Raw genomic sequence first — 144,179 nt, forward strand, 5'->3', positions numbered from 1 at the left:
GATCCACAGTGCAGAATGTCTTCTTAATATCAAGGAATACATCAATAGAAATATTGTTATTATTGAGTGCTTCATTGAATAAATCATTTATAGAATGCGCAGCCGCAGTGGTAGATAAAAATTTCATAAACTCATGTGGGGTTAAGCATCATTTGGCATACATTTCACCAGTCTGGAATAAGGTTCAATAAATGGTTTAGAGAGAGGTATTCATTGATTGAATTATTAGAGAGGTTAATGATGTAGTCGTCAGCAAACTTCACAGTGAAAAATGTACACCAATGGATAAATCAAACTTACGTTATGGACAATAAAGAACCAAGAGCACCGCCTTTGATTACACCAGGTGTTGAATCACAGAGTGAGGAGGTAATATTTCAACTGCCTTAAAGTGCTGTCAAAGACTAAAGAACTCACAAAGCAATATCCGTGTTGAAGAATCTAGGCGAAAAGTAGACATTCGAGAACAATATAGTATGTGCAACGCGGTCGAAAGCTTTAACAAAGTCTGTACAAACGCAGTAAGTGTTCAGATAGTGTTTATGCTGAAATTCTGGTCAGTCGTGAATTCCAGCACTTGAGTACCACACTAAAATCCTTTTCTGAAGCCATGTGTTATTTATTGAAAGAAGAAAGAACTATATTGATCCTGGTTGCAAATATGTGCAACGAAAATATGCTCGAGTAACTTACAGCAGATGTATTTTAGTGAAATGGGGCGGTGGCTTTGAAGTAAACTTCTATTTCTGTGTTTAAACGTAGGGACGACCTTGGGAATTTTCAAGTCTGTAGAGAGCAAGTTAGATGATAACGACTGTTGAAAGATAATGCAAAATTTTTTTTATGTAAGTTGATATAGCGCCTTTTAGTGCCTAGAATTTGTCATCAACACCAGCGGTAACAGAAAACTTAAACTTTACAGTGAAATAAGCTATAGCTTCAGCAGTATTGTTAACAGAATTTTTATTTTATAAACATGCTCAGAGGCAATTGGTATGTTTTTAACGATCTGCTTTAGTGAACACAAATGCAAAATATTTAAATGCATGAGAGCATTAACCGTCTGACAATGGTAGATCGTCCTCTTTATTCAGCGAAACATGTTTGCTAGTACCGTCTGGAGATATCAAACGTTAAAGCTTTTTGTGATAAGGTTTAAATAAAATGCATAGGTCACGAGAAAATTATTTGTTTTTCGGAACTCGATTGTTGGAACATTAAACTCTCGGGCATTCAGTATATTTCTGCCAACCCGACGGCGTGGTCATAATGTTAGTCGTGCTGCACAAACGTATTGTTCGTTTTTTTCACGGCGTATAAATCGGATAAGCCAAGGATTGAATTTAGCGTTTGAGGTGGAAATCAATAGTATGTACTCATTAACAGGTCATTCATAGTATTAATAAACAGCCCCTCTTTTTGCGCAACAGGCGTCTTCTAAAGTTAGGGCAATAATTTTGGGGTGAAAAAATGGTTAAGTGCAATATTTATACCCCGATTTTTAGCTGTACTGTTATTGTGATTTATATACTTAATCTTAGTTAATTCTTTGCAAACGAAACCTGTAAATTATACGGGTGCTCAGTGCACTACGAAAAATTTGTAATATGTTTATCTTTTCGCATGCAAGTTGGAATATATTTTTGCTATCAAACATTTGAGCAGGAAGCGTTTGCCTGTGAAGAAACTGGCAACAGCACGCCCCTTCCTCTCCCTTCTCGGTATGTGCAGTTTTAGGTAGTTTTAAAAAAAGGTGCTACAACATTTCAATCCTTATCCGCGTCGAAAGAGCGAAGAAAAGCTTCCTCCTTAAGAGCGTAATAGTCTCCTAGTGCGCGATTCTGTCGTTGAAATTGATTCCGTGAAGATGAAAACAGCCAACACCTTCCATTCGTCACCATTTTCTTGGCCACTTCAGCGGTGTCGCTGAAGTGACCAAGAGGAGGATCCGATGTGAAGCTTCGTTGGGGTTTTTGAAAGTGTCGCATTGTGCAGCTTTAAGCAGTTCATGGTGGAACAGCAGTAGCTACAAAATGTGTAATAAAACCCCGAGGGTGCCAGGTTGAGTAAACTCCGCAGACCTGCAGTTCGTTGCGGACAAGCAACGTTTAGGACAGCGATAATGTTTTCAGAGTCTGGACGAATGCAGTCGTGGCTAACTAGATGTCCCAATATTTTAATTTCCTTCTGTGCAAAACGGCACCTCCTGACCGCGCGAGGTGGTCACTAAATGTTGCCGAAAAGATAAAAATGTCATTCAAGTAAATTATACAGGCTCTCCAGTTTAGATCATGATGTAGAATATCTATCATACTTTCAAATACTGCTTTTGTGTTACAAAGGCAGAAGGGCATAACATTAAATTAGTACAGTCTATCGGCAGTTGCGAAAGCAGTTTTTGCTTTGTCGTCCTCGTGTATGGGTATTGTCAACAACTTGAGCAAATGATGTTTCCCGGTCTCGGTCTGGATTGACAATTGGCCGATTTCGTCTTGTATGACAAAAACAGTTTATATAACTGGTAGTTTTAATATAGTTTTGTGCAATAGTAGCACTTTTTGATGAACAAAATAGCGTTGCTGGCTCTTATATATTTAAATGCATTTTCTTGGTTTACCGTCGTGGCGCTGCAATCGACGAACGCAAGGTGCAAGGTCGAAAAATATTCGGCGCCTTGGAGAGAGTCAAGGGCGTCATCAATTAGCGGCATTGAGTAGACATATTTGCAGGTATTTTGTTGCGTTCACGGTAATCAACACGAAATCGTGTCGTGGCAGCGGGGACGGCGTCTGGAATAACCACTGAAAACCGTCCTAGTTTTTCCCGCAGATTACTACCGATGCAGCAATAATGGAGCCTAGAATATCACCCGAGCGCACATGCCTGCACCGCTGACGCGTCAATTTACCGTACACATCAGCACAAGCACCACATCTAGGTCGTCCAGAACCAAGCGGCACGACCGCCAACACCCAAGGCTTATGAGGAGTCACAATTGGCGCGCCGAGGTCACTTGGAAGCGGTGATGATGCTTGGAAGAACCCCTAAAAATCTTCCTGCTTTTTGCCGCAGGCCAGCCGCAGCCGTACTCCTGTCGTCGCTGTTACCACGTTTGACGTGAGTATATCTGCTTAGTGATTGTCGCTTCAATTAATATGAACGTGGTAAAACTTAAAGTGGAAGTGAAAGCAGATATCTTGAAGTTTAAAGACGAGCTGCATCAAGAGCTCAAGTTGTTACGTGCGGTATCCGAGCGACACCTTCGCACTCAACTGCGCGATGTGTGAAATGAACAAAGAAAATTAGCACGAAGCATCGAATTTGCAGATTACACAAATGAAGAACTGTGTTCCAGCGTCCAACAACGAACAAGCAGCGTGGAAGCAAGAAGAAGAGCGTTTATTCGAGATTGCATGCTGGTATTTATAGCCTACAAGCGGCTGCATGATAACGGTCAGAGCGCATGCGCGACTGATAAATTACATCTTCCTCGGTGGAATCTTTAAAAGTATGAGAGCACAATACGCGACACTTATTGGAAATTCTGGTCGTAGTGAAGACGATTGGGCTGTCTCTTTTGTCGGTTGGATCGCCTTGGCACAAATTGAGTGGGCTGTATTGTAGACTGCGAAGCTTCCACGTTTTCCTGGGAAATGTCTTCGCTGCCAGAGTCATCTTCCGTTAAGCCGCTTCGGAATGACTCACGTGTGGCTAGAAGATGTCGGTTGCGTCGAAGCACTTTGTTGTCCTCTGTAAGGACGCGATAGGACCTTGGTGCTACCAGGCCCATGATTCGAGCCTTGCAGTCCCATGCATTCCCTCGTACTCTTACAAGTGCATCTTTTTTTAGTCCAGGAAGATTTTTCCCTTTTGAGGGCCTTTGCTGGCGTGGTTGGCGCCGGGACTTCTGTTTACTGGAGCATGACACGAAGTCTGGTAGCCGAGTGCGTAACTTTCTGCCTTGAAGAAGCTCTCCAGGGAATCGGCCTTCGGCTAGTGGAGTCGAGCGATAACCGAGAAGGCCCAACCAGAAGTCCTCGTTCAGTTCGCCAGTCTTCTTCATTATTCTTTTGACAATTTGGTCTTCCTTCCTCCTTCAATTTGGTCTTCCTTCCATTGGACAGTGGGAATCGCGGACTGGACGTGACATGCTTGAAGTCGTATCTAGAGGCGAACAAAGCAAATTCATTTGATAAAAACTTTTGACCGTTGTCGGTGCAGACTTCCAACGGAATCCCATACCGTGCAAAAATTGAGCTAAGCTTAGCAATGACAGTGCATGTCGTTGTGTCAGTAAGCTTTTCGACTTCTGGGAAGTTTGAAAACGCATCGAACACGCACAGGTAGGAGTTTCGCCGTACATAAAGATGTCAACACCCACCCTGTACCAGGCATGGCCTGGGATCGGCCTAAGCAACACTGGTTTGGTTTCTTGTTTGTAAGCGTATTTTTGACAAACAGAACAGGTCTTCACCATGGTTTCAATGTCCGTATTCAGTCTCGGCCAGAATACCAAGCGACGGGCTCTCACTTTGCACTTATTTATGCCTAAGTGACCTTCATGAATACGACCCCGTATTTCAGCTCTCATATTCTTCGGAATGACGACCTTTGTCCCCTTCATAATAATACCCTTAACCTCTGATAACTTAGGACCAAAAGGTTTCATCGAGCCTTCAATTTCTTCTCCATTCCTTAGTTGCAGCAGCACTGTTTGCAAGTCTGGGTCAGAGGCTGTCGCTTCTGCCAGTCGATCAAACATTTTCTTGCTCACCAGCTCTAAAGTCACGCTCACTGCATGAACGTCGACGTCTTCAGTGAAGTCATCACGTTCGCTTTGAACGGCTGGCGACGATCTTGAAAGCATATCGGCCAGGAACAGCTGTTTGCCTGGAACAAAGTAAAGAACGTAATCGTATCTTAGCAAGCGCAGAAAAAATCGTTGCAGTCTTGGTGGCATGTCACCAATGGTTTTCGAAGCAATTGTTATCAACGGTCTGTGGTCTGTTTCGATGGCGAACTTGCGGCCGTAAACGAAATTAAAAAAATTTTTCACAGCCGAAAGTAATGACCATTGCTTCTTTCTCGATTTGCGCGTATCTTTGTTCTGCCTCTGTCGTTGTGCGTGATGCATAGGCGACCGGCCGCCAACTACCACCGTAGTTCTGAAGTAAGCACCAATCCCATTTTTCGAAGCATCAGCAACGACCTTGGTCTCTTTAGCAGGATCGAAAATGGCTAGCAAAGGAGGAGCACTCAGTGCGTCACAAACAGCAGTGCGTCACAGACAGCTTGCCATTCCTTACAGTGTTTGCAGACCATTCAAAAAGGGCGTCTTTTTTAATGGGACTTCGTAGAAGCGTCATCCTTTCCGCTAGATGCGGTATGTACTTCCCGAAGTAGTTCACTACCCCGAGCATTCTGTGAACGCCGGCTTTGTCCTTTGGCTGAGGCATTTCACTTAATGGTGAGATCGGTGCGGGATTAGGTCTTATTCCGTCTTTGTTTATGATGTCACCCGAAAAGTCAATTTCCGTGACACCGAATTTGCATTTCGCCGCATTGAGCGTCAGGCCGGCCTTATTGGCTAGTTGCAAGGCTGTGCGGAGGCCATTATCGTCCTCTTCCCTTGTGCTCCCCCATATCAATATGTCATCGACATAGATTCGGACCCCTGGAGCCTGGTCGAATATTTCATTCATAGTTCTCTGGAAAACCTCAGGCGCCAAAGCAATGCCGAAGGAAAGTCGCAAGAAACGGTAGCGTCCGAAGGGTGTTCCGATTGTGCATACCATTGATGTAGCTTAGTGGAACCCCGAATGCGCGTCGATGCGAGAGAAAAAGGAGGCCCCGGCAATCTCAGCCTCAATTTCATCTCGCTCAGGCAATTGTTGTTCTCTCTTTAGGCACTCGTTAATTCGTCTGGGGTCAATACATATGCGCATTTTCCCATCCTTTTTTCTTGCTGCAACAAAGGGACTCACCCAATCAGTGGGTTCGGTGACTTTGGCCACGATGCCAGCCCGCTCCATCCGATCCAACTTTTCTCGCAGGGGCTCGAGCAACGCCAAGGGCACACGTCGCACCGGCTGGACTACCGGTGTTACATCCTCGCGCAGAACCATGTGGTAAGGACGTGCTAGGCAGCCGATGCCCTGAAACAACTCGGGAAATTCCTTAACCACTTGGTCAGTGCTGTTCATGTGCACAGCGTTCACAGAACGCCACAACAGACCTAACGCTTCACTTGCAGACAGTCCCAACATGGTCTGGTTGCCCTTTTTTACAATGAAGAAGTCGAAGTACCCACTTTGGTCGTTCACAACCACTTGGAGCGCAGCCACGCCGATGTGCTTTATAACGTCACCGGTGTATGAGCGGAGGACGGATGGGGCTTGCTCTTAAACCAGTCTTCGCTTTGAACCTTTGAAAAACGGAGTAAGGCAATAAATTCGCTTGCGAGCCTGTGTCTACTTTCAGATACACTACTTGGGAAGCCACTCTCGCGTGAATGACCCAATCAGCTCTGTTGCCTAAGCAGACGTCGAGTAATTCAAAACCTTTCTGCTCGCCGCGTACTTCGCTTACTTGAGACACGTTTTTGCAACAGGCCGAAAAATGGTTAGCGCCACGGCACCGGAAGCGTTTTGCCGAACGCTGGGCATCTGCCGCGTTCGTGGACACGGTTGCACTTGGAGCCTTTGAACTGCCGGCGTGTTTTTATACGAGCAACTTCCTGTTCTCGTTGAGCCTCGTCCTGCTCTGAACATTCTGCACACTGTTCACAGGCTGAAAAGTTGCCTTGCTGGCGCGTTTCAATTCGTGCTACTTGCTTCTCCGCTTGAGCCCATGTATTGTTTTGTTCGGCGCATACCTCTTCAGCCTTGCAAATTTTCTCCGCCCTCAGTAAAGTAAGGCCCTTAACTTTCAGCATCTTTTCGCACAATTTCGGATTATTTGTGCCAACGACAACCTGGTCCCTGACCATGGAGTCACTCAAGGTTCCAAAATTGCAGCTTCGTGCAAGTCTCTTCAAGTCCCGCGAAAAGCGTTCGAGGGGTTCGCCCTCAGCTTGCGTTCTTGAACGAAAGACATAGCGTTCGTACATTTCATTTTACTGCTCTTTGCAGTATTCCTCGAACTTCTTTGTAACAGTTTGATAATCTTCCTTGCTTTCGTTCTCCGAAAACAAAAAGTTATTGAATACCTCTAGGGCGTCTTCCTCGGCTACGGTGAGCAGCAGTGCGGTTTTGGCTCCTTCTGTCCGTGGTTCTTTCGTCGACTCAGTGGCCTGCAGGAACAGCTTGAACCGTTGCTTGAAGAGGCTCCAGTTCTTCGCGGTGCTACCGGACAGCACCAGCGGCTGCGGTGGCTCCACTAAATGCATCGTGCAGTGCACAATGACACCACCGCTTCGATCAGCGAGTTACTGCATACGTGAACGCTATCTCACTTCTGACACTATGTTCCAGCGTCCAACAACGAACAAGCAGCGTGGAAGCAAGAAGAGCGTTTATTCGAGATTGCATGCTGGTATTTATAGCCTACAAGCGGCTGCATGATAACGGCCAGAGCGCATGCGCGACTGATACATTACAAACTGAAAATGAAGTTAGATGCTGAAGTTGCAAAAAACACTGCCCTGCAAAATGAAAACAAAAAACGGCGTGCAAGTTGTGATCGTTTCGAACGTAAGGCCGAGAAATAGGAGAAGAGAATTGTGAACAGGGGGACATAGTTGGCTATAAATTGGGGACCCCGGTAGGTTCGACGCAGGCAATGCAGGACAGCCCCAGTGGGCTCGATGTGGGTGGTGCAACGGGAGCAGACGTAGGCCTGAAGTGGGCGCCCGACAAACGCTCCGATGGGCCCCACTTGGGACAGATGCAGGCAGCTTTTGCGGCGTGTTGACATTTTTGCCGCATTAGCAAATGTGAACATCCCGCCAGCTTCTCTCGATGGTCCTACTTTGGACAGATTCGGGCAGCCGCTCTGGATGAACATTTAATTTTATTTCGGCCAGCCCCTCAGATAACGACATATATAGGATCGATGCGGGCTCTACAGCTGCAAGCCACACTTGGGCTTGCCCACATTATTCTGATTCCACATTATTCCGGCGTAGTCAATTGATGGGGGGCCCTAATCCAAGTTCTCCCGCTGAATATTTACTGGCGTAATGAAGCAATTATTTTGTACGTGTTGGTCTTTTCTAACAGCTTACAACAATAAATTTCACAATCATACCAATAATGTTGCCTAAATGAGTATGTTCCATCTTGTTCAGGCTGTGAAGATTTGTGTTCTGAACAGTAGTATTGGAATGAAAGTTGCAGGGTGTCCATGGCAAAAACATAAGGAGCAACAGTTAACAGTATGTATGTTTGTCTTTTAGCGCAATTTGCGTGAGCACGAGAGCTAAAGCCACGTAATATTTCTAACTGACTTAAAATGATAACAACTGGGATGCCAACCATCTATAATAGTATTTACGGCAACGTCTAATACAAATAAAGGATGGAAAGAATACGCGCACAATAGTATGCGGACCCATCGGGGTATTCAGCCCCGCTACGGCCAATATAGTACTCGCAACGGCATTGATTCGGCAACCCATTTGGGCTAGCGCTATTTCTTGGGACGAGAGCAGCATTTAGCAATCATTCTTAACAAATCAGACGAATATGAAGATGCGCGAGTTTCTATCTCAGCTAAGCCCCCGTGGGACTTAAATCTGATTTGTGGGGGCAGCCCCAGTTAGGCTGGATGTTGGTTTTGAAACTAGAGCCCACACACTGTTTTACATGCCTTCAGATTCCCCCAAGGGACCGATTTTAGCATCATGCGGGCACGCCCGTTTTCCAGCCCCATTACGTCCCATGTGAACCTAAAGCGGCTTAACTAAAGCTGCATCATTTGGGCTCAACAAAGGCTTGCCTAAATTGAGCTCTCATTCATATTCCACCTGCCTTCAAGGGGACGAGTGGGGCAACATCGGGGCATGGCCGTTTTTTGCTCGACTACGGTCGATGCAGGTCACACAGAAATTTAATGTGGGCGGCCTCATTTCGGATATATGAGGGCTGCTCCATAAAGAGCACATTTATATTGGAGGTGCCCTCAAATATCCGACAAGGAACCCTTATGGCCTGGATGCAGGAAAGTGCTCTGCGTTAGCTCGAGCAACGCCGTTATGGTACCCATAGAGGAAAATCAGGGGCACGCCCCCACCTTTGCCCCATCGGATACCAATGCAGGTATTATGATGGTTGCTCCAGCCCTACTCGCCTACAAACGACCTACTGGGGCCCCACATTCTGTGCTGCCTACGTATTAGAACAATACTTGAGGAGCTTAAACATTGAAATTAAAGGTATCGAAAGACAAGAAGACGGGAGTGTTTGGGACATCGTATCCAAAATAGGCACTGCCATCGCATTCCCAATCATGCCTGCTTGTATGCCAGTTTGACACCGAATGCCAACTCGCAACCCCGGCAAGTAAAACATAACAGTGAAATTTAAATCACGCACAAAGCGTCATGCGGCACTAAGGAAAGAAAAAAAGCTTGGCGCACCAACGCAGGCATAGGTTTCAATGGCTCTGACAGTGGCTCTGCACCTGTATATGTCACTGAGCACATTTGTCCTGCACTTAAACAGCTGCTTGGATTGGCCAGAAAGAGGAAAACAGAGCATAAGTGAAAATAAGTGTAGTGTGTCTATGAAGAAAAACTTTGCGAAGCAGATTGAAACCTCAAAGATAATTCAGATTATCGGGGAACACGACCTTTCCAAGATAAACTAACTTGCAAAACGGGCTTTAGCTCTTTCCATGGATATCAAGCATTTGGACTACTTGAATCAGTTTTCCGGCCCTTTTTGCGGAGTGCATCTGTCCTACATTTGAACACCCGCTCGACAATAAACAAGGATGACGCCATTATTAGCTTTTTAAACCAATTTAGTTTTAAATTCAATACAATTATGTTCACTGAAACATGGTACTACGAGGGCTGTAAACCTGTTAACCTTCAATGGTAGAGAGGTTTCTTCCTTAACCGTACAGATAGAAGAGGTGGTGGTACTGCAATCAATGAAGACTTGTCGAAAATTGATATTTTTCCTTAATATAGAAAAATGTTTGTGACAATAAAATGTCGGTGTTATGAAGCAAAGATGAAATATTCTGTGTTTACCGCCCTTGCAGTGGCAACGTGTCATGTTCTCTCGAGTTTTTCGAATATTTGGAATATGTCTCTGAAACCAAAATGCAACTAACAAATCCTTGATATTTTAACATTGATGTTTTCGAAGACAGCAGTGCCGTTTTCGATTTCACTACTCCTCATCTGGTTTTATCAGCATAATTTATGCAGCCACTTGGGTCACATTGACAAATACATCAGCAATAGATCTTATCATCACCAATATTAAAACAACTATTCACCGTGCCGGTGCAATTTCATTTGATGTAAGCGACCACAGTCTCGTGTTTGCGTTTTGTTTTTGTAGACCACAAACAATACGACAATGCACGACTCTTTTGTATTTCACCGTATCTCATCTGATGTCAATGGAATCATTTAAAAATAAAATTAGTGCGTGTGGTCGGTCTTTTATTCTTAAAAAGACATGCGCGGTCGAGGCACATTACGCTTTTATTGAAACATTAGTGCGCTTGTATGCAGAACATTTCTATTTCAAAACAAGCACACGATCCAAGAAAAAAAAAAACTAGATCATGCGATGTCCCAGGACAATGATAACACGTAAACACCGCTTGTACTATTCGTTTCCGCGCGCGCGTTAACCAGAGGCTTTGAAGGCATTGAGGAAGACAAAGAATAAACTGAATGCTGAAATTAAACGTGCAAAGCCTACGTATTATCACCTATTTGCAGATATACCTAGAGATTAACCTTATTTAGCTTGGAATGTAGTGAGCAAAGTATTGGGCTGCAGCACCCTACCTCAGCCCCAGATAAGAGCCTTGTTGACGGTAAACACCTCACCAACAAGTCGCTTGCTGATTCTTTAAGTAACCATTTCGTCAGCGCAGGAACGACAGTACAGCTCGGGACAAAAGATAAAAATATAATTTGCAGCCCTGTAATCAGTTTTTTTATGGAACCCATTGGCGAAAAAGAAGCATCCAGAACATTCATGAGTCTAAATAATAGCGTTGCTTTAGATTTTGATATTATACAAATTAAGCCGGTAAAGTACGTATTAGAATTGCTTCTTCCAGTGCTGGTGAAGATATTTAAATTAATTTTCGTATCTGGCGTCCTTCCTGCAGATATGAAATGTTCTAGAGTTTTGGTCATTTTCAAAGGTGATGATAAAAACATCGCGACTATTTACAGACCAATAAACATTATTCCCGTTTTCTCGAAAGGCCTGGAAAAGCTTATGTTCACACGTGTCATGAGATATTTTGCGCTAAACAATGTCTTTAGCTATTATTTACTCGGTCATAGTGAACGAAAATCAACAGAACCTGCTCTCGTAAGTTTTAAGGAAACTGTGTTGGATAATATTGATAAAAACGTTTTCACTCTTGGCATTTTCTGCAGATTTCAAGAAGGCTTTTAACTCTTCAAGAGACAGAATTCTCATAACAAAACTATCTCGGTATGAAGTCCTTGGCACACTTCAGAAAAAATGACTAAACTTGGGTAATCACCGATCCGACTTTCTAGCAGTCACTAATGGTGTTCTGCACGGAAGCCTGCTAGGACTGCTGTTATTTAATGTCTTTATCAATGATATTGTACAGATTGACCAATTCATTCGATTTATCATTTACGCCGACGACTGTTCTGCACTCATGCCCGGTCCAGATTCAAATGTGTTAAGAGAGCAATGCCAAAGCCTCCTTGTAAAGTTATCATCATGGTAAAAGTCAAACGGACTGAATGTCATTCCATCAAAAACTAATATAATAATTTTTAGATCCAAAAATAAAGCATATAATTTAAAACATCCTACAACCTATGTAGGCCTGAATATATAAATATTTGAGTCACATAAATTACTAGAGGTCACAAGAGGTCACAGTGGGCACGGCGGACCTGGGCCCAACATGTTGCTTACGAGGACGCTCTTCTACGTTCTGCAGGTTATCCTGGGTTCCGCCGCCTTACGAGCTGGGCACGTGTGGCCTGATGTCATCTATGGCTGCGATGGAAATCTACCTCACATCGACAACGCATCGGACTCGGTATCGTCATTTGATGACACTGTTCTACCAGCGACTGCATTCATCCATCGCACCGTGACGTCATCAGAGCATACGAGTATAAAAGCAGTGACACAAAAATTCACCTTCAGTGGGCACGGCGGACCTGGGCCCAACATGTTGCTTACGAGGACGCTCTTCTACGTTCTGCAGGTTGGTAGCTATTCGAGCACCATTCGTAGCGATTGCCGAGGTATCGTGGTCTTGCCGTGCCCCCGCCGTTGTCTTGCCTTGGCATATGAATGTTTTATTGCTTGCAAGTTGATCCTTTGTGGCGACATCGAAACGAATCCTGGCCCGACTCAAAAGGAAGTTATTGAACAAATTTTAGATGGCCAGTTGTCTCTTCAAGCCGAAATCAGTGAAATGAAAGCAGAGCTAGTTAAGACTGTAAATATGGTAAGTGATCTGCACAGCCTAATACAAAAAAAATGGAGAAAAAGCTGAACGAAACATCATCCTTCACCGAGCAACCGCAGGAAATACACACAACTTTGAAATCAATAGAGAATGTAATGGGTTTTCAAGCAAAAAAACTGATCGATCTCGAAGATCGAAGCCGACGGTCCAACCTCATAATTCACGGTATTACTGAGGAACCTAACGAAACAGAAGCTACGCTGAAAGATAAAATGATCAAAGAAGTTTTCGAGGACAAGCTTCAAGTCAGTTGCCAATCTATCGGGCGCATTCATAGGTTGGGGCGTCGGAACGACAAACGTCCTGTTATTCTCTGTTTACAGAATTTTGCAGAAAAAAAGACAATAATGGAAAATGTTACAAAGCTAAAAGGCTCAGGAATATCAATTCAGAATGATTATTCCCAGTCTACGCTACTGACACGAAAACTACTTTGGGATAGCGCGAAAGAAGAGAGGGATCAAAACAAAAGGTCACCCTCATTCACGACAAGCTCAAAGTGGATAAAGATATGTTTTTCTGGGATAAATCACAAAATAAACGCGTTAAGATATTGTACCAGGATAAGAGAGTAGATCAGCAGGACAAAGCATGACGAGAAGTGCAAGATCAGAACAAACGTTTGCGCATAATAAACATCAACGCGCGTAGTTTAGTTAATAAGACAGACATGTTCAAATAAGAGCTATTACACCATGATCCGCACGTTGCAGTAATTACTGAGACATGGCTTCACAGTGATGTGAATGATGAGGACGTTTTCCCTCCCTCTTCTACTGTATTTCGAAAAGACAGCGAATCTAGGGGTGGTGGAGTGGCTGTCCTAAATAAGAAACAAATTGAAGCTGTTTTGCAAGATGACGTACATGATATTGAATGCCTGTGTGTGAAACTCTCCTGTTGGGGACAAAACTTTGTTTTATATGCTGTTTTAGACCCCCTAGTTCTGGAACTGACTACCTAACTAAACTACAAAATCATCTCTTACAGTACCAAAACATTAAAATTTTATTGATGGGTGACTTCAACTTACCAGGTGTGGATTGGGAACTTCTTTATTGTCTCGGTGCTTGCACAAAGCAAGCCAGCATATTGTTTAAAATAATGCTTACCCACAACCTGACGCAAATAGTTCATGAACCAACCCGTATTGTCGGTCCCACGAATTCATTGTTAGATTTGCTGTTCGTCCCTCGCGACATCGTGAATTTTACGGTTTCTGTGGAACAAGGCCTGTCTGACCACCACTTGGTTAGTGCTTCCTTTCCTCTAGTACGGCAAACAAAAAAGAAACACTTATCTTCACGTTACTTTAAAGATTATTCGCGTGCCAATGACGCGTCTATCATTGAACATCTCGAAACTTCCCTTGTTGATTTCGATGACGCCGATGTCTGCGCACTCTGGGACAGTTTCAAAAAAATCTGTTCGTATTGTATCAATACTTTTGTACCTAACAGGCACAAAAAAGAAAGAAAGGAAACGCCATGGATGACACGCGGTATAATTCAAATGAGGCGAAGGGTAAAATGGTACAAGAAAAAACGCGCAGATCCTCATGTGCTAAAGGAATTACTGGACAATCTAGCACGTGCCTTACGTGATTCAAAAGATTATTTCTTCAACACATCCCTTCAAAACTTTATAAAAACCGAGCCAAGTAAGTTTTGGAATTACATTAGTGAAAAAAAGAAAGCAGTCACACAAATATTGGTGGACAACACTACGGTATGTGATCCAAAGGCTATTACTGAACATTTTAATAGTTATTTTCAAAGTGCATTTTCTGCTCCGAGCACAGGTACCGACAATAGCCGAGTGTATTACCCCGCCGAAGTGAATTTTATTACTTATCCTGGTGTCCTTTCAATGTTGCTGAACTTGAAAACCAAAACGTCATGTGGCCCTGACAACATTCCAAACGCATTTCTGCGACGCTATGCCGAAACTCTGGTTCAATTCCTCGTAATAATTTTTCGCGCTTCAATGTCATTGGGTAAAATACCCGATGACTGGAAGACAGCCCGAATTGTTCCCGTTTATAAAAAAGGGGACCGTCTTCTCTTGCAGAACTACCATCCCATATCATTGACGTCCCCATGCTGTAAACTATTAGAACATATAGTTGCACATTGTGTGAACGAATTTTTAGAAAAAAATCACGTGCTATCTAGCTTCCAGCACGGGTTCAGAAAAGGACTCTCGACGGTAACACAGCTAATTACAGTAATAAATTCATTTGCTTCCTCTATAGATAATAAAGGCCAAATCGATGCAATATTTTTGGATTTCAGCAAAGCATTTGACAAAGTTCCTCATGATAAACTAATTTTTAAAATGAAAGAAATTGGCATTCCTGATACTTTAGTAACATGGATTAATGCATACTTAAAAGACCGCAAACAGTTTGTTGAAGTGGGGGGACAACGTTCGGGCTGTCTCCCAGTTTCATCCGGTGTTCCCCAAGGAAGCGTTCTGGGCCCTCTGCTTTTCCTTTTGTATGTCAATGATATTGTTGAAGTTGTTAACCCACCAGTGCAAATTCAATTGCTTGCTGACGATTGTATTCTATACAGAGAAGTTACAAATAGGGAAGATCAATGTGACCTGAACAGTGCCTTGAACAACGTTTTCGAATGGTGCGACCGATGGGACATGATTCTGAATGCCGATAACCCGAAAAACCAAACGTCATAGCTACACATATAAATTAGGCTCTCTCCCTCTTCAACAAGTATCCAACTACAAATACCTAGGAGTAACCATAAGTAGCAATCTATCGTGGAACTTCCACATAAACAATATCTGCTCTGCTGCATTTAGAAAATTGTGCTGCTTAAGACATAAACTAAACAATGCTCCTTCTAACATTAAGCTACTTTGTTATTCTTCATTAATTAGACCTAAACTCGAATATGCATGCATAGTGTGGGACCCGTATACTAAATCTAACGTAAAAAATCTGGAAAGAGTACAGAGAAGAGCTGTCAAGTTTATTTTTAATAAATATGCAAGGTCTGACTCCCCAACCACTTTAATGGGGACAAATAAAATTGAACGACTTGAACATCGAAGAAGAAAGCTTAGATTAAAGTTTATTTATCAGTTATTACATAACAAACTCGGTTTGAATCCGTCATTATACTTAACGCCGGCACCAACCAGACAAACTCGTCAACACCATCCCCGTCCCCTAATCCCTATATTCGCTAGAACAGACACTTACAAATTTTCGTTCTTTCAACGCACGATAACAGATTGGAATCAGCTAGTTAATCCATTGTCCCTTGAGTTTTAACCAATTGCTGCTATACTGTGTTGTCTTTTTTTTTTTTTTAAGTGTTGCGTTTTCTTTTGTACCTTGATTGACTTGTTCAGCCACCCTGCTTGGACTCAGTGTCCGCAGTATTTTGTAAATAAGTAAATAAATAAATAAAATTAACAATAGTCGAAACTGGGACTTGCATGTTGTAGACATATTCAAGAAAATTTCTAAGACAGTTGGCACTGTCTCACGTTGCCGCACGATCCTTCAGATGTAAATTAAACTGTAAATATAGAAAGCATTATTCGCTTCCAGTATCTACTACTGCCATCTCTTCTGCGTAACCACAGCAAATAATAATATAACATGCAGAAAATATTTATCCTGCAATAAAAAAAAACAAATCCTCCAGTGCATTGCAAGCCACCATTACCTCTCTCACTCCAGTCCCTTGTTAGCAACCTATAATATCATCTCCGTGTCGTGCGTGTACGAATTTCTTATATTAAGCTGATTTTATCGTTCGCGAGGCTTCTTCCATGACTCCTTGATTGTCACCGCGTTATAAATCATTACGAAAACACCAAGAAGCTCTAAACTTTGGTTCACCCTGCGCTTGCGCACTAATTATAAAAACCAGTCACTAAAACGTAGCCTCCCAACACTACTAAATATTTACAGTTATGTTATTAAGCCAACGCCAAAGCAGTTGAGGAACCCATTTCTTAACTTGTAAGAATAAAAATCGCATGAACAATGTAGTCAGTGTTGTCTAATGCAACACATTCGTTGAGGTGGTTCAGCCCATCGTACAATCTAATGCGCTTGCTTTCTACATTTGTTGCCTTTTACTAAACTTACATATGTACTGCGGCGTTTTAAATACTCCATAACTGAGAACTTTCTGCCATTGCAAGTGGTATCAGCTGTTATGTATTTGGAATCCTTTATCTGTGATTTGTTTTATATATTGTATATCTTGATTGTTGAACGCTTGTGTAGCGCATGTGGGAACACGTTGGTTTTCGTTGTTCTGGCTCTGTTAAATTGAATTGTTTTCACGCTCACAACGCCCTACCTTTATTTTTATTCTGTAATGGGCACCTAGACCTCTTCAAGCTGCCTCAAGGAGCTTTTAGCCCAAATGCTACTACCAACAAGCACCTGATGAAAATAAATGATTCGATATCATTTAATTTTTACTAACACTACCGGACAGGCCATGAGCTTGTTCAGATAAGAAAAATATTGCGACGGAGCATGTCATTCACGTTTTCTTCAATTACGCTTAGTTTGGAGAGAAACCTGAGTTACCTTAGGTAAAGTTGCCGCAGTGTGCAATACTAGTCCTTCCCAGTGGCAGGGAAGTGGCATCAAAAATCTCTTGGTGGTTTCGAAGCAATATCAGCAATTCTTGGTGTTGGTTCGGCGTGAGGTTCGGATTTATCGTTTTTGACGGAACAGACAGAAAGACGTCTTGAAGAAACGGGTTTCTGAGGCAGAGGAGCGGTGAGCACTATCAGGGAAATAGGTTGAACATCCACAGCGCAAGGGAGTGAAGTTCCATTGCGCAGCGCGAGGTATTTACGTGAAGTGTTCGTGGCCGCCACTATCGCTGGGCCGCTGCGAAACAGAACAAGACTTGATGGAAACAGAATCCGCGTGCAAGATGGCAATGAGCCTGTGCGCTGAGTACGTCATGTCAGTGATACGGTCAGAAACAACGCTGAGTATAGTTTTTCGCTCTGATGAGACAATTATTTTTCACAACTCCGCGAATAAAACAAGGAAAGAGCGAGAAACATAGTAACAAACACACAAGATACACTCGTTCTGTCCTCCTTTTATTCAAGCGGTTTTGAAAAATGAATGATTTACACCAGCTAGCTCGCCAGAATACAATTATGATGAGACAAAACAGTATCAGCTATGGCAGTGAGGGGATGATGTCGGTCAGGAAAGCCAGACGAAAATGACACAATCGCTGCAACAAACGAACGCTGAAGCGTTTGACAAAACATTTCATCCAAAAATCATCAGATACGCACAATGCGAGGGCACTGCGCTCTATACTTGGTGGCAGGCGAAGTCGATAACAACACGCAAAGTACTCTCAGCTGAAGGGTGCAGAGGGACGACATTTTTTTCAAGAAGTTCAGGCCCATCATATATGGTGTCGTCACTTTCCGCTGACGGTAGCCAATCAGTGTGAATGACAGAAACTGCAGCCCCTGTGTCCGTCAGATTTGACCAGTAGTCCTTCAGCTTTCATATTGTATGGACATTATGAAGGACTTCATGAAGCTCCAAGTGCAGTTTTTAGTGCGGAAAATGCATCTCTTTGTTTTCCGAATGGCGGATAGGATGAGTTGTTGCAAGCCGAAGTGGGGAAACTCAGCTGCGGTATGGAGATGGGGAAAGGCGTCGGGAAGCGTAGGTCCCACTAGGCTCAGACGACGGTACAGGCGGCGGAGTGTATTGGCGAAGGGGTCTGTGATGAGGCCGGCGTTGATAATAGGAATACGAAGGTAGGTCACTTTTGAAGGCGTCGTAATCACGGCGCTCTTTCTGAAGGCGTCGATGACAGAAGCGGGAGATATGTCTTCTGATTTCATTGTTGTAGCACAGTGTTAGGCAGGGGAACTAAGACGCGCAATAAGGTGGCGCAGGTTGAGCCATCGCCATTGCGTGGATGTGGTTGTAGGGCGGTGCTAGACGGGGTGGTAGTGCAAAAAGAGGGTATACGGTTCTGCGACGTGAGCGGAAGGCGGCGGGTGCAGGAGAGTCAGATGCGATAGTGTGGGTGATTGTTGCCAACTACTGCTTAATGATGGTGCAGAGAACGACGTCATTAGAAAATGCAAAAGAATGATCGCACCAGTGCCGGCAAAAAAAGTTTGACGGATTGGAGATCAAGGATGACCGCTCCAATCAGTGCTCGCAGATCGAGGTCAGCAAAGGTTGGGCAAGTATACGAAGCCGGGTTGCAGTCGGGAGGACTGAAATCTGGTCAAGGCGTTGGCAGGTGGTAATGATGGAATCAACACATGCATGATTCTGCTCAACAATGCTGTTAAAAGCCACAGAATGTTTCCCTTTCAGGACATGGTGTATGTGTTCAGTTTCCAGCATAATCATCAGCCTGACTATACCCACTGCAGGGCGAAGGCCTCTCCCATATTTCTCCACTTAACCCGGTTCTGTGCTAGCTGCATCCACTTGACCCCCGCGAACGTTTTAACCTCATCTGCCCACCTAGCTTTCTGCAGTCTCCTGCTACGCTTTACTTCTCTTGGAATCCAGTTTGTTACCCTAAGCGACCGTCAGTTATCCTCTCTTCGCACTACATGTCCTGCCTATGCCCGTTTCTTCTTCTTACTTTCCACTAGAATGTCGGTAACTTGAGTTATTTCTCTCACCCACTCAGCACGCTTTATATCTCTTAATGTTACCCCTACCATGTTTCGTTCCATAACCCTCTGGGATGTCCTCAACTTAAGTAGAACCCTCTTGGTCAGCCTCCACGTTTCAGCCCCATAGGTGAGTACAGGTAAGATGCAACTGTTGTATACTTTCCTCGTGAGTGATACCGGTAAGCTGATAGTCATAATCTGCGAGTGCTTGCCAAATGCGCTCCATCCCAATCTTATTCTTCTTGTTATTTCCTTTTCATGGTCCGGATCTGCGGTTACCACCTGTCCTAAGTAGACATAATCGCCTACTACTTCCAGTACTTCGCTACCTAATGTAAACTGCTGTACCTTCCCGAGGCTGTTGAACATTGCCTTAGTCTTCAGCATATTGATTTTCAAACCTACCTTTCTACTTCCCCTGTTTAGGTCATCAATCATTATTTGCAGTTCATCTCCCGAGTTGCTTAGCAAGGCAATGTCATCAGCAAATCGCAGATTACTGAGGTATTCTCCATCTACCCTTATCCCTAACTGCTCCCATTCCAAGTTTCTGCATATTTCCTCTAAACAAGCTGTGAATAGTAATGGGGAGATTGTGTCTCCTTGCCTAACACCATTCCTTATGGGAATTTTGTTATACTTTCTTTATGCAGAACTATGGTTGCTGTGCAGCCACTATATATATCTTCCAGCACTTTCTCGTACGGCTCGTCTACCCCATGATTTCGCAATGCCTGAATCACCGCCGATGTTTCAACTGAGTCAAATGCTTTTTCGTAATCAATGAATGCTATGTATAAGGGCTGGTTATATTCCGAGCATTTTTCTATCACCTGATTGATGGTATGGATATGATCGATAGTAGAGTACCGTTTCCGAAAACCTGCTTGATCCTTTGCTTGATTGCAGCCTAAGGTAGTCCTCATTCTATTAGCGATTACCTTAGTAAACACCTTATACGTAACAGACAGTAAGCTGATTGGTCTGTAATTTTTAAGGTCCTTAAAGTCCCCTTTCTTATGAATGAGGATAATGTTTGCATACTTCCATGGTTCCGGTACCATCGATGACACCAGGCACTGCGTATACAGGGTGGCCAGTTTTTCTAGCACGATACCCCCCCCCCCCCCCCCGTCTTTTAGCAAATCTGTAGTTATATGATCCTCTCCAGCTGATTTCCCCCTTTCATAGTTTCTAATGCTTTCTTGACATCGTCCTTCGTCAGTGGTGGAACGTCTGACTGTTTTTCTCTGCCGTCCGTCTCGTTACGGTCCTGGCTACTTTAGCTGCTGTAGAAATCAGTATAGAACTCCTCGGCTACTTTGACTATCTTGTCCATATTCGTGATGACGTTGCCCGCCTTGTCCCTTATTGCATACATCTGGTTTTTGCCTATGCCCAATTTCTTCTTTACCGCTTAAAGGCTCTCCCGTTCTTTACAGCATGCTCAATTTTCTCCATGTTATACTTCCTTATATCAGCCACCTTGCGCTTATTGATATCTCGGCCAATTCGATCTGGTCTGTTGGATTGGAAGCTTTCATACTCTGGCGTTTCTTAATCAAATCTTTCGTCTCCTTAGACAGTTTACCGGTATCCTCTCTAACTATCCTACCGCCTACTTCTACCGCACACTCAGTAATGATATCTCTGAAATTATTGTTCATTGCTTCTAAGGTAATGTCGTCATCCCCGGTTAGAAGCTGAATATCTATTCTGTAGCGAGATCCTGAATTCTTCTGCCCTCCCCCTCACCGCTAATTCGTTGATGGGTTTCTTTCTTACTAATCTGTTGCGTTCCTTCTTCAGATTTAGGCTAATTCGGGACCTCACCATCCTGTGGTCACTGCATCGCCCTTTCCCGATTACCTCTACATCTTGCACAATGGCGGGGGTTGAACACATTATGAAGTCAATTTCATTTTTAGTCTCCCCGTTAGGACTTTTCCATGTCCATTTCCGGTTCTTCCGTCTGCTGAAGAAGGTATTCATGATTCTCAACTTATTACGCTCTGCAAACTCACCTAGTAGCTCCCCCCGGCTATTTCTAGAACCAATGCCATAGTCACCTACTTCCTGGTCTCCTGCCTGCTTTTTCCCTACTTTGGCATTGAAATCGCCCATTAGTACAGTATACTGAGTTTTTACTTTGCGCATTGCCGATTCTACATCTTCGTAGAAGCTTTCAACTGCCTGGTCATCATAACTACATGTAGGTGCATAGACCTGTACAACCTTCAGTTTATACCGCTTATTGAGCCTAATTACGGTGACTGCCACCGTCTCATTAATACTATAGAGTTCATCTATATTACCCGCTATATACTTATTGACAAGGAAACCTACTCCTAATTGTCGCCTCTCTGGTAAGCCTCGATAACACAGTACATGCCCATCCTTCAGTACAGTATATGCCTTATTCGGCCTCCTAGCCTCACTAAGGCCTATGACATCCCGTTTCATACCTTCTAGTTCCTCTAACAGCACTGCTAAGCTAGCTTCACTAACTAGGGTTCTAACGTTAAACGTTGCCAGGGTCAATTTCCAACGGAGGCCTGTCCAGCGGAGCCAGAAGTTCTTAGCAGCCCCTGCTGCGTCACAGGTCTGACCGCCGCCGTGGTGAGTTGTGCCGCAGCCGTAGCCGCTCGTGACCGAGGGCCGGGGTTTTATGGAGCTTGTCATGAGAGGTTGTGGCCAATTACTGGACCAGGGTGGCCAACTCCTGTTCTGGTGAGGGAGTGCGTTGACGGAGGTGTTCACCGGCATCAGGTCGCACCCCAAACCTGTTTATGCAATTCCATCGACACACGGATTTTTTTTTTAATCCGGTGGAGAATTGCGCGGCACCGGGATTTGAGCCCCGGTCCTCTTGCATGCGAGGCGGATGTTCTGCCGCTGCGCCACCGCTGCACTCCAGCGTAGTGGGACTATATCGCCGGCAAAGTACAACTACTTCCTCTATGTAAGACGCATATGATTCATAGGGACATTGACGTCAGGAAGCGAGCTTTTTCTTCGCGACCTCAGTCCGAACAGTCAGATCAGCGAACTATTGACGGAACTGCCGCTTGAATGTTGGCCAGTTAGTGGTGTGGCGCTCGCCTCTTTTGTGTACGAGTTTCTGGCGACCTCGATGAGGTAGAAAGAAACGTTCAGAAATTTTGAGGCATCGTCCCACCTGTTGTAGGCACTGTAGCTTCATAGGTGTTGAGGCAATCTTCCAGGTCTTATATCGCTACAACCAGCGAACACCGCCGAGTCGTGTTGTCGTATGGGCGCGGTAGGAGGGGATGGGACAGCCGAGGTAGAAGGTACGGCCGGTTCAGAGCTGCTCTCGGTTGACATGACGACGGTGTCAGGTGCTATACGGCGACAAGAAGGCTGCTCGCTCCAGCGAGAGGCAGGGTGAAAGACAGCAAGGAGATCATGTTTCGCCTACACGACGTGTGAAAGAAGGCCAGGTAGGGACGGCAATGCAAGGTATGCCGTGTTTGGCGTTTATTCTGGTGGCTGGAACAGAGGCGCGTGCCGCAGGCGGAGCCGCGGGATGATGACGATGGCATGTACAAGTGAAAGAATAAATTGCATGTAAGGCTCAAAATATACAGATAAACACTCACGGTCGTGCTGCGAATGTACTGAAGAATAATAAAAGTGATGAAGTGAAGCGCATCTGCTAATCTTCACTGCACTGACAGGCAATGCCACGTGCGTCGTATAACGCCAATTGTACAAGTTTCAACGTGAACGCTACTCGCCCTTGGAACAAAACCTTCTAACTATAATAAATGCGTTTTCAGAGAAAAGAATTTCCTCGCTCATTTGGTGCAGATATATTTTGTTCATGATACTCACAGTAAATGACCGTTCTGCTCCTTTTCATATATTGACTGCAGTGACTGCAGTGTATTGAATCATTGTTAGTATTGTAAAGGAATGAAAAAAAAAAAAGACTACATGCGAAAAACCTGCAGGTAGATGGAATCAAAGCAATTTATTTTTTATAATTGTACCTGCTTCTCGTGTTTCTAATTATCAATGCCGATCTGCTAGCATAGATAGCATGAGAGCACGAAAAAAAAAAAAACCCGCGCGAGCAGGGGATAACAGTGTGTGAATACATTTAAGTATCTTCTGACGAGTGTCAGGGCTGGTTATCGCAAGAAAAAAAAAACATGAGCGCCGTGTGTCCCAAACGGCCGTCCGAATTTTCGAACTTACTCGCGTTTTTTAACTTGGCGTGCGTTGAAAGAGGTCTTTTGTTGAGGTGGGGATATCCTAACGGTTGGCTCAGCTAAGCGTCTTTTCCTAAATGCGGAGAACTCCCAATTTTTCCGACTTGGCAAATCGCTTGTATAAAGGTTATCATACGGCACACATCTTAGTGAGCACATCAATGAAGGAGCAAAAAAAAAAACCCCTTTTCATTATGTTTTGTGAGCGCCCTCCAGATCCCGGATTCGCAGTCACTCTGGTTATTAGGCAAAAAACACAGCTTATAGGAACAGGTGACAAAAGCCAGCCTTCCATGCCTAGAAAACTCATTGGGAAATAAGCCCGGGGACAGCCACGCCCGTGGACACAATTCTTTTTCATTTCCATCCGATACCGTACGTTAGGAACAATAAGAATGCAAGCTGCCCCACAGCTCTTTTATCTGGGTGCAGTCGTTATTGCTGCCATCTGCTCTTTGTCAGACCAGTACAAAAGGAAGATATTGATCATCTATCGATTGCGCCTCCTTCTGTTCGGTGGTACTCCACTGCGTGGTCGGTATAGTGTGAAGCCAGATACGTAGATATATAAAATTAATGTGATTTCTGCAACGGCAGTGTCCGGAAAATACTGCAAATGAAATATCACCTAATTTAATAGCACAGTTCCCGAAGCATGTGCTTTTCAGGGCAACCGCCGTTTTCAGTCGCCGAACTACTACAGTGACTAAACGAGAGCACCAAGAACGGCCTACATTTGTCCTCTACCTGTACTGCCTGTTATGTCTTTCTTCTTCTACACATATAACATACGGGTCAATATTATCTTCGATGGAGGCCTCAAAAATAAGTCGTTTGTAGTTAGAGCTCTCAAAACCTCTAAACGTAGAACACAGAATGCCGTCAACTCGGCGCAGAAAATTTATGGTTTCCGCACTCATTCACTGAGACCTGGCAGGTTTTGGGTCTGGGTAGTGTTACCGGCATTGGCGACGTTTTCTTGGGAAGGATCGACCTTCATCTTAACAAACAGCCTGACAGGATTCGTGCCGCTTCAGAACCTACCGCAGTGGAAAAAGCATACATAACATTACCTTCCCCTTCATCTGCGCAATTGTTGAAATCGATATTGCCTCCTCATTAGGTTATCGACCAATTTTGACTTTGCTAAAATGAAGGGCGCCTTTCATTATTTTTACCATGTTTTCATGTATTTATTGGATACGCAGTTTATCCCTTGCTTTTCAATTTTTCCTGGAATCAACTCAAATAGGCATCGCACATTTTCTGATTATCTGAAGTCAATATAAGCGCACGACATTCATTTTTTTGTCAGTGATCATTGATAAAAGGGGAATGTTTTCCTCCATACTTATTGCGTTTCACAGACTAGCATTGTCTCCCTACTATGTATGAGAATTTTGTCTCTATACTAAGAACCTTAACTGCAAATGCTTCTCTTTCTTGCCTACTTTCTAACAGAGTATGAAACAATATAAATGGCCATTATAAACAGCAAACCTGGAAGGCAGCAAACCGCAGTAATACTCCTCTAAAAAATGTGCTCCAGTTTACCGTAGAATTCACCTTGCCTTGAGAAATGTCATTAAAAGTTCTGTCGTCAATCAATTAGCGATACCACTTGCATTAGTTGTGATCGAAATGGTCGCTTCCGCAGAACCGCTCGATTTTATGCGTAGAGCTTAACACAATAAAATCCACAAAAGTTTCAAGGGCTAATTAGGTGCTTTAGGGGAAAAAGGGCTCGAGGTAGGTGTTGCCCACGGCGCGAAACATTATTTCGCTCCGCCCAGCCAGGCGTCGAGTTCAAATAGTTCCGACAAATCGGGAGAAGTTGTACACAGCTGGCGGCGTAGTGCGCGGGTTTATAGTCTCGCGAACGCCTGGGAGTCCACTCGCGGTAACCGCTCAATAGGCGGCACCAGCTCTCGGATGTCGCGCCATGACGTCACGGCCTGCTCGCTGGGCCACGTGGCCTTAGACGAGGTTTCAAAAGAAGCTGCGATCGACTAGCGAGCGCGAGTCTCCGCCACAGTGCGGTCGAAGATGCGTCTCCGAGTTTGTGCTTCTTTCTCCGCAGCCTAGCCGTGTCTGCGGCCATGAGACAACTGACACCGAATCGCACTCTCTCTATAGTGCGGCAAAAGAATTGGAGTCGCGGTGCCATCCTATGCCGGCAAATTCATCACGCGTGATTTGCTGAATGGACATCCTACATCAGCGGAATCAGGGATACGTCCAGCACGTGTGGTGTGGTTTCCAGTGGCTTCTTTATTTCTTTTTCTACCAAATGGAAAGCACGGCGTTTAATGGGATCACCGGGGCCCGGTAGCGCCTTGAGCTTGTTCTTCCACTTCGTGGAGGAACAGTGCCTCAAACAGCCTTTCAAGCAATGAAGCCAGGACCACGTGCTCCGCTCTTCCTGCTAGTGTTCTATTTCCTAGGTAAGTCACCTTACGCACGCTTCACGCGGGCCTCTTGAGCTTCCTTTGTCAAAAATATACGAGATTTATTGGGATTATGAGAAACATGCTTTACCTCTGGAGACGACATTTTCCGGCAGGTTTTCGGAATCGTAGCAACAATACTGCGGTCTGACTTTTTTTGTTTGCCGCCAAGCAATTTTGATTGAAAGGGCAGTTTATGTAACATATCGATCCAGTAAAATCACAAAGAAACACAAGAAGAGAAGTACACGCGACGGCGCTGAACTACCAACTAAAATTTATTGGAAGAAATGGCCTCCAAAAGAACCAATTGGCATATGCGTATCAAACGCTCAAAAGACGACAAGTAAGACTCGATGTAATATCATATCGAGTCTTGGTTATCCTCTCGTGAGCGTTTGATACGCATATGCCATTTGATTCTTTGGCAGGCCGTTTCTTCCAGTGAACCTCAGTTGGTAGTCCAGCGCTGTCCCGTGTACTTCTCTTCTTGTGTTTCTGTGTCTCTCTGATTCATTATGTTATATACGCACCAACTATCACGGTAGGTTCCCCTTGTTAACGACAATTGATGTATCATTAATTAGAAACACATCATGTAGAATGCAGCATTTGCGAGTTTATTAAAGCAGGACGCAAATGATAGTTAAAATCTAGAATATGAATGCGCATGTGCTTCTCCGGTCGACACACTGCAATTTGCCTCTCGTGAAACCTGATTTTCAGACATGTTATTAAAATTGTCCAATTAGCGAAGTCTTCGTTTCCGTCTGTACATTTGACCGACACCATTTTTGAAGCCCGTCAGACTCAAATAAGCAGCTTATAACGTGAAATAAAAAAAATTCAAATGGAAGATTTATTTGCAAACAATGGGCGTTTTGTTGTCAGTGAAATATAAGTTGTTCGATGCACGAGTTTAAAAAGTATATGTAGAGAGAATAACTTTATAAGGCTTGTACTGGGCTTATATTAACATAATTATTACTGCGGAAGCGGAAAGCGTCCTTCGTTTCAAGAGGAAATTTCGTAACTTCTTTGCAGTTATATATAGTTCACTATTGAAATAATGCCGAGGTTGAAAGAAAGCACGTGTTGTTGTGCCGCAGGAATATGGCCCGTAGCTCACGTCACCTGTTTCGGGATCGCAAGCTGCCTACTCCCTTTTCGGTAGCAATGAACCAGAGTCAGCATCGACGCTACGAACAAAGGCATCTTTATACGCTATAAGCAAAGCATTATTTACAGCAAATCGGCACGGTGGCCGAGGACTACAAGCTAGACACAACTGTAGTTGCAAAGCGAAGGCCGGGCCGGGGAGAGAATGACGCGTCCCCTCCTTACGAGCGGCACGGCACTCGACTAACGCTTGTAGAGGTCTCGATCTCCAGAGGCTGTGTGCTAGCCTCTATAGCCTTGAAAAGCCATAGGCCCTCACATCGTCCAATCCGGAAGCAGCATTGGGCGGCGGCCCGAGAGGTCCAATCCGTGAGCGCTCTGATTGTTAGCTTCGAATCTGAGCGGCGGGAAGGCGACTCGCCGCTATGGAACTGGTGGAACTGGCGGGGCGCCAGTCTGAAGTTTTTCGGGCATATTTCAACAAGTTGCTCACCAACGTTTTTTTGAACGTTGGTGAGCCCTTATACTGCCATTTGGAGCAGCATAAGGGCTCGCGAATGGGATGTTAGCAGGAGAAGCTTGACGTTCGGTTGAGCAGAATCCAGGTGGCTTGCTCAGGCACAGCAGCGTACTTACCGCCGAAGCATAATTCAAGGGTGCCGCTATAGACAAGGCCGATAGTATGCGCTCAGCTGCACGCGTGGCAATTTCTGGGAGTGTTTGTCAGACGTTTCCCAGTGATATATTTGATGAAACAAGGCTGAAGCATTTGGAATCGTATTTGACGCTCAAAGCCAGTCTTTGTATAAGAAGGTGCAGTTAGTGCGCGAATGTCTGCCCTGGGGCCGTTCTGCCATACCTTGACCATGAATTTATTTTTTATTTCAACGCCTAGTTTTATCTCGAAACATATGGGGCCATGCTAACCATTTCTGTGTTTAAAAGTTGGTGGTTTGTTATCATATTTACTTATGCACGCATGCTGGCACAGAAAAAGAGAAGGTAGCTTAAAATATTACTTTTCTCCAAAAATAAACACGAAACATTTTCAAGCCAATATTACAATTCTATATTTGATTTTGAAATCAAACTTCGTACGCACCACGCAGTACATGACGTTTTCCATGCTGTGAACACAAAGTACGTATTTTCGCCGGACCTGCTTACACCTTTACTAGCAGTCTCACCGTTTAGAAGTCCTGGTTCTAGCTATTGTCTTATTCATGCCCGACAATATCGCTCTTCGTCAGTACGGCTGCTTGCGTTCTAAAAAAGTTTTTCCGACTGTCAACACAACACCTTATCAACTTCCAGCTTAACAGTTCTCTAACATCGCTGCACAGGGAGGTTACCGATTAATTTGGTGCATTGAAGGCTTCAGCAGTGCACAATAAAGCCCAGAGGTATACCACAGAGATAATTCCCGCTAAAAGCAGCCACATCCGCTTTGACTGGAATGTAGATGGGAGAACGGCACTGATCATTTTCCCGTTGGAGACAAATGTGCACTCGGCGTCAATTAGCATGAATAAATTTTGGAGAAAAACGTGCTCTCGGCGATACTAAGCAGGAATAATTTTGACACAGTTAAGAGAAATGCGGAAATTGGGGTTAATACCGTTTTATTCTTGTTCCCTGCATACCGTCAAACTTTAGGCACAAAGCTTCCAGGTAAGAGAACCAGATATGTCATCAGCAATGAACTATTTCCGACTTACAAGTTTTCATTTATATAGCACAAGAAATATAGAAATGCGACGAATTGGCTTTAGTGAAGCAATGTTAATATTAACGCTTCCGATCATTACCAATAGCACGTGATGGAAAAAGTGTCCGTATTTCGGCGAATACGTTTTCACAAAACGTTCACTCTGCTAACGGTATCTAGACGTGTGCACGCCCACTCTTCAGAGCTATCCTACATTTAAGTGAAGGACACTTTGGTGTAATGAGACAGAGGTAAGACAGGCGCTACGAATACTCTGTTTTACAATTTGTGTGTTATTCGGAATAAAGTGGCGGCAAAAAATAAGGCAGAAATCGGCATAGAAGTTTAAAGAGAGTTCTATGCATGAATGCGAAATCATTATAGCCTACCGTTTCAATGTCTTAGGGGGAGATTTTCTACGCGCATTCAAGTTATTTCTGGTTGTATTTTTTTTTTGTTTTGCCTTTGCGTACTCCGCCAAAACTTCCGTGCTTCATTGGGTGCTTGAGAGCTGCGTTTACCGAACGTTGGCATTGAATGCATGCGGTTGGAAATACATTCTTTGTTGGTACAGACACATGTTGCAAGCTACCGCCCATGTATGCTATATAAAAAGAGTAACCGTATAGCACAACACGGAACAATCTGGCACAAATGTTTTGCGTCACTGTATTTATTAAGTTGGACGGGTATTGTCACGAATATGCTTATACACGAATGAAGTTAAAACCGACTCAACAGAGATGTTGGCCAGCGGCGGTTATATACAACTAGCCACAGGTGTAAGCTTCTCTGAAGTGGCTGTGACGTCGGTTGCGGAAGGTTGTGGATGCATTCATGTGGTGCAACGAAGACTCGATGACGTAGTCGAATTTTCTTCCCACTTTTGTCTTGTGCAGCTGCTGGTGAACATTTTTCTAGACATCACTCGGGCAAAAACACCTATTGCTTTTCCCGTGACGAGACAGAATTATGTCTTGCATCAAAAAGTAATTTATTGGTGGCTGTATATGGTCCAGTCAGCCTCTCTACCTGGTTTGTCCTGTTTAATTAGTGCGTGCTGCTCCTATACTGTATTTTTGGTGTGGCAAGAACAAGATGAGATGTGCGTGAAAAGCAGGAACACTGGCCGTAGGACCATTAAATGAACGAGATTACCATTTTGGCCTCCTGTAGAACAGATTGCTTTCGTTCATGTGCAGTAATGCACAATTGTTTTTTGGTATCCGAACAAGACAGCTCATGAAACAAATATTTACTGCTGCTTATTTTGCTGTACATGACTCTAGTAAAGACAGGTCGTAATTAAATTTGCTCATTACTGAGTAAAATGTAAAATTTTTCATTTTGTCATTCGGAGCTTGTGTCTAGCATTATGATTATATGGGAAAAATTGGTAGTATTTTCAAGCTTTTTAACATCACTGATATAAAGTTTTCCTTTTGATCGTTTTTATTCTATATACAGGGTGTCCAAGACAGCTTTAGCCTACGGCTAAAAATAAAGAATTTGAGGTAGACCAGACAAACCACATGTGTACAGCTGCCACCCATCTGGTGCACCACAGGCAATTTTTTATTTTGCAATTAACTCATTAGTAAATAAGATCATTTTTCTAATTTAATAACTATTCCCTGTAGGCAATAAATGATATTTTCAAAGTTGGAAAGAACCTTCTGAAACCCCTTGCTTCGAAACGAGTGCTTGAGAATGGGAGGAAAATTGAAACACTGCCAATGGAACTAGGAACAAGGTGGGTGACTCACTAGGAAGAGGATAAATAGGCCGGATCAGTGCATGTAACCTAAATCATACCAGAATTGCATTCTCCTGAGGAAGTACACATTCAACGCTACTTCTTTCGATATATCTACCGTAACATCTACCGACAACGTGGTGCCAGTATATTTCGTTGTGTTGAATTTCGTTTTTGTTCTCCAGTCTCCCGCTTTCCTCGGATGAGAAGAGCGAAAATAGATGGAGAAATAAACACTCCGAGAGCCCTTTTTCCCCGCTTCCTAAGTTCTGCATGGAGCGTGCCGCCTGCCACCTCTTCTCCTCCGACCTCTTCCCGAATATTGCCGAGGGTCGAGCCAGCGTTGCGTGCGGAAATGAGGCGACCACGAAAATGTATCGATCTCTGGTTTTGCCATGAGGGCCTTCGCTTTTTCTTTTCCCTTCGCTTTACACTTTGGCCGATCTGCATTTTCTGGTCCTTGCATCACCGCCATTCACGCTTTCTTTTTCTTCGAGCTGATGTCGGTTTTTCTGGAAAGACAGTAAGAAATTTATTTTCTTAATTTTCATACCGGATGTAGAGTAAGTACGTTGCAGCTAAATTGATCGTCCAAGTCGGCGATCAACGTTCACACACTGTTCTAGCTCTGTCTACGTAAAAATAAAATCTTTTTTTATTGCGTGGTCAATTTACAAAATGTTCTATTGCTTGCACGCCTCAACGCATTTCTATTGGCCATCAACTTCGATTAAGGAGTTTGGATTGCTGTAAATAGAACATTTCGCGTATGATTGTATTGGGAGACGATGTGAGCTTATAGCGAGGGTATGCATTTTAAGCTGTCCTAGTGCCTTCTACGCTGACATTAAATGTTTAGCTTCATTCACACTTTTATGTGGGAACGAGAAATATTTGACTTGATAATAAATATTGTTTTAATCAAATAGACACTTTGAGCTACAAGCATATTCTACATAAATGGCACCTACTGCAAAGCGACGGTTATACTCGTCGTCAGCACATCCGCTGCGGTCTTTAGTATGGTATTCGTATGAAGGTTTTTTCGTATTGCTGGGGCGGCTACACATCATTTTCATTGTGCCTCTCGACAACTGAAGCAATTACATCGTGTCGGCAAGTAATAAAATTCCACGTGCGGCAGGAAATTTCCGCAAATTTTTCAGCACGAAAACAGAGCAACTATTTAGAGTCTTTGTTGCTGTTCGGAGAACAAAGTGACAAATACTGTGCTAACAAATTTCCATTGCAACAGTTACTGCGCTCCGTCAGTTGCAGAGGGCATTGAGATAGTAATGAGAATTCAAATACCGTAGTACATCTGTTTACTATTTAGAAATGTCTTTTAGCAATCGTAAGGCTCAAATGAAGTACCTTTGCAAGACAAACATGAACCATCTTTACAGGCTGCGATGTTCGAAACTGGGTTTGGGCCCACCGCGGAAGGGGAGGCTGCGGAGCTTCTCCCAAGCGCGCACCCCTAGAAAAGCCGAGTGCCAGACAGACGGACGCTTGTACCCATTTTTACCGGACGATGTACGGCGGTGGGTTTCGAACTCGTGGCCTTGGGGTTTGGACGTCCCTCTCGGTTGCGGGAGGTGGTTCGTTCGAAACCCGTCGCCGGACAACCACCGGCAAAAATGGGTACAAGCGTCCCCCGGCCTGACGCCCAGCTCTCACAGGGGTGTGCGCTTGGAAGAGGCTCCGCATGCAAACCCCGCGGCACTCCCTTTGTAAGAAAATAGTTTCGAATCCTTGAGCCGTCAAAGGTGGTTCGAGTTACCGTGTTTCACGGGGTTCAAAACTGAAAACGAGTCGTGTCCTGCACACGCGAAAACTCAGAAAAGCCTTGAAGTTTTAAGTGCGAAAGCTCTAAACCTGCGTGTCGAAAGACGTAAAGGTTCACTGTCACTGATGACGTTAAATAACAAACTAAATAAGCTATGCTAATGTGGTCACTGGGATGAATGCAATTCAGCTTTGTTAGTACGCCAAGCGAAAGCATCTGTACGTTGCGTTAAGCTACCGTCAACGAGTGCCAACCAACCGGGTAAACGGGTGCTCGCAGAACACTGCGTGATAGTGAGGCAGCGAGATACGCGTGGTGACACGTGTTGGACGTAACTCTAAAAACAACGGAATGTGCCGTAAGGCTGTGACTGACTTATCGAGTGGTTACCGGCATCACCCCTGCGTTTAAGACAAACCAAATTCTCTCGGACTATGTCCGTGTCACGCCCTGTAAAATGCGGGATCCTGAGAATGTGAAAAAGGCGTGAGCGCGCAGAATGAGGCTACTTACTCACCTGTAATGACAGATGCATAAATACAGCGCATTGCGTAAGCGCTTAATTAAGAGGTGAATTGTTTTTGTGATACATCGTATTTTCCCCAGCCACTCGCGTAGCTCTAACTTGTAAGAGTAAACAAACTGGTCTCTTCTAAATGGGCGGACGGAAATTCCGTGCATTCCCAAGCTGTTCCGCATGAAGGCACATGAAATTGAATTACTAGCCCCGGATGTGTATAGTTTTGTGCTTAACTGTGCATGCAGCCTTCGGTTTACTCGTTTTTTCCGCATAGTATCATCCCTCTCTCGTGCGGTGTCGGCTGGTACATTAACACATAACTGTTAACTCGAGAAACGTCCTCATTTCTTCAAGAGCAATGTAATTTTAAGGAAACCGTAGAAACAGCTGTGCACATTGCACTCCGCCATTTAGAAACGCAATTGCACCCAAAGTTCTCTTCGGAGCGCAGTGAAGCAATAGGTGAACGATGACGAGATTAAGGTCATAAATAGGCACAGTTCGCGTTGCAGAGAGCAAGTATTATAGAATGTCACAAGTCTCAGCACCACCCCGTGACCGGCCGTCTGAATAACACACTCAGGGTAGCGACAGTCTAAAAGGTTTCGTTAGCCAATGCTATTGTCGTGCTGAAGGTGCATAGAAATGAGTAAAGATTTAAAAATCCTTTACTTGGAAAAAGTAGTGCTAACTTAACTCCGTTGCACAGGGACGTTTATAGATAACCTGGTGCCAGAAAGCTCCTGTAAAAAGTATAAACGATATATAAAGAAAATAATTCAGATATTAAAAGTCATCCCGAAGCATTATTTTCAGCTTGTTCGTGCAGGACTCAACGCAGCACAACTGGGCGGCACGTAGACAAGTAAACCTCCTCGCCGTGTTTAGAGCATCGCTGTCTACTCTTCTCTACTTTGTTGTCCCATATCTCTGGGAAGAACGTTTTTTAATCCGAGAGCATTTCCTCTGCGATGATCGGCGTGGACAAAACCTGTCATCGGAGCGTTTTCGTACGAACTAGCACATAAGAAAACAATTTCGTCCTCGCCTGGAAGAAACCACCACCCAAAAATATCGGCTTCTTGGGCCCAGGCAGGCGGGCATTGTAATATGGACGAATTTGCTTTTCATACCTGGTATATATCGCCGATATATATATATATATATATATATATATATATATATATATATATATGTGTGTGTGTGTGTGTGTATTGTTGCGAAGATCAGCAGTGGCGCGAGAGGAGCCTTCGCGCTGAGCCAGCCATTAAATCATCCTTCACATGTCACCATGTTGTGTCGTTCTCTTGCTTGTCGCCGCGTAAAATTTTGATTGGAGGTGCGGCGTACGTATCATCATCCTCGCCTTAGAGCATCGATGCCATTCACGCGCCGGGACCATCGACCGAGAGCCCTGGGATATCACCGCGAAGCTTCACCCCAGCCCTTCCAGCCCAGACCCGACCAACTACCGCCGCCAAGCCCCAGCCCGGATCTGAAGACAAGGCTCACACGTGAACTGACCAGACACCAGACCTGAGCAAAGGCCCGACGGACCCGAAGATCCGAAAGACAGGAACATGCAACCCCCGCCCCGCCGAGTCGCCCGACGCGACCTCGAGCTATCGGTCCCATGGATGCTTCGGTTGCGTTTGGCTGAAAGGCTCCAGGGAAGGCGGATCACGCAAGCATCATCGTGTTCATCGTCATCGTGGTGGCAAGCACATCATTCTATTCTATCGTTTTTCGGACATCTACACCGTCACGTCACCATCTACTTCAACGAACTGGTCGGGACGATCACTCGGTGGCTCCGTGAAGTGTTGCGAAGAATATCGGAAGTGGCAGGCGTGAGAGAAGCCTTCACGCTAGGCCAGCCATTAAATCATCCGTCACCATGTCACCATGTTGTGTCGTTATCTTACTTGTCTCCACGTAACACTTCATATATATATATATATATATATATATATATATATATATATATATATATATATATATATATATATATTGTAGGGGTGTGTTTATTCGGTGAACCCAGATGATTCCAGCCGCTCAGGGGAGACTCGCAGCGAAGCGTCAGGCGTGGCGAAAGAGCAAGGCAGCGAACAACTTCTTCGTCCTTGAGAGCGGCAGCACGCGACGCATGTCAGTGGTTATATCGATGAAGATTACCACACTACAGTTTCCCCCCGGGCAGAGAAGGAGCCATCCTGGCGACTCATGGTGCCGAAAGGACAGACGGATCGTAGTAGGGCTTGATTCGGTCCACATGAACTATTTCGCGTCCACGGCGACGCAAGTCCGCAGATGGCGTAACGGGCTCAACTACGTAGTTCACAGGAGATGTTTTTTGAAGGACTCGGTATGGACCGTGATACCGAGCAAGAAGCTTCTTTGACAGGCCGGCGGTTGTGGCAGGAACCCAGAGCCACACCAGGGAGTTGGGCGCATATGAAGGCGCCTCACCAGTGTCACGACGGTGTTTTTGTTGCCACTGATTTTCCTTTGTGAGCGAACGAGCGAGCTGACGGCATTCTTCTGCATACTGGGCGGCGTCCGAGAGTGGCGTCGATTCAGAAACATCAGGGCGGTAGGGAAAAAGCGCGTCCATTGTGCAGGTTGGCTCGCGCCCATAAAGAAGAAAAAAGGGAGAGAATCCAGTGGTGGTCTGTATCGCAGTGTTGTACGCGTAGGTTACGAAGGGAAGAACGTGGTCCCAGTTGGAATGAGCGTCGTTGACGTACATGGCCAGCATGTCACTCAGAGTACGGTTGAAGCGTTCTGTCAGGCCATTCGTCTGAGGGTGGTAAGAAGTAGCGGTGCGATGAATGATGCGACATTCTTTCAGTAGGGCCTCGAGAGCGTCGCACAAGAAAACGCGTCCGCGGTCACTGAGCAGTTCCTTCGGAGTCCCGTGGCGAAGAATCAAGTTGTTGAGAATGAACAAAGCAACGTCTCTTGCAGAGGCAGAGGGTAACGGTGATGTTTCAGTGTAGCGAGTCAGATGGTCTACTGCCACAATAATCCACCGGTTTCCAGCAGGAGTAGTCGGAAGAGGGCCATAGAGATCTATGCCAACGCGGTCAAACGGACGAGCAGGGCAGGGTAACGGCTGCAACGAAACAGAGGACTTCTGAGGAGTTTTTCGGCGTTGACAAGATTCGCAAGCGCGCACGAAATGTCTTACGAAGCGGTACATTCCACGCCAGTAAAATCGCAGACGTAGGCGCGTGTAGGTTTTAAATACGCCACCGTGAGCACATTGTGGGTCACCATGGTACGCAGCACAAATGTCGGCGCGGAGATGACGCGGGATGACTAGAAGCCACTTCCGTCCGTCAAGCAAATAATTGCGGCGATAGAGAAGACCGTCACGAATGGAGAAGTGGTGTGCTTGGCGGATGAGCGCTTTGGATGAATGACCGGGAGTAGGACTTGAGAGAAAATTCAAAAGTGCATTGATCCAGGGGTCATTCCGCTGCTCGGTAGCCATGTCGATAGTTGTAAGAGTCGACAAATCGTAGGCACAGACGTGGTCAGACGAATTATCTCCAGGCAATGGCGAGCGGGAAAGAGCATCCGCGTCCGTATGCTTCAGGCCTGATCGATAAATGACATGAATGTCAAACTCCTGGAGACGAAGAGCCCAGCGAGCAAGGCGACCGGATGGGTCTTTCAGAGAGGCAAGCCAGCACAAAGCGTGGTGATCGGTCACAACGTAAAACGGTCGACCATACACATAAGGCCGAAATTTTCCGATAGCCCAAATAATGGCCAAACATTCCCTTTCTGTGACTGAATAATTAGATTCTGCCTTTGTCAATGTTCGGCTGGCGTATGCCACAACATACTCGCTGTAACCAGGCTTACGTTGGATAAGGACGGCACCAAGCCCAATACCGCTGGCATCAGTGTGGATCTCCGTAGGCGCAGCCGGATCAAAGTGGCGTAGAATGGGCGGCGAAACCAAAAGGCGGCGTAAAGTGTCGAAGGCTTTATCGCAGGCTGGAGTCCAGGCGGAAAGGTCGGAGCTGCCGGCAAGGAGCTGGGTCAGAGGAGCGATGATAGAGGCGAAGTTCAAGATGAAACGTCGAAAGTAGGAGCAGAGGCCGATAAAGCTCCGAAGCTGCTTCAGGGAGGTTGGCTTCGGGAACTCTGCAACTGCGCGAAGTTTGGTGGGGTCGGGAAGAATGCCGTCCTTAGAAACTACGTGGCCTAAAATTGTGAGTTTTCGAGCGGCAAAGTGGCACTTCTTGAAATTCAACTGAAGCCCAGCGCCGGCGAGACACGTGAGGACATCCTTTAGGCGGAGAAGGTGAGAAGAAAAGTCGGCAGAAAAAACTACGATGTCGTCCAGATAACAAAGACAGGTCTGCCACTTGAGTCCACGAAGAACAGTGTCCATCAGGCGCTCGAAAGTAGCCGGGGCATTGCAGAGGCCAAAGGGCATAACGTTGAACTCGTATAATCCATCCGGTGTTATAAAGGCAGTTTTCGAGCGGTCATTATCAGCCATCGGTACCTGCCAGTAGCCGGAGCGCAAATCCAAAGAGGAGAAATACTCGGCTCCCTGTAAACAGTCCAAGGCGTCGTCGATTCGCGGCAAAGGATAGACATCTTTGCGCGTGATTTTGTTAAGCCTACGGTAATCGACGCAAAACCGGATGGAACCATCTTTCTTGGTGACCAAAACAACCGGAGAAGCCCATGGACTGTTAGATGGCTGTATGACGCCCCGGCGAAGCATGTCGTCCACGTTGTCAGCAATGACTTGGCGCTCAGAGGCCGACACGCGATAAGGACGCTGTCGTAAAGGTGCGTTTGTACCAGTGTCCATTGCGTGCGTAACGACAGACGTGCGACCCAGAGCAGTGTGAGGAAGGTCGAAGGCAGAAGTGAAGTTCTGTAGAAGAGCAGCGAGTTGATCGCGTTGTGCGGGTGGGAGATCTGCGTCAATAGCTTGTTGAAGAACATCGGGTGGTGTCGAAGCGGTCGCTGTATCGCAAGAGCTGAGCACATTAACGTCTAATGAAGTAGGCGTTGCAGGAAGAGTATTTACAAGCGCGGGATCAAGTTCTTCAATACGACCGAGACACTCGCCGCGTAGCAGGACGGACGGGCACGAAAATGGATTTGAGGCGTACATTGCACTAAGGCCATCTTCGAACTTGAGGACCGCAAATGGAAGCAGGAGGCAGGGATGGCGTGAAGCGGCGTCGGAAGGTGTGAAGAAGACAGTCGAACTAATAACGCTTTCACAGGAGAGTGGAACGAGGGCAGCAGAAAATGGAGGAATGTCTGTGTCACTGGCGTCACACAAGACGGTATCACAAAGAGGTAAAAAGGAAACTTCCGCGCGGGCGCAGTCAATAACGGCATGATGAGTGGAAAGGAAATCGTAGCCCAGGATGATGTCGTGTGAGCAGCGAGACAGTACAATAAACTCGATGGTGTATAAGACGTCTTCGATGAGAACACGGGCCGTGCACGCCGCTGAGGGATGAATGCGCTGTGATGAGGCGGTGCGAAGCGAAAAGTCGGAAAGTGCGGTGGTCACCTTACGAAGACGACGGCAAAGAGCTTCACTGATGACTGATACGGCAGCGCCCGTGTCGACTAGAGCGAGTACTGCGACGCCGTCGACAAACACTTGAATTACGTTAGTGGGAGAACACCGAGGACTTGAAGAGTTCGAACCAAGCGCAGTTCTTGCCCCGGGAACTGCGACTGTTAGTTTCCCTCAACGGTGCCGGTAGAACGTCGGAGTGGGGACGGGGAACGGCGACGAGGGGAAGGTGATCGGCGAGTTGTGTACGTTTGATTGTCACGAGATACAAATTCGGAACTGGGCGGATTTCTCGGCGAGGGCTGGTCTGTATTGTAGGAGTAGTTCCATAGTTCAGGTCGAGAAGGTGGAAGGCGTTGGCGGCAAAGGCGTGCGACATGGCCCGGCAGCCCGCAAGAGTAGCAGATTGGTCGGTTGTCCGCGGTACGCCAAGGGTTCGTAGGGCGTTGGCGTACCCTTGGAATAGGGACATGGAATGCAGACCCAGGCAAAGGCGAAGGAAGGTTGGAAGGAGCGGCCTGGTAGGAAAGAGATGCTGATGGCATGGTCGGCCTGGCCGCAACTTGGGCGTAAGTCAGTGGTGCCGTTACTTGCGCTGGCACGGGGCTGGGCGGCAGCACAGGGCTGGGCGGGAGCATGGAGCTGGGAGGAAGGACGTCAGCGATGTGATCTTGAACGGCACGCCGTATGGTAGGGGCCAAAGACGGAGCCATGTCAGGAACAAGGCGGCCACTATCCTGTAACTGAGGGACCAGCGATAGCTGGCGGGCGACCTCTTCTCGAACGAAGGCTTTGATTTGCTGAAGTAAAGGGCTGTCCTCTGATGGGGTGGAACCGCCCAGCGCAAGTGTAGAGATGGCGTCGTCTCTAGCACCGGACCGCCCGGTAGAAGCGCGCTTCTTACGAAGCACGTCGTAGCTCTGGCAAAGCTTGATCACGTCACTCACCGTGGCAGGATTTTTTACCCAGAGCATTTGGCACGCGTCGTCAGAGATGCCTTTCATGATGTTCTCGATCTTATCCGCTTCAGTCATTAGCGGATCGACACGCTTGCATAGGTCCACGATGTCCTCTATATAACTAGTGAACGACTCATCGACTTGCTGAGTGCGCTCACGCAAGCGTTGTTCTGCCCGGAGCTTGCGAACTGCAGGGCGGCCGAACACTTCTGCAAAATTCTTTTTAAATGCAGACCAAGATGGCAGGTCTGCCTTATGGTTGCGAAACCAGAGGTTCGCCACGTCAGTCAGATAAAAGATTACATTGCTTAGCTTGATAGCGTCGTCCCATCTGTTGTAGCTACTGACGCGCTCATATGCCGCCAACCAATCGTCGACGTCCTGGTCGGCTGTGCCACTGAAGAAGCACGGATCACGCTCCCGTAGAGCTCCAGAACACAGCACGGTGGTTGGGAGGGGCGACGATGTCGTGGCAGTGTCGTCCGGCATGCTGGAAGCAGAGGGTAACGTGCGGCTTCTTAGTTCCAGGGTGGACGGGAACGTACCCAGCAGCACCTGCACCAATTGTAGGGGTGTGTTTATTCGGTGAACCCAGATGATTCCAGCCGCTCAGGGGAGACTCGCAGCGAAGCGTCAGGCGTGGCGAAAGAGCAAGGCAGCGAACAACTTCTTCGTCCTTGAGAGCGGCAGCACGCGACGCATGTCAGTGGTTATATCGATGAAGATTACCACACTACAATATATATATATATATATATATATATATATATATATATATATATATATATTGCGGAAAATTCAAACCGCATGCGAGAGGTTCTGCAACACCAGCACTATCCTCCCCTATTATTGATGATGCCATCCGAAAAGCGGAATCAGCTGACCGCAATGGAACATTTGGGGAAGGCCGGTCGGCATCACAAAATGCACACCTCTCAAATCTGGTATTAACTTTCGCAAACAACCTTCAGAATATCAACAAAATACTAAAAAAAAAAAACACTTTAACATCATCGAACAAAATGATCACCTCTCCAAAACGTTTTCTGTGGTTCCGCGGGTTACATACAGACGACCAAAAAAAATAAAAACTTATGTAGTCCACTCTACTGCCGATAAAGCAGATTCGGTGGGTCGCTTGCCGTGTGGAAAAATAGATGCCAAGTTTGCAAACACATGCAAACAACGACCACGGCAGAGACACTGATTTTAAATACTCCATTCGCTGAAACTTGAATTGTGACTCCAGGAACGGGGTATACATGCTCGAGTGTGGCAAGTGTCAAATGCCATACATAGGACAGACCGAGAACCCCTTGCGAATTCGATTCAACAACCATCGCGCGCACAATTAATATCTCCCCCACCTTCCCCTGTCCAAACACCTTCAACAGAAAATTCACAAATTCGACAAACTCAAAGTTATCCTGCTCCACAGCGGCTCCCATAGCAACCGCGAAGGGGAACAACGAGGATCGTGCTTTATATTTCAATTTAATGACCTACAGGCCAGTACGAATGAGAGCCCTGGTATTCTTTCTCCAGTTCAAAGTTCAGTTGCACCCTAAAATCTTCCAGCAATCTCACCCAAACTGTCAAGTCAAGGAATATCAGCCTCCACCACCATACACACAATGAAGGCCACACAACTCCTGCTTTCGTTGCCTGTGGTCATACCTATTACTGTGCTTCCTTCCATGTGCCGTCTTTCTTTATTTCTTTCTTTTCCCCACTTCCCGCCTGCACCTGCTTTTTACCCCACCGCCTACTACAATATCATTGTACTTCTCTCCTGTTAAGCCCTCTTTTGTTCTTTGCCTCTCCGCCACCTGTTTCTTTTCCGCTCTTTTCCTTTAGAACCTACCCGCATCGTGTACCTTTGCACTCCTGATGAAGGCCAGCTTCTGGTCGAAACGTCGAGTGCAATAAAATAGTTCTTTAAATCAAGTGTACACTTCGCTCTATAATCTCGTCTTCGTTAAATTGCATATGTGGCATTGCTTCATCGAACTAGGTACGCTTAAATACGGAATGCACGGGCATACGTAAATTGGCCGAGTGTGGCCATAGTTCACATGCGTAAGTTTAGGAGAATTCACGAGGCGACGTGGCATAACTCGCAATGCTTTCGCATTGCTTCACCTAAGCTGACTTAAGTGCACACATGAATTTCTTTTTATAACTGCTCCCCGAATACTCTTCTCGTCCTGGGCAGTTCATAGTGCAGTAGGCTTATACGTTTTGAATAAAAAGGAGTAGGATAAAAATTAGCTGTGCTGTAAATAATGCCATTCTGAAACTATAATTGTGTTTAGGTCCCTTTCAATGGTACCAATAATTATTCGTGATATTAGTATAAACTGCAGATAGGAGCAGCATACTAAAGGAAACCACGGCATTGATTTATCGCCTTTTTTTCAGAGAGAAAATTCTTTCGCAGCACTAATACTAGTCGACTAGCCACCTTCTGTATTATGTTTGTGAAGGTTACGGACAAAAAAAGAAAAACACTCAGTCGACGAAGTGCCTTCGGTGTAAACGCAATATGAATTTCAATAATTTGAGCTATGCTACCTTACAGTGTCCAAGCCTCAATGAAAAACTTTCTCAGGCTATCGGTTTGTTTCTGCGAACCATGATACAAATAACTGGAGACCGATATTTTGTCTAAATATTGACCAAATGATCCAAACAAGGCTGCAAACTAGTTCTGCTTGCTTCTCCTACAAATGCTTAGCACAGAGAATTGGCAACACACATCCAGTGTGCGGGCCAACGGAGTGCCATATACAATCTTAGCCATTTTCGATTCTTTCACGTGACCCCTCCTTAAAACTGGCGGACTCATTGCGAGGATGGCCTAGAATGATTACATTGTATAACGCGGGTTCCAGCTAAAGGCTCTCTAAATGCCCTTCCTTCGGAAGCAGTTTGTGTTTCCCAGTTGTTTTGTTAATATAGAGTTATAGGGATCAACCACTTTGCACGTAACTTCTACATCGCCATCTGCCGGGAAGACCCCTTGTCACTCGACTTTGCTTTGAAGTGCTTGAAAATCTGTCTGGAAAGAGACGGCAGTGCTGTCGTTGATAGCTCTTGAATTTGTATCGGGAACACGTTGTCATCGGCAGGTGTTTTATGGGATACTCTACATGCCTAGGCGCTCGTTTTCGGAGCGAGGGAAACGTAAAGTTAAAAATAATATTAAATAAATATTCTGCATATATTTGGGACAAAATATTTTCGGCGTAATTGTTTTCACACACTATATACCTAAGCCATATAAATCAATATGTTCTCAGATCTTGCCACGGCAGGAATGTAGGTTTTCCTCTTTATTTTTGACAAGCCCCTCTTTGGTTTTGTGCCACTCCAAAATATTCGTTCTGAGCGCAGCACGAACCTTGGAAACAAAGATTAGAGAACTCTTAAGCTCCACCTTCAATAGCTTAATGCGATAGCTTTTAAACCCCAAAGATTTGAAGACGACGGATGAATGTATAAGACTTTGAATCGGGCGGCGGCTCACGCCATCTATTGCGGCACATTTCCGTCCCATTTACTCACCGTACGGTTTTGCGTAGAATACCTATACAGTGTATCTAGCACACAGATTCAAAAGTTCCGATTCAGACGTTATTTCCATGCCATGAAGATGTGTTTTCGTGGGACATGCTTCAAGGGATTGTCAAAAAGACATTGACATTACAGAATTACTATAAGATTTTTGCCTAAAATGGAAGCTTCTTAGATTCCATGCGATCTTTTTGCGGTTAGAGAACTGTTCAGCCCGTGGAAGAGAACAGTGTGCCATGGTGCGAGGGGTATATGCTGCATAGGATCGACCTCTTGCCTGGGTAACTTTACTGAGTTCGTGAATATACCTCCCAAAATTTTGATGTATGGGCAAAGTGAGAGCTCGATGCTGGTGTAACTGTGTATGACAGATTTAGGGATGCGACCTGGCTAAATCCGGCCTGGAAGTACTTCCATGCAATAACGAAAAACAAAAAGCGGTTTTGTGGCGGAATGGGTGCACGGCCACCTCGCACTGCGAAATAACCATGTTCAACTCCGCGGGTTTTCACAAAGCTTTTATTGTTTATTTACTTACTTTTGATTTTCGCCTTAACCACAACGCCGAAACCGGCTTTTCTGCGAAACGGAGCCCATAACGCTGTCGCGTTAAAATAGTCGTCTTGGTCTGCAGCCTCTACCATTCGTATCATTGCATTAATAAACATGTCCTATAATGCTCCGGAGGTGCCTCAACTTTTTTTTAATTGACACGTTATTGCTTTTGTACTTCAGTATTGAATACTCATTATGAAAGCCAGAGTAGCATGAGAATCAAACTTTTGCTGGATATCAGAGGAAGACACCATTTGTATTTATATACCAATAAAAGAATCCTCGAATATTTCTCACTTGCCTCACTTTTTTCAGGAAAAGAAGCCCATTGGTTTTGTATCGCAGTTATTAGATTTTCTGCTCAAGCTCAAATAAAAGAAAATATGTCTGCGTATGAGAAGCATAGAGAGTTCCAACGAACGTCTCTATAACAGCATTCCACAGCCACCCATAAAGGCCTAAATGATGAAAGGGATCAGAAATGTTAATGTTGAATAGACCTGAGCGTTGCTGTGCCCGGGCAAGCCACCCGAATTCCGCTCAGCCGAACGTCAAGCTTCTCCGGCTAACACCCTCTTCGCAAGCCCTGTGCTGCTCCTCAAGACAGCAGCGCATTACCAAGACGCATCGGCGGTATTCTTGTTCTAACACACCCGAAATACCAGACACCAGGGCGCCGGGCCCCCGACGGCGAGTCGCTCTCACGCCGCGGCAGATCTGAAGCGAACGATCAGCGCTCTAGCTGATTGGACCTCTCGGGCTGCCGTCACGTGCTGCATCCTGATGGTACAATTTGAGTGTCAAAGTCTTTTCCAGGCAAGCGAGCCCATTGCCTCTTCAGACAGGTACCTACACGAGCGTTCGTCGAGTGCCGTGCGGCTCGCAAGGACGGGACGCGTCGTAGTCTCCACGGCCGTCACTGTACGACTAAGGTTGTGTCTAGCTGGTAGTCCACGGCCATCGTACCGATTTGCTGTAAATATGCCTGCATATAGTGCATAATGGCACCTTTGTTCATCTCATCGACACTGATACGGTTTCATCGCTTCCGCCATTGGAGCAGGCAGCTCTCGATTACAAAACGGGTGCCGTGAGCTACGGGCCATGCTACCGCGGCACAACAGCGTCGAAATCCGCGAACGTGGAGCCAAATGCGAATAATGGATGTTAGTATATCGCTAATGGTAGGTTTATACCGAATACTGGCATGTAACTTTTGAATACTCGTAGGGAGGAGAAAGCTTAACAATTTCTGACGGATCTGGTTTCCTTTCGGTATAAATATTGCTGGCGCAAATGTCATGCAGTGTCGAGCAGTTTGATAACAACCTTTGGAATTGTTCACGTAACAATATTGCCACAGCTCTTCTAGCTTCGCACTGGAGTTCAATTTCCAGTCTCCCCGCGGCCAAGGCTAAATTCAAACATTTTGCAGCCTGCCGCGGTGTCTCAATGTTATGGTGTTTGAGTGGTGAACCCAAGGACCCGGAATGAAATTTCGGTGGAGGCGGCCGCTTTCAAACTCACTTTGCTACACGTTGCCTAATGTTGCCGGCATGAGGCAGTCACTTGAACCCGTACAATCTAATGTACACCGCTGCGTCATTATATGCAGGACGACCCGCATATATGACTCATTGTATTTGATTCACTTCTCAGTTTGAACCTGTGTCAGGTCAGGGTTCCCAGTAGGACTGGCAATATCAACTATGCTAGCCTTTCCAATTTTCAATGCGGAATTTTCAATCGCCGGTTTTTGTAGCAAGAGCTACACTATAGTCAGCAACGAATTTTTCAGTAAGATAGGCCACTGGGGTGCATGAGCGGAAACCGGGAAGAAGGCTGGGACAGGTAGGAAACCGCCGCTTGCGGCGGGGGCTAGCCTGCCACCAAATTTCTATCTGTTGTAGACTATCAGTGCCCCGCCACCGCTTCGATGGGGGATGACGGTTGTTGCGGCGCGCGTCTTTCTCCCTTTCTTTTCTTCTCTATTTTCTCTTCTGTCCGCACGAGGCAGCGGAGGTGGCTCAGCTACAGAGCCAGTAGCAGGCCCGTGCATTTTCTTTTCCTTCTTCCTACAGCCACAACAACAACAGCGGAAACCAGAGAGGATCAACAGGTATACCACGCATGCATTGTACGCATGACTAGTTCGCGGCCGCAGCGGCCGCGTGGCGACTCTACTGCCGACGCAACAGACACCTGAACAAAGAGAAGAACGTCTTGCCAAGCGGACACGTCAAGATTTAGAGCGCAATAATAATAATAATAATAATAATAATAATAATAATAATAATAATAATAATAATAATAATAATAATAATAATAATAATAATAATAATAATAATAATAATAATGTGAATGTTGGGTCACCGGAAAGGAAAGTCGGGCATCTGTCACACGCTCTGTGGACGCCTACACGCTCTGGGACGCCTACCGCGTTGTAATGGAGGTAGGAAGATGGGAGTGAAAGTGGAAAGAGAAGAAGAGGAGCCGTAGCAGAGTGATTTCAACCAACTAGGGATCTGTAAGGTGCACTGAAATCTCATAGCACATGGATGTCCAAGTTTCGCCTCTATTGAAATGCAGCCGCCGGCAAGGCGTAAAACTGATTGATTTATGGGAAGGGAAAGGCGTGGTAACTATCTCACTTGTTTTCTGGGGACTGATTTAACTTTAACTGATTTATTCACCACAACCGCGCCGTAAGGGAAGGGAAGGAGGTGGGAGTGAAAGTGGAAAGAGAGAAAAAGGATCCATAGTGGAGGGCTACGGAGTAATTTCGACCACCTGGGGATCTTTAACGTGCGCTAACATCGCACAGCATACGGACACCTCTTCGTTTCGCCTCCATCGAGGAGGAGGAGGAGGAAAAAACTTTATTAAACGAGCGAGTTTGGACCCTTCAAGGGCCCAGGGCCACCGCACGGCCCTCACATTACGCGCATGTGTCCAGGTCACGTAGGGCCATGGCACTGGCACCCCGGTCCACACAGCGAAGTTGTATGTCCAGGTCCTGCGACGTAAGGAGGGCCTCCCATTCCTCCCATGATCCGATGGCGGGCTGTCCCTGCGGGGGAGGATCGGCAGGGCAGCCGAAAAGAATGTGGTCCAAGGTGGCGTGCAACTCTCCACAGAGAGTGCACTCAGGGGAAACGGGTCAGTAGTAGGATAGGCGTTGAGGGGTGAGAAACGTTCGTGTTTGAAGACGCCTCCAGAGGATTTGTTGGGAGTGAGACAGCTGGGGGTGGGGAGGGGGGTAGAGTCGACGGGCAAGGCGTGCTTGCTGTGTGAGCTCAGAAAATGTATGTGCCCGCTCCCTCGAGAAATCCCGGCATGGGTCGCCATTTGCCCTCGGGCTATGTTATCGGCGGCCTCATTTCCGGGATTGCCAGAGTGAGCCGGCACCCATATAAGCTCAATACGCCTGTCAGAATTCAGGGTGCACATTCTCAATATTTGCCACGCGGGAGGATGGACGCGTCCGCGGGCAAAGTTAAGTATGGCTGTTTTGGAGTCGCTGAGTATGTAAGCCGCATCCGTTTGGGCGATTGCTAAGGCTATAGCCACTTCCTCTGCTTCTTCCGAGTTACAGGGAGGGTCTATGAAGTGAGTGAGTGGGGGGGCTGCTGGATTGTAGGCCACAGCTACCGAATGGTCTGAACCACATGCGGCGTCCACCCAGCGGACATCCTCTGCAGTCCCATAGTGTTTATGGAGAGCTTTGGCTCGCGCGACGCGGCGGGATTGATGGTGTTCTGGGTGGACGTTCTTAGGAAGAGGTTTGAGGATAAGCGCTGAATGCACGGCCTGAGGGAGAGGGTTTAACTCTACAGCATGTGCGTGTATGCGAATGCCGAGAGTATCCAGTATATGTCGTGCTGTTTGCGTGCCAGCCAACCGAAGGTACTGTGTGTACCGATGTGCCTCTATAAGTTCTTGTATATTGTTGTGCATTCCTAGTTTTAAGAGCCTGTCCGTGCTGGTGGTCTTCGGTAGGTTGAGCGCTGCTTTGGTAGCCATGCGGATTAAGGCATTGATTTTATCTTTGTCTGCACAGGAGAGGTTCAGGTAAGGAGAGGTGTAAAGAATGCGACTGAGCACAAAGGCATGTAGTACCTTTAAATTGTCAGCTTCATCTAGGCCGGCTCGTGAGTGTGAAACCCTTCTCAAAAGATGGATGACGGAGTAAGTAGACTGTTTTAGTGCCTTCAGGGTAAGGTCGTTTTTCCCCGTGTCCTGTAAGTTCAGACCAAGAATGCGGAGGTTGGGGGTTTGTGGTATGGGAGTATCGTGCAGATAAATTGTTATGGGGGCGGTAGGAACACGCCGCGGCCGGAGTAGAAAGAGTGCTGACTTTGTCGGGGAGCATTCAAGGCCAATTTTTTCCGTGTGGGTAGATATAGCTGTGGCCGCTTCTTGAAGTGTAGATTCTATGTCTCCATCCGAGCCGTATGTGGTCCAAACCATGATCGAAACGCAGCCACCGAGGTCAAGTTCGAACCCGGCAGAGCGTAAAAAGCGGCGCATAGCAACATCAAAGAGAGAATGAGAGCAAGAATATATGGGGGTATACCATGGGTTGGTACCCAGTGATAGAACGAAAGCTGAGTGCTGCAGCGGTAGCCTGTTTAACACCGCCTTTTGAACCGGCGGTTCTTTTATAATTTATATTTAAATAATTTTTGGGAAAGAAAGGAGGCTTACGGTTTTGAATGAACTCCACGGATTTATACACGCTATAACCTAACCAGGTCATAATTCATAATTTTTCTTGTATATTTTACATTGCCAGTGGCTGCGTTCTGATGGAGGCGAAAGAAAGTGGCGTACTTGTGCTGTGCGATGCTGGCATACGTAAAAATCCCCAGATGGCCGAAATTACTCCCCGCCGGGATGGTGCAGTGGTAAGACGCCCGGCTACTGTCCGGAATACCCGGGCTCGAACCCGACCTCGGCGGCTGCGTTTCGATGGAGGCGAAACGAAGAGGCGTCCGTGTGCTGTGCGATGTCAGCGCACGTTAAAGATCCCCAGGTGGTCGAAATTACTCCGATGCCCTCCACTACGGCTCCCCTTTCTCTCTTTCCACTTTCACTACCACCCTCATCCCTTCCCTTGCGGCGAGGTTCAGGTGTCCACAGAGCAAGTGTGACAGATACTGCGCCTTTCCCTTCCTGTGAAACAACCAACCAACCAACCAACCGTTCACTATGGCACCCCTTTCCTTCTTTCCGCGTTCAGTCCCACTTTCCTTTCTTTCCCTAATGCACGGTTCAGGTGTCCACAGAGCAAGTGTGACAGATAGGGCGCCGTTGCTGTTAAACAATTATTTTATTATATAAGAAAAGACAGGCGCCCTATTCGTCTTTGACCGTCAAGGTTGTTCAAGGTGAAAACCTCCCTGACGCTGACGGCTAATAATAATAATAATAATAATAATAATAATAATAATAATAATAGGTTCTGGTCTACCTAAGCACACTCCGGCAGAGTAGCCGGGCGTCTTAGCACTGCATTACAGCGGGGTAACTGATATGCGCCTTTCCCTTCCTGTGAATCAATTATTATAATTATGATTGGTTTACAGAAAAGTTAAGGCGCAGTATCTGTCACACACTCTGCAACAAGTGTGCATATCATCGCTCCTGTCGCGTGGCGTTCCTGTTGTTGTTGTTGTGGCTGCAGGAAGAAGGAAAAGAAAATACACGGGCCTGCTACTGGCTCTGTAGCTGAACCACCTCCGCTGCCTCGTGCAGACAGAAGAGAAAATAAAGAAAGAAAAGGAAGAGGGAAAGAAAGACGCGCGCCGGAATAGGCGTCGTCCGCCACCGAAGCGGCGGCGGGCGCAATGACGGCCCACAACAGATAAAAATTTGGTGGCAGGCCAGCCACCGCCGCAAGCGGCGGTGACCTTCCTGCCCCAGACACACCAGGGGAGACTTTTACAGCTTGGGTGGAAGCGGCAGTGACCTACTTGTCCCAGCCAACTCCCAGCCCCATCAGGGGAGTACCGGGGCCCTCAAAGGACCCTCCCTCCGGCGTTCCTTGGCGCGCGTTCAATTAAGTGTGGCATTGCCGATGGCAGGAACGCTAGACAAGATGAGGCTTCTTTTATCGGCCGCATCTTCATGACGTCATTCCATCTCTACCAATCAGAGCCGCTCAAAAGCGGGACTCGTCTTGTCCATGACAGTATGAGCCGTTAAAGGTTCTCGCTTTAAAAAGAAAGCCGCGGGGTCTCCCGCCGGGGTGGTGCAGTGGTTAGACGCCCGACTACTGTGCCGGAGTACCCGGGTTCGAACCCGACCTCGGCGGCTGCGTTTCGATGGAGGCTAAACGAAGAGGCGTCCGTGTGCTGTGCGATGTCAGCGCACGTTAAAGATCCCCAGGTGGTCGAAATTACTCCGATGCCCTCCACTACGGCTCCCCTTTCTCTCTTTCCACTTTCACTACCACCCTCATCCCTTCCCTTGCGGCGAGGTTCAGGTGTCCACAGAGCAAGTGTGACAGATACTGCGCCTTTCCCTTCCTGTGAAACAACCAACCAACCAACCAACCGTTCACTATGGCACCCCTTTCCTTCTTTCCGCGTTCAGTCCCACTTTCCTTTCTTTCCCTAATGCACGGTTCAGGTGTCCACAGAGCAAGTGTGACAGATAGGGCGCCGTTGCTGTTAAACAATTATTTTATTATATAAGAAAAGACAGGCGCCCTATTCGTCTTTGACCGTCAAGGTTGTTCAAGGTGAAAACCTCCCTGACGCTGACGGCTAATAATAATAATAATAATAATAATAATAATAATAATAATAGGTTCTGGTCTACCTAAGCACACTCCGGCAGAGTAGCCGGGCGTCTTAGCACTGCATTACAGCGGGGTAACTGATATGCGCCTTTCCCTTCCTGTGAATCAATTATTATAATTATGATTGGTTTACAGAAAAGTTAAGGCGCAGTATCTGTCACACACTCTGCAACAAGTGTGCATATCATCGCTCCTGTCGCGTGGCGTTCCTGTTGTTGTTGTTGTGGCTGCAGGAAGAAGGAAAAGAAAATACACGGGCCTGCTACTGGCTCTGTAGCTGAACCACCTCCGCTGCCTCGTGCAGACAGAAGAGAAAATAAAGAAAGAAAAGGAAGAGGGAAAGAAAGACGCGCGCCGGAATAGGCGTCGTCCGCCACCGAAGCGGCGGCGGGCGCAATGACGGCCCACAACAGATAAAAATTTGGTGGCAGGCCAGCCACCGCCGCAAGCGGCGGTGACCTTCCTGCCCCAGACACACCAGGGGAGACTTTTACAGCTTGGGTGGAAGCGGCAGTGACCTACTTGTCCCAGCCAACTCCCAGCCCCATCAGGGGAGTACCGGGGCCCTCAAAGGACCCTCCCTCCGGCGTTCCTTGGCGCGCGTTCAATTAAGTGTGGCATTGCCGATGGCAGGAACGCTAGACAAGATGAGGCTTCTTTTATCGGCCGCATCTTCATGACGTCATTCCATCTCTACCAATCAGAGCCGCTCAAAAGCGGGACTCGTCTTGTCCATGACAGTATGAGCCGTTAAAGGTTCTCGCTTTAAAAAGAAAGCCGCGGGGTCTCCCGCCGGGGTGGTGCAGTGGTTAGACGCCCGACTACTGTGCCGGAGTACCCGGGTTCGAACCCGACCTCGGCGGCTGCGTTTCGATGGAGGCTAAACGAAGAGGCGTCCGTGTGCTGTGCGATGTCAGCGCACGTTAAAGATCCCCAGGTGGTCGAAATTACTCCGATGCCCTCCACTACGGCTCCCCTTTCTCTCTTTCCACTTTCCCTCCCATCTTCTTCCCTTCCCTTACGGCGCGGTTGCGGTGTCCCTTTCCCTTCCTATAAATAAATCAGTTTTAAATCAGCCGCGGGGTCGCATATGCCGAAACGCCAGCGACTATGCGCTTCGGATGCGTACGGGAGAACTGGAGTCAGGTGCGCTCGCTGCCCCTTTCGTTATGAGGGACAACGGCGACGAAGCAAAAAAACGCAGTTGGCGCCATTGAACTGCGCTCTAAAACGCGAGATGTAATATGTTATCCCACCTCTACAAACTCGCCGGATGACTTCTAATTCCGTTATTAGCAACGACTAAGTTACTGAATACAATTTCACATTACGCTCTGAGGCAGAGAAAACTAATTTTCTTTTCTTGTTTCAAGTTCATAAAATGATGCAAAGATCATTTGTAATTTAACAAATTGAAGTGTTTCTCGTTACAACGCGCAAAGTTGTTATCCCAAATAAGATTATCGCGCAGATATACGTTCTGGGAGAAGTAGGACAAGAAAGCCTTATTACGCAAGCGACCGATTCCTGAGATATTTCCAAGGTAAAATCAGGGGGACGCAAACTCCGCCGTAAGGACATTATGCGATGGTAATTTGCACGCACTGACAATATTTTTAGTGCATAGCACTTCTCGCTGCGGTCACGCATTTGGCTGGTGATGGACCGACACCTATGCGCACTTTCTTCTCCCTGTGAGCTTGAGGCGCAAAGACATGGTGGCGACACCGCGAGCAAGGAGATGCGAAATAGCACCGTGCGCCACACCCCCACGCCGCCGTCAATGAATTCACTCCCGCCATGGCCTCCGAGATCACCTCCGCGCGCACGTTTCACTGGAAAAGGGGCGTGGCAGCGTCTTTCGCCGCACCGCGGCGCTCGCCTCCTATGCATCAAGTGTTCCTCCGCAGCTTGGCGCGAACTGTAAAACACGAGTTTTCTCAGCTTGCGCTCGTATCACAGTCGAGCTGCCAGCTTTAAAATGCCACGAGCACGACGGCTGCCAACAATTTCGCTATCGTTAAAGTATGAATAATATACGGCCCACATGCGCAAAGTTAGGCAGCGACGACCCGAAGTTGCATGCCTGCCCGCAGCATGCATGCGTGCTCTGGCGCTCTCTGCTGCGGTTCCGCGTCTTTTTTTTTTGTCAGTGTGTATATACACGCCGTACATTTGCAAGTTCATTAACTCGCTAAATACAGTATTTACGAATGCGGCGACTTAAATAAACATCCATCGTACTAATGCAATTCTCTAAATGGTTCCGCCACAGCCACATGATTATTGCTTACTTAGATGCATGTCACGATAGCTATTTTTTTTTTCTCGCACGGTTTTAAAGCAGCCTTGGAAGATGGTAAGCACGCAAGCTCGATAGAGTCCTTACGGAAAACATTTTACATGGGTTTTTATAATATGCTTTAATTATGGCAAGCTTGCGTAATAAAAAAAAAAACTTCGATAAAGGTGAAGGGCAATCGGGGCACATTCAGGCACCTCTGCCGTCATATGAGTATATGCGCGGTTTTCGGAAGTAATCTCGTTAAAAACGGATCAGCTTATATGATCGAAAGGGAGGAGAAGCTATTACCTCGTTTGTAAACTACGCGGCCCGCCATAGCATAAATGTGCGCAATTATCACACCGAGTTTCAGCTTATTTCTTGTTTTCACTAGTTTGCATATGCTACAGACTGAGTGCAGTGCTTTTATTGTTAATTTTTACTCCTATGCCTATACACGCAGAGGGCCAAGCCGAGCAAATGGGTTAATTCAAACGAATTATGATTAGACTATAGAATGGCACTATCATACACGCCTGCCACACTGGTTAGCAATTTTTCATTAACTTTCAATGATATGCGAAACTTATCAGAACATTTTTGGCACTAAACATCCGCCGGTTGTAATAATACTAGCCACTTTCTGAACAAAATTACGAGGCAAACACTGCGAGGAATTTAAAAAAGACATGTTACTTTATTTACAAAACTCATGAGGTGGACAAAGAGAAAAACAATATGGGCAAGCAGAATCAAGAAGTACACAAAAACATTTCGTTATTTACAAAGTTCAATCACCACATGATGACTACTTGCGTAGTTTTCTATTCGCAAAGATAAAACTCGCCAGACTAAACACGCAGCTCCTATCTGGCTCAGCAGTTTTTTTTTGTTTCTTTTTTCGGTAAGCTGCTTGATCAGTTACTATTCTTCCTGCGTTGATAAGCTGTGGCCTAAGCAACTTTTCTATGATTATCTTCGTTGTTTCAGTGGTGTGGTCTTTTCTTGCTGCACAAAGCTAGAAGAGAGCACCTCTCGAAGTAAGCAACATAAGCTAGCGACATGTACGCTACACATGGTATGTAGCGATGTATGCTCCACTGGAATTTGTTATACTTGCAAGCAAGCGCAGAAGCCTTATGATTAAAAATGGGGAGGAAAACGAATGTCTCATCAGTTCACCAAACTGCAACAAGACCATGCAGCTGAGAAACCTGCATGCCTTTGACCACTCGAGCATACGCTCGTGACGTTGATTGACTGCCGGCTTCATGAGTGACCGTTAGGCACTCAAAGACTACCACCTACACGAGGTAGTCTTGACGAGTATCTGTTTCACAAGTAAAGAAAACTATCTACACGAGCACAATGCGTAAATTCTAAGTAGAACGGAATGCATTATGTGAACGCAGCAAGAACATCAACACTCCGCTTCGGTAGTAAACACAACACTTAAATTGTGAAACATTTCCGAGACACCTTGCGGTCAGTCTTTGCTGGAAAACCAGCAAAAAATGAAAGGCTACGTGACACGCTCGTAACACATTTTTCGTCAATGTACACGCGCAAAAAACGAGACACCCGCCTGCGGAGATACGCCGCGACGGGCTGGACGATGCATCGGAAGGAAGGAAGGAATATAGGAGCGTCCCCTTTGAAACGGGGTGGTAGTAGTAGCTATCATGCTCATTTTTCTCCCTATATCTTAATTATTGACTTAGAATGATTAACTAAACCATCATTCTATTTATTAAATTTTTGTTCCTACATTACTAACATTATCGACGCATAGGCGCGCACTGCCGCCTGGTGGCGCCTGGAGGAACTGACAAACTTACAACATTTGGCTGGGGCGCGCGCCGATTGGAACGGCCGGAGAGAAACACGCACGCGAGGATGATCTCGGAGGCCATGCTCCCGCATTTTAAACAACGAGAGCCGTTTTTTTTTCTTTTTTTTTTGCTGAATAGCTAAGGTGAAACTTATTTTCCCTAGGGTTCCTCGATGCGCACGCCCCCCTTCGGGCTCTTGCGCATCGTGCGACAATCGCGTTGGTCGCAGAGCGTGGCTGACATTAGCCTTCACCGAACTCGTCATCCTTTTTGGAGACAGAAATTAATTTTTTGACATCCGCCAGCAGCATAGTTTGAAGTACTGATCAATAGGAAATATTTTTTAGTTTCATGAAGAACAGCCACTTTTAAAATTTCTAAATATCTTCGTAGCTGAAAACTATGGGAAGACTACTTGTAAAAAAAAAAATATTCTCTTATCAGCTCCGTTACTGTTTATTTCTGCACATCGCAAACTCCCCACTTTTTTCTTAACCTCCTGCGCAGCCTTGTGCTCGGCCGTAGTCATCCGACGCCTTCGCGTGCCTCGATGGGTGCAGAACGGCACGGACACACCCGTGGTGCTAGACTGCGAGTACGTGTACAATGAGAACGACCTCAAGCTTGTGGTCAAGTGGTTCTTCAATGATGGCACCGAGCCCGTGTACCAGTGGATACCTGAGATGAGGGTACGCGAAGCCTTCGGAGTGCTCCAGGGACGCCTGGACGACACCTTCTCGGTGAACTCTCGTGACATGTACTCACAGTACCGCGCCATCCGCATCCTGAAGCCTACATGGGAGCTCAGCGGCAAGTACACCTGCGTCGTAGCCTCATTAGCCGGACAAGATGCGCGGCACCAGGACATGACTGTCTTCGGTGAGTGGTTTTCACCTCGCCCGCTGCATTTCAAGCGGCTGATTATGTTAATTGAAGGATCGTATTACCCCCCCCCCCCTCCTCATCAATAATTTTCAGGTGGGACGATCAACAGCTACCTTTAACGTAGTATCGGCTGTTGTTCTTTATTCTAGAGACACTAAATTTACAGGCGCTTTCTAAGAGGCACCTATTCTCAACTCCATGATGATTGAGCGCAATGAATATGAAACAGTAGAGAACAATGGACTGGACCATGCACTGCCGTTGCTGAGCACTTTCTATAAGGCGCTGAAATTTTGAACTAAAGAGAGGGTGCATATATTGATTGAAGCATGGTGCTAAACACGAAGGACCTAAAATGACCACATGCGCCACAAGAGAAAAGGGCTCAATTCTATAATTACTGGCAAACCTCCGCATCAGCAAAATCAGTGACACCGTGATATTCATTAACATATTTATTTTTTCATAGGTCTTCTGTATTCAGTGGTGCCTATTGTTTATATTTTCTTAAACGACACAATTGGTGCAGCTGTGTTGTGAATTTATGGGCTTTCTGCATGGTCGCACAGGAGTGCCATTGTATTACAAAAAGAACTTTTATGATGTCTAATGCATATGCTAACCCAAATTATTTCCTTTCTCCAAACCAACGCATTTCCAAACATCCTACTATTCACCTTCTATTATGAATGACAATACCTTCATAAATTCAAAAATGTAACGATAGGGCCGATATAAGTAATGCGATCAGGAACTGCTGTTAGGCTTCACAGGCGAGTCAACAAATAAAGACTGAACACTGCGATACTCTATTGTTCAGTTGATCAAACTCCAAATTTTCCGACTGGCTGAAGACGCCACCGAAGCTCAAGGACTAATGGCCGTTGTCTGGGCGAGGGGCGACCTGTACGTGACTGACCTTTTTCCGTCGCACAATGAAGGTAAACTAAATCATCCAGTTAAATAAATGAAAAATTTAGGCTTGAAATCACTTCAGTAGTTTAATAAATACAAACATGCACCGCTTCAAATATTAGGAACTGCTTCAGTCCACCAAGGTTTAAAAATGGTCACAGTTACAGGCAGCGAAATATTAGCGCATACGCAGTTTGAAAATCAGTGGTCAAGGCGCTACAGAAAAAAACCCAACTAAATGCGTTGCTCGTTACGCTAAAGAAATAGGAAAGCTTTATCGCCCTACGTTACCTACAATAACGGTAACGCGTTACTGTTACGGAGAAGAAGTACAAGTTACTTTGCCGTTAGTCCATGACCGTAAATTTTAACCCGTGAGTATTCGCTGCAACAACTGTAATAAAAATTTTATTAAGTTCATATTTCACATTCAGCTTGTAGCTCAAACGGCGGTGTTACCCGAAATTCTGATTTAAGAAAAATAGTTTGCACAGATGTGCTGAAGGTTATCAATTTTATAGCGGCCTAAGTTGCCTGTAGAGGTAAATGTAATAACTTCTAACTTTGAGACACTTCAAAAAGCCATTTTCTGAATTCGATAATGAACACAAAGGGACACTTCATCATCAATTGTCACTTCACAAAAAAATAAATTATTCTATCGCTGAACTCACAACAAATTTACGGCACTTCTGAAAAATGTGTTTTGAATACAATCCGTGTGATTCTACTGACAAAACAGACGCGCAAATTGTTTATAACAAACAAGAAACGCTTAAATGACACATTTCAGGTAAATGATATTTGCGCTAATAAGCATTTTCTCTTCATTCGAACTTGTATATTACCGAACAAAATACTAGGTTATGCGAAAACGTTCGCAGTCAGCTTCGCTCGCTCAGGAATTCATTTACCAGAAATGTAGCCGCAGTTGTAGATAGAGTGAAGAAGAAACTTATTTGAAAACCAAGTTGAGCGCTAGAGTACTGCAGCGATTTTGTCTAAATAATACAACTTTCTGCTGAATTTAAGCAATAGGCAAGTGTGCGAATGTGTATATTATATCCTTTTTCGCGAAGTATATTATATCCTTTTTTGCTTTTTTTTTTGTTTCGGTGCATTGTCAACGGTGGGTACTGTTCGTAGCAGTAAGTTTCGTAGAAGTCAGAGCATTAACGTCATAGTAGCTAGCAGCAAGATTGAGACAAATAAAGCCTGACTGTAAGTGATGCTGGGAAATATTCCGCGTTCCCTGATCGCTTTATTTTTGTTGCCTTGTATATCCAGGTCTGTTCTTTAAGCATGGTTCGTAACACTCGACTAAAGTGGTTTCGGAAAGCCTCGCTTTTTAATTCCAGCCGCCAGAGCGAAATAAAACAGGAATAGGGCGAAATGAAATATATAAGCACTCTGCGATTTCGGATCAACTAGGCATAATGTGAAGGAATATCAAACAGGCAGCCAGGCGCTCATCGCAAAGGAGGGGAGGATATGGGGATCATTATAAACAGGAGAAATATCCAAAACCTGAACGTTCGTTCCAAGGAGCTTTAGATATACGATTCAGTCTCCTTCTCACTGAAACGTTTTACGACATTATCTTTAACCGGATGCATATATTTCATGACTGTTCTCGGGCCTCTAAAATCCTCAGCTTAGGATAATATTTTAGCAAGCATAACTGAATCATACTTGCAATACTTTTCAGCAGCATAGGCATAATTGCAGCTTACTCCAGTATATGCCCCAGATTATTGTTTGTGCACAGAGAAAAGCCCAATAGCGCTGGAAAAGTGCCCACTTTGACCCTGAAAAATTTGATGTTTTTTTTTGAAAAGCATATGATAGCAAATGCTTTATCGTCCCTATGGTAAAAAAAAAAAAAAAATCTTAGTTTGTTAAGGCCATTTACATGGTAGCAAGAACACCCCCCCTCTTATTGTCGTCGGCAGCAGCACAAAGCCTACGGAAGCATGTGGAAAGAGAGGGATGCTGCCCGTCGAATAATGCATGCAAGTGGGGTTGTGACGAGAGAGTAATCGGACGCTTGTGCAAATGACAATCTCTACGTGCTTGCTTGGACATTCCTTGGCTCATTCAGACTTCATTACACACATAGAAGCTGGCCGTCCCCATTTTCTGGTTCTGTGGGTGGTCGTCCGCAAGTATGGAGATTTACTATAAGTGCATCACGCGAAAAGATCCTCGATTGAAGTGATGAAAAGGTGTTCGTTCCACCGTCCATGTACTGCGCTTGTCATTAGCACGCCCGACGATGAGCTACCGAGAAGTTCGACTTTGATAGGCCGGCTGATGCGACGAACCGTAAACATATTCCAACAGGGCCGCGGCGGCCGAGCATCGCAAGCGTGAGGAGAAGGACGCATTGAAACAACGAGAACAAGAGGTAGCACACCTGAGACCGCAACAACAAGCAGTGGCAAAAGTGCGAACTAAGACTGTACAAGGCTGCCGCAAATCGTCTTCACAACTCATTCATTCGAGCAACTTTCAGCAGTACTTGTACTGTATGTGACCGATTATTGTTGGCCAGGGACTTGAGTTTGTACAGACGTAATTTGAATACTTCCTTTTGAAGGCGGTCAGACTCGAAGAGAAAGCTCAGCTGTAGCGCAATAATGCTTTCGCACTGTCACACGCAATCAACCTTTATTCTCTGTATTATATCTTTATTAGCACGAAGCCTTTTATTTGTGAAATTTAGCAGCTCGAAGGAACAGTTACGAAATAGAAAAAAAATTGGGAAACGCTCACACCTTTACAGGATACTTTTACAAGACTCACGTTGTAAATATGAAATGAACTTATTTTGCACGACCCGCGCAGAGAGTCAGCATGTTGCCTCTTTTCAGGCAAATGAAAATACCATTTCCGCATTAAGCCTTGGACATGCATGGGCCATTCTAAAGGTTTGACTCGATATGCTTTGACTCGATATGCAACATAAGGCAGCTTTTGTGTTCTAGATGAAAACAGTACATGGGAGTCTGCGCATGCTTAGGGCTCTTTATATTGTTACATGTATGCCATTGTAAAAGGCAGAAGACAACGATAGGCAATAGAGACTGCAGACAAAGTGATAGCAAGGGTTGGTGCTAGGGGATGTTTGGCGCTGCTATGCTTCTGTGTGTTGTGTGCTGTCTCATCAGCTGCGGTGCTTCTCGGATTAACTTTGCCACGTATCAATATTTTCTTTTCTAATGGTTAATTTCAGTCCTGTGTTGTCACTTCATGTCTCCCTCGTCATTTCATGTCTATTTGTAAGAATGCAAACGAAATTTGGCTCCAAAATCAACAATAGCCCTCGCGATTCAATCACTGAGGACTGGGTTATCGCCAGTCATCCACAAATAATGGGGCGTGTAGACCACCTGAGACTTTCAGCCGGATGTCCCCAACAGCATAAGGGTTGCTGGAAGGTGTCAAAGAGACACCTATGTGAAGGGAATGAAATGCTAGCCAGTGGTTTCAGGCTCGTTAGATCGGGGTAGTCAATACAATATGAGCATATAAAAGATCATGTGGTCTGAATACGAAGAACCTGAACAAATACAAAAAAAGGTTGAACAACAGGTTAGTTTTATTCACTAGGTTACACTTCTGAAGTAGACCAAGGATATGAAGGACGCCGTACTGATGTGCTTCGGAAATCTTCACAGCCTGGGTTTCTTTGACGGGCACTGACATTGCACAGTGCACGGACGCCTTGCTTTTCGTATCTGTTGAAAGCGGGCATAACAGCCAGGGTTTGGGCTGCCATCATAGCGCTTTAGGGTCAGTTCATAAGCTTTCAAACCTGTAGCAGCGCCTGAGTGTGGCTTAGCAGTCGGGCTCTGTAGCCCCTGAACTACAGCTTTGGGGTTTTTGAGTGGGAAACAAGAGAAAGCGTTATTATTGCAGGATGAATATGCGATCACGAACAGCAAAACCTGAAACATTGTGCAGCAGACCAACAGAGCAAGATAGGCGAGAATAGGAAGAGGTTGTTATGAGCATAACAACTTAATGAAACGTAATGAATATACATGTTTGCGCATCTTACGTAACAAGATATGCAAAATAAGAACCCTTTCCGTAACTCAATTTTTGCGTTACCTTCAAGTAGATAGTACAAAAAAATCTTTACTTGAAGCACCTGGTACTGGCTTATAAAAGAAGTTCGATTTAGTTTAAAAATTTAGACCCATGCCAACATATATTCACCATTTTTGGTACCTTCTGTAAGCACAAGGCTACACAGCTCTCTATGACCCCGCTTTTGCCCTGCAGAATTAGGTGCTATATAAACGCATCCTTCTTTATCGCAGAATTAGGTGTGGTGAAACATTGTGGTTAGTATCATTACTAGGTTTCAGAGTGCGCACAATTTAAGAGTGTTATTAAATAAACATGGCTTTTAATTCGAGAGTATTAATGTAAAAGAACGCACATCTTTAATGTCCGTTAAATATAATCAGCCTAAGTTGTAGGCATCATATTAACAAGGTTGTGCCCAAATTTCAAATAAAATGAAGTATAAGTATTTACAGCACAGAAAACATGAAGACACAGAGAAGAACAACACGGAAAGGAGCGCACTAACAAATGATCCATGGTCAAAGAAACACCTCTCACTCAATTATCACGCAGAGTTACCATGCATATTCATTATCATGTATAAATAGCATGCATTTATTATGCAAGTGGCAGGGCAAGGATGTAGCTTTTGCGAAAATAGCCTACATCTTTGCATCAGCGCTCTCAACACAGGAATGTGCTACCTTGTGTTACCTGCTTGTGTCGTCATTTGCACCGTATAGCATACCACAGTGAATAGACATATTTAGCAGACCGTGTACCGTGTTGCTCTCTGCATTAGCGGAGTGCCTGAATCCGTCCCACCGACAGAGCTCCCGCACTGATTTGTTCCGACGCCGTGGGCGTGCGCTAAGCTAATTAGTGTTCCTAAAGCGTATACAGGAACACTAAAGCTAATGGGCAACTAGAGCCATCCGGTACCCTCAAGGCGAGCTACCACGCGTTCGGACTGATCACGTGCGTCTGCACTGGCGGCGAGTGGTCCACGGTACTCTAGTCAAGCAGATGGCAACACGGTGCACGGTCCGCTAAAGTTGTCTACTGGTGCATAATTGGTCAGGCCCAGCCAAACTGTGTAATTCGACTCACGCTACTAACCCCGGCGTTTACCTGCCTGAACACGGCGCATGCGGGCCAAGTGCATATAGGATGTTGCGTCGCTTCTATTGTAGAATTGCATGGCTTCGGCGAGCGGAAAGCTCCTGGCCTCTATGGTGAAAGGCCTGATCGCAGCCTTCCTTGTGCTTCGGGGTGGCCGAAGTTCAGCTAATTGGGCAGGTGGTCGGATAGGCAGCATTTCGAAATAAAAGCATTCCGCGCGTGAACATTTCTTCTGTCCGCTCGGTGCATGCACGCATACGGGCACAAAGACACGCAGGCGGCGCCTGGGCAAGCACGTTAGGGTACACACACGCAAAGGGAAAGACAAAAGAGATCGTTGTTTTTTCTACTAGTGAGGGGGAGTGGCGGTTCTTTGGACTGCCATCTGCGTGGAGGTTTATGCTAGACGTTTGTGCAGCAGCGAGACTGTGTGACGCATCAGCACTATAGAGGCGGCATTTCAACGTGAGGTTCACGACCATGGAAGCACTCGCCGAATGTTTCAACTGCGTCGTAGCATAGGCAAGCAGTAGTATTTTTTGTTGGCTGAAATGTCTAGAAACCTCCTGGCAGGACTTTCTGCTTTAGAAGTTACAGTATAATGACATTTGAAAACCGCAGTTCTCTGCTGTAAAAAAGAGCATGTTGATTAGAAACAAACTTTTATCATCAATTTATAAAAAAACTGCTGTGTGCATCGACGCACTCGGCCACGATCTCGTACACCGTCAGAACCGCGGAAGTCTTAAAGGTCAAAAACATTTCAGGGGCGCACTTGTCCCCTTAGGCGCAGAAAGGCGAAAGCATTTTGGCCGCCCAGCTGCGAGGATTGAAACGTTCCTGATTCTTTGAGATATAGAGAGAGGAAGAGAGGCTAGAGAAAGACTCGCCCTCTCTTACTCTCTGCAGAGGAGAGAGTACAGAGGGAAAGAGATCCTCTTTCTCTACTCTCTCTCTCCTCGCTGCGGTCTCTTTCTTTCTCACTCACACACACTACACGCACACAGACGGACTTGCGTAAGACCGCTCACGCGGGCTGCACACGAGAGTATTCACCGCCCGCCCAACGCCTTTTTCTCCCGTTCACGATGTATCATGAAGGAACGTCCCCAGGTTAAATGTAACAGAGGATTTTTTTATTACATGGATATATATGACAGTGATGCAGAGACTCGCCCACATAATTGTAACTGCTAGGAAAATGCAGCACCCAGATGCAACCGGGAGGCTCTACTGTTTATGGCATTACTGGATGCTTCATAGAACTTCAGCCGAAAATTTAAATAACGGTGTGGCGTAGGCCCGTATCAACGAAAATAATATAGTTAAGGCACGGTGTGGCGTAACTCACAGCACGTATTATTTCTTCCCGGTAAGTAAATAAAATAACGTTGGAGCTTTTATTAAGTATTTTAAGAGCAAGGTCGCAGCGTTCAATGGCACGGCAGCTTAACACACAGCCGATTTATTTTCGTGAAGGTAATTAAGGCGGGACTTTTTTCAACCTCATTTACTGAAATGATGTGTAATTCCAAAAGAAACACTTTACTACACACTTACGTTCTTGCGTTGATGAGCTCTAAATCCTATTTAGCGAATGAAGTTTAATGGTACGAATTCATTTCCATCGACACGTTTCCGTTAACCTGCACTATATAATATATTGAGCTCACTGCAATTTTACTGGTAACGGTATGCAGAACCTATGCAAAGAGGTACGGCTAAGTTGTATTTTGCAGTGGCTCTAGGCATCAAAATGTAGTAAATCGGACGTCTTATCCTGTAATTATACCTTCTGTGCGCATCCTAGTCGTCAGCTAAAACAAACTGCTAAAGAAATTGAGAGTACAGCTCAAAACAATAGCGTTAGAGCACGCCTTTCACGACTGCACCAAATCAAAGGAGAGCAGAACGCCCCTTTGTCAAGCGGGTATTTTACCGCATGTTGTCGCCTTTGTCTGCGTGACTAGCGGGCCGCTGGACAGCCGCAGATGGGCGCACAATAATGACAGAGCTCGAGTACAGAATATAAAATTGGGAGGGACCCTACGTAGTAATCCTATCGCGAGTCATCAGAAGCATATTAAAATTATTCTGAGGCAAATCCCTGTGGTAGAAAGAGGCTAGAATACACTGATGTCGGAGATAAAGCAATCCTTGGTGATTGGGAATAGTAAACAGACATGACTCAATAGGCCTGCAATAAATGTATTAGAAAAATATAATTATTATGCTGAACATAGACGCAGCAAATGTTTTTATCAGCATTTTCTCTTTTTTTGTCCGCTTCGCTGGTAAATCTGCTGATGTCAGCCTTCTCCTATGCCTTTTTGCATGAGGTTTCGTCAATCCCGCGGCTGTCACCACTCAAGAAGCAAGAAGGCAATGAGGAAGGAAAGTAATGCGGTAAAAAAGACGAACAAAATACAGGAAAAGGAAGGAAACGGATAAAAGATGTTAGTAAAAGAAAACGTGAGCGGATGTGAAATTCAAGACCACGTGTGCCTCTGTCGAACCAGGTCGATAAGCGTGTATAGGCAGCCGTTAACGATATGAATGCCGGAAACTAAACTTCGGTGGCCAAATTACGCGCCTTGTAAGGAATCCTCGGTAGGAAGGTCCTCGAGAAATACCATGCAGTTGCGAGCAAGAAATAGGCTCTGCAAAGCGAGAGATAGTCGACTTGGTCTATCAATGGTACTTACAAGGAGATCAGCATTATTATGTATACGTATATGGAAGCGGGCCGGCTACCAGCCTGAGGACCATCTTTTGCTTTCAAAGCGCTTAGAACACGTAAAAGTTTAATGGTATTTTCTCTGAGCATTGAGAGAATTGTTTATGCACTTATCGACAGTTTAAAACAGGTTTTGCCTCTCCATCCCTAAAACAGATTTGCCGAAACACCCACTTTGAAGGTTTTGTCAGCCAGGAGGGAACGAAAACACCTGAAGCTGCGTGAACGCGGTAAAAGGTATTGCTAGCAGCTGTAATTTTATGTGTCGTCGTTTAGAGGGATGCGCTTGAAGAAGCATTGGGAGAAGTGGGGAGGATATATTAAAGCAGTGTAAATGCTAAGGATTGACAGAAAAATGGAAACAAGCCTGCCCCCAGAAAAGAAAGGAATTCAACTTGTTGTAGACTAATGATTGGTTAGAGATTGAGTGTGCCGGTGTGGACGACTTATTCTATCCCAACAACTGGCTTTCTTCAACTCATGCACAAAACAGAGATAATGCATTTGGTTTAATTATGTCCCGAAACAAGTTTTCTTATAACAATTGGTTGCGGTTGAAAGAAACGTTCTGGCAATGATGTCATATGTGATTATGTCTGAACGAGCAAAATCATTTTAGCTAAATGAATCAATCATGGTAACGTTTTCGTTTTATAAACGAAACAATCATGCAGGGGCCTGAAGGCCTTGCTGAGATTTCTAGCCACGTATGCAGCTGCTTTCTCAAAATTAAAAGTTCTATTTTAAGGATGAAAAATTATGAAAAAGCATGTTTCCGTAATTTATATCAAATTGGAAAGTTAAAATTTCAACTGATTGAAAGAGTGTTGTTAAGCACATTTTAATTGCGAGATTTGAATGCCGACAACCGACTTATTTTGCAAAGCAAAAACTAATGAAACCACCGGACCATTACCATATCCGTGAAAGGTTTTGCTATAACTGAAGTAAATATGCTAGCTGCCTTCAAAAGTGTCACAGACTGCTTCGTACCATTATGCCGCATAGATACCTGATTTACTACAGAACACTGCACTAGATAACTTTACAGAGGTGTGAGATAAGACCGGTGTTTATATCATATGTGAGCCAAAAAGTGAAGACGTCCTAAGCGAAAATTGAAATTATTTCATTTGAAACACCACTTTTTTAAAGCAGTATTTTCATTAGCAGATTCCGAATCCTTATTAAGTGCACAAACGTATGGTTATGAGGAAATATATTGGTCAACGGCGGCATGCCCATTGTGAAGGATTTGCTTTAACTGGTCAGTCTGATGACTACATTCTGGAATTGGCGTTACCTGTTTGCCAGCTTGCTTCTGCTAATATTATCACTCCGCAGCTTGACGAAAGCACGATCAATGGCACAATTCGCTTTGGTTCCCGTGTTTTTATTGTAGGTCATAAGGCCCTGAGTGGCTAAGCTTGGCACTGATGACTCTTTTATCGGCAAAAAAGGACAACCACGAGAGAACACAGATAGATGTAACTGTAGTGCGCCACCTTAGGTTCGTCGGAACGGCTTTGCAAAACTGCGAGATCGTGAGATGCAGATCATGCACGAAACTGGTCGTGTTACTTTGTGTGGACATTCAAAATCGAAAGACTTCATGAGAACATTTCAAGTAACTTTGCGCGGTCCTTTTCTGTTCCCGTATCGCACTTGACTATGATTGCTTTAACGTGTCGTCTCTCTTAGCTTCTTTTAGTTAGTTTTCTCTTAGGCCATGACACCAGTTTAGTTAGTTTTCTCTCAGGTCGTGGAGCTCAATTTGAATAACTATAACTCCTTGGGAAACCTTTTTCGCAACAACTTTAATGACAATAGTGTGGACACTTGTGCGAGAGCTGGCAAGACCCCAGCCAAATAGTAGAGAGGGTTTGCAGTTGCAAAGCTTAGAACAAGATGGCACTTTATAAAAAGCTAAATGTGTCGTATAGAACTGCCAGAGGACGCTTAGCTTTAGAATAACATTACTGAAGCAAAGGTCATAATAAATAGCCTCGCCAAATGGTGCACCTGACATGTGTATTACCACCCTAAATGTGAAGGCTATATATGAGCACCGTGCGCAGTAAAGTCACTCGTTTACAATGATTGACACAGATTTTGTTTACAAATACCAGCTAAGAAACTATAACGTGGTAGGGGAGACAAAACTAGCAATCGTAAACGACGAGGTGGAAAAACCAGAACATTTGGGAATATTCATGCCTTGCAATGCATCACAATTGAAGATGCCGTGTGGAATATGGTATGTAAAATTAATGTCCCCAAGTGAATAGGGTTTTTTGATACGCCTGCAGGGGAGAGATGTGGATTAAATTCTTCAGTCCGAATATCTATAACGTTTTTTGAGAACACGAAGAACACGGGTGCCTTTTGCATTTCGCTAAATGAAAACACGACCGCCGCCGCCGAAGTAATATCTTCTTACAGAATTCTTGTCTTCTAATTTCATTATCTCGTCTTTCAGTGCCCGCAAAGTCGTTCGCTTTCAACTACAGCAGCTCGGCGCCCCCGTTCGACCAGCAGCCAAGGTCTCACTCTGCGGAGCAGACGGTCAGCCTTTTGTGCATGGCCCGGGGCACTTATCCCAAGCCGGAGCTGAAGCTGTTCCTGATCAAAGGAGGCACGCGGAAGCCGGCAGGGGAAGCCGGAGTCCGAACCTTCACGAGGGCCACGCCGGACGGACTCTTCGACGTGGCCCTGCACGCCGACATGGTTGAGGGCCAGCTTCCATCCCTCGCAGACCTCTTCGAGTGCGTGCTAGAGATACCGTACAGCAACTACGCCCTTACGCGCAGAATGAGCCTCGCACACGGTGAGCTGTTGTGATTTGTTAGTCGCCTACACTTCGAGTTACAGAACAGCTTCGCTGGGGATATGATGATGTGGAATATTTTAAGATAGAGCTCATGAATATTGATCGGGATGGTCCAAACATCCGATGATCAGTAAAATATCTCTTTTAGAGTCCTTCCTTCACTCAATTTGAGTAGTTTAAACTGGGATGGAAATGCAATTTTTAACTTTTCTACGATAGCAAAACACTATCAGCAATAAACTTGGAGTCTAGAGAGTTTTTACAGTGTAGTTTGCTTCTCATTGCTGAATTTTAGCAGATGCCCTAGAAGAAACACCTTTCTTTTGAAATCACTTTAATGGTATGAAGGTAAGAATCCTCTCCATCACAAGAAGGAAAAACTAGACTCGCATGCTTCCCCACTTGTGGCCAATATTCTTTCTAATGTGCGCATTGTGCTTTTACTTTCGTCTTCCGTAGAGCTGACCTGGGGAGCTTATGGTAAGTGTACCTTCTTCTGCGCATTGATTGCTGGAGTATCTGAGATTATTTTAAATTTGATACCGGAAGCTGCACTGATTGCGGAAAAATAAAAGAAAAATAAAATCGTTATCAGACGTCATTGAGAAAATATTCAAACCAAGAATATAGAGATAATATGTATTCACACCCTGATGAGGATTCAAACCGAAAGATTACTTAACTGTGCTTAAATCTGCCTAGTACAGGAAATGGCAACAGCCACTTTACAGGACTGTTTTCCCTAACTGCACCCTCATTTTCATCGCTACTATCATCATTGTCCTTGTCAGTGTCTGCATTGTCGTTGTCATCGCTACCTTTGTCTATCCTCACGCTAGATAAGGAGAATTACAATCGGTTTCCCATGAGCTATTTTCTACATTTAAATGCGTGTAGTAAATTCCATTCTGAAAGAAAATGAAAAAATGCCGAGCTTGGCCAAGTGGTTTGTGCGCTCGGCGGGGGTTCGATGGGGCAATGGCTCGGTTCCTGACGGAGATATTTTTAGATCATCAGTTTGGCCGAACGTTTAGGCAGCACATGATGACAGAAAGACGAGCAGTCTTCATCACCAGTATGGTCAATTGCTTGTGGCTTTGGCTTCTCAAAGACTGCCACTTTCTGCAGTGTGCGGATCCTTCTTGTTATTCACAGCCATAAAGATGCTGAAATGCATGCGAAAACATTGAAAGTTACCAGGCGTGTTCACCGATAAGCCGTCTGTTATGTCTTTACCGGAGGAGATTGCAAGGATTCCATCTCGTTACTGTGTCAAGAGGAGCAAATTCGATAAAATTATCAGACTGATGACCATGAGTTCGAAATCTCTGTGCCAACGAAAAAAAAAAAATCTGAGAGACAAGACGGTCAGAGTGCTTTTAGAAACATCATTTAAGCAAATTGCACTCGATTGCCAGAAGGCCTTTGGAGATTTGCTGCCACAAACGATTAAGCCCGTGGTATATAGGTATTTATAATTGTATTGAATGGGAAAAATTAAAAAGAATGCACCTGCCTGACAATCTTAATCGGTAACTTCACACTAAGGCAAGCGCGTGTGCGTACTCATTCCAACGGGTAGGTGATGGCGTTGGCTCTCGGATGACGGAGCATAACGGAGAATCGGTAAGTGCGCGACTGAGAACTTATTTGAGCAGGTAATGCCGCTTTATCTCAACATATCTGTGCACTGTTCCATTGCGCTTAGCAAATATATGAGAGTGATTTCCCAAATGTCAGGTAATGATACTGATACCATTTGCTCATGCGGCAGCACAGATGTTAGCAATAACATTAACCATAACCACCTTTGCTATTTGCAAATATTTAGCGAGGTGTAAATGGTTGTTGCTCTATCTAAGCGATTTCAGTGTTTCCTGCTATTAACCTCTTTTTCAGGTTCTTCTAAGGCGTCTTCCTTGGCCATTCTGTCGACGTCGGTCGTTGCCTTGAGCTTCAGCATCTATATTGTTGTCATGGCGCACTAAGAGGTGCGTCATGTGAGCATAAGCGACTGTGTACCTGTGTGTGCTCTCGTAATCTCTTCGTGAGTGATATCTTGTTTCCGAATGTAAAAAAGACTTGAAAAGTGATTGTGCAAGCACAGCTGCATATCTACTAATTGCTCTCATTCTTTGCGTAATGGCCTACTGAGAATGTTTTCACAAGAAGCGAATTCAAACTTATATTTGCTGTTCCCACGCTGGATTCGCCTATCTCTATTTTTCTCTATTCTTGTGGGCCGTCAGTCAACGTTAGGTTTGATCAATCTGTATGTAGGAAAGAGAGCAGGCTAACTCTCACGGAGTGCTAAATAGAAACGCGCCGGAGAGTGACTCATGGAAGTTAACTTGACTGCTCAAGTAACATAGTTTACAAATTCCCGTTAACGATTATGATGCCAAAGTTTTCAATTTTTTTCTATTTCTCGCATATCACTACGCTGAAATTGCCCTCTAGCGAGTTCCTGCATGACATTATTGCACCGAGAAGCCTAGGAAGGCCCGAATCGATTATATTAGGAAGATTCTGTTTTGGCTGTTTTGTCATTCACGAGTAACATTTGTCATAGCCCGTGAAGCTCTTCTCTTCATGCCAATGCCATATCAACAATACTATATTATACCACATGGCATCATGCCATATTATACCACGCCATGTCATACCGTACCAGCCTGCCATATTATACCATACCATGTCATACCGTAATATGCCTTGGCATGCCATTCCGTATCATCAAATACCACATTAGGCCGAGCTGCGCCATGCCGTACAGTACAGCACCACCTTACTGCCGTACAAGCTTACCGTCTCTCTTAACAACGCCGCGTTTTGTCTTTAAAAACATCCTTCATGAATATGAAGATGTGACTTCTGCTGACATGCATTGTTCGTGGAAACTGACTGTATCCTTTTTTTGTTCTGTGGAGCTCCTGCAGGATCCTGTAAACAGTCTATGCCATTCCCTTTGATATCCGATAAATACATTTGACCCGTTACATATGGCCACCGAATCCAAATCAGAAATCTGCCTTATTTCGGCATTAATGAGCCTATTGCAAGTGGTCTGCGCGTTTCCTGAAAGACAGGATAGGTCATGCTATGCAAGATGGAAAAACCTATTTTGAAAACATTTACATCCAAGGGATAGAACTCTAACTCTTTTATTCATTAACGAAATTAACGATCTACCGATAGTAACTGCACATAGCACAGTTGGTGGATTACTAAAAAAAATGTGAAGAATGTTTAGCTCTATTCCGAATTTAAAAGGGCGCTAGCTCTGCCTACAGGCGGTGCGTATCACTGAAGTAGGGCTAAATGCCAAAAAAGGAGAGCAACAACATTGTCTATACTAAAGGGCAAGAGTATTGAGGTTTTTCGAAACCTGAGCAAGAAGGCCGCAACAATGATGTTTGCTGCCGGAGGGGCAGTTGCTCTATTGGGGAGAAATATATTTTTTGAAACCGACTTATGCAGGGCCTGTAGAGCAGCATTTCGTTTTTAGAGTGCAGCTCTTTGGCGCCCCTTCCTGGGTTTGGCGTCGTCGTCGGCGTCGTCGTCGGCGTCGTCGTCAGCGTCGGCATCGGCCGAGTCGGCCTCGTAACCAGTGCCGCCCCCTTTTATCCCTCCTGTTCCAGCGGGCGCTTCGGAAACCGAAGCCTCGTAGGAAGAGGGGGGGGGGGGGGTACACTCAGCGGCGAACGATGGGGGCAGGACCGTGCGCAGCAACCGGAGAACACGAGGAAAGAAGGGGGGGGGGGGGGGGGGTCGCTGTAGGCAGCGCTAGCAGCGACTGAATGATGCCGCTGCCGCCGCTAGCGAGTCAAGACAACGTGATAGCGTAGAACACCGTCGCCGCCATGCAGAAAGAGGAGGAGGGGGTCCTTCCCTCTTCCTGCGTGGCGGAGAGGGTGCTCTCCGATTGCCGAAACGCCGGCTCGCTATCAGCGGATGACGGTGCGTGATCCCGTTCTCTCTTGCTTCACTCGCTAGCGGCGTCAGCGCCATCAGTCAGTCGCTGCTATCTGTTCGTCGAGCAATATTCCTACGGGCCCATGCGTTGCTTCCCGCAACCTCCCGATAACTTAATTGCTCTCTTCATTTCTCCGACCGCAAAGCTTCTTTCATGACAGCCAAGAACTGTTAGTGGAGTGTTCCGGAAAGGAATACATGTGAAAAATTAAAAAAAAAAACGTTGTCTGTAATTTTACATACGTGTTTTGCTCGAAATCTTTGCCTAAATCTATCGAAAAGGTGAAACAGCTGATGCGCTGCGCTCAAATTTCGTATTAGGAAGGAACGTAATCGTGGGTAATTTTTTTGTGGGCATCTCAAATAATAAATAATTTTTATTGTATATATCTTAGAGCAGTTTGGTTTTCATTTAGATAATGTTTGGTTTACGCCACCCAACGAAGACGTTATCCCAGCCACTCTAGAAGTCACTCTTGGAAAGCTTTTATCAGCGCAAACCGTACCCTTGCGATGAAGGTGTTATGAAAATGGGATTAGGAAAACTATCACTAAGCTTCGGGGCACAATTCCGTCTATAGTTACAATGGATTATTTCAAAGTGCGTTCTCAAGCTTAAGGCTTTCAAACTTATTAGCCCTGTTTTACAATTGAGAATATGCTTGCAGGTGGCGATGATGACGTCAGCCAGACTCCCCATGGCTCCCCAAAAGCAGAGAGTTCCCTGGAAGCAGGCTGTGAGAGACTCTTTGCCGCGCACGTCGATAATGGACTCCGCGAAAGCTGCGCATTGAGGAGGCAGTTGTGATCGCAGGTGTTTCGTCAAAGTGAACTTGCGTTAAGCTGCTCCAATACAAGTCTCGTAGTGTGGTTCTGAGGACAGAAGTGCGGTGGCCCAGTCCCATCAAAGAGACAGACAAATCTGAAACTTCCTTCTGAATCACGCTCCTCAATCTACACTATCGTCCAAGATATAGCGCTTGTGCGCTTATTTTTCACTTTTAAGGCGAATAGGATAACGTTACGTTGTATTACAAAGGGCTACAGAAAGGAAAATACACACTTGTATCAGACAGTTGCTTCCTGTTCGTTGTTGTCATACTTTTTCGCGGGCTGTATTTGTTGCTTGGTGTGTTTTAGTATAGAAATTGAAACTCATGCAAATGGTGACACTACACTGAAACCTGGAGGCTCACAGAGGCGCTCTTATGTCAACCTTGAAGCTGTTCAAACCACTGAGGTGGGTATTTTTTTTTTCAGAAATATCGGCTTGTAAAAACAGAGCCACGTGGGAATGCCTTCAGACAGAATAAATCTTTTGTGTGCGTTTAAAGACCAAGCTTTCTCTCATTTTGTTATAAATTAAACAACGCTTACTTTGACAACACTGAGTTACCATTCTTTCACCACTCTTCGACGCCATTGTGGTTATGCATGAACCTAGTTCGCTACCTGCGTAAATAGGGAATAATTGTAAAAAACCTATTTGAAATGCAGGTACGCGTGCCAGGGTGCTTATAACTTATTTGCATGTCAGATAAGGACAGGTGACAGCAAAACTGTTTTTCTTTGCTATTGATATTCCTGCCACCAGATGTCGCAGTATCCACGTCAATAAAGAATTTGCTGTTTTCTTGTAACGTATTCTTGTCTGGTATTCAAAGTTCAAGCATACATGATTCCTTCAATCCCTATTTCGTTTAGTCGGTTCACGAAAGACGGCTAGCCTGTATTTTGGTACGAAACGTGTTGCCATTATGGTAAATTTTTTGCGCTCTTATAACCTCTGCGTAATGAATATTGAGATATCTCGTAAGTTTTTGACGGCGCCGAGATTAAATCATTAGCTTGTGTGCAACGTGTTTACCTCGTTCTCTTTTCAGAGATAGTTAACACCTTTAGCGTTCTTCACGGAAAGCTGGAACTAGCTTCTGAACCGCATTCAGTGTCTATTCCTGCACCGTCACTTCTTCCCTGGAAATAGGAAAAACAGTTCAAGTTCACATCACCTATTTTAATCATGTTCCTTTCGGCATTTGGCATGCGGTCGCGATTGATTTGACAAATATTAGGCTGGCCGATCAGATCAGGATGAAAGAAAGAAATGAAACGTTTTAAATTTAGTGCTTTGGTACCAAGAATGATGCTACAATGATAGTGCTTCAAGGAAAAGGAAAAGCAAGAAGGATAATAAATGTTCAAATATAAAGCTTAATACGGTTCTAAAGTGTGATTAAACTTTGAAGATACTTTCGCGCTGCAAAGGATATGGTGTGTTTTTTTTTCTTTATTTTCACATAACATATACAAAACGTTTGCAAAAACTGCTGGGCCAATAGCCGAAGCTAGTATAGGCCCATTGTACACATTTGTTATAACAGCAACAGAAGACACCAACATAAGACTCGGTTATAAATGATCAGTGAACAAAGTAATAGCGAGCAACACTCAACAGCAGATATAAAAAGATCAACAAACATAATTCTCAATCATCGAGAAGTAGAAGCGCTTAACTGAAAACAGGAAATTGTTAGCCATTTTAATTTCGAGTGGTACACTATTCCATATTTTCGCCCCGCAGTATTGAATTAGGCGCTGACCATAGGCATTGCGGGTTACCGGGTAATTAAAGTTAATATTGCTAGCATTTCTAGTGCTCCTGATAGGCAACACAAAAATATTAATTGAAAGCGGGTAGTTATTTTGTGTAATGTTGTTTACTAACATTGCGATTCTCATTTCATATAACAATGGAAACTGCAAAACCTGTAACCTATTGAACAAAGGAGCACTGGACTGATACCTATTAGAGTATGTTAATATTCTTAGTGCTCTTTTCTGCAAAGAGATAATTTGATGAATGTAAGATCTGTATGTGCTAGCCCATGACTCGCAGCAATACGTCAAATGGCAGTGAAAAAGAGAAAAATAGATTATCTTCAGCACAGATATGTCTAGCAGCCCCCGTGTTCTATATAGAATGTAACAAGCTGAAGCAAGCTTGGAACACAGGCTATCAATATGTTCATGCCAATTAAGGTTCTTATCTAGGGTTACGCCGAGGTATTTAATGGTGTCAACTTGCTCGATTAAAACATTGTCGAGGTAAATATGTAATCGCGTATCTGTGATATGTTTGTGCCTTGACCTAAACAGGATGTACTTTGTTTTCACAGCATTTAATGTCATTTTATTTGCCTTAAACCATGCAGAGATGTTTCTTAAATCGCGTGTCTTAGCCTCAATTTCAGTTAGAGTTTTGCCTGTAAAAACTATTGCAGTGTCATCAGCGTACATCACCGTTTTTGAATTCTGCAAACAGAGAGGAAAGTCGTTGACATAAATAGAAAACAGCACAGGGCCTAAAACTGACCCCTGGGGCACTCGAGCACAGACAGCTTGTCGAGATGATTTGAAGTGTTTTAGATGAACAAATTGTTTTCTGTTGGTAAGGTAGCTAGTAAAGAAATCAAGAGTGGAATCCCTAAAACCATAGTGCTCTAGCTTCTGAATTAAAATGTTATGATTAACAGTATCAAATGCTTTCTTTACGTCTAGGAACAAGGCTATGGACATTTCATTATTATGCAAAGATGAACATAGCTCCTGAGACAATGCCATTACTGCTGTAGATGTAGACCTGTTACTCCTGAAGCCATGTTGACAGTGAGATATGATTCTAGTTTTCTCCAAGTAGTCATTTAGTTGCTTTGCGATAAGTTTTTCGAACACAGTGTTAATGATACTCAAAACCGAGATTGGACGGTAACTGCCTGGATCATTACAATCCCCTTTTTTGTAAACTGGTGTAACTCTAGCGATCTTCAAAATATTCGGATAAATACCTTCGTAAATTGCGTGATTCATTAGTGTTGCCAGGAATGGTGCAAGATGGTGAATGTTGTCTTTTAACGCTCTCACTGTAATCCCGTCATGTCCTGTTGCCTTGTTTGCGGCGAGAGTTTTCACAATTGCTGTGATTTCACAATCGTCAATGGCTTGCAGTAAGAAAGTGTCATGAACACGCGGGTCATTAACAGAGCACGATAGATTAGGGATATTAGCTGCAAGCTCTGGGCCGATGTTTGTGAAGTAATTATTAAACCTATCAACTGTGTTTTCATCAATGTGTTCAGGAACTACGTGCTGTTTTAATTGTCTACCGATCACATTGTTGACTACGTCCCACATTTTCCGGCTGTTTCCTTGTGCTCTCTTTATTAGCATAGAGTTGTATTCTTTCTTTCTAATCCGTATTAATGCCACTACATGGTTTCTGGAGGATTTGAACTTTTTTGAATAGTAAACGTTTTCTTTCTGACGCTTCCACTTATGATACCATTTATCCTTCTCTTTTATAGCCTCAAGTATGTTCTCATTCATCCACGGGCACAAAGGTTGTTCGTACCTGCGGGTAGTGCATGATGTGCATTGCGATATGGCAGACTCAAGAGCCTCAACAAAATTTTCAAATTCAGTGTGTACATTTGTATGATACACGTTGTTGAAATCTAAATTGTATATTTTCTCCTGCAATAGTTGATAATCAATTCGCGCAATTGGTGCAGACCTGTTTCGAATGGGAGTGTTCATATTCATGGGCAGCAGGCAGAAGATTGGCGAGTGATCTGTTATAGTGGTATTGTACACCCCTGCTAAGACATTGTCCGTACCATTGCATATTAAGTGATCAATTACAGTTGCTGATGTAGCGGTGATCCTTGTTGGATCAGAAATTAAATTCTCAAAGTTATATGATTTCAACAAAAATGCGTAGTCGCTGCATATGCTAGAAGATACGTCGATGTTCATGTCGCCCGTGATTAAAACAGAGCCCATTGGTTTGTCCGCTATATCGCTCAGTATACTCTCCATGAAGTCTAAAAACTGGGTCATATCAGAGTTTGGGGGTCTATATATGACACCAACCGATATTCCTCCAGACAATGTAATGAATAGTGAATCAACATTTATATTCCTGGTCCCACATTCAGGTATAATGTTAAACAATATAGTAGATTTAACTAACAGTCCCACCCCTCCACCACGTCGGTTATCTTCTCTAGGGCTTGATACAAAGTTGTATCCAGGAATAGAAAGTTCATCACCCTTTCTCAGCCAGGTTTCTGATAGAGCTATAACATCAAATTTTAACTCGTGTTCAGATGCAAATGCTAGAAGTAAGTCAAGGCTTTTTTGAACACTACGGACGTTACAATGAAGTAAGGAAAAGCGTGAGCCTTTTGTAAATACATTGTTTACTTGTTCAACCGTGAAAGCCATGGTTGTTAGATGAAGTTATAAAATAAAATTGGTAAACCACTTTCAGACAACTACAGCTAAGTCCTCTTCGCAAGCTATATGAAAAACATGGGAGTTTTCACTTTTCCGCATTAGAATCTTGCCTTGTGACACCCAGGCAAACTTCCAGCCCTTGTCTTTTTTCTGTTGTACCGCTTTACCAAGGAGAATCTTGTACTCCGGGCATAGGTGTTCATTCAGGAAGAGTGGATTCCCCTCCTCGAACCCTAAGACTGAAGTAGAGAGCCTTTGTCTTCTTGCCTTTTGTACCAGCTGGTCACGAACCGTTCCAGAGAAAAACTTCACGACAATGTTTGATTGATCTTTCTTTTTGGTAGGAACGCGATGAATGACATCGATATCCTCTGCTTTAAGATCAGCATTTAGGTGACTCGCTATCTGAAGCATCATGTCAGGTAATGATTCTTCAGCGCACTGCGGCACACCTTTGATTTCAATGTTGTTTCGGCGAGAATACTGTTTCAATTCGACTACCTCCCTTCGCGTTTCACTTAGTTCCTTACGTAGTCGCAAAGTCTCCTTCCGGTGCTCTGCCTGCTCATTCTTGACAGCTGTCAGGTCCTGCACAACATTCTGTACGTCTACACGCAAGCCTTCAAAAACCGAGTTCATGTGTGTCATGGAATCCTTAACTTCTTGTAGTTCGCTGAGCGCAACCTTGTTATCAGCTGCAACAGCTCTGATGTCAGCTCTAATGAAAGTAGTTGCAGACTCAAGTTTCTGCACAAGGTCGACTAGAGTCTTCGCTAGCTCTTTTACTGTGCCAGGAGGCTTCTCGCTCAGCCCCTCACTTAGCGATAAAAGGGGATTCAGTTCTTCATTCATGGTAATCTACACCGTATCGAATGCTACCCAGTTACAAATTTATACTCGTACACACTGCATACACCGTTAACAAAGATAAATGAAAGTCTAGTAGTGGAAGGCCTTATGAACGACGCCTAACATCAGCTCAGTTCTATCGCTCGTGGTTACAGGCGGCATGCATATCCAAATGGCAGGTGCAACACAAGTCCAAAGCAACAATATGCAAGACAAAAGACACTTTTCTGGCAGCAACGGCAACGCGATCAACCTGGCTCGGTTTTATAAATGCCAAAGAATAGCACCAACCTGTAAAATGCAGAGCAGAGTTATTTGGTGTCCGTGTCCCGTTGCCGCTGCTGCCAAAATGTGCCGCACTCAAATTGCATCCGCCCACAAGATGTAGACTACCGTGCAGACAGATGGCGATGAATGCGAAAAAAGGGGGCCGCTGGTCAGCACTCGACAGTTCCGTGGTCCAAGAAAACGCGTCTTCACACCAGGTTCGTCCAGGAAGTACACGTTGAAATGATGCCGCTTGAAATCCAGGACACGTCGCCGCCTCAGAAATGTGTCTTCAAAAAGACCGCAGGCACGCCAAGCATCGCCACTGTAAAATGCAGAGCAGAGTTATTTGGTGTCCGTGTCCCGTTGCCGCTGCTGCCGCTGCTGTGTGAGGGCAGCCTATTTTTGAATTTGCTAAAAACTCTACGTTTGTGAGTTTGTACCTCTGCTCACGTGTGAAATGGCATACTTTGTTTTTCTTGCCTGGATTTTTGTGTAGTGCGCGGCTAGAGCAGGAATCCGACCGAAATACATTCGTGAACTACTATACATGATTTGTTGGTATCTTGGCTCACAGAAATTAAAATGGGCCCGACTGTTCACCTCGATTGTTTCTGTGGTTGACATCGCTTTGATTCGTGCAGATATTGGTACTGTCTGAACCTGTTTAGCCTATACAGATAGCAGGTATTAGTTATTATTCTTTACACCGTGAATAAAGCCTATCGCCACTTCAGATTACCTGAGCAAAAATTCTAAGCAATAGCCATAGTAAAAGACAAGAGGAATGTTCTTCAAGTGCCATATTTGAGAGGCAGACAAAAAAGCCAAATGTTTACTGCATTCTAGTCATTAAAATCTGTCTCATGACAATTCATTTTGGATATGTAATAGCTAATTGTTATTTAGTGGCCCGCTCTCATAATTACTGCTTAGTTGCCTATGTATAAGACACTTCAAACGCTGCCAAGTCAATAGTTTCCGTAACTACCCAGATGACATGACTCATTCAATCTTGGTTCATCGTTTCAAAGAGTTAAATATCGTAAGTTCTGCCAGTTGATAAATTTCTTATTATTGACTTGCAGTATCACCAATTTGAACTGCTTTTGTTGCTGTATTTGGTGTTTGATTTAACACGCCACACGTTGCTACATAACCTTCTTCACAGAGTGAAGTAGGTGTGACGGGAAATATTTACACTGCGATGCTGCAACATATTGCACAAGTTTTTTCTACAGTGTCTCTGGCTGCGTGCAAGACAGCAAATGAGAGAAACGTACATCCTCCTTTATAAATGAAGCTCGCTGAAAAAAAATGTGTCTCCTTGAAAGTAGAAAGAAAAGTGGCTTTTTTTTTTTCTTCGCGCTTTTGACTCCAGAATGTTTCTGAAGGACAAATATAGCTCTTGTATTTTACGTTTCCACAATACACAGGTATATATGTAATATTGAGGTGCTAAGGTTTACCTATAATTTCTGTACCTGACTACAGAATACTGCATTGCAAATAATATTGAACACTGCGTATGCGCCCCTAGCAGCCCTTGTGGTAGGAATTTCGCATACGAAATTTCGCGTACGGGAGAACCGGCTTTCCTTCGCCCACAACACTCAAGCGCATTAAAGATCGTTTAAAGCGATGCCCAGCGTAATGGCTTTTGGCTTTCTATACGTACATAATGCCAGTGCGGCTTTATTTCGATGCCAGGGCGTGTTGTAATTTGAGAGTGCACGCATTGCCAGAGTACTTTTCCTTCTCTACTATGTGTCCGAAGTGCGCCGTTCGCAGGGGTGTAACGCTTGTAAAAAGTGTGTGACCACTCTGACCCTCAGTCGACATAGAAAACAGCCAACACAAGATACATCATCATCATCACCAGCCTGACTACGTCAAATGCGGGACAGGCCTTTGTCATATTCAGGCATTTAACCAAATCATGTACCAGCTGTTGCCGCCTTATACTCGCAGATTCCGGGATCTCACCTAAACACCCGACTTTCAGCGATCACTTCTACAATTGTTTTGTTTTGGAAGACACGCGTTACCGTTGAGAAGGATCGTTACTTTGCCTTTGAATTACAGGTATAGTCTAAGCCTCGGTTTCTGTCATATCAGCAATAATATTATTCACGCACTTTGGTCCTTTACTCATTCGTCTCTCATGATTGGCATACAGGTCATTTTATCACGTTCATTTCTCCTGCTCGCTGCATTAGTGTCAGTTTAAGTACATTGGTTCGGTAGCCGCCACATTTATATCCCATTGCCGAGTGACAGTTACGTACAGTGGATAGATTGGGTTCTTTCCTCGACGGCTCAAAAAAATGTCATTCATTCTTTTAGAGTACTTGTGAAATGCAGTCCATCCAGTGGCTGCTCTAGGAGTTGGTTTTACAGAGAGGGGGGTGGGCGCGGACGGACGTTTTATGCTAGCAAGAAAAAAGAAAATAAAAACATCAGTTTATTGTTCACATTTTTTTCCTACGAAATTTTCAGCGTGCTTTTTCAAACAATAAATTATGGACGATATGGATGTTTTACCCTCAATAATGTTTTGTCTCTTAACGGTGACAAAGAATTTTATTATAGAATCACTTTATATTTTTCTTTCAATAATATAATCTGAATGACAGCCCTAGCCATGCAATTCCAAGCAACTGCAAGCTAAACGTAAACTTTCTAGAATCTTATCCTCGCATAGCTCTTGTTTTGAACTACTAACATAAAAGTATACTGCTTTACACAGACGCTCGATCATTTCACAAACGAAAATCAGTCCTCCGGCACCAGCAAAATGTGACAAGTGTTGCCGAAACACTGTATTGGACATGGGGCTCGTAGGGACAAACTACACGCTTCTGCTTCTTTATGCTGCTTCCTTCTCGAAGAAACTGTAAGCAAAAGATTAGCATTAACATGCCTCATGAAGTTCACGAACTGTCTGTGGTAGGCTATCCCCTCCTAATGCACGGAAGAAAGCGGTACTCAGTGCTAGAGGTTTAGCTGATCTCACTCATGTCCTTCGGTACCAGCAAGACACTTATAAGTCACTGCTAGCAAATCGAGCAGGCTTCGACGTCGTAAGCTCGCGGCCCGCGAGATTTAGTGCGCTCATACGTTCAGGACACTGCGTTATTGATAAAAACATAAATCTGCGTTGCAGACTCCCTTCAAATTCACTTTAAGAGCGGGATGAATGAGTATCAGTCAATCTGGTGAAATAAGCGCTACCACATTGCCCGTTTTTTTCCTCCCACTTATATTTCTTTTATTGTTCTGTGGCATAGGTCTTTTTAGTTAAAAACATTTTTCGCGTTGCTTCCTTCATAATAATTTTTCGAGATGCCGAGGGCAAGTACATATATGTTAGAGGGGAGCGCCACACGTGGTTGCTTCAATCAAAGCGGCGAGGTGAATCGCAATTTAGAAATTAAAATAAACTCATCAGGCTATTTTAATTTTTCTAGCAGTTGCCTATCTGCTTTAGTGGCATGGGTAAATATGGACATTGGTATTTACCTTATTATTGACGGGTTGCGCCTCTTGGGTTTCAGTTATTTATTTATTTATTTGATCATACTGCAGACCCAGTGAAGGGTCCTAGCAGGAGGGGCAGCAATTCCAAAAGAAAACAGAAAAGCATAAAGTGCATCAAGTTAGCCAATGCTACATCTGTAATCCTGTCAAATTAAATCGCAGAAATGAAAAAGTTTGTCTCAGACAACAGCACCACGTGCCGTTTTCTTGGGCGCAAGTCACTCACAATGCAACAGCAACCATTTGAATTCTTCACTTGTAGCCGCTATTAGGTTTTTGTGGTGCCAGCTTAGCTTAGAGAAGTTAGCTTAGAGAACGTAGCTTAGACAAATCACGCGCCTATGATTTTCCCCCAGTTCCAGGTCCGGATTCAAGCCTGCATACGGATTCAAAGTACTGAGAGGTGCCTTCTGACGTTATAACCCTGCATTTCTACCAACGGAAAGAGGGCAACTGGATTTCATATGAAGATGTCACCATGCCGATAGTTCGGCAACCAGAACAAAGAACAAAGGTTCGCCGAGCAGCTCGGTGGTCATCGCGGTGATGAATGAAACCATAGTCGAATTTTTCCATTCTTCTTCTTTACCGAAATAACAAAGCAAGACCCAAGTCACGCTGAGGGGCGAATATTTATTAACACATATGATTGTGTTCGGTTAAACAAACGTGATGTCGAAGTCCAAAATAGCAAATGTGCCATCATTTCGCTCATCGCCTCGGGTCGGGGAGAGGAGGTTTCCCGGGTAGGCCGGAAGAAGAGAAGGAAGCCCGTGCGGTGTCGCCGCGGGAGCCTGAGAGGTTGGGAGGGTGGCCACTGTGCCCTCTGCTCACGGCTCTCCCCAAGAGCGCGAGTAATCACGTGTGTTAACTACGCGCGGCCCTTTATAATGGGGCAGGGGATTATGAATCCCCCCACACTAAAGCATCAGCAGCTCGTAGGCGACTGGGGTATAATTCCAGATCCTCTTCCGAATACTCAAGTTTACGAGGCTTGAGGCCGCGAAATAAAATCTATACATGGATGACAGCAAAATCTACAAAAAAATAGGCCCCGTGATGTCAAAGAGTGATGCATGATGTGATGACATCACGAGTAAGCCTAGATCGTTACAAGTGCAAGGCACCACGCTTAACTCCTTCAGGCAGCAAAGATTCACTACTAGGCATCTTCAGTATTTACGGCGGAAAGGAGATTAATTGATTGATTGAAACACATTTATAGACAGCCTTGAGTCATGCACGTTTGCTTCTGGCATTTGTGCGGGCATCTGTCCCCACGACAGTCACAGTGGCAGAGGCGGGTGCTTGTTTCATTGTCTTTGATATATGCATAAACCTAGGCTCTGGGGCCAAACTCAAGAAACTCCATGAGTTTTGCCCAGAGCATAACGACGACCGCGTTGTAGAGAGACAGCGGAAGGGCCCAGTCTATGTAGTTGGTCGGGCGGATGGCAATTGGATATTCAACGAGAGCCCTGACTCGAATGTCCGAATACTGTTGACAGTCCCATACTATATGGGCAGTGGTCTCTGGACTTCGGCAGTGACGGCACATTTAGCGAGACTGTAGCGCAAAGCAGACAGGACATACGAGAAGAACGAACAACACGAGCTCGTATGTCCTGTCTGCTTTGCGCTACAGTCTCGCTATGTTCACGCACCGACAAGCCCAAAAAGCCACCCTTTTGAACGGCACATTTCTTCGTCGGAGTCGTTGGGAAATAATTTTGCCTCAATGACGGGGTTGCCGAAGTATTAGTTGCGGAGAGGTAGACTAATGTCTGCATCGATCCTACAAACTGATTCTGCTCTTGGACAAAAAATCAGCTTTTCTTTTTTATCTTGAGCCCGGTCTGCGTGGCTGTTTTAACTGCATCTTAAAATACCTAACATATAATTAACGACTACCGTGCGCTATTTTACAAGCTGTTTCCAAACATATCTGGTAAGGGCGACCTGGGAGAGTAATCGTGCCGCGCACTACAAGAGTGTGTTCACACGCGCCTATCGAACTCTTGAACCGATCATGTCGTTGACAGGATAGTACGAACGCATTCGTGTAGTGTTTTCTATCGCGGCTGACACCGGTCGACTTTGGACTTTCGTGTAGCTTCCAACTGCTTGCAAGACGGAGCATATATATTTAAAGCAGCCAGTTATGTTCTCTTCGAGACGCTTTATGTCGTTTCGTTCTGAAAATTCTGTTTGTGTGAATTATATTACTGCTCCCGTACATTACTTTGATGGCACCGTAGCTAAGTTTCTTTAATCTTCTAGGCTTGATGCTCTTTCCGTCCGGTGAATTTTATTTATTGCGGTAATAGCAAAATATTCATGTCCCTTGGTACTAATTGATCATTACTAATCATTTCCTATATCAAAAATTGAAAATATGTGCCAAGAAAAAAAACAGAGCAAGAAAAAACGCGCATCCAATCATTTTTGTTGGTTCTCAATCCTAATTACCCGCATGAGAGAGTATTACGGCGGCCTCGATTACTTCCAGCCGCCAACTTTCGTTTGTCGATGACTGGTCGAGACTGACTGTAAAATGGGTAGTGGTGAATAGAAAATCAGCAAAAAATGCCAAAAATGCCACGAGCGAAGACGTCAAGAAGATTTCAAGAGGTTTGGATAATGAACCCAGTCAAACTCACTCACAGTCCTGAGGCTCTTTTTTTTCTTTAGAGGGCAGCCGCCTCCACTCGGGCTTCGATCTCACTATAGTTGTTGCTTTCCGCGGAGCTGTCGGCATGGCCTGCTTCCTCCTTCTTCTATCATAGCATTGAATCCCGCTTGCGTATGCAGAGCTGTGATCAAGAAAGAAGTGTGCGTTCGCATAGAGGAGACTCACCATTCTTATTTTGGTTCGGTGCACTCCTCAAGTGCGCTCATCCATTAAGATGCTTATTCAGACGGCGCCTTCTTCTGAATGAAGAGACTCCCATCTCATTGTGCACCTTCTGCGACAAAGAGAGGTAGCTGCTTTTCAACGCTGCGTGATATTTTTCTCGTCCATAGTTTGAACTTACGTTTCGTTGTCTAACTTGTTCCTACATAGCAGGAAAATATTCAAACTATGGTAAAAATGTTCCAGATTATTTCTTCAGTTTCCAAATAAATGGGATTCTGGTGGCACCAGAACATTTATTGAATAAAACTGTTGTCAGCACTGTAGGAAGAAGAAAAAGAAAATGCATGGGCTTGCTACAGGCTCTGCAGCTGAGCCACCTCCGCTGCCTCGTGAGGGCAGAAGTGAAAATAGAGAACAAAAAAAGAAAAAGAACAGAGAGAAAGAAACACACCCGTCGCAACAGCCGTCGTCCACCATCGAAGCTGTGGTGGGTGCAATGTCGACCTACAAGAGATGCAACCGCCGGTTGTGGGCGAGCCAGGAGCAGCCATCACCATAACTAAAGAAATGAAATAAGCGTGATTGAACTGTGGACTATAAACGCCAATAAAAGAGCCAGGTATTCACCGCGAACGTTTAATTATGAGGTTTACCACTGCCGGGGCCGGTAAGCAGTGTTAAAACTTTCAGTTCACTCCGGGCTTAATTTACGGTCTGAAAAATATTGTGTACTGCTGAGAAGAGGATCTTGGAAGAAATGAGCTTCCATGAACATGACAGAAAAGCATATGCCTTTACGCTAGCCGACAATACATTTTATTACTGTACTACGTCTCTTTTTCGGGTGTTTACAGATCTCTGTCTGGAACCTTCGGAGATAGAGGTCGGTTTGGACTGGGAAGGTTGATTGTACGACAAGGCGAACATTATGCCTGCAATAGAGCTCAGTGATTAAGTGACTAATAAGAATTATTTGATCGTATATTTTACTTTTAATTTTGCAGACCAATATTTTGCAATTGAAGGCCGTCCTCACGAAATCCGTGTCGAGTCATTAAATGTTCTTCATCGGCACTGCATTGCGAAATATTTAACATCAACGATGCAGTTTCATCGCGTGAGATTGACTTGCATCACGACGTTTTTAAAAGGGTATCACTCGCATTTCTAGTACAACAAATACTGAAGCTGTTTGTCTATTTCATGCTATAGGAGCAGCTCACACGATCTTCGCCACAACAGCACCCCCAAGGACGCAATTTTAAGAATGTGAAAGGCGGGAATCCAAGTTTTCTATCTAAAAATGCTTCTTTACACGTTAAAAATTTCGCAGTGCATTGCTGATAACAAAAGTTTAAAACCTGGGCTCAGGTCTTGATGTGACAGCCTTCACGTTGTTAATGTAAGGTTGATCCCAATATCGCAGTAAAAATTAATTGTGGTTTAACTCTGGTCAGCCCTAGCTGAATTGCGATAGCAACGGCGGAAGCTTCTTTTGCCTGCTACATTATCCCCCCCCCCTCTTTCTATAGTTTCATAGACCCGAAGATCTAGGAAAGGATAATTATGAGTGTCATAATCTATGTAAATCAAATTCCTTGCTTCTTTCGCAATGTCCACGGAAGAAAACCATAAAGCTTTTTTATTTGTGTGTGTGTGTGTGTGTGTGTGTGTGTGTGTGTGTGTGTGTGTGTGTGTGTGTGTGTGTGTGTGTGTGTGTGTGTGTGTGTGTGTGTGTGTGTGTGTGTGTGTGTGTGTGTGTGTGTGTGTGTGTGTGTGTGTGTGTGTGTGTGTGTGTGTGTGTGTGTGTGTGTGTGTGTGTGTGTGTGTGTGTGTGTGTGTGTGTGTGTGTGTGTGTGTGTGTGTGTGTGTGTGTGTGTGTGTGTGTGTGTGTGTGTGTGTGTGTGTGTGCGTGTGCGTGTGTGTGTGTGTGTGTCACCGGATCAGTGTATGATATGGTGCAGAAGCTAAGGTGGTTGGATTTTAAAAAAATATCATAGTTACCTATTCTGTTAAGAAGAGATATTTAGATACCGAACATTGCTCCCACCACGGAGGTACAGTTATGAAATATCTCCTCGAATATGGAAGCAGAATTTATTGAAGCGGCTTGAAGGTTGTTGGCAATCTGACTGGTCGTCTAAGGGACGATCAGAATTTTGCACCTCGTTTGTGACGCCGTTTTGGTTGTACCGGCTCCCAACCGAACCTCCATCACGTTCTTCCCGCATCAAAAGCTGTTTAGGATGCTGAAGCTCAAATGGGTTTCGAAGTGGCCTTCAATCCGCCGTATTCCTCCAGTAGCGGTCACACTCTTCCAAGGTATTTTCTCTTCAGGAAGGTGAACTGATGTTCATCTTCCTATCTGATTGGCCCTACTTTGTTGTTTTTCTTCGGAGTACACAGTCATCTGAAGAGATCACCCGCCCCCTGCTCAGTGTGATTGACCAAAGTTGACAGCTCCAGACAGAATTGTTCTATTGGATAAACTAAGCACATTTGCATTCGCTAACCACGTACAAATGCTCTAGATTTCGGTTTGGAGAAAAGCCCGACTACCACAAGGACTAGTTTAAATTTTCAATAATTAATTTCATTGACAATGCTCATGTGAGGAAAACGATTCCTCTGAAAAATGCAAGCTGTCATTACCTGCACACAAAATTATCTACTTTTCCAGTTTAATATCAAGCGCCCATAAGTGTTCCTCACAAGAGCCACAAAAGTAGAGAGGCCGGCAAGAATGTACCAAGGGCACAAAAACTTTAGCACACAAAATATTCCCTTACGAGTCTTCTCAATTACATACTGTGTGCTTTGTCTTACTGATCAAAGTTGGGACGCTTAGTGACTATGCCCAGGGCTTAGTCCTTGTTCACAAGAGGTTTAAACCTTGAAGGCTGTCATGAGCGCTTTATTTGAAGAAAAAATCTGCTGAGGCTACAAGGCAGCGCTGCGGATCAAGTTGGCAAAAAAGTGCTCCGATCTTCGTTTTTCATATCGACGAGATCCGGCACCAATTAACTCAAAGCAAAATATTTGTAGATAAAGTAGGAAAACAAATATGCAGAGAAACGGGCAAGAGGTACGCAAGAAACCCACCATTAATTAAGACGCAGCCTCAGTCCTTCGTCAACTGCTTATCTTTTTACTAGCCTCAAGATGAATAAAGATGGGTTCGTTAATTGAAGACGCATTCGCTTCAGGAAGAGAAAAAATAAATATCCAATGACGCCAGCACCAGGAAAAGAATAGCCTCAAGAAGACATCACGGCGCCATAGTGCTGTAAACAAAATTTAAAAAAATATGTTCTGCACATGGTTGAAGATGATGCGGCTTCTGTGCTTTTTTATCAGTTCAACAATGACCTTCTCGAATTATAGAGGAGCTCTTGAGGCCGTTTTTCTTCAAGGAAAATAAACTGCATGCCTTGATGGGCGCGACAAGGAATAAATGAAATCGATTGTAGAAACTGAAGATTGTTAAGTGGGAAATGTATGCCACCAGAGAAACATATTTATTCACAAATCGGTGTAAAACAGACATAAGAAAGGGAATACGAATTTTGTACTACTCACACCTCAACAAAGTCGTCAATATCATTACCGCATTTTCTGTGCTTTTCTGGAATTATCACGACAAGCCTTTCATGTCCTCATTTGACCATGCACCCTTTATGTGTTTTGCTAATTCCCGAAAACTTTTTCTTGTGATCTTCGGGCTGTATTCTGTTTCTGGTTTATATTCTGCTTGGTTGAAGTGTGTTTATTAACAATATTGTTACGCACGTCCAGCTGTCCTGTATTGGAGGAAGACGAGGTGTGGCGGGAGAAGCTGAAGAGGAAGAGGAAGCTGGGTCGGTGCACTCTGGGTGTGCTAACGTCCAGCGCAACTAACACCCGCCGTGTGAATAAACTACTTAACAACTGTGTTGGAGGTGCGGGGTATCGATCACTACGGAATCTCTCCTACACCGCCGAAGCCGCTGACGGACGGAGATGGTGCAAGCAGATGTTCCAACGCAGCCAATGACAGCAGCTCAACCGACTGCCACACAGCCTTATCGGGAACCCCGGTACTTTTATGGCAAGCTCACCCACTACAATCGGGTGAGCAAATACAACCGCTGGGATGCGAAGACCAAGTTAGCGAATGTTGGTATTCTTTCTTGAAGAAACGGTGCTAACGTGGTTTGACAATCATGAAGCATCCCTTAGCACCTGCGATCGTTTCATGGAAGAAATGAGAGCGGGTTTTGGCAACGCCGATGCTTGAAAAAAGAGCGCAGAACAGACTCTCGCTCAGCCAGCGCAAGCACCGGGGGAGACCTGCACAACTTACATAGAAGGAGTCCTCAAGCTGTGCAGAATAGTTGACGCTTGGATGACTGAGGAAGACAAAGTGGGCCGTCTCCTCAAAGTAATAGCGGAAGACGTGTACAGCTTTCTCATCTGCAAGGGCGATTTGAATACCGCTGATGCAACACGACACTGCCGCACGTTTGAAGGTTTGAAGCGACGCCGTATCATCCCGAAGTTTGGTCGGTTGCCGAATGTCACATCTGTCGCCAGTGTGGATGTGCCTGAAGCGACGAGCATGGCAGATAAAATTCGACAGATTGTCCGCGAAGAGCTTCGGAGGCATCACGATATTGAGGGCCACGTCAGACTCGTCCACAGTGGCATCTCTTCGGCAGACGATCGCCCATCTTATGCCTGTTATGCTCCCTCTGGTACATCTCCTTAGGACATCCGATGCTCTGCGGCTCATGCCCCGAACATCCAACCTCCCACTATCAACGCCTACAATAGCGAGCACGCTCGTCCTCCTCGTCGCCATCCAGACCATGAAGCGTTTAACCCAAGCGACGATGAGCATTATTCATCGCGTGAATGTGAGCCGCCGGTGTGTTATGCTTGTGGAAGGATGGGCCACATTTTGCGTTTTTGCCGCAATCGCCGTCCATAGCAGCAGTATCTCCGACAGTGGGTGAGCTCCCGTACACGATTTCCCGTTGACAATGCTGACTCATATAGAAGAACACCTGGCTGTAATGAGTACAGAGCAATACCTAGCCGACGAAAGCACAGAACAGCGCTGAACCGAAATGAATCACCGGCCTCTGACCGCAGCCTGACACCACCATCTCTGCGCCTACAACGCTCACCTTCTCCCCGATGATGGTCGCCACCTCCGGGAAACTAGTCAGTGCGGCCGATGGAGGTGGGGTCGCAAATGATTCTAGCTTCCCTATGCCTCTGCCCGTTTCGATGTTAAAAAACAGAATTGGTGTTTGGTAGATAGTGTACGTGCTATGGCGTCGGTGGACACAGGTGCAACCATTTCTATTATAAGCCTCGCTTTTAAAAACACCCTTGGTCGTAAAGTTATATTTGGCTGGGATAGAGCAACGACACTGTGTGGTGTTGGTGGCGAACCGCTTAACCCACTTGGAGTCTGTTCCGTGAACCTCGTAATCGCCGGCCACACATTCCGAATAAAACTCGCAGTACTTGCTCGATCAACGCATAACGTAATTCTCGTTCTCTATTTCCTGGAACAGCGTGGGGCCACTCTCTACTTTCGCAATGGAGACATTTCTGTGAGTACTCGCTATGAATTTGCTTTGTGTGAAAATTCGCTAACCAATCCTAGCAAGCTTTTGGTTGCGGACGACATACTCATTACTGCAATATCAGTAGAGTTTATACAAGTTGTTTGTTCAAGCTGTGCCAGTGATGCGTTGGACGCTGTATGTTAACCACTCAGTCTCAACTGTGCAGAGAAAACTGTTCTGATTCCCCGTTGCATCATTCAGTCTGGAATTGCCATTCTTCTTTGTAGACGACTAACTGCTCTAATGAACTTGCTGTATTACCACCTGGCCTAAAACTTTCCAACTTTGACAAAGACGCCGCTGAATCAGTGGCAGTGCTCAGAATGAACAATTCCCTTTCTACTGCAGGCTCAGAAGTAGATAAGACAAAATATCTTGCAATGGTTAACAAATTCCTGGCAGCAAGTGACCGTCACAGTTTTGTGGAAGTTCTTTCTAAACATGCTGTGGCTTTCGATTTCTCTCGGGATTCACTACCACGCATCCCCATTTCCCCTACTCAGCACAGAATCAATACTAGGACTGCTGTACCAATCCGTCAGAAGCCTTATCGTGTATCCCCATCATAGCGCGAGACGATAGAAGAACAAGTTCGTCATATGCTGCATAAGGGCTTCATTCAGGAGTCATCTGGTCCGTTGGCTGCCCCAGTAATATTAGTCAAAGATGGCACATAGCAAATTTGTGTCTATTATCGACGGCTGAATAGCGTTACCAAGAAGGACGTGTGTCCTCTGCCACGTATTGATGACGCCATTGGTTGTTTGCATTCTGCCTCCTATCCTCCCTCAGTTGACCGGCGATCAGGCTATTGACAGATTCCCATGCACCCGAAAGACAAAGAAAAGACGGCATTCATCACCCCAGACGTACTGTATGAATTTAATGTGATGACGTTTGGATTATGCAACGCTCCAGCCATCTTCGAAACATTCATGAATACAGTTTTGCGCGGACTGAAGAGGACCATTTGTATGTGTTATTTGGACGATGTAGTAATATTCGAAACTACCTTTCGTGAACACAACAGTCGATTAGAGGTTGTCTTGGAGTGTATTGAGAAAGCTGGTCTGGTACTCAGTTCTAAGAAATGTCGTATTGGAGAACGCCAGACAGTAATACTTGGACATATCGTGGATAAGGACGAGGTCAGGCCTGATCCGAACAAAATTAAAGCTTTCACTTATTTGAAACCACCGAAATCGTTAAAAAACAGCTGAGTTTTTTTTTTTTTTAGCTTTGCTCCTACTTCCGGCGTTTTGTTCCGAAGTTTTCTGACCTAGCATATCCACTTACTTGTCTTCTACAAAAAGGTGTGCCTTTCAAGTGGACTATTTATTGATTGTGACTCGGTCTTTCGTCAGTTAAAATTAATTTGACATCAGGACCTATACTACGCCACTTCTGCACATCAGCTCCAACAGAACTTCACACTGATGCCAGCGCAGTCGAAGTTGGTGCAGTGCTCATACAGCGCCATAATGGCAATGAACATGTTGTTGCATCTCCAAACCGTTTTTTAAGCAAGGCTGAGCGTAATTACATAGTAACTGAACAGGAATGCTTAGCTGTTATTTTTGGTGTGCAATGGTTTCGGTCTATATTTATGGATGGGAATTTAAAATTGTGACTTGCCATCATTCCTTATGCTGGCTTGTAAACCTTCGTGACTCCTATGGGCGCCTTGCATGGTGGGCTTTGCGCCTCCCAGAAATCAATTTTACTGTGTTTTTTAGGAGTGGTCTGACCACTCTAATGGTGATGCTGACTGCCTGTCGCGGTTGCCTCTTGGAACTACTGATTGCGAGAGTGAGATCTTGGATGAATATATAGCCGCTATCTCTCCAAGCTTCCCCGATGTTGGTGAATTCAAGACAGAACAGCGGAACGACAGGGAGTTGGCGAACTTTTTAATGCCGCAAGATCCCTGAACCCTGCGACCTTATTCTGTATACGTGACAGTCTACTATACAGGAAGAACTAATCGCCAGTAGGTGCACGGTTTTTTCTGGTAGTTCCTACATTTCTTCGCTGTCAGGTTCTTCGGGTAATGCACGATGATCCCACGGCTGGACACTTGAATTTTGCCAGGACATTGCACAGGACTAAGGAACGTTTTTATTGACCGAAGATGAGTCAAACTACTGAATGGTATGTGGCCAGCTGCCTCCAGTGCCAGCGTTTCAAGCACCCAACCTGCTCTCCGCCGGCTCATCTTCAGCATTAACGTCGCCACGAACCCCATTCGAACAGGCGGGCGGGAATTGACCTTCTAAGATCGTTTCCCCGTTCCACCAAAGGGAACAGCTAGGTCATCGTGTGCGTATGTTACCTTACGTGGTACTGTAAACCTGCTGCCATACCGTCAGTCACTGCTTCTGATGTCTCGGCCTTCCTCCTACGGTCCACCATTCATCGACATGGACTTTCTCGTGTGCTAATAAGTGACCGGGGAGACAGTTTACGGCACAATTTGTAGAACTTCTTCATCTCTGCTCATGCCATTTTCGGCATTCAACTCCTTACCACCCAAAAACAAATGACGTTGTCGAACGCACCCATCGTACGCTTAGCATTATGCTCGCAATGTATGTCGACTTAAGTCACAAAAACTGGGATGAAGACCTTCCGTTTATAACATACGCATTTAACACTGCTAAGCACAAAACGACAAGCTACAGTCCACTCTTTCTTCTTTACGCCCGACTTCCACAAAGTACTCTCGACACATTTTTACCTTTCTCACTCCCGGCTGAAATTTCATTAGCGCATACTCTCTCCTTGGCTGAAGAAGCTCGAGACTCGCTATACTTCGCCCTTTAGCTTCCCTATAAGCTACAAGCAACGCTACGACAAGCGTCACGAAGATGTTAATTATTCCCCTGGTGATGTGGTGTGGCTTTGGACGCCGTGGCGTAAGCGCGGCTTGTCCAAGAGAATGTTGCACCAGTATATTGGCGCTTTCGTTCTACTGGAACGCATCAGCGCAGTCAACTTTGTGGTATTCGCCTGAACACCCACGGTCATTTTTCTGGAAATACTCAAGTAGCTCATGTGGCCCGCATGAAGCACTGCTATCAGCGTGACGAACCTTGCCTCGCCCGGCGGGCATCCTCTGCGAAGGGGACAGTGTCATGCACGTCCCGCATCCTGTATAGAAGGAAGATGAGGTGTGGCGGGAGAAGCTGAAGAGCAAAAGGAAGCTCGGCTGATCCACTCTGTGTGTGCTAACGTCCAGTGCAACACCCGCCGTGTGAATAAATCATGTAACAATATTTTTCCACACTCTGAATAGCTTGTATATAATCTAATTCGCCCGCATATTAGTATAGCTGCGTTAATTTCGCGAAAGGCGTACAACAAAAACAATAATTATTTCGTGGAAGCATCACCGTATTTATTTACGCAAATAAAACTCACGGGGTTATCCTTGTGGAGCAAACCTCCTACTGCATTATTAAAGTATACGCTTATGTTTATTGAGACATATAACGTTGATTGTGCGGGTATGCTATTCTCTTTGACATTCAGGAGACATTATGAGGCTGTAAGTAATGGAATCCGCTCGAATAGAAAGTCGTTAAAGTAGCCTCAGTAAATATTCATAGTGTAAACAATGTAAACTACAACGGCCAAGCAAAGAAGGGACACAGGACTTCTCTCTTGTAGCTTGCGCGGTTTATATTATGAATATCTGCCAACTAGCCAAATTCAGCGTTTTGCTAGGCTCACTAACGTTTTGCACTAAACCTCATAACTACATATAGAACCATTACTTAAGGGTCTAAAACAACATCTTATACAGACAACCACTTGCATACCGCAACTTCCGACGACACAAGCGCGTCTAAGTAAGTTACAACGTATTTCATAATATCTGTTTCGTGGAGTGCGTTCAGCAAAACGAAGCCGATGCGCATTCGGGAGATTGTGATGACAACGTTGTCTTGAGCGACAGCGCCGTTTCAGGTGTCAAACATCGTTCAGCACGTGCATCGCCCGTCTAAGCGCAAACCGAAACAATGGGCAAGGAAGAGGAGGAAAAAGATGAGGAGAAAAGGCAGGGAGGTTAACCCGTAAAAGAAACCGGTTTGCTACCTTGCACTTTGGGAAAGGGGTGAGTGTATATAAAAGTTGTAAGAAAGGGATGGGTGAAGTTAGTAGTCACATCACAGACATGGTAAATCACATCACGCTACAGTCATATCACATAACGTAACAGCAAAATCATAGCCTTTCGATTAGGCCTGTGCTTTCCATAAAGCGGAGCAGTGCCTGGGAGGCCTTCTTAATTTAAGTCAATGGGCATCCATCCAGACGCTCCAGCGCACGGCATAGACAATGTCTTTCCTCACTGTATATGGGGCACTCACAAAGAATGTGTCTTATAGTCTAGTCAAAACAATGGGCAAAAAGCAGGAACTCGTTCTTAGACTCGCGAGTCGGTTTTGCTTCCGTCACTGGATTTACTGAAGCTGCGTTCAAACGTTGCACGAGAAATAAGTGTGCTTTCGCATATTTTGCAATATCATAATTGGCACTGCACAACAGCAGACAAGAACGCAGGAGAGACTGTGCTTTAAGCAAGCAGCACAATAAACTATGTGTTTTCGTACAGAAAAAACAATCAGCCTCTGGCATTAGAAGGCATGAATGTACGGCGTACATCTGTCTCGAATTGGTCGTCTACCACCGGTTTCAGAATCCCCAGGAATGGTGCTAATCGCACTCAATTCCACTTATCGGGCTCTATCTGTATCTACCGAAGATACGCCACACGGACCCTTTTAAAGAACTGGCTGCGAAGTCCCTATCGAAATGGGACAAAGAACTGTTGCGCTAAAATTGCATTGCATTGCAGATGGCAGGGACACAAACAAGAACACCTCTCGCGGAATTTCATCGAATATGACAGATCACGTGCACAACTCTCGCGCTCGGGATTTCGTTCCATGAGCCTAGAGAGGATAGTAACTCAAATTTGTGTTCCATGGACGTCCGTGAGGAATCACTTGTTAGCTTCAAGTCAGAGCTGTTGCCCATGGGAAACAAAAAAAAATTGACGCTGCAAACTAAGTTTTCTTCCGAAGAACTTTGCTTTTTATGGGAGGGGTGGTGTAGGGCGCTTCAGTTAAACAGAAGCAGAAGTCATGGAGAGTGGTAACAAGTGCGATATAGAAAGTATTAAGACACAAGGGTGTCAGTTTGTGTGCCTCTGTAATATTCTTCGCCGCCTTGAGTCTTCCTTCGCCGCCTTGAGACTGCTTCATACAAATTAACCAGCCAGGCAGCGTTCATCAAAGTATAATATTTCAGTGGTCAAGATTCCTATCCATCAAGGAAGCTACCGGAGAATGAATGACATCGATTGGGCGTTAAGAAATTTAGGACCTTTAATGGAGTACATATACTAACAGTAGCAATGTTATTTTTTGCACTTGCGGAATTCTGCTATATCTATGAAGAAACTCTGTATGGACTTTGGTCCTGCGATTTTATAAGCAGCCAATATTCCTTGTTCCCTTTCAGCAAACTGCAATTGGAACAACATTATCATCGCTAGATGGCCTAAAAGTCGGATCCGAACGGTCACCAATATATTCATAAACCCTGACGAAAACATATTTGTAAGGGTGTAGAGTCTGACAGGTTAAACAACAATAAAACAAAAACATGACGGACGATGAACTGCGCTCCTGTCACTTTAAACGAGACCGCCACGCTGGAAAAGCGCGCACATAGTTTGTAACGCGTATGTTCAGCATACACTCAAACATGTAGTAGAAGTATTAGGTACATGCATCTGCATTTTTTTTCTCTGACTCAATTTCACTCCATTTATTCATTACTTCGTGTTCATGTTCGGATGCGCGAAACCGCGTCCCTTGTGAGAGAAGTTACAACAAACTTTTATAAATGGCGCTGGTGGAAACGCACTGACAGTGACTGAGAAATTGCAGGTGGTGTCACCGACTTCAACGAAAAAAAAAAATTAAAGAACTGTTGCAATTGCAATCATCTGTCAGTGTCGACAATTGAAGGAGACAAGGATTGAAGCAAGCAGATTCTTACTTGTCCTGCAATCTTGTACTCAGGCTTTGCTAGCAGGTCATTTGCGATAAATTCGCCTCTACTGACGATTAACGCTTGAAAACGAGCAGCGACTTGGCTCGCAGCAAACGCATGCATTTTTTGCTTTGACACAGGTGCTCCTCGTGATGGCCGCACTGCAGGCTAGCACCTGAGCCAACCTGTTCCGCAGTTCTCACGCAGCGTTCAAATTTTCATTGTGGGTGACTGAGATATTGGTAGTTGCGGCAATAAGAGTTTTCACTATGAAATAGCGATTACAAATACCGCTCATATCAAGCCACAAAAAGGGTTTTCAAATATCGCATGCCACTTAGGTAGGTGCTATAGTCGCATGCGCTCCATTAGCGTCCTACTGCAACATAAATTTGACACTAGTGGTAGCTATAGCGTCATGATGCGTCTTCGTCGCCAGAAGCCTCAAAGTGAAACATCGTAGTAAGGAAGCCTGATGGCGTGTTTTTTTTTTTTTTTTCATTTGTCGCCTAAAAAAAATTTCCAGTGCTAAGAAATGTACGTGCTACGGGATGAGCAATCACCGAGAGCTGCGTAGAGACGAGGAAGATTGCCACCTCGCATACTCTAGAGAGGAAAGCATCCGGCGACTGCACTGACTTCGCTCGTCCCTAGCAGGAAGCTCGTAACGACCCAGAGATGGCCAACACGTAATAACTCTTTGATGACGTCGGTCGATGAGTGGCCGCGAACATGTACCAAAGGCTCCTTGCACCTTCTATTTCCGCTCCGGAAAAAGAAGACGCAGTGGCGAGCCCACCGAAAATCACGGACTCCCGCGCGCAGAAATGCCGCCCGTACACACGCACCTTTTCCTTTTGTCTAAGGTGCGGCAACCTGCAGCGGATGGAAGAGGAGCTCGCCGTCACTTAATCACACGCGGCGTCTCTGAAAGAACCTACTCGAGCATTCATGTGCCCAGGATGCTCCTTCTTTAGTAGCATCGTTACCAATAAGAGCCAAAAGGAAAAATATTGTGGCATGTGACGGGAGGAAAAAGAAAACAACATCTAGGCAGAACATAGCAGCCGTCAACTGCGTATGCGCGTCACTTGCTGCTGTCGTTGCAGGGCGGAACAGGTGCGATGTCTGATAGCTGTATGAGTAAGCAGCTTTCCACGTCGTGCTGGCTTTTTCAGCATTAAAATGCCATTTCTCAGAGGCTGTGCATTACGCTCCAAGGGATAAACATAAATACACTCTAGCTTTCTTAATTTAAATTTCACGTCGATGCATGCGCTACAAAAGCGTATGTTCGTTGCCTATTTCCGGTGCATAAATGTCTAAGCCATGCGCATCCTTGCAAGAAATCAGGTTGCAGGTGCGCAGGATGGAAAGAAAATCAGTTACAGCCATGCCTCGTCTTACAGAGTCTACGTGGCCCTTGTTGCAGTCGTCGAAGAGTCAGTGCGTTTGACTCTACGAAATCTCCCTCTTTGTGCCTCCGACTTTAACACGCATAGTCGTCGTGCTTATGCTACCTTTTGTTTTATATCTGCTAAGGCAATGCCTTTCCTTCATTATTCCGCCCAGACAAACTGCTTCACATCAGCATAGCGTACGAGGATAAATCTGTTCGTATCTTATCCTTACAATATTATCTTATTACGACTCGACGTTTGCACTACAACTGAGCAAAATATATTTCTCTAAGGAAGGGAGCATACGCTTGGTTACACCATAAAAATATAGACGCTTGTTTACTCTCTTCATTATGTCGAGCTGCACAAAAGCCGAACCGCACACTTGGGATGCGCCTGTAGATATTGTGGCTCAAACTTGTCAACACGCTTTTGGTGAACAACGCGGAGGGAAAATGCGGTACGTGACTAGGCCAACCACCTTCTTCACTGAATGCCCGTGTTCTTGAGTGTGAAACCACCAGCCATTTTTACTAGATTTGGCAAAAGGCAAACGTAAAACAACGTACTTTCATTTATACCTGGAATATAGGGAGTGGGAAAATATTAACTAAACCATTGCATTTAGCAGCTTAGGGGACATACATGAATCCTGACGATGAAAATAGGAAGCAAATATTGGTATATTGTCACGTGGTGGTGACCAGGGTCGATGACACAAATGAAGACACAGGCTTGATGGTACGGAAATTAACTCTTTATTGGGCTGACTTGCGCCCGCAAAAGAACTAAGCAACTCGGCGGCGGCGATAGCAGCAAACGTGTTTGCGATCGTCGAACAAGGACTGCCCGTCACACTCGTGAAGGCTCAATTTAAAGGCTGCACAGAACAATCTAGATAACGTCGCAAACAGTTACCAGCACGGGCTGGAACATTGTGGAAAGACACACGAGTGGCCGGAATCTTCGAGATAGATCTCGGTGCATCTTGCGCTACAACGAAACTGTTAAAGGTGTTACTCGCGACATCGAGCATTAAAAAACAAAGATTACGGAATTGATACGCGATCCAGAATCAGAGTGATAAACCTGTATGCCGGCGGCTGTTGAAAAACAACAAATACAGTTTTGAAGGTTTCGCGGCAATATAATTAGAAATGGTGGCGAAGCGACACGTGGCTTTCGGGATAATAAATATTGTTCCACTGGTCAACCGCGTGGCATATATTGTGTAAGTTTCTTGCAGCAGTTAACCACATCGGTAAAATTTCGTTAAAGCGCGCAAGCTCGTATCTCGCCCGAGCGTCGCCTACTACTCATCTTCCCTCGCCGCACAGGTGCCCTGCACACGCAATCAGTTTTCCAAAGCTTGCTGGGGAGTAGATGGCATGGTTTAGTCCAATTTATTACTGAATGCTTGTCCAATTTTTCGTTTCTTTCACACACATGCCAAGCTCATTTATTATTTTAAAAAGAAGAAACGACCACTAAATAAGAAATCATCCCTATAGGCGAACTATTGTCCGACTGTGAATATTACCTTACCCAAGAATAAACAATGCATTAAACCACACCGTACTGCTCATCCTGCTTCCCATATAAGTAACAATCTGCTGATTCCGAGGACGGAGGTTCTATCCTATGCCGTTCACCGCGTATTGACGGATGTAGTACAAATCGTCCACATACTCTACGATGTCAGTGCGGATCGATAACCTCCAGGTGGTCAAAGTCAATCTGGATACGCCCCATATGGCATCCCTCATGTCTTAAGGAGTTTTCAGTCGTTGGACTCTTTATAATATTTTATATCGTTCGACTTAAGCATTCGTTGAAATTCGCTTTCAGGGCTCCGTTCCAGCTTGATGTTTTCAGCGTTTAATACAGAGCTGGAATAGCTTGTCGCCTTGCTTCGTGTGCCAAATTTACCTATCGTCTCCCTTTACTAGAGCGTGTTATTTACAGTACTATCGACTGGGTGCACCTTGTCGCACACATGCCTCATATCGCTATATGTCTCAGCAAGAATGTCCGCTTGGCACCCTCCAACCTGATAATGTAAAGCATTCAGCAATCAGCAAAATATCTTCCATCGTGTAATATGTTTTCCTAATACACGATTATAGTATGGTTGTTGCGCATGACATTTGCTTCTTTAACCGTTAAAAAAAGCACGTAAAAGAAACGAACGACGAACACAGGAGGCTGACAATCTTCCTCTTTTGAAACATCCACTAACCGTCCAAAGAAGTGCTTGGCTCTCATCCGGGACTCGCTTGAGTCGCATCAAAAGCGCTTGCCGACGACTGAATATCCCTATAATCCCTTTCACTGGCAAAGAGATTCCATGTGTCTCTCGTCAGCAGTTTGCCGACGGGAGAGTCAATCTTTCGGCACTGCGCTGCCTTTTTTGAATGTATCATGGTTGTTTACCGCATTTTTTCGAAAGCTATCAATAGAATTACCGTCATCTGCAGAAAGTGACTTGAAACATGGGCGCCAGCTTTGCCATAGCTTTTGAGCGGAGTCTCGACGCTGAGCTCTTATAATCGGATTATGGGGGAACTCTTCTACTCTCTTTGAGATCTAGAATTTGTCTTTTTTTTTTCTTCCATTTGGCCTTAATTGTACAATTTTGCACACTATTATGTTTGCATCGAAAAACGTCCCTTGGTGCACACAGTGTGCACTAATATGGGACTGAAGCGTTAATGCGAAGCACACTAGCGAACAAATAAAACTGGTTTCTCCTTTTGATGTACAATTCTGGGCACTTAATCTGCATCAACCCCCTGCCTGTTTAAAGTTCCGAGTTTCTGATTTTGAGACCATTTACTGCACCAGTTGAATGCGTCATAACGTTTGTGTAGTTTCGGTGCATACTTGTGCGCAGGAGTATATGCCAGCAATTGCAGCTCAGATTGCAATAAATAAACAGAGGCGAAACGCTAAGTGTTTTGCAACAAAAGAAATTAACACCGACAATCTCAAGACTTTACTGAAAACAATATCTCCAAAAAATTTCTACTGACATTTCAAAATAAAGGTTGAGAAGTCAGAAACCCATGAATAATTTTGCGACATGAGGTCACTTGGTCATGCAGATTTTATTCTTACATGAAACCTAAATTACTATGTTTTCCCACAATTTTTTGAAGCAGCTGTTGTTGTTCTGGTTGTGTTCGGTTAAAAAACACCTTGAATCGACATATGATCATAACATAAACAAAGCCCTAGCAGTTGTTTAGTGCTACGTTCTACGTAAGCAGTTTCAGATTAAATTTTCAACCGCAACTTTCAGAGATTCATTACGGCATACTGTTCAGTCGCGTAACTAACTACACAATGACTGTCAAAAAAGTCTCTTCTCGCAAGGAACTGGCTCAGCAACGAGCCCGAATAAAGCCGCCTTTCACCCATTAGCTCACGGCCAAAATTAATTCCGTTCCCATTAAACGTGATGCCAGGCGGACAGCTGTTGTTGCCGCCAGAAGCCTTAGAAAACCGCCAGTGTTTAGGCGGCCGGCTTCGGTGGGCGGTTTGTTTTGAATTAAATGGCGGTGCCCGTTGAGTTCAGATTTCTCGCGAACGTGGGGACTTGCGTGTATTAGATTTACGCCAGAAATTCTAGGTCGGGTCGGCTTTCGACACGACCGCCTTTCTTTGAGTGCTGTTGTAGTCACTGCTAGCCGAAACGCTATACGGCACTGAATCCGGCATTAATGGCGTGCCCACAGCCACCAGCGTCGTACCTCGTTACGGTGCACTGCGTGCCTCGCCGCAGCACGCTGCCTGCTCGTCGCCGTTGTTGTGGAGCGTACAGCGTCTGCGTCGCCGGCGTTCGCTAATTTCGCAGCAACTCGAGGAACACTGTATGCGAATAGAAGCGGCACACCGATGAAAGAAAATGTGCGGAAATGAATACCTTGCAAGCATGCAAATATCTGCCCGAAGCACTTAAGAGTGCTTACGTTTAAGAAGGTGAAAGCATTACCTAAATTTGGATTGAGTCACTTGGCAAATTGGTGAGACATGATAAGTCGCATAATGACTCTGTATCATCACCACGAGTTGGAGACTTTTCTATAAGACACGCTTGCGGAAACACAAGACCGGGATTTACTTTGCGTTGTAAACAACCGAGTCTCACTAGGACCAACTCTTTGGTGCACGGCCACGTTAACTGGCATCTACCATCAAGAAGGGGCATGATCGAAACGAGTAGCGATGTACGCTTTACACTATGGAATGCATATTGCTACCGCGCGAAGCGACAGGCACGAAGAGAAGAAAGCACAGGACAAACACGCTGAACACAAGACAAAAACGCCAGAAGCCTGTCGCGGTTGCAATATGAATTCTATAGTTAACCACCAACTAGCCCGCCTTCGTCTGTTACATGCTGCATACGTTGGCAAGACTCACACGCACGGGATATCAAGTTTATAATTTCAGGATTACAAAATCTCAAAGAGCACTACACAACGATTCTTTTTCAACATAAAATTTGCAATCATGAGACTGCAAATGGAGAAGGTAATTGTTATATTATCTGTAAATAAATAAAATCAACCACCTTCTTATTGACTGCTGTTACCTTTCATGTTGATTTTCAAAACAGTTAAATAGTGGCATTTTGCAAGTATTCTATTTTGTAGATTGTTAGTAACGCACCATTTTACATAGACATTCTTGCCTAAAATTTTCCCTAATGCGTCTTATTTTGTATGCGGGACCGCGGCACTCGGCATGAAGCTCCTCCCTGTTGTCACGCAGCTGTTACGTAAAGCACTCCGTCTGTCAAAAGCAGTGACAGGGGACAAATAATTACTGTTCTTACTTGGCCATTGTTTCCTTTCTTGGCGTTAATGGAGGGTTTGTGGCTAGCAAGTCACTATACCTATCACACGCATACGGCATATCTTAGCGTGCAAAACTAGCCAATATCTGTAGACGCCGCGTAGTGAGGGCATTTGTTTATTCAAGCGATTGGTAATTTAGCCAAGAACCGACATTTAATACCATTGCCTGTAAATTTGCTGCCTTGCCAGGCAAAACATCGTACACAATGTCAAACAAGGGCGAAGCATCTGGATGTGTGTTGTGGACACGCATGCATAATCAGACGCGCTGAGCTGTAATTTTGTCAAGAACGTATCCCAGGTCACAGAAGGTTTAGTAAACATCTACAAGATAGAATCATCCTCAAATGCCTCTACCTCGCAGTTTCCAATATAAAAATGCATGCTAAGTGCAGTGAATAAAAATTATAATATCGCACTTATTCATTTGCTGCCGAATAGACACCAAAAAGGCCTTGGCTATGGCTGTCTGCAGAAGACGCCTTTTTTCTTGAAAAAAAAAAAAAAATCCACCGTTACGGCCGTTTTTTATATAACCATCTAAATCTAACCTTCCCTTTGGTCTGACTCACCGTGAGAATATGGCGTCAAAGGGAAACCGAAGGCGTGCAGCTGGCACGAAATTAGCGCACATTGTTATTAGGCCAGCACGGCGCGAAGGAAGACCTTGCGGCCTCTGCGTCGAACGTTCCACCAAATTCTAGAAACATCCTTCTCGGCGCGAGGAGAGCGTCTGCCCTTGTACACATCGACTTCACCCTCTTTCTCTTCATTCGGCTGTGATGGGGATATACGGTGACACACTCGGCCGGAACCAACGTTAATAGAACCAGCTGGTTCTGTAACGCTGGCCGGAAGGTACTCGTCCTCTCCTGAAGTTTCGGCCGCGTCTAACCAATGACGACGAGAGGAAGAGCGGGCGCTTACATGAGCGTAGTTAAGTGTATGTGAGCTCCGGCTTTGGGGTGCTGTAACGAACAGACACGGCGTGACCCACTTATTGAGGTCGCGTAACTTGTGCGAGTCAGCCAGTGTTTGAGCTAATACTGCGGCGAGTTCGCAAGTGCTACTACTCGGCTCACACTGTTCGGCAAGCGCATAGTACAAGGCGGCCACATTGTGACTCTCCAGGCGTCGGTCTGCGACAGTGCCCGGTGACCAATTTGGAGTTTGACTCTTTTGTGTATTGTTTAGGGTTTTAAAGCCTCTGTGTTATTGAATGTCCTTTTTGTTGCATGCTTAGCATTGTCTTTCTGTGAAACTCTCGTCAGTGCATTTCATGTGTTCATGTGAATTTCTCTGTATCGTCTCTTGCTGTGTACAAAGTTAGTTTTTGTTTGTTACTTCTGACTCTGACCCTTACTCTGGCTTGAACCAGCGAAAGCTGGTCACCCAACGGCCACCCCCTTCCGTCACTACAAGGTATTTGATTTCAGACTGAGCTTGCGACGCAAGTCGAGGGCATCTCCTTTGCGACCGGAACAGCTACCCCACTCTAAGGGTGCCTACGAATGTGCGCATCGTTAATAACTGATAATTATTAACAGGTGACAGCCGCACTGACACTAGTGGCCACATCCTCCTGAACGTCACAAACGTCCCTAGTGACGACTTCCTGCCACGCCTACGCACCGCAGGTGTGATTAAAGCATTTCCTAGCAACATGACTAGGACTTTGTGCGGCACATAGGCTACACTACGGCAACCAGGGTAGCCATCCTAACCGATCACCAGGCATAACCTCTAGGACACATGGACCTGACTACAGGGAATTGTTGGCATTCGTTATCGCAGGCTTGGATCTCCACAGCTCATGCTGAAGTTCACGTTGCTCGTTAAGAAATTATGAGGGAGGTCAAGTATAGCCTTAAGCGTACACGCCACTGCTCCTTTACGACCGCCTTTTCACTCTGTTTATAAAACACTTTCCGGTTTAAAATATTAAACTTCTTAGAACATAATTACTGCAACATATATTCACAGTTTAGTAATTTACGAGCAACGCAACGCCTTAAATACACAGTTCCATCCTATATGAGCATGTATAGTAAATGTCCTGGTGAAGAGGCGTTAGAAACAGCTTAAAAAGGATCATTATTCCTCCCTTCAAAACATTTTTTGCGACGACTTAGCGGAACTCCGTCGCTTAAAGCGGGGTCGCAATTAGAAGCTTTTGTGCCTTGTGGAGTCCACCGTTTCAGTGAAAACAAAAAGGATTAAACCAGTCAAAAACATTTGTGGACTGCTGCAATGTACTTATTTTTTTTATCTGGGACGTTTTAAAAAATGACTCTTAAGAACTATTTTCTGATTGACCCACACGGCATCAGTATACCTCCTCCCGATTGAAAACAAGGATGGGTGGGTGACGGAGATCTTACTGAACTGCTAGTTGGAGAATACTTTAAGAACACTATTTGCACATATTGACGGCATCAAATAATTTTGGAGTGGGTCCTACACCGGGCTGGCCCTACCCACTGCTTCCTCAAATGAAATAAACGAATTTTAGCCATGTTATATAAGTCAAATACTGTTGACGGTGCATATTTTCAGTGCAATAAAGGAAACACTTCGTTGACTATGCATTGCGTGACCTCGTTGCATTCAGAGAGTCTGTGTTAACACCACAATGGCTAGTGGCGACAAATTTACTATATTTAATTTCACTCTGTTTTCTGAAATATGCCGTTTAGGGAACCCTCCTAGGCAATTTTGGCGTCATTTAGATCCTTCCACCATTTAACAGCCTGATTCATATGCGGGATGTTTGAAAGTCTAGCACGGCGTGATGTTTTGTGAAGTCATGGCCCTGTCGACAAATCACGATTTTACCCACCGCCGTCTACGTTGTTGTTGTTGTGGCTGTAGGAAAAAGAAACAGAAAGTTGCACGGGCCTGCTACTGGCTCTGTAGCTGAGCCACCTCCGCTGCCTCATGCAGGCAGAAGAGAAAATAGAGAAAAAGGAAGAGGGAGAGAAAGACGCCGCCGTCTTCGGCGGTGGCGGCGGCTTTTTTAGCGAAACGACCTGTATATGCTATCCAGCATAAAATTACCCTTGACTTAGCTCCGCTTCAACCGGTTAGACCATCGAACCGACACCGAACTGGCAGTTTCTCCTGTAACCAGAACCGAACCGAACCCGGATGTTTTTCCGCCATTTTGGAACTGAGCTCGGATCGGAACGAATCGGAGAAACAGTTCCGAAGCGGGTCGCAGTATGATTCCGACCCACTTTTTTTGGGCAATTTTCATCAATATTTTTTTTATCGCTGCTTGTAAATTGCTGTTCTCACTTGTTTCCGGGGCGCCACTGCATGCCACACACATCGCAACAAATGCTGAAGAATATTCTTTTGCAAAACAATGGGAGCACCAATCTCTGGTAGACGGACTATCGTATCATTCCGAACACAGGTGGCCTCTGCACTGCGCAATGGCGCTGCTTATGGAGAAAGCTGCGCCATTCGACAGCCTTGCTTCTTAGGCAGTGAAATATTATCATACCAGTATAATTGGTAAGTTGATTTACACTTGAGATAAATACATATATATTCATATACAACTCAAAAACGAAATGACGAATTGTTAAAACAGTGTTTCGGAAATTGATTTATTTCCCTATCGTATGACGGCGTCGCAATGGTTCGCATGGAACGTGCATTGCATCCGTATGCGATGTGACGCACACCAGCAGATGCGATTTGGTTGACCGAGACTGATGGTAGGGGAGGCCACCTTCGGCAGCAATTTACTGGCCTGCTCTTGGTTCTATCTGCACCTAGCGCAGAGGTTAATTCACAACTCGATTTCATCATTTTTATTCTCTTCCTTTTGCCGCCAGAAATGCCTGCTTGTTTTATTTCCCATGGGAAGTTAAACCATGCAAGAAGTCAAGCGCCGATGTTGAATTGGGAAGACTAGGCGGAACCAGGAGCTGCGTAGGTTTGCTGGTAGGAGCAATGATTCAAACTCTATTAGGTGAGCTTTCGTTTCGGGAACGTACAACTACAGTGTCGAAAAAGAAAAATGCGTTTCATCGCTTTATCCACTATCACTGATGCGAATACCTAAGACAGTCGAAAAAGGTGGCACTGAAAGCTAAAAGTGCACCATCAAGTGATGACGTGACTAGTGAGTAACCTGGTCTACGGGTTGCGCGGTGAGAAGGGAGGTTGGGACAAAAGCCTTGAAAATCGCGGAGAGGGACGAGGTCAAGAGGATTGAAGGAACCAGGAAATAAGCCCTAAGGGGGAAAAAACGAAATCAGAGGAGGGAATTGTAGTAATTGCGCAATCCGTGAACAGCAGATTGAGAAACTGGGAGAAAGAAAAGCCGATGAGGCAGCGGGAAAAAAATAGCTTGAAGAAGTAATACAGGATGTAAAAAATATCGTACAATCTCATATGTCATACAATCCGCCTCTTTCACTAGGTCGCTCTGAGCATGCGCGTCTCTCCTCTGCTTAAAAAACACAGCTGAATATGCGCAGTTAATCACCTCCGTGATCAGCAAAGCTGGAGCTGATCACGGAGGCCATGCAGTGTTCATATTACTGACAGGCGTATGCGAGAGGTGGCGGTGGCTGTCAGTACACCCATAGCTATTTTGCAGGCGGCTGTGTCTCCAAAAGTCATTTACAACCAGTAGCATACGAACTTTCCTCAAATCCCCAGTGGCACGACTTGTAAAAAAGGCGCATTAACCACATACAATTGGTGGTACATCCGCCACCGGCTTGAATACCTGTCGTTAATTAGCTTCCAGCTTGAATGGGAGATATTAATGCTCGTGAGGGATAGTAGAATAATTTTGAGTTTGTTAAGGAATGCGTGAAAATAGCAATTCTTAGGCCGATAAAATCACTCTATAATGATGGCACAGTGAACCAGAATAAAAAGCACCTCGACAACGGGTAACAAACAAGTGATTGACGTCAATGTAGAATAGGGCAGGGTGTTTTTAAGAGTGTGCGCTACCATATCCCTCCACCCTTACCTCGGCGGATGGAGGTCAGGCGGATGGAATATTTTTAGGTAGACAGCAATTTATACGTTATCAGGGTTCTTTAGCCAGGTTTCTGCCATAGTCAGAAAATCGAATTGCTTACCAAATTGCAAAATAAAAGAACAAATCAGTTTTAAGGCATTTCTTGAAATACGAATGTTAGTGCGCAAGACTGATATGTTACCACCATGGCACAATTAGTTAGGCTTCGCCATTTCGAAGTTCAATGCCAGAAAAAGTGACCCCAAAAATAAATACTCCTTAATTACCTTCTGAAGGTCATCCTAAGAGGTCAAGTGCACTACAGTTGATTTTTCAAGTTGGCGCATCAAGCTATTGCCTTCAGCCATCCAAGCGCACTTCCAATTCTTATTCCGTTTAACCTGAGTCAATTTTCCGATCGTGCGCATCTCGCTTAACATTTTCATTCAGAACGTAAAGCACAAGTAAAATATAAGTGCAGCCATTATAACTAACAGCGCTGTTTTTCTGCCAATTTCACTTCAAAATTATTTTTTGCTTAGGAATATGCAAAACTATAAAAACGTAATGTTCTTTTGTCCTCACAAAGAGGCACTAGCGCGTGGAGATTAAGATGGTTGCTGAAAGTGATGAATATTGGTTACATGCGCAATGAAATTTTTTTTTTAATTTTACCATAGTAGCAAGAAGGCTTTTAATGCAGACGCAGTATATGCATAATGCCACATATGACGCATTGTTCAATTAGGCAGAATTTGCGTCTGAGAATACGAACCCGAACAAGACTTGTTCAAATGATGAGTTTTTCATTTGACGCTTTTATCGGGAACCAGTTGTGAGCAAAATTCTTATGCGACATGAAGTCGGTAGCGGGGCTCGGCCAAACTACTTCTAAACACCATCTAGTGACAGCGAAAGAGACAGCGGAAGCGACACATACATATCAATAAAATGGAGCGCCGCCATAATTGCCTTGATCCTAGATAGCTGCTGATAGATGGCACTGAAGTGCAGTTTCTCGTGCTCCGCCACCAGGTGCGTGTTCTATACCACTTTTGCTCACGACTGTACATACAAAAGGGCCATTTTTCTTCACGTAAATAAATACATGGCACCCGACTAAACTTGGCTCAATACCTATTTCATAATTTTCCATCATCCGCGGCCCTAGAACACGACTGTCCAATCCACTTCCCCGCGAATCTATTAGCGGATCCGTCATTTTGGTATCGGCCCTATTCTGTTTAGCTCTGCTCAGCGCCGCCACTGAAAGACGTGACTTCAGTGGGCGTAAATCACCTACTCATCGGTCCATAACAGCGACCACTATTTCTGTACTGCCCTGCTCCGCGCGTCAAGGCGTGTTCCGCAACAGCTCCATCCCCTAATGTATATCCCATGTCGACTTCTGTGACACTACCGTTGCTGGGGGCAAAATACTGGAACCCGACCGTGCTTAAGCTTCCACGTGTACAACGCACAAAACAAGGTTGACCTTAGGGGGAACGTTGAAAATAAAGAGAAGTTGTGCACGAAACTGCGTCAGTCGTTTGCCCCACTCTCGACAAAACAAACGCATCGTAAAAAAGCGCCTACTTGCGTCGACGTGCAGCTCGCGGCAAGTAAGCAAAACAGAATCTTTGCCTTTGCCATGTTATTGCTGTGAGAAACTAAAACGAGAAAGCATAGCTGGAAGGCGTGCACGGCCTCCAGGGCCTAATTTGCTATATGGTTGTGGCTGCTCGTTTTTCCGACACAACACAGCCTGCACACTGTGACCCAGGCGCTCACCCAGCTTTAAGCACGGACCACATGCGGCTGCGCAACGAAGGTAAAAACGTGTTTGTTTAGCGTTGGTTGTGAAACTGGGACAACTCTTCCATCGTTGAACACCGTGTTGCGGTGAAGGTAGAGATGTCTGGGCAGGTTCCAGAGCGCTTTTATTTTTCGAAATTGGAGACTGGGTCGCTGCGGCACCTTTTAGCAAGCATACACTGATACAAGGATGGAATAAGCTCATATTAGGCTTATAGCATTCAATCTTCAATTCGTTCCTTGCCAAAAACTGCACCAGCAATTTCTTTTCCTCCATTAACAGGCCATCAGTGCACTTGCACCAAGTTCCTTACACACTGCTTTGATGATCCTTTTTTTGAAGTGTGCCAGGTGGGACCTATCCCGTTAAATTATAATTTTATGAACAGCGTGCGTCTTCGTCTCACAGATGTCGTTTTTTGAAGCTTCTAAATTGCACGCGAAGGAGCCAGTTGTAGCGAAGCGATATTGTTCTGAAATGATCAAAACGCAAGAGAAGTGCTTTTATTGCACGGGGCCTGTTGCCGAAGAGAATCATGGATGGGCAATTAGTGATTACAGTGTGAAAATTATGCTTAGGCCGGGAGCAGAATTATGAGGACGTATGTACAAGTTAGTGCCATTCTTCGATATTTTAAGGAAGGTTTATTTGTTTCTACATAATGGCTGGCTATTGGGGAAGTTTTATAAGCGCCGGAAGATAACCGTAAATCAAGATAGGGCCTGGATCTAGCCGTTCTACGTAGAATAGACTGGCGGACCAATATACTTGACCTATAGTCTAACTTAGATCATACCAGAGAACAATAAAAGGTAAAAGGCATGCCCTTTCAATTTCCCAACGTTCTTGAGAAAGTAGTTTAATCACATTGAGGGCATGGGAAGCTTTTTTTCCTTAGGTTGTTTGAGTGTAGTAAAAATGTTAGATTTCTTTTCATCAAAATTGCACACCTAATATATATGTTTTTGGTTGAGTGGTAGTGCAGTTTGGTTAAGATCTAGTGTGTGATCTGCGTCTAGGCCCCGTCTCTAAGAAAACTATACCGCTACTGTTTTGTCAGGGAAAATACAAATCCGCTTTTATTTTCCCAGGCAGCGAGTTTATTTATTGCCATTTGTATCTGTCGCTCGCAAGTAGATATGTTGGAAGAGGGGCATGCTATTTTGAGGTCGTTTGCGTAAACTGGGTATATTATAGATTTAGGAATAAACTTTGTGATGGAGCTCATTTCAACTTCGAAGAGGGTAGTGCTGAGGATGCCGTCCATGGGGTACACCGTTCTCTTGTGTGAACGTGTTTGAGAAAGTTGCACCTAGGCAGACTCTGAATGTGGGTTGGTTATAAAGTCGCTAAAACAGCTCAGCATTCTGTCACGGATACCTAGGTCCGTAAGGTGACGGAGGATACTGAACCTCCACGTGGTATAGTAAGCACTCTCCAAGTCAAAGAAGGCTCCGATAGAGAGTTGGTTGTGAATGAATGCTTTTCGAATAGTGTTCTCGAGACAGACAACGTGATCGGTTGTTTCCGACGCCTTTTTAAAGTCGTACTGGTGTATATCCAGAAGTTGCCAAGATTTAAGAAAAAAGGTTAGTCTGACGTTTGCAATGCCTTCAAAGGAATTTTCAATACAGCAGGTTAGGGTTATTGGCCTGTAATTACTATTGGACTTGTTGAGAGTTTACCTGTTTTCAGAAAGGTTACTATAATGTTGTTTTTCCATGCATCCGGTACTTTTCAAGTTGTCCATGTTTTGTTGAAACATTTTACCAACGCTTCTACGGGAGCACTAGCTTTGAATAGCGGACATTATCAGTGCCTGGTCCTGCTTTTTACCGAAAAATAGGACTTTGTTTATTTCCTGTATTGTTATAAGCGCATTGTAATCATCATTTATGCCTCTCTGAAAAGGAAACTTTAGTTTTTCTGCTATTGTTTTGTGCTTCTGAAATGCTTGAGTGTAGTGGGACAAGTTTGAAGCATTGGCAAAATGCGCCATTAAAATATTGACTTGTTCTTATAGCGTTGTTCGTGGTCCGGGCGTTGTCAGCATAGGATATGTGTAAGTGGTGTAATTTCCTGTGAACTTTCGGATCTGTTCCCACATTTGTGACGGTACAGAACTGTTTATAGAAGTGGCGTATTTTTGCTATGAGGATGTTTCTGCGTTCGTACGGACGTATTGCTCTCTGTCCCTGACCTTTCTAAATTTAATCAAGTTCTCAGCAGTCGCGTATCTACGGAGGATGCCGCATGCTTTGTTTTGTTGCTTTTTTGCGGCTTTACATTCCTCCGTCAACCATACTATGTGTTTTTTCCTTGCATGTTCTGATGTTTGGGGCATGACTAATAAAGTTGCTGATATTATATATGTAGTAAATCTTTCATTCATTTCTAATACAAATTTTCCGAGTACTCTTTTTCTAGCATTGTATTTCTTTCAGAAACTGAACAATCGGCGAGGTGATTTTTCCAGTGCCGCGGCCTCGTGGGGATGACGTATTCAGGTTTTGTAAGCTCTAAAATTGTAGGTAAGAGGTCACTTTTCCGAGGGTCGTCTAACGCGTCACAAATAAAATATTTGAAATCTGATGGATATGCAAACCCTAAATTGAAGCAGGTCATTCCCCAGAGCTTGGGCAGCAATATGTGGCTCTTCTCGTGTTCAATAAAACTGTATTATTTGAAAGAATAGAATCCTCTATGACTCACCCCTTCTTTGTCATCCTCTTTCTGACCATGAAGGATTGAGATTACCTTCTTTCGGTATACTTGAAAGGCCGCAAAGTTATCCGGAAAAGGGCTCAATAGGAAACGGTTATATAACCTGTTTTCATATTCATCATATTGAAACAGTATCAGTTTTCTCGCCGTTTAGGTGCTCTTCTCAGCCTTTTCGTATTTTTTATACAGATACTCTGGGCATATGTCTTTGGGAATACTTTCATGAATGTCTTACATGTTCAACTAGGATCGGTTATTTTCATCCACGTAGTCTCTGCTCACATCACAGAGTTGGACACGGACATAGCAAAACGTGTCCGCACTTATTGTTTGGTACCTTTCAAGAATGGGCTTCTCTCGCAGTTGCTGTCGTTAGAGAATCAGTCATTCTTATCGATCGTTTCTTGCGATGAAGAGTCAACCCTTCTCGCGATACTGCTCTCATCTGTTATCCAGGCGAATTTACGTGATTTTTATTATTTAGAAGCGACACTCCTTTCCTTATGCTTTTTTTTCTAATATAAGGTAGAGGTGTTCGTATATGTAGAAGGTACTATCTTCGTGAGAACCAAAATTGTCTCCGGTCGCATCTTTTTCTTCATGAATTTTCCAGTAGAGCATCGAACTTACCCGATTTAAGAAATATACAATATGTCAGGAATACGTGATCACAGATGTCGATAGGCCAATTCTTATTGCCATCATTTTGGTGCAAACGAACTTTCTGAAGGACTTCGGGCAGAGTTCTTGATTTATGACACGAAGACCCGTCATTTTATTGCCGTTACTTAGTAAGGTAAGTGAAAGAAATTCTGAAGTCTTCGCTGCATGTTGACGTGGTAGGTCTCAAATACCGTCATGGAGACGCGCGCGTCGGCCTGATCAGTCATACAGCTCGATAATTCATCCAATATATATTTTCGTCTTTCAAGTCTCCTGTCGGAGATGAAATGGCCTCGCTGCATCCCGCCAAGTTTCCTCGTACGCGTCTCTTTTGAAAGTCAATGCCTACCACTGACGGCTTTGAAAAATTTTCAGCCCGCTGAAGCCTCGGCGGCGCTGGGCGGCTCAATTTTGCGCGAACGTTCCCGCTGCTGGCTTCTACTCAAAGCGAAGCCGACAAGGAACACAACACCGGTATGCATACCAGCGCCGTCCGTCTCGCGTGGAAATGGATGAATTGCGGCCGGCCGACAGGGATATATGTTCCGGGCGTGGAGGTTTTCGCTGTGAAAAGCTGCTTTCTGCTCACGTCCAACGCGAAACTTTGAGCGCTGAAAGACGCAGGCGCGCTCGAGTAAATATCACAATAAATTATTAAAACGTATATATGCAGAAGCTTCGCTAGCGGAACGACCGCTCCCAAGAAATAAAGGAAAGCACACGTAAACGTCAGCATACACTAGAATGTCAGTTGCCGTCAGCAGAAATGGGCTGTTTTAGTTAAACAGCAAACAAAGAGAAAATGTCTGTTTAGCATACCCAGAGAATGTGGTACAATAGATATCTATGAAACTGAAAACTGCATATGCCTTCCCAAAGACGACTATCTTTTCATTCTTCTCTCGTGTCTGGATGTGCTTCCACATGCAGAAAGTGGGCGACGGAAAGTGGATCCACTCACCACAAAAAAAAAAAAAAAGGAAAAGAATATGTGTAAAGAGTGATTTTGGTAAAGGAAGGACAGTTGGATGTTCTGAGGAAAATAAATACAGCCATTCGCGGTCTATTTAGAGTAGACAAGTGTATCGGAACTCAGCGAAGCAGTAAAGAAAACTGACGCAGACAGTGCCTTGGACAGCGCAACCGCGCATCTATTACATTTCTTGTTGATCGATTGCTTCTCGGAGCCGGTGTCGCTCCAGCGACCCTGCCTCGTTTTTGTCTGGGAGTGAAAACCAATCAAGGATCGCAAAGTCTTCCTACGAAGGCTGCGCCGCGTAGCCGCCCTTCCAGACCAGGAAAAGTAGAAAAGAAAGTTCCCTGTGAACTCGGGCGCGTAGATGAGAACTGGCTAGGACTTCACTCTGGTTGGCGGGACAAGTCGTCCCGTGAGATTCACAAGCTTGTCGAGAGAAGGAGCGTCACACAGGAACTCAGCCACGGAAAAAGCTGCAAGGTTCGCGAGTATAACAAATAAGCAATAAAACAAAGAACACGACGAAGAAAGCGGTGCGTCGGACCAGGTCCTCTCATTAATTCGTACGTCGCTCTGTTTCTCACACAATTCAGAGCAAGATACCTTCTTATCATTTGCTTTCCATTTTGTATAGATGCAATGAGGAACAGCTAACGCCGCTCAGGAGAACCTAAACAAAGAACGCCGCTCTGTTTGAGTGAGTTCTTATTTTTATGCTAAATTTCTTGATTTAACGTCTTCGCCCTAAGCTTTCTACCAAGTTATTCGTCGTCTTTTTTCAACCGGGCTCTTGTTGCTGTTTTAATCACATGCATTCGCGGGCAGATTTTCTGCCATCGTACCTCGTGCGAACGTGAGAGGAGCGAGATGGCTCAGCCGACAAGACGGCGTGCGTGCGGGCGCTCGCTCGCGCGCGTGTGTGTGCGTGCGTGCGTGCATGTGAGTATGTGTGTGCGCGTTGCTGTTGTTGTTGTGTGTGTGTGTGTGTGTGTGTGTGTGTGTGTGTGTGTGTGTGTGTGTGTGTGTGTGTGTGTGTGTGTGTGTGTGTGTGTGTGTGTGTGTGTGTGTGTGTGTGTGTGTGTGTGTGTGTGTGTGTGTGTGTGTGTGTGTGTGTGTGTGTGTGTGTGTGTGTGTGTGTGTGTGTGTGTGTGTGTGTGTGTGTGTGTGTGTGTGTGTGTGTGTGTGTGTGTGTGTGTGTGTGTGTGTGTGTGTGTGTGTGTGTGTGTGTGTGTGTGTGTGTGTGTGTGTGTGTGTGTGTGTGTGTGTGTGTGTGTGTGTGTGTGTGTGTGTGTGTGTGTGTGTGTGTGTGTGTGTGTGTGTGTGTGTGTGTGTGTGTGTGTGTGTGTGTGTGTGTGTGTGTGTGTGTGTGTGTGTGTGTGTGTGTGTGTGTGTGTGTGTGTGTGTGTGTGTGTGTGTGTGTGTGTGTGTGTGTGTGTGTGTGTGTGTGTGTGTGTGTGTGTGTGTGTGTGTGTGTGTGTGTGTGTGTGTGTGTGTGTGTGTGTGTGTGTGTGTGTACATGCGTGCGCGCGTGCCTGTGCGCTCGCTCCCATCCCACACGCGTACGTGCTGGCACAGAATCGTACGAGCGCCTTCGGGCGCTGCATGGACCGCCTACTCGAGTTGCACTGAATAATTTCGCACCATGCATAATGTTCAGGCCACTCCTTCAGAGACCTGAGCTGGCTGAAAACGGGTTTAGCTGGTGGCCAGGGCAAAAGCAAGCTAGTCGCCACAGCAGAGTGCCCATATCTCACCTCTCTTGCTTCTCCCTGTCCAGCGCTAAAAAATGCAAGATTGTGAGGTGTCCTCTCGCAAGACATGAAAGACAAATATCACGCAAAGAGGCCCTAGGCTTCTGGCTGTCTCATCAAATTGTAAAAAAAAAATCATGATATATGGGGTTTTCCGAAATACAAAAAATGCAAAATTTTACCTGCTCAAGGCAGAAAAGAATCGAGGCCGGGAAGGCACTTACAACTATACGTCTACGGTTCGCTATTGAACGTAAGTCCCTATCTTGTTGCTTGTGGAGATCTAAAATTTGTACAATGGGGAAATATAATCAACGCTGTGAAGACCTTATCCCTTGAATGATAAGCCATGCAAATGAGGCTAAGCAAAGGCACGAACCGAACTGCGCGCTCGACAGAGCGGCTGGATTTCTTGTAAAAGTACGCATGACTTATGCATGCAGTTGTACTTGACGGGGCAGTGCTTAGATAAAGCTCCTTAGTGATGCCAAAAGACTCCACTCCGGCTTGTATTTTGTTTTATTTTTTGCCCTAGACGTCTTCAGTCATTGTTCTTTGGCGCTAGGAAGAGATCTGTAGTCCATTAAGCTTTAGGTTATTTTATAATGCGTTGCCGCAATAGAAACCATGAGAATGAAAACTCGGCGTCCGTCGATCGGTGGACAGTCTGAGTAGAAATGGGAGCAGAAAAAACAAACTTGTACTTTTTGTCCCGGGTCAGAACTCGAACCTGTGGCGACGCGAACGGTGTCACTTGTGTCTGATTCAAGCCAATCACTAATCGCCGCAAGAGATTGATCCACTCCTATGAAGTAGCCAGCCTGTGAGGCTGTGGTATTTGTCATTTGCATCATCCTTGATCGCTTCCCGAGACAACCTAAACGGGAGAGCACACAGACACTTGAACTTGTGGGTCCAAGTTAGCAACACTTCAGGAGCAGGCTGGTACATGTACCTACAAGGTTATGCTCGAAAACATGGCAGCGTAGCTTCCTCTGATTCTCGGCAGCTGAGAATATCTTTTGGACAAATTCAACATTATTCTGGAATGACTACTAAGCGTTCTCAGAAATTCAAAATAAATCCGTGGAGGCAAACCTAGCGGCATATCGCATTAATTACAATGAGCTGACAGTCATTTTCCTCGAGACGTGCAGAGTGGTAGGAGGCTCAGTATGTACGAAGGCAACGCTAACGGCGTCTTTACCTATATGCCTACTTGCTTCGCTACAGCAACAGTGTAGCACAATTCGTAAAACAGTTCATGCCTGCGCGCGGATGGTCTGCTCAAAACCTCGAGCTTCAAGCTTATGCTACGAAAGCCCCAGGTGTGACCGACTGCTCCCCTTCTAAACTGACAGGGCTCGCGGAATTTCTCCGCTCACCGGCCGCCATCAGCGTCCGCAATCGGCAGGCAACGAGGCGCTCGATGAAATGGTTTCGTAGCCCCGGATCCTCCTTCTCTATTTTATATAGCGAGAAAGGGTGTGACGCGGGGAGTGTGGTTGGCGCGAAGAGCCCAGGAACAAATGACGCATCTAAACCAATTAAACAGCGTTAATTCGCTGACCCAAATTGAAGCTGCAGCTTCAGCCGACGAGGGCTCTGTTTAAAACTGTGATCTTCCGCATCTCGCTCAGAAGAGCAACTCACGATTGCGTAGCCATTACCAGCTGGGACTGTTAGTATCGTTCGATATTTTATCTGAGGTATGCAGGCCAATTATGAATTACAAGGTGCGGGTTAATCCCTCCCACCGCTTTATAATTTTTTGCATGTTTGCGAGATGGCGCTCTGAAGCGCATTTTTATTCTCTGTTATAAGTATAGCGGTCTCGCGTACAAATTTTGGCGGACACAATCAAGGGTCATCATGCTCTTTGAACCGACTTTCGCTAGGGTCAAAATTGAACAGGCCACTGAGGCCTTTAAAGCACAGCGAGAGATGCTGGCGGTTAGGATACGTCGATACCGTAGCAGTCTAATTAGGAGCCAAATGAAGCTGACAAATTTGCGCCTTCCTCACGAACTCGAAGCGTGCTCGCGGGCATAAACTATCTAACTAGCTCGTATTTTATTTATTACGCCCATCATGTGTTGCGGCACGCCACAGCATGAATCCGGCCGTGTATCTTTAGTGCGTGACTTACTCACCGGGTTACCCTGGGGACGCTTCAAATAATGCAAGAGTTCCAAAGTAATTAGTGCAACAAAGCAATTGTCATTGTTTGGAATTAAAATATCGCTTTAATTCGGCTGAGCTATTGGTTGGTATTTGTTTTTTCCGTATAAATTTCGATTCTGTTACGCTCGATGTCCCCATTAAGCAACGCGTTAAAGCAAAGATCAGTCTTTATTGCTTTAATTATATTGTCATAAACAATGTCAATAAAAGTATTATAGTCGGTGCATCAGTTTGCTATTGCGCACGTTTCCCTGACGCAATGAGAGCGGATCGTAACCTGCACCAAGACCAAACGAATGCATGTGCTCCGTCGGATGGTAGACTCATCTGGTGACGACATAAGGTTGAGGTTTACCCCCTCCTTCATGCTGTGTAGGAACTGAGCATTCTTGCTAAGTGCCCGTTAGCAATCGTGAATTATACTCTGTCATGTATCGGGGGTAAACCAGAGTCAACCACACAAATTCCTTCGTCATGGGACGTGTTGGGCGCAATGTATACAAGCATTATTTTAATGCCGCCAGGCATTGAAACAATACAAGATTCCCCTTTGTCTGCATGGGAGGCAAGACTTGCATATTGGTTACGTCCAAGACAGAGCTTGAGTTCTTATAGATATTATCCTTTCTTTACTCTATTTTTAAATCTATTTATTATTTATTGTTTCGTTATTTTTAGTTTTATTCTATTCTTTTATTCACTACTCGCCATGGATTAGTATTTTATTAGTATTTGTTCTTAATTATCATATTCACCATTCATTATTTTTAGATGCCCTAGTAATGCTTTAAATGTTAATTGGTTTACACGAACGCAAATTCACTTATTTGTGGCGCACATACTAGAGGTCCGGTTAGACCTCGTGAAATAGTGCATTCGCACTAAAAACTTCAACATGATGGCACATATTACTTTTTTTGTTAGATATCAAGGGGCGTGGACGCAAGGCCTGATTTAGAACATTTTAAAGACAGGAAAAAAAAAACTTACTCTACGGATGTAAGTCAGAATAATATGCTGAAATATACAGCTTGAATGATGTCCACGTTGTTTGCATGGTGCCTTTTTTCTGACACTAGTACGCAGAATTTCTGCTTCGACAAACCCACTTCTAACTTATTTCACGGATTTAGACATTTTTTTCCTTAGCCGCTTGGCAGCTGGAATCTGGAAATTATAAATTTTTGCAATGCTTGTACGACGACAGGACGAGGGTTTTCGCAAATAAATGCGTGCGCGTAGTTTCGGCTGCCGAGGCATCAAAACATCGGCAGACGCAGGCCTCTTTTTCCTCATGTGCAATTCCAACATCGCCCCTTTGAGGACGCCTTGTCGAAGAAATACTGAAGTACGCAAATGCAGCGCTGTGCTTTCCTTTCTGCGAATGCAGTCACGGCGACTGAAGAAAACTTTCCGTCAACTACGCGTGGAAGCTTTACGTAGTCCTGATTTCTAGACCCCTCAAACTTTCACCAAAATCATTGCAGCAGCTCTTTTGGAAAGTAGCCGGCCAGAAATGTGGAAAAGACTGCATAAAATTCAGACTACACGGATGCTACTATATTTAAACGAGGGCAAATTTATGACGGTTACCTCGTATGCATAATGCACTCTTTAGAGCCCACGCGTTGGCAAAAAGTGACATCCGCAGATTTTTCACATAAACTTACTAGCTCTGGCTACGCAAACATTGTCGATGTTGTCCTTACCCTCTGCTTCCATTTCTACTATCCGGTCTATTAAACACATTTTGAATTTCCGGAAGCTACGCTTGATTGAACTCGAGTTAGACTTCAGAGAACTCTATCTTGACCTTTCTGAGTTCTGAACTGCCAACTTTATTTAGCTGCTAAACCTACAAACCCAAAGAGATAAGCAATTCGGCTGGGACTGATATGTTTTTCCCGCTGGCGCCCGTTTCTACCTACGAGAAATATCTGCAATACTTCGACAGCTGCTCCTATCAGATTGAAAATGCCAACAAATATTTTAGTTTTCGGGCCCCGCATCTGTAGTTTGAAGTGTGATCACTTGTTAGTGAGGCAGTTCAAAAAGTTACAAAACTAATCGCTAACTAGCCACAGAATATTGACAAAGATCGGGTGGGGGACAAGTGCGTCTCAGGACGTCATAGATTCGCATCTCTTGATCTCAATATATTTATGCTTTATGCTGATGATCACTATTCCTCATTAATCAGGTGCTTAAAAACGAGGTTATAGACCTGCCAGGATGATTGGTAGGCAACGCTTAGGAAGCATACGTAGTTGCGAAACCGATTTTCTCAGCTGTTTTGCACGTTCACTCATGCACGCAGACACACACCGACACGTGCACACAAGGGCTTCATTAAGGCCTTATTGGCTTTCGCTGAGGCTACTTACAAGATACTGAAAAGCTACTAAAAAGCTACTGAAAAGCTACTAATATTATTACCCCCTCTCAGTTTGGCTTTAGGTCCGGCAGCTCTACTAATTTGGCTCTCATCTCTTTAACTGAATGTATTAAGCATGGCACTGACAATGGCGAATTTGTTGGTTCTGTGCTTTTAGATTTCACAAAAGCTTTTGATACGATTTTGCTAAAGAAACTAGAATGTTATGGCATAATATGCCCTGTATCTCTCCTTCTGAAAAGCTACTTACTAGATTGTAAAAAAATAATCAATATTAATGGAACTACCTCTCTAGATAAAACTATTAACCAAGGTATTCTTCTGGGATCTATTTTAGGACCTTTACTGTTCATATTACATATTAACGACCTTCCTACTTCTATTAGTCCAACTCACTGTGTTTTATACGCGGACGATACTACCGTGTCATTATCTAACAGTTTCATTGATTATCTTACTGTTGATTTGAATACCGTTTTGAGTAACATAACAATATGGTGTCTTAATAACCACCTGGTTATTAACCCCACCAAAACAAAGTTTTTAATCTTCTCAAGTAGCCAGAAAGTCCTTCGTTGCACCCCTACGTTAACCCTCTGTTCTTACACTATTCCAGTTTTCGATAACACTAGCTTTCTGGGCGTTATTCGTGTACCGTTTTTCTGGCAAAATTTAGCTGGTGTACTGCAAAGCTGCAGCTTTTATATTTTGGAAAGTCATTACGTTTTAAAAACAAAACAAACGACAGGACAATTCGTATTCCTGACCAAACTTACGATGCTTCCTCTCATTTTTTTCTTTTCTTGAAAATTTTAAATACGGGAGTACCTACTCTACCTGCTCTTCCCCTTCCCCTCCCACTGCAAAAAAAAAAAAAAAAAAAAAAAAAAAACCTAATAAATACAATGCTTGGATGTGGCTCGCATGCAACGCAACTGCGTATTCAAACCCTGCAGAACGCTTAATTGCGCGCCTTCAAGGCATGCGGCTCGCATAAATCATCTCAAGCCCACAGCGCAGGTCTAAAACCACTCTTTTTATTCCTTGGGGCCCTTTTAAAGGGCGCTCCTGCCGCAAGGATAATTCATCTGAATGCCAGCCATGAGGGCCATTTACTTAGGGCTAAATAACGCAAGAAAAGGAATTATTAACACAGACCAGCGCTTTTTAAGGGTATTTGCATGATTTATGAAACAGGAAGGTAGGAAAAAATTGTCAGCTCAAACAAACAAAAACATATCACATTAAACACCATAGAGGAGAACAAAAAAGCCCTCCAAAAGGCTGCACTCGCTTGTAGAACCAGCCTAGGGCCAGGTAATGTGGAGCCAAAACTTTGTACATGTGTGACGATCAATTTCTAAGAGAAATATACTGTTCTTGAGCTAATTAGTACCATGCAATTAAAAGCGATAACGATTTGCATAAATGTTATGATGTAGAATCAACCCCTATCCTGCTTATGGAGACACATAGAAGGTTGTTTATATGAATATAACACAAATATTGGTTCCTAAAAAAGAAATATTTCAGGAATAAGAACTCTGACTTGCTTCGCAAAACCAATGGCAATATGGCGCCCGTTCCCCGCGTATAAGGCATACCACATATTTTAAGCTTTCTCGACAGGTACACGTTAAACTCCAACTCGAAATTCTGCTCAGATTACTACGTATATGCTTTTATAAACTGCGCAATTCCCATCGTAAAAACGGGTACCCAAAGTCCCGAGTAGCTGATATTTACTCAGAAGCTATAATTAATAAATGCGAATAAAAAAGCAAACCGCGAACGAGAGGAGCTTGACAACAACTCCTGTGTATGGGTGTCAGGCAGAGAGTATCTACCTTTTACCCTGTCATGCAAGACCAACTGGGTCTGAAAGAATACCTCAAATAATTAAAATAAATAAACTTGCGTTTGGTGTACCAATTACCTGCATTCGATGCCTGATGATAATATACGCTAATGAGCTCCAGAAACTTCTATATCCTCGTTCAAATAGGTCAGCTGCCAGTTCATGATAGAGCCTAGCGAGTATGGCCATTAATACCTTTATTTATCCCTGTCGAGAATTGTCGACATATCCTTTTCACGCCATACAATCATTACTAAAAGAAGCCATGACAGCCAGCTTAACGGTTGCATTCTTATGATATTCATAATTTCTTCAAAATGTTATTTATTACCTACGCAATGTGTGTAATGAACAACCAAGGTGCAAATACGGTTATTACGATCAGTATCCAACTAATGCAAGTGCCGAAGTTTTCAAAACTGGGGTTAAAGGTCAACGGAAACGGTCCCCAAGAAGCCACTGATAAACGTGTTCAGTGTGTAGAACACATCCTTTTGAGCTTTAACGCAAAGTATAACTCCGTGAAACAAAGCCAGCGATTTATAATCAATTTTTAAGAACAGCGTTTTTTGAAATTCGCGGGCAAAGAGAATGTCGCTTGGCGGTGTCACATGAAACTATTTACTTAAACCGTGACGTCACGGGTGAGTTGACTGGCAAGGCTTGGTAGAAGCTGCCATTCGCTGCGGCCACTGCTGCCATGACGTCACGGACACACTTCCGGTAGCTGCTAAAGTTGTCTGCTCGTGCGCTGCTCGAACTCTGTGCGGGCTGTTACACAGCTCGCCGCCCTTATCGGTTAGGTGGACATTGCCCATTAAGTACAACAACCGAAGCGACGCAGGGATCGGCAGAACGAAGCTGCATTTACAAATATCTTATTTAAATAACGTCGTTTCAGGAGTACCGGAGTGTTGTCTGACGAGGCGTCAACAGCACGGTCAAGCACCGCACGATGGCAGCACCTCCTCGACCGCCGTAAATACCGTCGCTGTGGCCCCTCCTCTCGCATACCGTTCGCGAACGACACGGCGAATCGTTAGTACCGATGTCCGAAATAAAGCATGCCAAAATTTGTTGGCGTCTGGAACACTGAGCCGAATATGAAGTATGAAGCCCTCGTGAGGATCGCTGACCAGCAGCAAATTTCTGGTAAGAGCGATAGCCGTGATACAAGCTTCTGCTCAAGCCAGCTGCCGCTGTTGCATTTTGGCTGATCCGATCTACTCGTGCTAGCTTTGCGTCGGCAGAATTAATCCTATAATTATTTTTCTATGGCTGGATAGGATTCACTATAAGGTAGTTTCATAAGTAGAAGATTTACGACAGCGTTGATCATGTTCCAAAGCATCGACCAGCGCTGCTTCGAAGCGAAACATTTAGGCTTAGCGACGACTAGGGACGGTTACGCACGGCGCCGTCGTTCGCCGCGCTCGCGCGTCCCACCCCCGCGGTAATTGTGTAACGTACCTCAGCCTGCTCGCGGCATCGCGTGCTGCAAGCGTTGGAAACGCATGTACTTTCATAGCTAAAGCCGCACATTTTTTGACGTTCTGCTCAGCAACAAGCCGTTCAAACGATACTGCAGGTAAGGCAAGGCTTCAGTACGCAGTCGCTGCGCTGTAGGCCGTAATCGAAGACGTCGGGCGAAACCATATTCTATACATCGATCTTTCAACGTGATACAGTGGGCAAATGAATAACTTTGTGAAGCAGACCCGGTCGTACGTTTCGCGCACTCGGGCGCCGAGGAGTAGCTTCCGTCAACAGACGCCGTCATAACCTCTGTTAAACGATGCAAACCGAGGTCGTCAAGCTCGGTTTGCGATAAACGCGGTTAGTGGTGTAACCATGGTTTAGTTCGCCGTGTAACATATAGGTAACTACGGGTTCGCGGTTACATCAACCGTCGCTGCGCGAACTGGCGAACTTCTCAGGCGTGTGCGAGCGAGGACGGGTTGACGCCAGTTACGCCAGCGAGCGAGTACGCGGCAACCGGAAGTTCGTCGAAGTGACGTATGTCTGGGCGGAGCTTTGAACTTGCTTGTATTCTTTATTTTTTTATGGCTCCCTTCGGCGTACGAGTTGAGAGGGAAAATTGGAAGAGTCATTTTTAATCGCCGATATCTCTGGTGTTGCAGAAGCTAGATCGAAAAGTTTTGCGGGAGAATGATGGGTGGTTCAATAACTACCAGTTTTATGGCGTTGTTTACCCTTCTTGGTGACCCCTTTCAGTAGACCTTTAAAATAGGAAGCACTTTGATGGATAAAAGTATTTATTACCCCTCGGCCTGAGGTATCTTTAGATGCCTCGGGTTTGGTTTTGCTCGGGTGCACAAATCCTACAAAGTGCTAATTGGTTTCAAACTGCCTTTTCAAATCAAAGTGTAGCTCACATATTTTCTTAAATGTTTTGAGAAGTGGGTGTATTAGCTAATAAACTTCTGCGTTAATTGTTTTTCGTTCATTCTTAAGTTATGCAATAGACCCCCTGCCTCTTCGAAGGTTCAAATTCCAGCATCAGATGCCGCTCGCCAAATCGCAGACAGGAAAAGCAATGGCACAGAAGCAGTGATGCCACAAGCACAATCCTTTCTACTAGCACCACTGTTCACGGTGTAGCAAATGTTGTGCCAATGTTGAACAATATTAGTTTTCACGCTGTATCGTACAGCTACTTTAGGCAACAACGGGCTGGTAAATGTGGACTGAGACGTCTGCCTCTTTTTAATTACGTTGTCATGGTCAACTTGAGCGGATGCGTGTGAGGATCTTGAACTATGGAGACAAAAAGTAATTACGGAGTTGTTAATTATGTACGCTGGTACAACAAATGTTTACCGGGAGATAATTACATGGAGCATGGCGTTAATGTTCGCCTATGCAGACACTGCAGCTGTCCAAAACAAAATCCCTCTGCAGGTGCAGTGGAAACCGCAGCTATAAGCACACACGACCAGCGAAGGCCTTACTTTTGCGGCATGATGCTGGAGAAGTTTTAAATATTTTTTGGTAATTTTTGTTGTGTTTCTTATTTGTACAGCGTTTCTCTGAAAAACATTTAGTTCTTCTCACCAGTTAGGAACCATTGGCGTTTGTTTTGCAGCACTGCTCTACGCTCATTTAGTTGGGTGCGGATTCTAAAACACACAACGGACTCAAGCAAATAATTCATCAGTGAACGCTTACTTTGCTCAGTGGTCTTTACCTTGTTCTCAATTTGCTCCAGTTTCCCCGTAAGAAAAGCTTCATCTTTGGCTGTACTGCGTAGCATGACTCGTTCAGAAATACCTGCATATGTATTTCTTTACGGACATTAGTACAGAAGTAATAAGCTGAGCTCAGCAGCAACCTGACGTAGCGATAAGAATAACATTGGAATGCAGAACAGGACATGACAAAGAATCGCCTTTTGCAACATTGCAGGCCTTCCTATTCGAAAGAAAGTCTCGGAGCTGAACCTCAAACCACCGGGCGTTCTCTTATGTGCTGAAACACGTTACTATGGAGATGAACTAGCGACTGCTTCAATTGCTTTGTACGACTTGCGTGTCAGCGGGTTTTTCGCATTCCAATGTACGCATCTTCGCCTGCGCACGAATAAGCGGCACCAAAGTCACTGTTCTGATACCGCACGCTCCGCAGACTCCTTTCTCATTCGTATTCAGCGCAATCATTCTTTCTTGAGACGCAAAAAAAATAAAATAATAATAACTATTTCTATCCCACGACGAACTCCGAGGAGCCTAATAGGCGGTGTTCCGCTTTGAAAGCACTTCTATGCAGTGCATACAAATGTGCAAACGTGCGCAGCCCAGAAGCACTGGCGTTTATTTTATTTTACCTTACATAACGAAACGAAGCCCTAGTCATTCGAAACTGAAATGGAAAAGTTCCCGTCGTTGTATGCGTTCACCTAAATAATCATCGTCAATTTGCTGTTACGGAAAGAAAAAGAGAACTGACGAGACCGCAAATGTTTGAGAAAAATATCTAAAGTATTTACAGCTTGGAGAAATAGAAACTATAGCTATGCTAACTCGAAGCGAAAGCTTCAATACACCACGTATCAGCTCAGGTAACCTGGCAGGCCGCTTGACCTTCAACGAGCCAGAGTTCACAGTGTGGCTATACAGCTTTACCATGCTATCACCTAAGGTGTACCGCAACTGGACACTAAGAGTACTTTGGTATGGGCTAGTTGGTTCTACTTGTTTAAAATAGAAAATCGGTGCGAATAAAACAGCGATAAATAAGGCACACAGGCGAACAGGACTGGCGCGCAAACTGATAGCGGAGCTGTAGTACAGGCAATCCAACGTCAAAAATACGGGTAGTGCTCTCGAACAACCGAGTTAACTGAAAATATATGCGGCAGACCTGTTCGTTAATGTGAATTTTTTGTTCCTGTTTTATAAGCGTCATTTTTCTGTTTCAAACACCACTCGACCTTTGACTTTGACCTTTGCGTGGATTACGGGTTGTCTTTTGTAGTTGAAAGCGCCCTCGAATTCATAGTCTCGGCAATTTAACAGCTGCAAAACTATGCTTGTACGTACGGACATATCTAAAACTAAGCCCAACCAAGGCAAAACCAAGCAAAATAACCATTTCGGTTTTCTTAACTGGGTTTAGCAGAGTTAAACCTTAGCCTGTTTTTGTTATCCGTTTCTGCATTGTATTGCATGTATGTCGTTTGTGCTCGTTAACTGCGCCCATTCTTTTACCGAGAATGCAGAGAGAAATCCTCTTTGCGTCCTCGAAAAAGGTACTATATACGGAGAGCACGAAACGCACATAGGAACTGATTGAGAGCAATATTCACTGTTTTCCACACTTCAGATACCGCTGCAAACAAAAGCGCTGAACTCATTTAAGGAGACTTCTGGAATGAGGAAAGTGATCACATTGAGCTGCCACAACAAGTCGAGAGAACGCAGCTGAAGTTATCAGAACACCTCCCGCATCTTTCGCCTTTTTGCAAGGCTTTTGTGCGCTTTCAGCAATATGGCAGGATAGATAGCATTATAGTCGCAATCCACCCGGTGCTCTTCGGAAATGCCCAGAGATATAAAACCATGGTAAGGTTATAAATATCCACGCTGAAGAGGGTGGAAAAAAGTGCGCTTGTGCTTAATGTAACGTTCGAAAAAGCAGTTCTAGATCGCCTTTTCAAATGCAGAATTATACTGGTTATTGCACTTGGGGGGTGCTAACAGGCTTTCCAATACATGTAAGCGGTGAGGATATATCTGGAAGCTTGCATTCAGTGATGACCTTGCACTCAAATCCTTCATAAACCAGAAAAACGTACTCGTGTGGAGTAAACGGTAGCATCAATGAAATAATATTTCGCCATGGATTAAGAATTCTAGAATATTAGGCTGAGAACATTTTCAAGCTATGCGAGGCCGCAATTATATTTCGCAAGAAAGGTTGCGGACACAGCAAGAAAAAGACTTCAATGTAAAGTTAAAAGGCCGGCCCTGTCTTTTTCTCTTCTCTATACAAGACGCAGTATTTTTAAAACTACAAAGGTAATTACACAAAAGTATTTTTGTATTGCAATATGGCTGGCAGCGAACGGTAAATATGAAAATAATTGTCGTTATAATTTTAGTAATCAACAAAATAAAATAATTAACTTTTACTTCATCACAGTTATTTTCATCATTAGGTGCAGCAAATTGCTTTCTGTAGAACGACTTCTAGTCTACATCCGCAGGTACCATAGCCAAATGCCAACTGCGACACGCTTCATCCCGCAAACTTCCTATTTTATTTCCCACATCAATTTTCTGCCATATACTATTAGTGTTGCCTTCCCTTCAACTTCAGACCATAACCCTTAACTCCCATTGGTTACTTCGTCACCGCGGTGCATAATCCTCCCGCAGACATCTGTTCTACATTTCGCCCAGAGTATGAATAACTCACATTTATTCGCTTGCCCGTTCAGCTATTCTCCTGTCACCGTACACCTAACATTTTACTTTCCATAGCTCACTGCGCTGTCCTCAGGTTATTCAGAATTTGTTTCGTTAGACTCCACATCTTTGCCTCCATATGTGAGTACTAAAAATTGTGGTTGCTATATTTGCTTTGGCCTTGATGATCGTGTTAAACTCTCTTGTACAAATGGCAGGTTCTAATCCGGCTGCGGTAACTGCTTTTTGATGAAGGCAAAGTGCGTGGCGCCTCTGTACTGCGTATTGTGAGAGCTGGATAAATAAGCCCTATCTCAGGCGCTTTGGGATCTGAAATCCCAATAAGCAATCGTGTTTAATATTCTGAGAGCGCCTGCGAAATGCGCTTGACCCCAATCTTAACATTTTATTTTCTCCACTCTCACGTTCCTGATGCACGGTTACTGCCCTAAGTACAGCCTTTGTGAAAAGTTTAAAGCCCAGAGGGTTTGCTTTCAAGCCCTGTATTATAACTTCTTTAACTGTCGTAGAAGTCTTAGCCATGGAAGGGGGTAGGAAAAAAATTGTCTTGCCTTCATCAGGTTTAAAAAAATCTGGGAGTGCATACGAGCCACATAGTGTGGCTCACAGGTAGACCCCCTGGGCTCCAAACTTTTGACAAAGGCTCTGCGTGTATTTCTTTAGACATATTAGCTCCTCGATACGACTTGTACTTTTCCCTCACCCGAAACCACTCATCATGGCTTAGTTTTTGGTGTGCTTCGCTGATGATGTCACGGACAGTTCCACCTTCATTCAAAAAATGATAGATACCTCGTGCGGGAAGTGTTTGCTCAGCAATCGTCACTACTTCCAAACATTCAGCCTAGTCTAGCTCACTCTAGCACAGTATATTCCCACTAGGCCTCGATGATACGTCAGGTTAGTCAGTAACAAGTTGCCGAAGCAGTGCCGCCCCCACCCCCCGGAAACCAGCCATTTACGCCGCTCTGCTCACTCATGCCAACGCTGTCTCGACATCCGGACCCACTGCAGACTCTTATGCTAAGTTGCCGCACGACCATCCTTTCTTACGCCTTTTACAACGTACGGTTCGCCCCAGCGGGCACTTTTCACTCAGCGCTCTGCGCTGCCTATTACACACTCATAGCGCACCTCTGAGGACCGGCCGATTTGCTCCTCATGTGGCCTCCCTGGCCATGTTGCATGCCTGTGCCGGCTTCGCCCGGCTCCGTACTTCCCCAATAAAAGCCCGATCACCTATGCGCAGCCGCTGTCCCCTCCCCGTGCACAACTTCACCATTCGTCCCATTTTGACCACTTCTCGCCTGCTGAAAGCTGAACCTCTCCGCGTCGTCGCTCGCCGTCGCCCACGGTTCGCCGTCCTACATCACCATCAATGCAAAACCAGTAGATGCAGTTCCTCAGGCAAGAAATACGCTTCGTCGACTGCTGAAAGTCCTGCTTCCTCATTAAACAATTTAATCGAACTTACCGTTGAAAATGTTTTGCACCCTTGCACTTGTAGATATTGGCGCTGCTGTGTCTGTTATTGTTAGTTGGCTGTACCGCTTACCACGAAACGTTTTCCTGCCATTTTTGGAGGTTTCTGAACGCACCGCCACTGCACAGCAAATCGAGCCGCTTAGAAACTGCACGGCCCGAATCACGATTGAGGACGTTCTTTACGGCATTAGTTTTATTGTTCTGTGTGACTATTCTCTTGACATCATTTTAGGGTGGGACTTCTTGTGCCGCTATTCCGCCGTAAATCATTGCGCTCGAGCCAAAGCGGAGCTTTCTCACTTGCAGCTCACCGACCGCTAGTAACGTTCTTGAGGAAGCCGAATGTCATGATGCCGATGCTAGCAATATTCCTCCTTCATCTGCCGTGAATGTGTCTATAAACCACGCCTCTCTTATGACTGTATACAATCCTCTTTACCCCATCTCCCCTTTTTGTCTCAGAGAATATGCCTTCCCCTGCCATGGGCCAACTTTAGTGTACGAAGCGGCCGCACCGAACTAGCCATTAGTAACGATACTCTCAACTTATTCACTTACGCGACGTGGTGACTGCCTTGGGCGTGCCTAGCCTCTTTGTTCCGAACATTTTGTTTCCGTCCCGCCGCCTCTCTCCACCTCTGCCGATGCAATCTCCGACAGCGTCAGTGCCCTCAGCCTTGTCTACTTCCTCATACCAATCATCGCTTTCGGCTGCTTTTGACAAAGCCTTCAACAAAACTCTTTCTCCTGGTCAACGCACAGAGCTCCTCGACCTGCTGAACCGACTCCGTACTTTTTGACATTAAGCAGCCATCTTTGGGTCGGGCATGGCCTATCATATCTACACTGGTAAGCACACCCCATTATAAACGCGAGCGTCCTTATTGTGTCTCAGCCTCGGAGCGCCACTTTGTTGATAATGATGTATACGAGATTGCTCTGTAAAGGTGTCATTCAGCCTTCCAGTAATCCTTCGGCGTCCCCGACCGTTTTAATCATGAAGAAAGACGGGTCTATTCGATTGTGTGGACTACAGCCGCCTGAATGCGATCACATGAAAGGGTGTCTATCCGTTACCCACATAGACGGCGCACTGGGCTCTCTTCATGGAGCCAAGTTTTTTTTAAATCGATTTTCCACCTGGCTACTGGAAAGTTCTAATGGCTGAGGAAAATCAGCCCAAGACAGCATCTGTTACTCCCGGCGTGCTCCCTGAGCTCAACGTTATGCCGTTTGGCCTGTGCAACGCGCCCGCCTTCTTTGAAGGCATGATGGACAATATTCTTCGTGGTTTTGAAGTGGCAAATACTGCCACAATATGTTCAAAGCTCTATTTGTTGTTTTTTAGCACCCGCCCGAATGCGGCCTTATCACCATGGCACGCACATCAATTTTGTATTCTTTGTTCATGCTCAGTGTCAAAGGACGAAGCTTTATAAATTTTTTCCCGCGTAAGATGCGCTGAGATGCACCCCGAAGATGTCGGCCCCTCTCCAGTGTTTCTGAAATGTTCCAGGCTGTGGTAGTCACCGTTTGCGGCTTTATATCGATGTTTCTTAGCCAAATTTATATTGAAGGTTGACGGGTACGACGAGTATTATTTATCGACGCTAGCTGAGCACGATTATTGCTATCGCCACCGCCTATAGCAACAGCGATACCTTCCGCGTGCAGAGGAAGCTCGACGACTTGCACGGCTGCGCACTAAGGACCAACAATGCAACGACGCCCAACGATACCACTTGCGACGCTGCCACGTAGAGAACAAGACCGAAAACCAAGTCTGGGTATGGACGCCAATTTGCCGTCGCGGACTAAGTGAAACGTTGTTGCTTCGATATTTTACAAAAGCCTTTGCCCTGTCGGACACCTGAACTATGAAGTCATTCCCGACGGTACGACAGCATCACAACTGCAACGCGTACGCTCAGAAATTGTCTGTGAAAGAACTCTATAGCAGACGACGGACCAGGAAGAGGAGGACACACACACACACATGCGAAGTTGTGTGTGTGTCCTGTGTGTGTGTGTGTCCTCCTCTTCCTGGTCCGTCGTCTGCTATAGCGTTCTTTCTCTGACAATGAATAACCAACTCGTCCAGCAACATACCCTCTTCAGAAATCATGCATGTTGTTCGCCTAAAGCGCTATTACGCGCGTAAAACATTCATTGTGTTTAACTTTGTAATGTCTATGTTCAACTTGCTTCGCCTATTTCGAAATATCAAGGCGACGTTTTTCAAGGGGGGAGTAATGCCGTAAAACATTCAAAGCTCTATTTATTGTTTTCTAGCAGCCGCCCGCATGCGGCCTTATCACTGTGGCACGCGCAACAATTTTGTATTCTTGGTTTGTTCATGCTTGTTGTCGCGACACGCAGCTTTATCAGTTGCTTTGTCGCGTAAGGTGCGCCGAGATGATAATAATAATAATTGGTTCACAGGAAGGTAAAGGCGCAGTATCTGTCACACTTGCTCTGTGGACATTGATTGATTTATAGGAAGGGAAAGGCGCGGTAACTGTCTCGCTTGTTTTTTGATTGATTGAATGTCCTTTATTGAATGGGAAGGCTCATGGCCATGGATGGGGATAAAAGGGAGTAGACAGTATCTTCATTCTTTAGGTCGTCACTCGAATCACATAGCTCTAACCAGGCCACTAAGCGAGCCATACTTGGCAAATATCATCTATGTGTCAGCATCAGTTTCTAGAAGGGAACGGTGGTTTATGCGGTAGGGTTTTATCTCGGAGCGTCCAGTAGAAAAAGCAGGGCAATCCCAGAGTGGATGAGATATGCCGCCGCGAGTTACAGTTGTACCGTGGGGGCACGTAATCATTTTCTCCGTATACTGACGCCAGTGGGCCATAATACGGCGCGTGTAAGCCGCAAGGGCGATGAGCTTATTCAAAAAGACTTCTTGACTTCGGGTGAGGGGAGTTTTTCTCGTAAAAGGTCGGTCTGGTGTGGCCACCTGCATGCAATGCTGACTGAGGCTACGAAGACTGGTCCGAGTATAGTGCATAAGAGCAAGAGAAGGTGTGAGTTGCCCGCCCAAGGTCGAATAAGGATGAAGCAAGGAGGGTGGGGAAGTAAATGTCGACATCCCACCTGCCAAGGCAGCCGCGGCATGTGCCATCGCATTGCCCCCTGATTGGTACGAGTGACCTGGGGTCCAGTGAATAGCGACAGTTCTGGTCGAGAGTTGGTGGCGTTTAAGGAGGCGCTGTATGGCCGTAGCTGTTGTATCTTGTGAACCCTTGCAAGCTTCATAGGAATCAGTAAGGATACGTATTGAACCAGTTCCGGTGCAAGGCACTCCTTACAAGGCTCCCCAAATCGCGAGGAGTTCTGCATGCAGAGGGGTACCTTGAGGTAGGTGGCAGGCATAAGCGCCTGAAAGGGAAGGGTTGTCATCACATACCCAGCCCATAGATGCAAATTCGCTTGTAATCGATGTGTCGGTGTATATGTCAGTCGTATCAGGGATTCGCTCTTGTCAGTGATGGGCAGCGAGGAGCTCTCAGGGAATGACAAAATCGCGGTTTATAGGTCGGCGATGGAGGCGTGTGACTACTGGCATCTCCCAATGGGGGAAGAGATGCATATAGGGCTGGTGTTTTGTCGTTACGCTGTTCATCCCAGGCCAGCAGGCGACGCCCTTGGACAGTGTTCTCTAGACGTATTCGATGACGCGTCTGTGACTCGGTAACGATGGTAGTGGAAGAGCGGCCAAACGCTTAAGTTCGGCTATAGGAGTGTGCTTAGGTAGACCGGTAATAGTGCGTAGTGTTGCGCGATGAAGGCGTTCGACCTTAGCGAAGTCAGTCTTCGACAGTTGGAGGATGGGTCTGCCATAGAGGATTTTTCCGACCGCCGATGCTCTGGCCATCGCACGGCAGGCATGTAGCCGCGCACCGCCGTGCCGGTTGGACAGGCGACGAATAGTATTTAGTAGTGCTGGCCAAAGGCGTTGTAGCTGATGAACCCATTTCTGGGGACTCTTGCAGCTTGAGATGGGCAGGCCAATAATGCGGATTTGCCCATTTGAGGAGGTGATGGTGTTTCCTCCGATGTGAAGATGAATCTGCATACTGGGGTTGGCTTTATGTTTTCCGTCGATACTAATCAATTCTGTTTTATGTGGTGCGAGTTCGAGGCCAATTTTGGTTAGTGTATCTTCAAGAAAAAGAAGGGCCGCCTGAAGTTCAGTCTCCATAGAATATTTGTCTACGTAATCCGCTGCCTCAGTCCAGACGGTAATATCATCGGCCTATATAGTGACTCTTGCACTTGTGCTGATTTCGGATTCTCGGCGACGCGTGTCATGGCCAAGTTGAATAATATGGGTCCGAGAATGGAGCCCTGAGGTACACCCCTATCCAAGTAATAGGATTTGGGCACCCATCCCGGAGCTTTGCCATGTAGCTGAATGGGTCTAGATGTCAAAAAATTGCGGATCCAGATTTTGGGCACGAGCACTAGGAAAGCGTTTGGCGAGTTCCTCCAGGATAACCTCATCGCGAACATTGTCAAAGGCTTTGTGTATATCGACAGCTAGGACATAGTCAGGTAGCGCTTTACGATGAGCTCTATTCAGAACACCTCAACCGCGCCGTAAGGGAACGGAGGAAGGTGGGAGTGAAAGTGGAAAGAAAGAGAGGCCGTAGTGGAGGGCTACGGAGTAATTTCGGCCACCTGGGGATCTTTAACGTGCGCTGACATCGCACAGCACACGACGCCACTTCGTTTCGCCTCCATCGAAACACAGCCGCCGTGGTCGGGTTATAACCCGGGAGCTCCGGCTAGTAGTCGGGCTTCTTACCACTGCACCGCCCCGGCGGGGCATCTCGTAGATTCCGGCCACTCGCCTGTGTTTCTGCAATGTTCCAGATTGTTCTAGTCACCGCTTGCGGCTTTATCTCGATGTTTCTTAGCCGCCTTTAAATTGAGTGCTGATGGCAGCGACGGCAACTCTTTTATCGACGACCAGTGATCACGATTGTTACTATCGCCGCCGCTGATTGCTTAGCTCTTTTGCGGACGCAAGTCAGCTCAATAAAAAGGATATTTGAGTGCTTCTACACCTGTGCGTTCATTTGTGATCACGACATTGTCATCGCCAAGTGACAATACTTAACTGCTACTTCAATGATATCGTCCTGTTGTTGTTCGACTTCGCTACACACCTGACACGTCTTGAAATTCTCTCTAAAGGTCTTAGCGATGCCGATCTGCAGTTAAATCAGAAAAAGTGACATTTCGCTGCTTATTAACTCATTTTAGGGCACTGAGCGCCTAAGGGTGGCGTTCTTCCTGATCCACCTAAACTTCGAGCTGTCTATGCGTTCGCAAAGCTAAAATCTATCGAGAAACTGAGGAGCTTTATAGGCTTGTGTTCGTATAATTACGCGTTTCGTTCGCAACTTTGCCACCGACGCTGCCCCTTTGACGCGGCTTCTCAGCAGAGGTGCTGGTCCTAGCCTGTTTCGCCTTTTAGAGCGCAGCTCCGCTCCCGTTCCTGCGTTTCGTCTCGTCGTCGCCGTTGTCGGCACCATCGCCGTCGCCCTCGTAACCAGCTCCACCCCCTCTTCCTCCGTGGCATTCACCAGTACTAACGGCTAACTTGTTAGTAACCAGTACTAACTAATGAAAGTAGTCATGAGGAGACAGATGACTATGACACCATGACATGGTGATGTCATCGGCCGTGACGTCATGACCGAACATCGGACCATGTATAATAACCGGAAGTGGTAATGATGTCACATCCTGTCATGACGTCAACAGGAGATTCACGCATATACGAAGCTGACCACGTCGGGTGTTCGATCCAGTCGTCCGTGCGGCGCCTTTCATTTAGCGGTTCCTCGAACACCGCACCCCAGAGTGTATAGAAATAGACGCAGTACAGCAGGCATCAGCGACGTTTAAAATTGGTTGACAGCAAAGAAAAGGCTCAGTATCGGTCACAATTCTGCGCGGACACCTTAACCGAGCTGTAAAGAAAAGGACAGAGGTGACAGTGAAAAAAGAAAAAGGTGCCGTAGTGGAAGGCTTTGGACGACCACAAAGCTTCTTCATGACAGTCAAGAACTGTTAGTGGTGTGTTTCGAGAAGGAATATTGGGAACGCCGTACGCGAATTTTCACCTCTTTCATTTGTATAGATCCATCATCATCATGATCGCTTACCGCTGCTCGGAGCATCACGCGCTGTGTGCCAGCTGGTTCTGAAAGAGAACAGACATTCGTTCAAGTGCTGTTTTACAAGTGGTGGAGGTGCGGGGTATGACCCACCTCTCGCTTTAGACCCACCTACCGTTATCCCTGGAGCTCCGCTCAGGCCGTCGCTAGCGTCAACGGACCTGTGCTATGGATGACGGTAATGGTGCTCGCTCACCCCCGGCGTCTCCTGCTTCTACTGCGGCTGCCCCTGCCTGGACAGTCACCAGCCGCCAGCGCGATTCCCAAAACTTTGCCGGCATTCGTGGTAAAGATGTCGACGACTGGCTCGACCACTAAAACATGGTCAGTGCATTTAACCGCTGGGATGAAGCTCACAAACTGCTCAACGTCGTCTTTTACTTGGCCGACGTCGCCAAAACCCGGTTCCTCAATCATGAGGACGATATCGCTGACTGGCCGACATTCACGGACCAGCTAAAGCAAATGTTCGGCACTCCGGCTGGTCGTTCAGAGCAGGCCAAGGAAAAAAACTCGGAGCTAGTCTCTAGCAGCCCGGCGAGTCATCTGCGTCGTATATTGAGGACATTCTGGCCCTTTGCCGCCGTGTCAATGCTGCTATGTCTGAACCTGAGCGAGTTCATCACATAATCAAGGGCATCAACATTGTCACTTTCAGCGCCTTCGTGGTTCAGCATCCATCGTCCGTGTGTGACATCATATCTACTTGTCAAAGTCCGGACCAGCTACAGTTGTGCCGCCTCATACAAGATCTCAGTGATGGCGGCTGCCTCATAGATGGAAATTTGCGTTCTCTAGTACGCACCATGATACGAGAGGAGCTCTACGGCCTCACCAACCCAGCTGCTGTATCTCCAACTCTTCCGCCAGCAACCGTAAATTTGCGCAGCATTATCAAAGAAGAACTGACCAATTTCAACTGCACTGTGGCACCTGCTCCTCCTCCCATCGCCTCCCAACCTCCCTCGCCCACCTATGCCGAGATTACTTCACGCCCACCCGCCCTGCCGTCTCCGACTTGTTCGGCACCCGTGTGCGGTGACGCCGCTGCCATGGCATCATATCCTACAGTGCCCCGTCCTATTCCAGCCTGGCGCCCCTCCCGCCCTGTGTTCTACTATTGTGGGATACGTGGCCACATTGCCCGTGTCTGTCGCCGTCGTCGGCAAGACGAGCAACGGGGTTATGCTTTCTTTGAATGTGCCCGCGTGCGCCAGCCTAATGATTTTACTTTGCCCTACTCAGACCTTTCCCGGCGTTCTTCCTCTCCTCCGGATTCCACCGATGTTTCCCGGCCATCGCGTCCTTGCCGACGCCGATCCCCTTAGCCTTTTCTCCATACGTCACCGCTTCGTCCTACCTAGCAACCCTTCGTACCTAGAGCGGAAAACTAACCGAAGCAGGTTTTGGAGGGAAAGCTGCTTCGAGTTCGAGAACTACAATTCCTCCCGGGGCACCGTCGAATATTTTAACAGTAATTTGTTGAAGGACTGCATGTTGAGGCCCTCATCTAAACCGGCGCAGCTTATTCCGTCATGCATTTCTCTCTCTGTTCTCACCTGCGCAAAGTTATAACGCCATACATCGGTCAGCCACTTCGCGGAGCTCATGCCACTCTCATCAAACTCAGTAGCCAATGCACAGCACGTGTCCTCGTCGATGACCAGCGGCATCATATCGAATTTATTGTGCTCCCCACGGGCGTTCATATCATGATCTCGGGGTGGAGTTTTTGTCGTCGGCGCCTGCCGTCATACCTTGCCGTGAGCACCTCATTCAACTTGCAGATCCCGACATTACCGACTTCTGATCGTTCACCACCACAAGTGTTCACTGCAGTTGATTTCGTTCTGCCTCCAGGACGCGAGCAGCTGATCATCGTGACATTGGAATATGCTTTCAATTGCGAGGCCTTCGTTATGCCCGCTCCTCGCTGGACCTCCGACTGCCTAGCCTTGCCTCGTGCCTCACTTCCTTAACCCGCGGTTGCGTGGTGGTTGCGGCCCTAAATACAACTTTCTAGCCATTCTTAATGCCCAGAGGCGGCACTGTTGGGTTGATTTTTTACGGCGATCCTGTCCTCCTCAACACACTTTCTTGTGCACCACCGTCAGCTGTTAAGCCTTCATTTCCGACATCCTCTGCGCTTGCAGCCGCCATCAGCTCTGACCTCACACCCGAGCAGACAACAGCTCTGCCAGACGTCCTCTTGCGGTACCGATAGCCTTTTGATGTAAGCACCTTAGCATTAGGAAAGACCTCCGTCACCTTTCATCGTATAGAGACGGACGGCTCTGCTAATGTTCGACGACGGCCGTATTGCGTTTCGGCAGCAGAAAGCAAAGTCATTGAGGAGCAAGCTTCCGACATGCTTGCTCGAAATGCCATCCGGCCATCCACGAGCTCTTGATCCTCACCTGTGGGTCTAGTTCAAAAACAAAGATGACTCAGTCCGTTTTTGCATGGATTACCGGGCAGTTAACAAGATCACGCGCAAAGATGTTTACCCTTTGACTCGTATTGATGACGCATTAGACTGTCTACAAGGCGCTGAGTATTACTCCAGTCTCGACCTTCGCTCGGGATACTGGCGAATTCCTATGCATGACGCAGACAAGGACAAGACTGCCTCTTCTACCCCCGACTGTCTCTACGAATTTAACCTGACACCTTTTGGACTCTGCAATGCACCGGCCATCTTTGAGCGCATGATTGATACCGTGCTTCACGGCATGAAATGGAAAACATGCCTATCTTATCTCGACGTCATTGTCTTCTCGTCGAACTTCGCTCAGCACTTACAGTGTCGCACTGAAGCCCTCACGTCCCTTGCCCTGGAAGTGCTTCAGCTGAATACCAAGAATGGCCACTTTGCCAGCAAGTCCACCACAGTACTCGGCCACGTCGTCAATAAGGCCGGAATACAGCCTGATTTCGAAACAATTGTGCTTGTCGTTAATTTTCCTCTGCCCCAACGTCAGAATGATCTTCGCAGCTTCCTTGGCTTGGCCCCCTACTTCCGCCGTTTTATTCGGAAATTTGTCACCATTGCGGCTCCGGTACACAAGCTCGTGTCTTCACAAGTGCTTTACACCTGGTCTACTGAATGTGAGTACGCCTTCAAAGTTCTCAAGCAGGCACTCACTTCCACTCCTGTGCTTCGTCAATTTGACGCGGACGCGCCAACTATGCTACGCATTGACGCCAGTGGTCACGGTATTGGCGCGGTTCTTTTGCACCGCACGCAGTGTCTGAAGAGCAAGTTTTCGCAAAAGCCAGTTGTAGGCTTACTGCAGCTGAGCGTAACTAAACTATTATGGAGCAAGAATGTCTCGCCTTTGTTTTGTCGATTCAAAAATTTTATTCTTATTTGTACGGCCGCTACTTCACCGTTGTAACAGACCGTCACACACTCTGTTGGCTGTCATCGCTGAAGAACTTATCGGGTCGATTGGGTCGCTGGATCCTACGTCTTCAAGAGTACACTTTTAACATCACCTATAAATCTGGGCGAAAACACCTCGACGCGGACGCCCTCTCTCGCTGCCCATTGCTTCCAACAGACCCCGCTCCACCTATGGCCTCCTCTCCCTCCTGCCATTCGAGTCAGCCTTCTGCTGGCCACCTGCAGCTTGCACCCATCACTATAGCTCTACTCGAGATCAACACTGATTTCTCGCCCCTGCAGCTGACTGACCCTTACTGCCACACAATCCTATCGCTCGCCTCCGTGGAGAATCAGTTGTCCCAAACAGTCCAGTCGCTAGCGCCGTCAGCTTCGTCGGTTCCGATTTTACCATGGAACACTCTACCGCGACGTTTTTCACCCTACGGGTCAACGCTGGGTACCCGTTGTACCTCGCTTCCTTCGTTTTAAAATTATGGAGGCTTACCACGACGACCCCACTGCTGGATATTTAGGTCACTTTAAAATTTACGACCGTATCAAGAGCCGCGACTTCTGGCCTGGACTTTCTGCCAGCGTCACCAAATACATTTCATCATGTCCGTCTTGACAGCATCGCAAGCGTTCAACATCTCTTCCTGCTGGCCAACTGCAACCTCTGCTTTGCCCATTTGTGCCTTTTGACACGGTCGCCAATCATTTGTTTGGTCCTCTTCCTTTGACGTCAGACGGCAACCATTGGGTTGTCACTGCCATCGACCATTTCACGCGGTACGCTGAAACCGCCTTCTTCGCTCCGGTACCGCCTCTGAAGTTGCCGATTTTTACTGCGTGCGATAGTTTGGCGTCATGAAGCTCCCCGTGTTCTCAATTACTGACCAGGGAAAGACATTTCTTTCTCAAGTCCCTGAGGAAGTACTGCGCGCAGCTAACACCGTCCATTTAACTTCTAGGTACCACCCTCAGACCAATGGACTCATGATATCCATGTACATCGCTCCTGATCACCGGAACGGGCACAGCATTTCACATTTTGTCACCTACACCTACAATTCCGCGGTTCAGCGCACCACTGGTTATAGCCCTTTTTTTAGTTTATGGCCGTCAACCATCGACAGTATTCGAGACTACTTTCTTCTCTGCTCCCTCCTCTACATCTGAATCTATGGGCGAAGTGTTTGTGTCGCCAAGTGTCGCCAACTTGCCCGTTTGAACATTGAAGACGCCCAACAAGAACGCAAAGCCCATGTATGATCAACGCCATCGAAATCCCTCCTTTCACCCCTATGTCGAAGTTCTCCTGTGGACACCAGTCCGCATTCTTGGCCTGTATGAGAAGTTCCTAAACATCGTTACATTGGCCGGTACACAGTACTCCAACAAACGTATCCTGTGAACAATCGCGTTAATCCCTCGCACACTGTCCCAGATCGACGTCACCGCTCCGAAGAGATCGTCCGACGTCTCACGCATGAAGCTTTATGTCCGTCGTCCCTCATCCCTGTTCTCAGCGACCAGGGTGGCCGCTCTATTGCCAGGGGGATTTGTGTGAGCGCCGCGCGAACTTTCACCTCTTTCATCTGTATAGATCCATCATCATTATCATCATCGCTCACCGCTGCTCGGAGCGTCACCATGGTTCTGAAAGAGAAACAGATGTTTGTTCAAGTGCTGCCTTACAATATAAGTGAAAAAGTAAAAAAAGAGTTGTCTGTAATTCTACATACCTGCCTTGCTCGATATCTTTGGCTCAGTCTATGAAAATGAGAAAAAGGTAGCTGCGCTCAAATTTCGTATTAGGAAGTAACGTAATCGTCGGTAAATGTTTGTCATTCGTGCAGAAAGGAGTGAGTCGCGATTGTATAGTCTGATTCGTTCGCTGGGTGAGACCTCTCGCTTGAGGTTGGACGCCGATGCAAAGTGATGCTCAACTCCCGCCCGAGGAAGGTAGGCACGGATTCTGCGAATTCGGAAGGTGGTTGACCGGTCCGACATTAGTTTTCGGGGAAGCCTGTGCCGCCATTTGAAGAGATTTTGCAAAACGTCAAAGACGTAGTGTGCAGCAAAGCAGGACACAGCAGCAACCTCTACAAATTTTTACAGAAAATATACAGCCACTAATATGTAACGTTTGCCTACTGTTGGTGTTGGCAGAGGTCCAATGTGGTCGATCCCTAGGGTGCGAAATACAGTCGCAGGCAAATGGATGGGCGTGAGAAAGTCGGGGTGGCATCCTGGAAGAAGCTTGCGCTGCAGGCAGACTTTGCAGCTAGCAACGTAAGAACTTAAGCTGCTGCCCATCATGGGACACAAGAAGCATTCCTGCGCATTCCTCAACGTGATTACCCGACCATTCCTGTGGGGGAGTCATGGGTGGCATGAAGCACCTGCCCGCTGGAAGCAGCAAAACGTACGAGGAGATTCTGTTCATCCTTGTGGCTTTTGAGCCAGTGTCAGCGGTACAACGTAACATCCAAAAGGACGAACTTGAAGCTGCTCCCGGTGTCCCCAAGGGAAGCCATGATAGAGGCCAAATCGCTGTCCTCGTCTTGGGTCTATTGACAACGTAAGAGCAAACTTTCCCTGGACAGAGTTTGAGAGCAGCCACACCAACGGCGTGTCGCGACAAGACATCTGCAATACGGTTAAGAGCCCTGGCTCGATCCCGCACATCGTATTTCTACTCTTGGAGTGATTTATCCATCAAGTGAACTGTTGCTTGAAGTGCTGCTTCGTGAGTATCTACGCAATTGCGAAATTGTCTTTTACGGTGGCGAATGTTCGCGCGAAGGGGTAGTGTCAAAACTAGTCGTCAACACTTCAGACCCCCGCCAGACATTCCAACCCGTTGGAGTGGCGATAGCTTTCGGCAGCGGACAGTTTGCAGCTAGCGTATGCAACGACGAGCTGAGCACCCTGTGAGTCGCGTTGGAGCAGAACCGCCTCCAGGCCGACCTGGATAGCGTCAATGTGTACTTCAGAGTGCCAATATTCGCGAAAGTGACCAAGTACCAGGCAGTGAGTCAGTCGATCCTTGAGCTATTGAATGCTCGTTGCTGTCGTTCACCCCATATAAAGTTCCCGCCCTTCAACAGATTTGCGAGGGGAGCTACTGTGTTGGCAAAGTTGGCGACAAATTTTCGTAAATAGAAAGCCATGCCAAAGAAGTGAACATCTGTAGTTGCTTTATAGTATCGAGTGTGGGATAATTCGTGACAGCTGCTATCCGCTCTTGAAGCGCGCAACGCCGTCCGCGGAAATTTTGTAACCGATGTAGAAGTTCTCTAACAAGCTAAACTTACATTTCTCGCGGTTCAGCCGGAACTCGGCTTGGTATAACCTGGAAAGAACATTATCTAGATTCCGGAGGTGGTCGTATTCGCTGCCACCGGCGACCAACATATCATCGATGTAGGTCTCACAGGCGTGGTCTTTGAGAGAAGCGAGCACCATGTTCATGGCGAGCTGAAAAGTGTTTGGAGCAGTAAGTAGGCCACAAGGCATGCAAATAAACTCATACAACCCGGTAGGGGTGCGAAAAGCAGCCTTGTGTTATACTCTTTGGCGACCGTTCGTCTGCCAATACCCGGAGCGCAGGTCGAGAGATGAAAAAATATTTTTCGCATCGGACGGCATCAATTGCGTCTTTCGATACGGGGAAGCGGCTAAGAGTCAAATATCATGTGCTTATTGAGCTCTCTGTAGTCGACCCAAAACCTCAGGGTGCCGTTTTTCTTGCCTGCGAGAACAACAGGCCTTCCCAAAGGCTCGAGGAGGGTCTTATGACACCAGCAGTCATCATGTCGCGTACCTGGTCAGCGATAATCGCTTGGGTTATGCCTAGCGCGGCAGCGGTATAGTTATGGGCGGGTGATTGTTGGTTGGCATGCGGTAGACAATCAAGTCACTGTCAGGAAATTGGGCGCTAGTCTCCGTGAAAATGGCACTGTGCCGATGCAGCAGGGCACTCAAGGTTTGAGGAACGGAATCCTCACCTTTAGAATGCTCGTCCACGGGTGGGCTAGGGGTGATACGGCACGAGCGGCGCTGTACTTCGCCGTTTTGTGCGGATAAAGCCACGTCCACATACATGAGGTCGTGCGCACCAAAGATGGGTCAGCAGGCAAGTATGCAAACACCGGAATTCCCATCGCTACCTTGCTGCCAGCCTAAGTGCGGACGCAGAGATCGACTGCACTAACAGGAACGGCGCTCCTACCTAAACCTTGCAGTGGAAACGAGGTCCATTGACGTATAGGGACCGGTGCATGACGTTGGAGCAAAGCCGTTCGCTGAACGGCGATGTCGATGAGTGCGCTCAACTCCCCGATATTGTCGACATGCACCGGCAGGAAAGAAAGAGGATGGTTGGAGAAATGTATGCCCAGTCGGACAATATGAGGACATTCCTTGTACATGTGGTCATGACATCCGCGCGAAAAGTAACCTCGGTGCTGCTGGGGTGCTGCGGCTGAGCTACTGGCAGAACCAAAATCCCGCGATGATTGGCGGTGTCATGCAACGCGCCCGCCCGGTGGACAAAAACGGAGAGGCTGTCGGTGTCCAGTGTGGTCATATTCGATGCGTGGGTGGCATCGTGAAGTCCGTCGACGATGTTATGCATAGCACCGAACACGGGCCACTCGACATTGTTGGTCTGACAAAGACGAACGTTGCCCTAAATGTACAAGGCGACGTCTTCATCTGGAGTCTGGCGCCGTGATCTCATCGTTGAGAATTTGACATCGTGCGCACTGGCCAGGGGTGTAACGGCGGCAAAGAGGGCAGCTGTCGAGGCTGACCAAGTGGTGTAGCGGCGGCTTTCGTACAGGTTGCAGCACGGATATGGTCTTCAACGACGGCGAGCCTGGTGAAGCTGTACTGGCGATACTGGGTACCCGGAGGAAAGCGAGGAGCGGCCACGTGCTGCGGGAAATCAGGTGGATAACTCTCGTAGGGTGGAGAGGGCTTCGGGAAGGAGGGCCTGAGCCGAATCCACCGCTGAGATGCGGGAGCCATTCTTGGACGGGATAGAGGTCTCGGGCGCCGAGCTGGCCGTATGACTGCCCGGCCACATCGAAGGAGGAGCGGGTGCGGGAGCTGGTCCGAGCCCGCCATTAGCCGAATGCGCCATTGTAAAGGGTTGAAGCTGAGACGCGGCGGTCCGCTCGAATGCCTACTTTTAATCAGACTTCCTCGACTTCCCCGGTTCCGCTCCACCTATCTCCACTTCACCACTTCATTTTTTTTTGTCCCGGCAACTCTCTCTCTCTCTCTCTCTCTCTCTCTCTCTCTCTCACACACACACACACACACACACACACACACACACACACACACACACACACACACACACACACACACACACACACACACACACACACACACACACACACACACACACACACACACACACACACACACACACACACACACACACACACACACACACACACACACACACACACACACACACACACACACACATACACACGCATGCACGCACACACGCACGCACGCACACACATACATACATACACATACACACACATTTATATATATATATATATATATATATATTTCATTTCATTTTATTTTCTTTAAAGATCCCCTTTGTTGGGTGTTTTACATAAGGGGTGGGGTTAACATGAGAAAGCAAAACATTTATTTCATGATAACAGTTGGGATGTAACTTTATCTATGAAGGTTGTTGGGCAGGTTATGGCTGCAATTTCATGGGGAAGGTAGTTCCAGTCGCTGGCTGTTTGGGGGAAAAATCACTTGGAAAATGGAGTCGTACGGGCACGCGGGCGTGAAACTTTCAGCGGATGACCAATGCGTTGAGAAGTGTGTGGTGGTGGTGCGCAGATGTATGGCTGCTGTTTGAGCTGGGAGTAATAAAATTTGTGAAATAGGCACAGGCTAGAAATGCGGCGACGGAGGGAAAGACTGCGTAATTGAGACTGTAGCTTTAGAGATGAAACACTAAC

General features: G+C 45.5%; 2 protein-coding genes across 2 annotated transcripts; one reads left to right on the forward strand and one right to left on the reverse strand.

Moving 5' to 3' along the window:
* The first annotated feature begins 12,087 nt into the window (after positions 1-12,087).
* Positions 12,088-69,049, forward strand: LOC146186631 (uncharacterized). Its single transcript, XM_084608069.1, has 5 exons — positions 12,088-12,436; positions 55,003-55,374; positions 66,711-67,058; positions 67,521-67,541; positions 68,961-69,049. Exons 1-5 carry the CDS (start codon positions 12,088-12,090, stop codon positions 69,047-69,049), a joined length of 1,179 nt encoding a protein of 392 aa, XP_084464195.1.
* A 7,312-nt stretch (positions 69,050-76,361) lies between these two features.
* On the reverse strand, positions 76,362-77,183 carry LOC146186632 (uncharacterized). Its single transcript, XM_084608070.1, has one exon. It carries the CDS (start codon positions 77,181-77,183, stop codon positions 76,362-76,364), a length of 822 nt encoding a protein of 273 aa, XP_084464196.1.
* Positions 77,184-144,179: the final 66,996 nt, after the last annotated feature.

This window comes from Amblyomma maculatum, chromosome 6 (assembly GCF_055883805.1).
Source record: "Amblyomma maculatum isolate TAMU_Amacu chromosome 6, ASM5588380v1, whole genome shotgun sequence".
Lineage (NCBI taxonomy): Eukaryota > Metazoa > Arthropoda > Arachnida > Ixodida > Ixodidae > Amblyomma > Amblyomma maculatum.

Bases quoted from the DNA above. Each gene is read 5' to 3' on its own strand.
- LOC146186631 (XM_084608069.1), top strand. From the start codon at position 12,088: ATGTTGCTTACGAGGACGCTCTTCTACGTTCTGCAGGTTATCCTGGGT. The intron at 67,059-67,520 runs GTGAGCTGTTGT...CGTCTTCCGTAG, and splicing joins CAGAATGAGCCTCGCACACG to AGCTGACCTGGGGAGCTTAT. The intron at 67,542-68,960 runs GTAAGTGTACCT...CCTCTTTTTCAG, and splicing joins GCTGACCTGGGGAGCTTATG to GTTCTTCTAAGGCGTCTTCC.
- LOC146186632 (XM_084608070.1), bottom strand. From the start codon at position 77,183: ATGAATGAAGAACTGAATCCCCTTTTATCGCTAAGTGAGGGGCTGAGC.